Here is a 138,131-nt window from a genome sequence, read left to right on the forward strand (position 1 = left end):
GACGCGGAGCAGGGGGGGGGGAAGGGAGGGGAAGGAAGAAGAGGGAAACTGAGGCCAAAGAATCTGCCCAGAGGTTGTGGGCTGAGTCCCATCAAGAACTTGCCTCAGAATCAGCGGTCCAACCTCCTCCTGCCCTCCCTGCCCTTCTGGTTACTCAGAAGCCACTGGCCTAATATTCTGAAGGCCCCAAAGAGAACCTGAGAGGATGGGCTGGCTTAGCAAGGCTGTGAGGATTGCCAGCCCCTGCCTTAGATCTGACCAGACCCCACAGGCAGAGAGTCGTGTCCTATGCCCAGTCTAGGGGCGCAGATGATGGGAGTGCCCTTCCAGAAGTGTCCTCTCATGTTCAGGGGGTCCGTCCCTCACCCCCAGGCCACCCTCAGCGATGCCTGTGTCTGTCCTCTCTCCCTGGACCCCCTGAGGCGCCATTCCAAACCCTATAGCCGGTTCTGGCAACGCATCCCAGGAGCAGCCATACATGTTCCTACTCCTCCATCGTACTCCCTCAGGGAGAGAAAGAAGTCAGCAAAACCTACTTGGACTGAAGTGTGCTGGTATGGCCTTCCGCTGCCCCAGGAGTCTCTCACACCTGTGTCTGTCTCTCATTTCAGGGTGTTGATATGAAGAAAGGGAAGATTCAGGGCCAGGAGCTGTCAGGTGAGTATGACCCTCAAACACCCCTTGCCCCAGCCAGGGCAACGGTGATGACCACCAGAACCATAATGAAGCAACTCAATGTTGAGACTTCGCAGTGTGCAAGTGCCGGCCCAGGAGCTTATTTGTATGCTCTAATGTCATGGTCACAACGGTGCTTTGAGACCCCTGCCACCAGTATGTCTGTTTTAAAGAGAATGAAACCGAGGCACAGACCCACCTGTCCCATGTCTCATGACAGGTAAGGGGTGGGGCCAGCGTGAAAGGCAAGGGTCTTCAGGAGAGTGACTGGCAGAGATTGGTGGGTCCCTCTCTTCCCTCCGCCTGCCTTCCTGTGTTCCCCTGTACCCAGTCCCATGTGATCTCCTCGCATGGGGCTCTGTAGACCCCCCGGAAAGAGCTGAGCAAAAAGATAAATGAGCCTCATAGTTCTGTGAGGCAACGCAGGCCAGATAGGCCTGGCTTCAAATCCCAGCTCCACCGTTTACTGTCCACCTGACTTTACCTCTCAGAGCCTCAGTCTCCTCATCCAGAAAATGGCGACAACACCCATCTTACCAAGTTGTGGTGAGGGTCAAGGGGATATCACAAGGGAAAGCACTTAGTCAGGGCCTGGCACCAAGAAGTGGCTCGCCATGTGTATCCCTTCCCTTCCTCCTCATAATCTCTCGCCTCTACTCTTGGAGGGGGGATTCTTCAGGAAAGCCCTGGTGAGGGGGGTTCAGTCTGCCATCTCTCCTGAGGATAAATTCCCAGTTGCACCGAACCAGTGAGTTCCAACCACAGCCTTATGCACACAGACGCACGGACACCAGTCTTTGGCAGCGTGGCACACACCCACACTTCAGTGAGCTTGGCACCCAGCAGCCCCTGGCCTTGCTCAAAGCTGACCCGGCCGCATCTGCCCTCCACACACCATGCACGTGAAGGACGCACGCTGGCACCCACCTATGCTCAGCAGCCTTTCTCAGCGTTGGCAGTGTTTGTGAAAAAAAAAAATAATGACCCACATCTGCACACACACTGACGGAGACCCTCCAAAAACAGCCTCAGCGAACAAGCACACTCTCCCAGCACTCGCACCTGCCCCAGCACAGACCCCAAGTCATACAAACTCACAGGGCTCCTGGCACACCCTGTGCTGTGCTCACTCTGAACACACGCACGCGTGCACACACGCACACGACACACGCGTGTATCAGATCTGCAACCAAAAACTCAGGGAGAGATGAATAGTCAGGAATTCCCCTAGCTGCAAGCATGCTGGAGGCCCCAGTGGCCGGAAGTGCACCATGAGGAACAATTCCAACAGCTCCAAATGGCGAGTCCCTCTTGTCTAATGACCAGGAGAGGGAGGTGACCATAAAGAACCAAGCTCCCTCCCACCAGCATCCTCGCTGCAAACACTCCATCCCCACCCACCCCCAGGAAGATTCTTGGCTCTTTAGAAAGGGAGATGAGGCGAAGGGGAGGAGGCAGAGGCACACGGTTTGGCAGGAGGCCCCACTGGAACCAACCGCAAAAGTCTGGCCCATAAAACCCCTGCATAGACTTGGGGAAAGAATGAGAGATGTCCCCGCCCCACTACCCCCCTACCTTAGAAAAAGATCTGCCTCCTGCACCGAGGGCAAAGGGGAGGGAGATGGGCCTTCTCCTCCGGAAGAGCCTGAGTGGGCTCCCAGTGCCCCGAGCACCCAGATCCTACACTTCCATGATCAAACCTTTGAACCGAGTCCCACCCACCCCCGTAACCACTTCCAGATCCTCCGGATCCAGCCAAGAAATTGGCTTCTTTGGGAATTGAGTTCATAAGGAAATGCTGAAAAAATAAATAAAAATCCGCTGCCAAACACTCTCACAGAGGAAGATGGGTTTCTCTTGAGGCAGGAAATCCATCAGGATAGACTAAAACAGCAAAGGGATAACACCAACACCCACCAGCCAAGTAAGGCCCAGGAATCCCACCAGTGCCCAAGACCTTCAAGCAGCTCACACCTCCTCCTCCTCCTCCTCCTCCTCCTCCTCCCACCACCACCCAAAATAAGGTGTTTCCTAAAGGAAACTACTGAAGGTGAGATCCTGCGAAAGATAAATCCTAGTAGTTTGCAGTGGGGTAAGGCCCCGGCTGGGACCCCAGGAAGGTCAGTGGGGACCATGGAAGGCATAAAGAATTATCTTGAGAGAAAAGAGCCAGGGGGCTCTGGGCTCTGTGGGGTGTGGGGCCCATCCTCTGTCCTTCTTCTGCCCCTAGCCTACCAGCCTCCCTCCCCACCAGCACAAAGTGGCTTCCACCGCTACCAGTTCTTCGTCTATCTTCAGGAAGGACAGAACATCTCTCTCCATTCCAAAGAAAACAAAACTCGAGGTAAGGCCTCCCCATCTGTCAAAGCCAGTGTAAATTCTGGGGTGGAAGTGGATGCTTTGTGCATTAATGGGGAAGCTGGGACCTTGACTCCTTACCCATGAGATTTGGAGGCCGGAGTCAAAGGGTAGTGTTTCTTGAAAGTAGACTGGAATGAGTGTCCTAAAGATTTTCACATCAGATGTGTTCTCCCCTCATACGTAAGTCCCGCAGATCACGATGGTGGCTTTAGCTGGCCCGGAGCCAGGTAGAGAACCATTTCCCCCATTCAGCCTTGAATGGCATGTGCAGGCAGCTACCCCACAGCACTCCTGCAAGTAATTGTACGCTCTAATTGAGTCTGATCTGGGCAAGAGGGCCCTGGAATGCCACCCTGCCAGTCTGTCTTCGTTGGTCATTAATTGTTCTGTCTGCCCAGTATTGCCACAGTGGTGGGGCAAAAACTTCCCAGCCATAACCCTTCCACTAGCTTCTCTGAGCAGCCCTTCTGGCCTCCTGGAGAGGATCCACTCCCCGTAGCCTCCTGATGCCTAACTGAAGGTGGCCTTGGTCCCCCTCCAACCAAAGCTGGGGAGCAGGAAGGAAGACTCATGGACATCTGGACACTGCCATGCCTCAGGCGACTCACCTGACCCTGTGTGAGCCATGACCCCTCACTGAGCTTTAGATTTCTCTCCAGGAAAATGGGAAATAAAGTAATCTCTGTGCACTCTATCACCTCCCCCATTTGGGGGAAGGGAAGAAAATGTGGAATGCACAGATGCCATCTTGGGAGTGCAAACAGCACATCCCCCAGGCTGGCAGGAAGGTGAGTGGGCGGGTGGATGTCATCAGCCATTTGCTCTCACCCAGTGACCTTGACCAACTTCCACCCACTGGGAAGCCAGGAAAGGTATTGTTACATGCCTGTTGCCCAAAGGCCCCAGAGGAGAGGAAAGTGGAGCCCCGAAAGGTATTGGTTGAGTGAAGGAGGCCTTCAGGTGTGCTGAGCAGGAGCCACCAATCACAGAAGGCTCCGGGCTGCCCTGAAAGCAGAGTTGGTGCAACCTTTCCGCTGGTGAACCCTCCCCAGGTGCCCTCAGCGTCTTGCCAATCTGTAAATCTGTTTTAAACCGCTTTCCCAAAGACACGCTTTCAAATTTGGATACAGAGAGAAAAGGAAAACAATAATGTGTCTTGCCCAAGCCAAGATGAATTTCTCCAGTTCCCTGGATCACTCTCACCAAAGACATCATGAGCCCCCTTACACCAGTCCAGGCACTGTGCTTTCTGAGGGCTGAGAACTGGCACCTGAGCCCACGACGGTCCCCCAAGAGTACAAGTCTCACAAAGTAAAGCATGCCTGAGTCCCACTGTTAAGACATCAAGATCACAATGCCCCCACCCTGGGCTAGGATAGTGCTCAGACTGTCCCCTGAAGGAGGCTCCGGCAAGATCAAGTGCTTTCTGAGGGGCGGGGTGGGAGGGGAAGGAGAGAGCAGTAGGTGAAGCCAGGAGGAGCATGAAAGGGGGCAAAGGGAGAAAGGAGGTGCCTACCGCAAAGACACTTGCCGTCCACCGTGGCTGGGGTCCTCAGGTTCCATCCTAGCCCGTCCTCCAGAAAACACAGTGGCTGGTGTGCCCTTCCTGTGACACTGGCAGCAAGCAAGGAAGCTCTAAACCTATGCGGCCTGACACCCACCATCAGTCCCTTTGAATCTTTGCCAAAACCACAGTTTCTTGTGCACACCCCCCTCCCTTTACGTGAAAACTTAGGAACTGGACTCCTAAGTTCTGGGCAGGGTCCCTTGGCTTCTGTGCCATTCTGCTTGCCACCAGAAATGGAGGTGGGAAAATCGTCCTCCCAGATGGGCCATCATAGGACACCTTCCTGTGTCTAGCACTGTGCTAGGGGCTTAGGAGAGGATAGGATCCCATAGCACAGGGAACGTTCCCTGCCCTCAGGGGGCTTACAGTCTACTTTGAAAACACTTAAATAACAATGCAGAGCAGCTTCTAATTAAGCACTTAATTACGTGTTTCTGGCTGTAAGGACAACGGGAGATCAAGTGGATTTAGGGATAGTCCATACCTTCCTAAGATCCCCTTCTCTTCCAGAAGACACACCCTCTTCAGCCGGGAATAGTGCAAAGGTATTTTACTGCAGGGTGAGGAAATCTGTATTTGCAGTCTCCAGCTAGTGATTTGACTTTTGAGCAATTCAACTACCCTCTCTGAGCCTCAGTTCCCCCATCTAGAAAATGAGGGGTTGGATCTAGATGATCTACAAACCTATATGGCCCTGAGGCTACATGGAAGAGGTGCGGCATGGGCTGGGCCTGGGAGAAGGAGGCCATTTGAATCCTTGAGTGAAAGAGAAAAGGCGCTCTGGGCTGGAGAACCACAGATGCAACGATTATTTTGGAAAAGTGAGAAGGAGCACCCCTTGTGAGGAGCAAGCCCAGCAGAGGCCTGACCTTGGTGGGTGCCGTGAAGTGCCGGTAGGTCTTGCCCATGGGAGAAGTAACACACGGCAACCCATCTTTAGAGGTGACTACGCTGGAGTGGTGGGCAGGCCGGAGAGGAACAAGGGCACAGGAGACCACCAAAGGTGCGGAGATGCGTGCCCAGATGAACCCACGGGGCGTGGCAAATGTAGAAGCCGCCCTTGCACACTGTCAGAAGTCCAAGGCCAGGCGCTCTCTGAAGCACCCGCACAGCGCTTGGGGACTCGTGGAGCCCCAGGCTGGACCAGCCCCCAGGAGACCAGGATATGGAGCCAAGGAGCACAGGCCCTGGGGCTCACTTTGGTCTAGTTTTCTTTCCATGGGAAGGCGTCCTCGGAGGAACAGGGGAGTCCTAGGATATGTGTGCTGTAACCAACCACTTGTGTTTTCTGGATGCACAGGCAGGAACAGCTTCCAGAGACTGGAAGGGAAAGTGGGTTTGTAAGAGCCAGGTAGAGAGGCATCCATGAAGGGTAGTTGACTTGAGCCAGTCCTACTGGATCCTTTCCTCCCTAGGACTTAGGCGTGGATGACAGTTTAGGTTGAGAAGCATGTGCGACATTATTCTAGTTGAATTTGTAGGACTGTGAGGGCCAGGGAACATTGCTCAGTGCCAGGGGCTGAAACCCTCCGCAGGGTTTCTCTTTATTCCGTGACCTCAAGACAACATCTATAGGATCAACAAATGGGAGATCTTGACATCCATGTGTCACCTTGGACAAGCCACCTCACATCTCTGGGCCTCAATTTCTATATCCTCAAGATAAGGGGTTGGACTAGTTGGGTCTACCACTGAATGACCCATAACAGATTTGCTCCCAGCTTACCGAGTTCCCCCCACCTTGGAGTTCCGCGGGACAAGTGCAGGGAGCAAGTGACAAGTCTTGAAGAACCTATCCAACTCCACACACTTCTGGATGGAGGCCTCCAATCAGATATTGGCCTGCCAGGACCACAGCACAGGCCCTGGAAGGGCAAGCCAACTTTCTTCTAGTTTATGAAATCCTGCCTTCCTATTCCTCCTGCCTTTACACAGCTCCTTCTCCCCACCATTTTCCCCTCCATGCTGGGCACGATTCACACATGCCCTCTGCATTTGTTGGGATGACAGTAGGTGCCGAATGTGTGTGAGGCAGTGTTCTAAGTGCTGTGGGCACAGAATTGAGCCATGTGGACCAGGTCCATGTTCCCATGGATGCATGGTGTCACCCAGTGTAACCCTGTGGACAGTTGGGAGTTCACAGAGCTAGTGAAGGGAGATAGTCAGATAGCTCAAGCATGACCACATCCCAAACAGGGAACAAGAGTGAAGCTGAAAGAGCCTGACCTGATGCCCTCTGACCATGGCTGGCCCAATTTCACTGACATTTGTCCCAAAGGCCACACCGCCCCTTCCTAAATTTGGGCCTGTAACACATTGGACTTGTACCTCTGTCCAACCCCTCTCACCCAGCTCTAATCCCTCTCCCCTCCACCTTGTATGCCCAAAGCCCAGTCTGGCCTCTGGGCTCATCTGTGATTCATGATGGTTTGCCTGCGCATCGGCCTCACAGCAGCCTTGGATTCGGCAGGTGGCTTCCACGTTGTAGAGGAACCAACCGAATGAGTTGAGGGGCCATATCTGAAGAGAGCCCGCAGACAGCGCTGGTTCGCACCTCATCCATGCACCCTTCTATACCACACGCTGCCACATGCCCACTAACTCCTGCTTAGTTCCCATCAGTGCCCACCGTGCTCCCCCTTTGCCTGCTGCTGATCAGGGCACACCATTTCTCCCCTTCCCCAAGCCTGGTGGCCCCACCCCCCTGCAGAATACGAGTCTTGCTGATGGCCCCATGGTGCCTTCCCCCGGGGGGCAGTCTTCTCTCAGCTGACAGGACCCTGCCCTCCCCTGCTGCTGTCCGTCTCCATACGCTCTTTAACACTTGGTTTTGCCTGCTTAGTCACCTGCTTTTATCTCTTTTGTATTACTCAATCATTTTTCACTTGCACAGGCCTCACTGCCATCATGAGACTATAAATTCCTTGAGGGAAGAGCTCACCTCTGCCATATGTTTCCTTTTTACCACCTGTCCCTGTGCTCAGCCCCCTGTGAACTTTCAGTCAATGAGGATGTTTGTGTATGGGACACACCCATGTACACACACACACACACACACACACACACACACAGCTGCACGTTCTCACACCCCCATATTCAAGTCATCATCAGCTTCCTTTAACACCCGGAAAGACAGCCGCCCCTGTGAGCACCGTGTCCACAAATGAGTTTTGGCATTCACATCCTCCTTGTCCCAACCAGGTGGGCAGGCAGGACCACTTGTGCCCAGCCTCTCCACCAGCCTGCCCTGCTCCTCCCTGGCTGGATCCTGTAGGGCGACCAGGACAGTGGCCATTCCTTCCGCCAAGCGAATAAGGAAACTGACGCCCAGAACAGTGAGTGGCTTGGTCAACCAAGGGTCCACAGTTAAAAGCAAATTACCTTTCTTCTGACTCCTGGGGCGAGGCTCTTCGCTCCTATCACTCACTCACCCACATTCCTCACCCTCACCCCTCTGTCTCCTCACCCAGACCACCTGGGCCCTGGTGTGGGGACGAAGAAAGAGCAAGTCCATCTTGAAGTCCCGAGTGTCCTTGGCCAGCAGCAGCAGCCACCCAAGGCAGCGTCCCCTCACACCCCCTCCCTGGAGAAGGTGATAGCCAAGCAATGTGTAGACACTAAAAGTCCTGCCGAGCTATGGCCTGTGTGGTGCCACACCTCAGCCACCTGGCCCAGAGGTGTCACGAGCCGTCCTCACGGCCTCAAGCTCCTCTCTCGAGTGAGTGGGGGAAATCCCCTCGCTGCCCCACAAGATGACATGCCAAAGCTTGTTCCAGAAGCATGTCCAAGGCGGTGAGCCCAGGATGGTGCCACAGCGCCAGCGGAGCTAACGGGCCACACCAGTCTCGGACGCCACCTCACCGAGGCAGCCTTGGAGGCCTGCAGAGAGACTGCGTCTCTGGGAGGGGTCCTTGGGTTCTGGACCAGGCAGCCATAACCCACTCCCCAGCATCGCAGACACCTGAACTGAGCAGCTCCTGGGTGAGCCACCCACCCATAGAGGTCAGAGAGGAGGAATGGGCTGAGGCTTGCCACACGGTGGGATTTAAGGCTTGCTTGTGGCCTCTAAAGGCCTGAGGGGCACCATGGGTGATTGAAACAGTAGGCACTGTGGGGAAATGTTGGAAAACACAGGCCAAGGGCAGGAGTGCAGCAGAACTCCAAGAAGTGTCAACAGTAGGAGGCATTGATGTAGAGGAACTGAGGCTGGGAGAAAATCCACAGGCCTGGTGGCAGTGAGCTAGAAGTACATGGTATATAGGCAAACGTAGAAGGAAGAGTGCCCTCCCTGCAGACCATCCCCAAACACGCACACAGACACACACAAACACACACAGCCCACTGCAAAACAGCCCCTACCCCCTGCCATGACCTCCCATGGTGGTTCACCTGGCCAGGCCCCAGAACCCACCCCCCCCCCACCCCCTGCCCCGGGCCCAGCCCCTGAATCACTGTGTGGGCTTGTGTCAGGCAGTGGGGCCCCACCCACCTGGCAGAGCGGGTAGGACTGGGGGCCTGGCGGCGGCCCAGATGGGGCCATCTTGGGCAACTCTCAGACAGGCACCCTGGCTAGGAACTGCCTGCAACCTCCACAGGCCGCAGGCAGCCCTCTTCAGGAAACACGCCCCAGTCAAGCCAAACATCAGTCGTCCAAAGCGGTATTGAACAGATCAGCAGGAAACCACAGATAATCCCCAAATTTCACCCAGAGTTCCAGCCAGCCACCACCAGCAAATACTGGAATGGAGCAGCGGAAGCTTAAACTGACAGCTTTGAGCCTCCTCTCTTGCTCCCTTCCCCACCCCCAGCCCCAGCCCCAGCCCCAGGACCAAGGGGGGCATCCTGGGTGATCCATTTCCCCGGGTAATTAGGAATTGCACTTCGACTCTCCAATCCTCCCGAGTGCTCCAGAGGAGCTGGGTGACCGCTCCCCACCTCGGAACCCCCCCCCCCAGCATCCCCACCCTCTCACTCCTGCCAAAGTCAAAGTGGTCCCCTCTGCCCCATGCCTCTCAAGCCAGCAGGATCAGCCACTCAGCAAATATTCTCCAGGAGTAATTGGATGTGATGGAACGAGGGCTTTTCAGCTCCTGAGTGGAAGTCCCTGGATGTCATTTAGTGGCACAAAAAATAAGAGGCCCAGGCCTCCCGCCTACCACCACCAGGACATCATTAATCTCAGCAGAAAGGCATCAGTGCCTCTATCACTGCAGCCAGCCCTGCGAAGAGCCAGACAAATTACAGACCTGAGCCAGGCACACGATGGGACGGTTATTAGGCTGGCGTTCAATTTTTGTTTTTTCTTCGGGGCCACTGTCCCCTAGGGGGAGAGTCAGCGGTGGGGGACAGGGAAGAGGGTGGCCACTTTGGTTAGATACATCTCACCCGCCTTGGGAGACAGGGCCACTAAGTGCCAGTAGAGGCCCCAGCAGCTCAACTCACAGAACAGCTCAGAGGAGGCCAAGCCCAAGTCTCAGGACCCCGCCCCCTTGTTCTCCAGCCACAGGAGTGGAGGCCTCCCTCCCAGTGGGGGCTTCCCAGCCCCCACTTGCCAGGCTGAGCAGGAAACACTTGAGGGCCCCAGGAGGACCAAATGGCAAGTCAGGTGGGAAATGTCCCTGGGCTACAGGCAGGACACACAGGAAACACTGCCCTGTGCTATTGGGAAGGCCTAAGAGTAGGTCCGCTGAAGAGACGAGGGCGAGGCTAAGGATGGGACCCCATCCGCCAGGAGCTGCAAAGCTGTGCTGCTGGCCAAGAGAAGGCCTGAGAAGGCCTAGCTTGTTACTAGTCCAGGGTTCATTGTCTTCTGTTATAAAACCGTTGAGGACAGGAGCAGGGCCTCCATCCAGTATACCCCCCCCCCCATGCCTAGTGGACACCGGGCTGCGGCTCCCAGTTGGGCTGTCAGTCTCCCCTCAGCCCAGAGTTCGCACATTCCAGCAGAGGAGTTGCCCATCGCATGCCCACAAGTCCTCCGAGGGGGAGGGGCTGGCCTAGGAGAATAATTTCTCAGTCCCCCACAGACTGGGGAAGCTGGGGGCAGAGAGTGACTACAGGACCTGCCCCAGGACAATTCCCACACATTCCAGCCATTGCTGCCCCTGGGACTCAGGGGCAGAGGATGAGTAACTGAAAGCTTGGAGCCCCTCTCCCAGGTGTTGAAGACACTGTCTAGGGGAGATCAGGCACACAGTAGTGGCTCCGAAACCTCCCCCACCTCTGCCCCACAGCTTTAGGTAAGCTGACCCAGCACTCGCTCCCCTTGGCCCATTTGTGGAACATCTGTAACATCTAACATCCTTCATCGCCAACATCTTCCCTATCAGCCCCAACCAGTGGGTAAGAGATCAGCTTCTAGTTTTTCGGAATGAGAACGGTGTGCCCTACGGTTGCGCAGGGAACAATGGGCACGTCACATGCAGCAGCCCCGCCCTGAGGAGACCCGGCCTGTGTTCCAACCACTGGGTGGTTCAGGAAACAGGCGTCAGACATCCTCCTCCTCTCTCCCTCCTGCCACAGAGCCCTTTGCAGTACGCTCACTACCCCTGCCCTGGACCCAGGAAGAGCCCATCCTGGGTGGCCCCAGGGTCCAAGGGGGGTGGCCTGAGCACAGCCAGCATCACCACCCTCTTCCTGCATGGCAGCAGCTTCTCTGCAGCTCCAGGATCGGAGCAGTGCCATACAGGATGGGACTTTCCTCCAAATGGTGACCACGAAGCCACAGCCTCCAAGCTCCCCATCTCTCCACACACACACACACACACACACACACACACCCCTGAGGGCCTGACTCACCCCTCTTCCTTCTAGAACTTGCAAAGGGTCAGTTCCTCTTGCCCTTTGTGGCAGGAAACGGGGGCGTGAGGAGTCACAGCCAAACCAGGGGAGGAGGCAGCAGGAGGCTAGCAGCCAGCAGCCTGTACCCACTCTCCTGAGGGACACAGGGCCTGGTTGGAGGAGCTGCCTAAGAACCACAGTGTTGTCGGACATGTGACCGGGAAGGAGCTGTGAGGCTCCCAGGGCACTCCAAGCTCAATCAAGAGAAGTCCTCTGAATTAGGGAAGGGCAAGTCTGCAGCAGGGGAGCGAGGTCTCCCTCGGGGTGCAGGGGATTTCTTTCCACCAACTTGCCCTGATCTCGTGATGAGAGTTTCAATTCCCTCCTGGCCACCAAGGTTTCTTCCTGCCCTACTCAGTGGGGAAGGCCCCCTTGTCCCCATGCCTGCCACACACCAGTTCACCCATGAGCCCTTTTCCTGGCTTGCACATGCATAGACATGCATGCATGTACACGCATACACACCTGCACGCACTTTCCCAGGCTCCCTGGGTGTGAAGGCCACCAGGCCAGTGCCTCCCCACCTCGCCTCCTGGTGGAAGACCCCACAGCACTCAGTTGCCCACCTGTCACCCAGCAGCAGCCTACCCCCAGAAGAGACTCTCCCAGGGCCCAGCATCTCTCCCGAATCTGAGCATGGAGTCACCAGATCGGACCTAAGGGAGCATGAAGAGGCCCTTCCCTCCATCACTGCCCCTAAGAAGCATTCTCACCGGAACCCCATCTTGTGCCCCATCCTCCCGTCTGAGCACTGGGGATAAAAATAGTCTCCCCTTATGAGGATTAAGTAAGCGTATGAATATGCGTGGAGTTTCTGGCACATAGGAAGCGCTATACAGATGTGTTATTACTATTATTATTTGCATTATCCTTATTATTGTCTTGTTTCTTTGGATTAAAACATTTTGGTTTTCCTTGAAAACCTCTTTGAAATGCAAACATCCCCTGCGGGGTGGTGTGGGGAGGAAAGGATGATAAGTGGAGTAACAGCACATCAAGGGACTTGCTTCCTTCCTTGTTAAAAAAGGGTAGTGGGTGGGGGTACCTGGGTGGCTCAGTCCAGGGTGGCTTAAGTCCAACTCTTGACTTTAGCTCAGGTCATGATCTCGTGGTTCATGAGTTTGAGCCCCGCGTCGGGCTCTGTGCTGACAGTGCACAGCCTGCTCGGGATTCTCTCTCTCTCTGTCCCTCCCTTGCTCTCGCACTCTCTCTCAAAATCAATAAATAAACTTTAAAAAAAAAAAAAAAAAAAAAAGGTAGTGGGTCCAGACAGAGGACCACAGGCGGGTAAATGGGCAGCTCTGTCCAGGCTGCAACCCTCGCCCCTGCGCATTAAAGATTACTCTCCTCCACCTGTCCACTGCCTAGCTCTGCTCCAGGCAAGGTCTTCCTTGAGCACTCCCTCCACTCAGGGAAGGGTGGTCGATTTACCCCTCACACACCAAAAAGAAAAAAATACAGGATGCCCAGTTAAATATGAATTTCAGGTAAACAAGGAATGAATTTTTGAGTAAGTTCCATGAGTATGTGGGACATACTTACAAATTAGTTGTTGTTTCTCTCAAATTCAGGTTACAGTGGGCATCCTGTGTTGTAGCTCGCAATCATGCACAGAGGGTGCCTGAGGCCCAGGGTTTGGGAAACAGAGCGTGGGAATATGCTTGTGACCACTTTCCGCAGCTTCTCCCCAGTGCCCCGGGCTGCGCCCTCCTTGCCCTGCTGCTAGGCCTGTCCACACTTGCCCCAGAAGAGGCCCCTCCCCCCCCCCCCACAACCCTGTGCTCTCTCTCCTTGAGGAGCACCTGGGCACCCGCCCGGGGACTTCTTACCCATACTGCAGGATCCAGGTGCTCAGGAGGAGGGAGAGCCCTAGCCATGTGCCCTGCCCCCCAACCTCAGCCACAGCCAGGGATCTGGGGAGGAGGTTGAAAGACTGACGCAGACACTGGGGCCGGTCTCAGCCCCAGCAGCTGGGGTGACCACGTGTGAAGACAAGAAGCCTTTAAGGCCTCAGTCTTGGGGTGAGGAGAGCCCGCAGAAAAAGAGAGGTGGGTGGAGACAGTGGGTAGCCCACCCAATGGGGCATCTTTCCGCATGTGAGAAGGCAGAGTCATGCCAAATAAAGGGCCCTGGGGAAGGAAACCAGTCTAGATTCACTCCTCATTGTTCCCTGGGGAATAGTCTCTTCCCAGACACTCTGCTAATATCCAGCTAGGAGCCAGAAGCACCCGGGCACTCTGCCCCCCACAGCCCAACGACCAAGGTCCTTACTTGCTGAGGCCTCCACGTCCTCAGAGCGGCCTCCCTGTCAGGCCCTGCCGCTCCCAGGCCATGGTTCTCTCTCACGGCTGTCTGTCCTTCCTCTGGTCTGTCTGTCCTTCCAGGCAATTGGAAAATGGACAAATTCCTGAACCGCTTCCACCTGAGTGAACCCGAAGCGAGCACCCAATTCATGACTGAAAATTACCAGGACTCCCCAAATTACCAGCCTCCCGCAAGAGGAAGCAGTGAGCCCACGGACAAACCCAAACAGAGTTAACTGCCGGCCAGACATCAGGCTTTGTGTTGCAGGTGTGTGTGTCCACAGTGCCCATCAGTGATGGTCTGGGCATGGAACCCCTTCTCTCCCAAATTAAAAAAAAAAAAAAAAAATCATCCAGGGCTTACTGGCTAGATGTGTTGCTTCCTAACCTGTTCTCTTTCAAAAACTAAGAAGAAGAAATCAATCGATGTCCAGCACTAGGAACCTGGGGCTTTGCTGTAAATGCAAGTGTGTGGGGTGCGGGTGGTGCTGGGATATAGATGGATAGGAAGTGGGGGTCCCTAGGCCTCACCTGTCACTGAGGCACTGTGTGACCTGGAGCAAATCACCTATCTTCTCTAATCTGCTTCCTCTGTTGTGAAATCGAGGTAGGAAGGAGAGTTGGGGCAGTTGGTTTGTCACCATGGTCCATTCCAACTCTGACAATTCAGCATCATTCATTGAACAGGTATTGGCACCGGGTATGTGCCTGACCTCTTCCACTAGATGCTGGGGATACATATGGGAACAGGGTAGGCAAAACCTAAGGCTTGCTTCATGGAGCTTACAGTCCAGGATGGGAGGGAAAGGTTCATCAGGTGACCACAAGCAAATTACAACAAATGTGCCAAGTGCTATGAGGGCATGAGGGGACCTGCTTTGTGGTGGACGGGGCATAGTCCAGGCTCAGGTGAGGCCTGTCAGAGGAAGTGGTGTTTAACTTCAGAGCTGAAAAGTGTGGTAGGGGTTAACTGAGAATGGGGATGGGTGCCGGAGACCGTGCCAAAGAGAGGGAACACTGCCTCCGAGCTCCCGTGGCTGGCAGGGGCATGCGTGGCATCTTCCAGGACCGTAGTGTTGCCACCTGGACAGATGGGCAAAGACCATGCCATGCCTCGCAGCCATGCTAAAGTTTTAAAGTGTACTCTCAGAGCAATGGGAAACCACTGAACAATAAAATAAGTAGATTGGAGGGGAAGAACGAGTACAATCTGATTTGTGCTTTCAGAAAACTTTGAAGAAACTCCCTCGTGTCTGCAAGGAAAGGATTTTCGCCCCCTAACTCCCCTGGATGTCCTCTGAAGGTCCCGTGGCTTTCCCACCCAGGGTCCCCTTGGAGGTACCTCTTTCGCTACGGTCTCATTCCCAGGCTAAACTCAAGTTCCTCGACTCCCCCACCCCCGGCTCCAGTCCCCTCAGCACCCCCACCCCCTCACTGCGCCTCCACACTCAGTTTCCCTCCAAGAGTTAATAGCCCCCCTCTCCTTGGCCAGAATACAGCAATGTTGGTGATTCTTGTGTGCAAGGTGCCTTGAGATCCCCAGATGAAAGAGGCAGGCTGCAGCTGGACAGAGGGCTGTTGCCTTCTTAGAGCCATGCCCCACATTAGCTGGAAGGCAGAGGGGCCCCGGCCAGCCACTCAGCCCAGCTGAGCACATCTTAAGTAGTTGGAGGATTTTAGTGGTGAGGCTCTGAAGGACGAGATGAGGTGGGAGACTGAGGTTGTGAAGGGAACCGGACCATGCTTCCTCCCACCATTGATGGATTTAGCTCCCATCTGGGTGATGGACACTAAAGTCGTGTTCTGTCGAAGGGCCTTCTGATGCCAGCCCAGGCAGTAGGAACTCCCCGTTCTCTTCACCTTGGCAGGCAAGCTTGTCGGCAGCGCTAAAAGGAGAAGCAAAGGGAAGTGTCCATGTGCAGTGTCACAGCAGGCAGCCTCGGAAGGGACACTCTGGGTGTGTGCGTGAACCTCACACTCCTGAGCCCTTCTCCCTGCAGCCCCCACCCCACCAGGCCTGGAGTGTAATTGGCAGCTCCCGTTGGTGCCCAAGGCCAGGATAAATAGCAGGTCAGCTTGCTAGAGCAGCCCCAAATCGAGACACATCCTCCCCTCTTCTGCTTTTAATTCCTTGTGGCTAGCATGTTTATTTTGGGTGAGGAAAAAAAATCGGATGTTTATCCTTCGAGGAAATTATCGGCTTGCTTTCCTTCCTCCCCCCCCCCCCTTCTTTTCTCCTGGTTTTTTGGGCTTTGAGTTCAACTGCAGGAGAGACCCCCACCCTCCTGGCCCCAAAACGTGAAAAAAGAACAAAGCTGGCCCAGGCTCTAGGCTGAAGCCAGCCCTGCCAGATGGCCCCTGAAAGCCACGGAGAAGGAGGTCCAGTGCCAGGAAAGGGAAACCTAGAGGCCAGGGACACCTTGGAAAAGTCACCCTTGACTCAGTTCTCTGCCTGCACAAGACTTTGGGCCTCTTCCCCCTTTTCTTTTCACTGCCTCCTCCAGGAAGAAACAAAATGAGCACGTAGATTGCTTCGAGATCTCTAATGAAGCAGTTAAGAAAGATGTAAGGGAGCATTAGTGAGCCCTTTGCAGGGGTAGGAGAGCTGACATTATTATTATCATCATTATTATCAGATAGTGTTTGTTGAGCACTTTCTGCATGCCAGGCACTGTGCCCTAACAAGTGGCATCGCATTTAACGCATTCCTGCCCTGCTTCCCTGCCTTCACGCAGATTCTCTCCTTCCGTTGTCACAACCTAATAATGTAGCTGTTGCTCTTCTCATTTTATAGATGAGGAAACTGACATTCTGGTAAGTTGAGGAACGCACTCCCTGTTCCGTAACTAGTAGCACTGGTGTTAACTTAAGCCTTCTCACGCTAGGTACTCAGAGATAAGCAGTACTCTCATTTTACTCTCTGAGCTACATAAAATAAAGGCCAGACCTTCTATTTTTTCAGAAGTGAGGTGGGGCAGAAGGAAGGCTGGGAGTTTCAGAAGAATTTAAGGGGAGTCTCACCCAGCATCTTGCCTACCCCCAGCTTCAGCTATTCTAGACCAAGTGTGATTTGTGAGGAGGGCCAGCTCCTAGACGCTCATGGCAACGGCCTGGTCTGCCACCCACCCCCCACCACCACCTGCCCGAGGCAGCTACCCCAACGGTTTACCGCCCTCAATGCATTGAATCACCCGTCTCCCCAAGAACCTCACCCGTGTGAAACCTGCTCTCAGGGAAGGGAGAGACGTGGAAAAGGAGGGAAAGCCATATGGGAAGACTTCCCGGTGACAACGATGATGATAATGATGATGGCAGTGGTGGTGGTGGTGGTGGGTCCAGGTTACCGCTGAGAAACCACGGGAGAGAAGGAAAGCCTGGTAGATGCTTTAAGTGGTGTAGTTTAAAACCTTTTCTTACTTAGAAGACCTAAATTCACATAGAATCTCTACCATTGATAGCTCTGGGACCTCAGGGAATTTACTCAACTATTCTGGACCTGTTTCAACTGCAAAAAAAAAACAAAAAACAAAAAACAAAAACAAACAAACAAAAAAAAACAGTATAGTGAAAAAACCATGGAAATAAGTGCCTTTCCTAAAGATCTGTTGCAACAGTTAAATGAGATAGCAGGCAAGGCACCCAGGCGCAGTGCTTGGCATGCAGGCTGTTGAGTAAATGCGTGTTTTCCTCTCCTTCCCTGCCTCCACTCCCCTGCTCTGCTCCCCACCTGGGCCAGAGCAAGTAGTGTGGCTTCGGGTAGTGGGAAAGAGCCACCCTCCCCAGATGAGAGTCCTTCCCAAGAGCCCCATCCGAGTCTCAGTGGCCCCAGGGAAAGGGCTGACTGCCAAGGGATCCTCAGGCCCCAGCCCAGCATCCCCCTCCCAAGCTCAGCGAAACATTGGGAGGCTCGGATCAGGGAAGACAGCCCAGTTCCTTAGCAACTAACAAGCATTTCTCTGTAAAGACAAAGACCCTTCACTCAGAATGCTCCTTCCTACCGCGCCCCCCCCCCTCCGCCTCTCCAGGTGTCTGATGCACTTTGCAGGAATGGGGCTAGGGGCTGCCCACCCCCTGCCCAGGTTTAAGGCCTTTTGCCCCACCTTCCTGGCCATCCTGATATTACCTGTAATTATCCCACAGCACCTTTCATCCTGGTGCTAATTAACCTTCCCATTTACCCCCAGGAGCTGCTGGGAGACACGTGAGGCATCCATACACACACACACACACACACACACACACACACACACGCCCTCCTGCATATACATATATACACAAATGTCCATATTCCCCCTTCAGAGACCCTTGCTCCATTTTCGAGATTAGGAAACTAAGGTTCTAAAGAGGAGCCAATTCCTTGAGGGTTCCCATTTGCCTTCTGAGTACTCAGAAGGCAAAACAGGAGCTGAATAGTCTGGCTCAGGGAGAGGGGGAGACAGGGTCCCCCTTAGCATCCTGGTGGGAGAGGGACCAGGAAAGAGAAAAGCCTTTGGAAAAGACTTGAAGAAAACTGAGCCAGGACAGAGGTCTCGGCTCAGTGCCACCTTGGGGCCACCAGACACAAGTTGTCATGCTTAACACAAAGAGGACATTTCAAAGGGAAGAAAGGAAATATTTTGATTAAAAAAAGAAAGGAAGAGAAAGAGGCAGAAAAAGAAGGAAATAGAAAAGAAAGGCATGGCCATCTGGTCGGATGTAGGGACCTGATTTTAGTACCATTCACTGCTGTGTGAGCCTGGACAAGTCAGCTGGCCTCTCTGGGCCTCACTTTCCTCATCTATAAAATAGCTTGGGATGGGTGTTTCCTGAGGTCCCCTCTAGCTGAAAATTCCGCAACTCTATGTGCCTATTTTGGGGAATGGTAGAAAAAGCCACGACTACTGTCCCTTTGGCCGGATAGGAGTGGGGATAGGTGAGAGGAAGCCACCAGAACCAGGTAGAACCTTGGGATTGAGAATAAAAAGGAGCCAAATGCATTTGGCTGCAGAAGTCCCTACCAGGAGGGCCAAACTAAAAGGTTTTAGTCTGAGGAGCTAAAGACCTTGGGATTTCAGGAGGACCTGCTCCCAGAAGCAACAACCAGCAACAGAGCTCATCTTCCCCAGATCCAGGCAGGAGGAAGCCCATTCAGAGAGCCTGGTGGAGGGAAGGTGGAGAAGCACACGGCCCTGTGTCTGCACCCAGTGGCCACAGAGCCTCCTGACATGTTCCAAATGAGGGCAGGACACAGAAGCACTTCCTTGATTCCTCACAATCTGGAGTCTGCCCCACTGGCATAAGTTACCTGGGCAGGGAGCAGAGGGTTCAGAGGAAAGAGGCTGAACTTATCAGAAAGGCAGGCACAGCAAGGTGTTGAGTTCCCACTTTCGTTTCCATTCTCTGAAGAAAATGGACAGTGGGCTGGACCCTTCAGGGCCTGGACGGAAGGGCGAACATGAGCAGCACCTTAAAGGAGCCCAGACGCCGTCTACCCACACACCTACACATTCATACACCCTCACCCACACCACTCACTTCACTCCCTCACATGCCCTCATGTCCGCTCATGTGCTTGCACACTCATTCGCGCGCACACACACACACACACACGCACACACACAGAAACAGCTGGACGTGCACTTTCGAGTCACCATAAAGCAGCAGATCCTTTACAGAAGGCAATGGACGTCAGCCATTCTCCAGCATCGATGGGGGCTCTGTTGTGCGCAAAACAACGGAAGAAACTGAAAAAGAAACCTAGCAGGGCCCTGCTCACTGGAAGGTCTCCCTCAGGAGTCCTGTGATTGGGAGACCTAAGGACCTCAGCTCCGGGGGTAGGAAGGCGGGCTAACAAGTAAGAAAGGGAGAGGCACTGGAGCCAGGAAGAAATAGGGCAGCCTGTGGAAGGGAGAGGGGGCTTGAGGAGAGAGGCCTCACAGGGCTGTGAGGGTCCTGAAGTAAAGCGTAAAGGCACTGGGGGAGACAGAAAACTGGCTGGCCCCTAGCCCATGTCCCCCAGGTACACACTCACGTCTGCAGTTCACTACCCTGCCCTCAAACCCTGGCCCACTGATGGACCTTGTGTGCATTTGCCCACAAGGACGCGGGTCACCATTGTCCAGAGCTCTCCTGTCTTCCTCCCCCTGCACCCCAAGAACCAGGCCAGCCCACCCATACATATACAAATGTGCGTGCGCACGCTTACACACACCTCTACTATCCGCATCCTGCACACACATACTGTAAATATACCAGCCCACGCAAAATCACATGGTGTATGCACCCGCTAGACACTCCAGGGTTTCAACTCTGCCAAGCTCTTTCTAGACATCATGCAAGCTGTGTGTACATGTTGTTCAGCCCGGGCAGTTGTGAACATAGGATTCGCATGTACATGCAGTCTCCATATGTGCACACCCACATTGTTCACAACCTATGTACACACCAGCCCACCAGTGACACAGACACAGCACCCTTTGGAGTAGACTTAGGACCAGACAAATGGATTTGGGGCAGTGGCTGTGGACGTCGTGTGTGTGTGTGTGAGCGTGCGCGTGTGCACACACGTTTGTGAGGGGTGGGGGGATTGGAGAAGGGTAAGGGGGAGGTTCTGGCAGAGGAGGGAAACCAGGCCTTCCCCTGAAGTCCACAAGGAAGGCACCCAGACACACACCCATCCTCCCAGTGGCCCTACCTCGCCTGCTGCCAGGCCAAGGAAAGGAGAAGCTAAAAGTGGCCAGTCTGAATTACTAAATTGGTCCTCAGCAGAGAAGGGGAAACGCGTCAGTTCCCTGGGGAAGTGGCCGAGCCCAGGGTGGCCACAGGTCCCTGGGCTTCTACTCCAATGGAAAAAAAAAAAAAAAAGTTGCTCAAATAGATCTGACGCTTTGTTTTCGAACCCAAAATACCCTGTGGTGGCTGCCGGAAGTGTGACCGCGCGGGAGGGAAGTGGGGCAAGAAGGGAGGGTTAGTTCGAGTTTCCATTGCGGCGACTTTTTCTTTCGTTTGGGGTCTAGAAGAAGCTCTCCCACCAATCTGAGAGACGGTTTGTACAAGAGGGGAGTGCAGCTCTGAGATTCGGGGCTGGGGTACCCACAGCCACAGTCACCCTTGGCCCACTGCCATCTCTTCCCCAGAAGCTGCTGAAAACTACTGCGTCCTCTGGAACTGTCAGAATTTTATCTCTGGCCACCTGGTGGCAGGCAGGAAAGCTGACCCAGGGAAGAGGGACTGATGCTGGGGGCAAGGGACCAAGTGACTTTGCCTTCAGAGACCTGACCTTCTTTAGCGGACTTTGATGTAATTTTTTAAAGCAAAGATTGTACTTATTCAGAATTTTTCAGAGGGCACACAATAAAGTAGCCAGACTACAGCACAGACCCACATGTTCTAATTTCTGACTTTATTATCAGTGGCACTGAAGCTAGCTCCAAAATGCAAGGATGGGGAGAATTACTACATAAAACAGGATCTCAACATGCACTCCTCCTCACTCTCTCCCTTTCTCCTTATTTTTTCTCATATCACCTACCACCACCTCCTATATTTTTGCTATCGCCCATCCCCACCCTAAACACTCACTAGGCCCCTAGTCTCCCCACAGCAAGGACTTCCCAATGCCTGACACATAGTAGGTGCACAACAGATCCCTGTCAAATGTGGACAGCAATCGGACAGAGGGGCAGAGTCATCAGTTTGTTGCCTCACAGGGACTTGTTAATTCAGAAGCACAGAGGCCTGCTACACCTGTAGCAGGATATGGGGCGGTCGCGGGGGCGGGGGGCGGGGGGGCACATTAGGTAAACAACGCACAATCAGTAGTGGGTGCCTGCCTTTCTGGAACGTTTGGAAGGTGGGAGGGGACGCTCATCGCAGGATGACACAAATAAATGTAAGAAGATATACAGGATTGTGGCAACCTAGAAGTGGAGTTTGGTTATCACCTGGAGGGGGTGTCACAGGGGAGGCTTTCCTGAGTAAGCGGGCGCTGAACTGTCTGCCCCTCGAGGATATCACAGTCTAGGAGAAAACGCAACGCGGTGTGAGAGGTAGGGTAGCGTAGCGACGGGATTGCTTCTGGGAACTCCGAGGCCACGGGCTCCTGGCCCCTGGATACGGAGGATTCCAACTGGTGGCAAGGAGGCCCAGCGGCGCCGCTCTCCGCCAGGGGTGCCTGTGAACCCGGGCCGCAGTTCAGAGGCAGCCGCGCGCGCCCTCGGTCCCTGGGTGCTATTTACCAGCCTTTAATGACGGCAGGGTAATCACCTTAATGAAAAACTCCCTCCGGGCTCGGTGCAGCCAGACTGTGATGAGGAAACCGGGAGGCATTTCGGAGCCGCTGGTGACTCACGCTGAGTGTGCCGTAAGCCGGCCTGCCATTGGGCGCCAGGGACTCCCGGGTCCCCTTCCCGGCTCCGCCCACCACTCCAGGGCCGACTCTGGGCTCATCCTGGGCCTGGGCCGGCTCTCGTGGGCCAAGCCACCAGCACATCTGATTCGCCTGGCCAGGCCCGGGTCTCCAGCACCCCCTCCTCGTTCATGATCCGGGCTCCCCAGCTGCCTGGGTTTGGGAGGGGGCCACCCTGCGATGTGTTCAAGGCACCCCTGAAGATTCTGGGCTCTGCTGGGCTTTGTATCTATCCAGTTTCAACACCAATGCCTCAGTTTCCCTGGGCTGAGTAGCCTCAGCTCAAGATGCTCCACACCACCCCCCACCCTGCCCCCGGGTGGCTGGAGTATTAATTACAGTTTGTTCCTGACTTTGAAGATGAAAAATGCCAAGGATCATTACCACTCAATTAACGGGGCTATTACCACTTGAGTTTATGTATGATTAATCCTACCCCGCCCCCAACCTGGGATCCATGTTGCCTTGGACTCCCTAGGCTCCTTCTTTCTCCTGGATTTCACACCTGGAGTTATCCCCCTTTCCTATCTCTGCTCATAGAATCAGAAAAGGGGCCTGAAAGAGTGTCTGGCACATTCATTCTCCCACAAATATGTATGGAGCACTACTATAAGCCAGGTTCCAGCTAGGGATAGAGCAGTGACGGTCACAGACCCAAGCCCTTGCTTTTCTGGACCTTACATTCTAGAAGGTGCCAAACATCTGATGGGATCTAGCATATCCAGGCTCAGTACTGTCTCCCTTCTCTCCCTCTGCGGTTCCTCATCCATCTGCACAACACGCCATAATCAGGCCTGGGCTCGGCACTCTGAGAGACAGAAGTCCTGGAAGGACAATGCTAATGCCTTCTAGTGTCAGAGATGAAAAATATTAAGTTGATAGGAAAATGAGGGAGGGAGAAATCACAGCCCTTGGCACAGAATCCCCCTCCCCTACTCTCCCCTCCTGTCTGCTCCCCTCCTCACTATGGGTCTCAGCCCCTCCTCAGGGCCTTAATTAAGCCCCCCTCCCAGTTGGGCCTTCCCCTCTTCCTGGACAAGTCCCTTCTATACGCCCAAGGTGGTCCTTGCCCCTCGGAACCCCCTGCCTGTGCCTCCTTTGGGACGCTTAGCAAGATTGCTTGGGCACGCTCACTTCCACAGAGCCTCACTCCTCATTCACTATAAGCTGCCTGCTCACTGACAGCAGGAGCTCAGTCTCAAGTCTGATTCCCTCCACAAACAGTGCCCAGGAAGTGCTCCCTAGACGTTTGCCTCACTGAAGCAAGAGAGCTAAGTCCCAGGCCTAGGAGCACTCCTGACAAAATGGAATTGTGGTGGACAAGGGGTCGCCCACTGTGCAGGGGGCGCTGGGGCAGTAGAAATGAAAGGACCAGGTAGGAAGGGTCAAATGGATCAGACCACTCCTCCAATAGACCATGTTTCAGAATCACCAAGGTGGGCCCTTGAACTGGATCAACAAGTTCTTCCAGGAGCCCCCACTGGGGCAGGCCCAAAGACGACTGAGTTCAGTCTCTGCCCTCTGGGAACTTGGATGCCATCTCTTGTCTTCCAGTAACTTTCTGGGTAATCTTGGGGCAAATAATTCTAAACATCCCAAATAATTCTGCAGTATCTGAGAGAGAAAGATCGTGCCCTTTATCTTTTGTCCATCTGCCCTAAGCCCTGCCAGGGAAGCTCATGCCATCAGCCAAGCTGATGGGCAGACTTCCAATGGGCCCCAGCTGGCAGGTATTGTTCCCCCATCCCCCAGGGTGACAGGACAGGGCCCGGTGGGGCAGCATCAGTCCTTTACCCCAGTGGCTATAAAAAAGGGTTTCATTTTCTAGGACAGCTAAGGCATGACAAAGGTCAGGAAGCCCTGCCTAAGCCATCTTGGTGAAAGAGGATGCTAATACAACTGAGGAGCTCAAACTCAGGGCCCAAACGTCATTAACTGCTTTTCCCCGGATCCCAGATTTTTGGCTGCATGGAACAGCAAAGAAGAACCCAAGAGTCTATCCCCAACTCCTCACCTTGATGGATGAGGCGAAAGACCCACTCGTCTGAGGCTGAGGAGGGTCCTGAGACAGGGAGCTGGTAAGAGGCAAAGATCTAAAGACCACAGCTCTCTGGTTTCCCAAAGGTTTTCCTTACAGGGCTGGGAGGAGAGGAACCTGCCAGCCTCTTGGGTCCAGCACCTGGCCCATGGGTGAATCTGCAATCCAACAAGAAGCTGCTTGTGTGGGGGTCTGTGGGGGGAGAACCTATTCTCAGCTCTCTCCTTTTCTCTCTCACTCTTTCTTTGTCCCCCCCAACTGCCTCCCCCCCCACCTCCGTCCCCTCGCAGTCACACATTTTCTGGTTCATTTCAGATGACAAAGTTCCTCTTTCCAAAAAGTCCCATCCCCCAAGAGTCCTTTCTGCTAAGACACCATCCCTCCCACCTGAGAAGGGGGCTGTCCCACAGTGGCCCCCAGGGGCAGAGACAGGCTCTCCGAGCACATGACTCCACTTACCTTCCATGAGCCCCTAAGCTACCACAGCAAAGTTCCCATTACAAGGCCTCATCCCCTGACCTATACCTCCTTCTCCGCAAGGATCCCAGACCAAGCATTACAGAGCCCCAGACTTGGTTAGGAATGCTAACCCAGCCCCTCCCAACCCTTTCTACAATGGAATCTGAAACTCATGGGTTAACGGGGCTGGGAAGAACTTAGAGGTGGGTTGTCCGGTCCAGTTCCTACCAGAAGCCCAGGAACAAGAGGACCTGGTCTAAAGTCACATAGATCATCCATGGCAGAACTCAGAGTCCTGATCCCAGGCCAGGGCCTGTACTTTCCACTTACCCATATAGCAGGTTTTTTTCAAATCTTGCCTTCTACCCAAGACCTTCCTTCCCTCCCTGCCCCGGCCTGGCCCTAAAGTCTCATCCTCTTGACCCCTGTGGCAGTTACTCACAACCTTGGACCTGTGCCTAAGGATGGGTCTCCAGGACCACTTGGGGGCCCCTTCCCAGCAAATGTTACTTTGTGGCAAGACTTTCTCCCTTTTGGTCACCAGACTCGCCCCAAAATTGCTGGAAGCTTGATCAAAAACCACCCTGAGTCAACATGACTATAATAAGTTACTTTGAATTGAGACACAAGCAGGTGTTTAAAATGGAAGCGCATGGTTGACAGAGGCCCCTGTGGTCTCTGAGACAACCTAGGGTTACGGGACCTGAGCTCAGAGTGGCACAGTGGCCATTCCACCTACCGAGAGCCCCGCAGAAACGCTGCCCACCCACCCCAATCTCCCTGAGTGCTGTAGCCCCTGACTCTCCCTGAAGCCGGGGCTCCTCCCCTACCCCATGCTGTGTCGAAGCTGGTTCTGGGAGGCACCATTCCAGTTGATCTTTCTTCTCCCCTTCACCTTCTCCATAGACTGTATATACATCCATCCTGTTACCCACCTCTGCCATCTCATTTCTTCCTCTGACAGCCACGAGGGGGACAAAGGCTGGAATGAAGAGCAGTTGCTTAGAGTCACAAAGCCCTGAGTTCAAATGTCAGCTCAGCCACTTCCTGGCCCAGTATCCTCCAATTAACAATTCAGACTGTTTCCAATGCGTTCATCTTTCATTTTTTCTTTAAAAGCAAAATGTTAAGGGCGCAGCCCTAAAAGCCTTTTCACTGGGTTGTTGTATAGAATAAAGACAATGCTTAACCAACTGAGCCACCCAGGCACCCACTAGAATAAAGACAATAAGTATGTCCACAGGGCTCCCATGGTCCCATCTTCTGTGGCTTCGGGAGGACCACCACCCTCAAAAGTCTTCATGGCTGTCAATAATAGTTCCCCTCCAAAAGCTTCTAGGCAAAGCCCACCTAGCCTCAGCTGACTGCCATTATCAGACAAATGGCAATGACCTCTAGAATGCCAGGGAGGGCTGGCCAGGGAGATTCCACCCATGACCCCTCCCCTGTGAACATCCTGTGGGGCACCCCAAAATGGAAAGCAACTGAATACCTTTGAGACAACTGTCATTCCAGAGCAATCCCACCAGGATGGGCCCTAGACATAGGTGCCTGGAATGATGTGAGGAACCGCAGACACTCTCTGTAGCCCAAACCTCCCATTCCTTGTAGTGACAAGGGCCTGGTAGTCCACAGTCAGACCTCATTCCACCAGCATTAATGCACACCTACCATTTTCCAGGCATCAGGCTAAGCACTGGGCTTCATTCCTCTGGGTTATTTGTTACCCTGACCATTTTCTTTTAAAATGCAAATGGCTCCTGAGAAGAGCAGTACAATAATTGCTAGCACTCCAGATTGGATTAGCTGGGGTGGGGGCGGGGGTCTTGTAAGACAGCAGAAAAGGACTGGATATCTTTAGTGAAAGGGGACCTAAATGAAGTTCAGAGGTGACTGCGGAATTAAGGAGCAAGACAGAGCAACAACCTGGCCTTTTCCAGGGGTGAATTTCCAGGGCCACATCTACTCCTTCCTTTATCCTTCCGCCAAGACAAACACACCTGTCGCCCCTACAAGCAGTAGCAGCCCCCACAAATGTAGCCGGTGAGGCTACCTGGGTTCTGTGGGAGAAAGCAACCAAGGGGCGGCCTTGGCCCCACTGCAGAGGGGCCGGGCCTGCCTTTCACCATCTCCAGACTGAGGACGCCCTGAACCAGTGCCTACTCGCTCCCCGACAAGTCCAGGGCTTGGAGTTCAGGTAATTAGGCCCTTGGCAATCTCACCTGAGCCTGCCAGTAAAACTGAGACAATCACCCTCAGCCCCTGTTTAGGAGGGAGAGAGGAAAGAAGAGGGGGGAGGGAAGGAAGAAAACTTTCCTTCTGTACTAAACTCAAGCCTTGGCAACCAGAAGGGAGAAGGCCATTAGTCTATAAGCAGCCATTCGAAACACCCCACACCCACTTCATACCCAGGGTTGTCCCCTCCTGCCACAGAACCCTGGCCTCTGTCTGCCACCATCATCCAGGGTAACAGGGGGCACCTAGAGGGGCTACAACCTGAACAGGAGCGAGGCAGTGAGGACCTATGCTGGCAGAGAGAGTCTTTCCCCCGTGTGGCTCCTTCCATGGCAAAGGAGGGACGCAAGAGTCCGCCACCCCACCCCAGGAGCCAGAGCCAGCCTCCAAGAAAGTCTAGAAGGATGCTCCAGAGTGTTAAAGTGCAGATGAGTGACTTCGTTGTACCCTGCCTTATGTCACTCCTGCAGAGTGAGGACCTTTTTTTCAAGCATCTCTAAATTGGCAGAGCACCCAGCGGGTACCTGGCACACAAACAGGACTTTCTTTCCCCCCCCCCCCAAATAATAAACTTTAATACTTCTTGTATATGATCACACAGCTATGGGATACCCGGCCCTTTTTACTCCCTATATCATATCCATATCCTATATCCTTATGCTCACTCATAAGAGGGGAAAGCATTTTTCTGTCACACGGTAGAGTCGGGGGAGAATATAGTTCAACAATATTGCCGTTTATGGAATGCTTGCAAGGGGTCTAGCATAAAGACACTATGAGGATTACCTAGCTTAATGCTTCCTAAGGGATAGGTACTATTCCAATTTACAAACAACCAAACTGAGGCTAAGAAAGAAATTCAGAAATTTGCCCAAGGTCACACTGAAGTTTTAATGAATACTTATTTAATTGAACTGACGGCTCCCATTCTTTATCTAGAACTAGGAAGAAGGATGGGGCGCCTGGGTGGCGCAGTCCGTTAAGCGTCAGACTTCAGCTAAGATGGTTATCTCCTGGTTGGTGGGTTGGAGCCCGGCATCCGGCTGTGTGCTGACAGCCCAGAGCCGGGATCTTGCTTCAGATTCTGTGTCTCCCTCTCTTGCTGCCCCTCCCCTGTTAGCTGTACTACGTCCCTCTCTATCAAAAATGAATAAACATTTTAAAAAATGTTTAAATAAAAAAATAAAAAAGAACTAGTAAGAAGGAGGGGGGGGAGGCAATCTGTGCCCAAAGACCCTTATCCAACCTCACCAACAGGTAAGCAGGGGGTGCAGCCGGCCGACGAGCTCTGCTACTCGGGTGCAACAAGTCCAGCTACCCTAGAAGTGTTTGAGGGCCATCTCTGGAGTGGCTACACTCCTCCACAGCCTCTGGGGTCCTGGAAGCTTTCAAGGATCCCAAATTCTCCCACTGACTCTGCCTTTCCTAACGTGGGCCCCCATCGAACAGGACTAGGGTTTCCAGCTCCTTACTCCCCTCGCCTGGGGAGAGGTCTCAACAGATGGCGAGGAGGTGCATCAGGGCAGGGTCCTCCGGAGTCGAGCCTGACAGCCTGTAGGTCTCCGGCTTCCTTCCCGCCACCCCCGCAGGCTGAGCTGTGCCTTGCGCGGGGAAACAAGGGCACTGCAGTCAATACTGGGGCCTGTCGCACGCCCAAGGCCGCGGACCTGGTGGCGTCTCCTGGCCCTGGGCAGGAACCCGCAGAGACCCCTGCCACCTCCCGGCACACGCTTAGCACAAAGCGCCACAGAAAAGGCCAGGTGCGGGCGTTACTCGCTAGTCACCGCGGCTCCCGGCCTCTCGCTTACTGCCAGGCGCTAAGGCCAGAGGCCCGAGCCGCTGGCTAATTTTTCACGCCCCCCAGACCGCCTCCCTAGGTGACGCTAGAGTCTGTGCGGTTCCTTTAAAGGCTGCGGGTTCCGTTCCTCTTTCCTTTTCCACTGGATGCCAAAATATGCAAATCCGGGGACCGGAATCAGCAGCCAAATCGAGGAGAAGGGGCGCGGCCGGCGCGTCACCGGATCCGCTCCTTGTATGGCTCTTCCCGGCTTGGCCCGCCGCCCCGCGACCCTCCCTGCAGCCGCCCGGGCCCCTCCCGCGCCCAGCCGGGCTCACACTGCCGCCCACGCCCCCGGGCCGGCCGCTCGCCCCCCTAGGGAGGGAGCCGGGGGCGGGAGGCGCTGCATGCCCTGATTCCGGCCGGAGCCGGGGACCGCTGCAGAGCGCTCTCCCTCCCAGCGCCGCGCAGGCGGAGGAGAGCCCGGGGGCGCAGTGCCTCCCCTGTATAGGTGTGGGGAGCCAGGCGGGAGCGGCGGCAGGGGCGGGGTGAGGGGGCTCGCGGGCGGCGGGAATCCCTCCTTTCCTAAGCATCGGAGAAGATCCGGGGGGAGGCCGGGCCCTCCCACCCCCAGTTCTCCGCCGAGCGGAGGGGAGGGGAGCGAGGTTGTCATCCACCCCCACCGCAATGTGCAGCTCGGGAGTTCCTCCCACACGTCCCCGGCCCGCGTGGCCCTCCCACGGAGTGAGGCCCGGGGATCCTCTCTTCCTCCTTGTCAGCACTCCCACTCCCCCTGAGAAATGCACGTTCCCCCAACCCCGACTCCCCAGTGGGGGGGGGGGGGGGGAACGGGGGGGACACGGGATTCACCGCGCCCACACGGCCACCGAGGAGGGAATCCTCCCACGCCAAGCCGGTGCCGGTGTGATTCGGGGTCGCTCCCCCACGCTCCCTTTCTCTCCTCCCGCTCTCCCGCGGCCCGGCCGGAGCAGGCCTTTGGGGAACGTAGCAGCCGCCCCCGGAATCTGCTGCCGCTCCGGGAGGTGACAGCGTTCCGGTCGGCAAACTGGAGGCCCTTGACTGCGGGGCGCCGGCAGGCAGCAAAGGGGACAGCCCTGTGGAAGGCGAGGGGGAGGGTAGAGAGAGACTAGAGGAGGTGGTTCAGAGACTGTGGGTTCGGCAGGCTCCTGCTGCAACTCAGTGGCGGGCCCTTCGCAGGCAGCAATAGACAGGGACTGTGCCTGGGCCTGCTGGGCCCTCCTGCCATCCCGTGGCCAAAGGGGGTGTTTTGGAACCGTTAGAGAATTATCAGGGGTTTGGTGCACGTGTTTCCTGTTCCCTCAACTCCATTCCTACTTCTCCACCACTCAAACCGCACATCCTCGACCCCAAAAGTGCGGGTTTCTCGCCTCCCGCGCAGCCGCTCTGCAGCTACGAAGCTCGCGGCCACCGCGCTCAGCTAGGAGTCAGCGCAGGGTCAGGGGCCCGGGGAGCCGCGGGGTGTGGGCGGAGAATCAGAGTGAGGGCAGCTCGAAAGTGATCGGGATGCTGGATCAGCGATCCCTGACACGCTGGAATCCTCCTCAAAGGGACGCGCTCTCTTTCTCTCAGTCTCGGGCAGGGTCCTAGATACGAGACTCTAATGCGGCTGGAGCCGGGTCGAAGCGCACACCTTCCGGGTTCCCCAGAAGTTCCCAGGTTGCAAAGGGACCTCGCCCGGTGTTTCCAACTCCCCTTCTCCCTGCTTGGGGTGTTGGGGGCCACTTGCAAACAACTCCATCCCACCGCCCCGCGCGGTATCAGCGCGCTCTCCTAGAGCGCACCTAAAATAAACACACTGGCTGCTATTGCTTTTTCCACCCTGCGCTGCGCGCTTTACGCTTTGCGTTCAGTTGCTTCCCTCCTTCCTCTCTCCTCTCGAATTTTCCTTCTTTCTTCTCTTCTATTTCTCTCTTTCTCTCATTTTTTTTAAGATCCGCGAGCGTTGCGGGCGCCGCACGTTGGCTGCGGCCCGCTTCCTGCTTTCTAATGTTCCATTGTGAGGAGCTTCCATTGTGACGTCGCGCCCCTTCGGCTGGGCTTTGTCTGTCCATATATGGGCAGCTACGTCACGGAGCTTTCCCGGGGCTCAGATAAATAGGCTGGTGGAGTTCCCTGGCTGGGAGCTTTTGGGCAGCAGTGAGCTTGCTAGGAAGCGGCGGGGCTGGTGGTGGTGGTAGCAGCGGCAGCAGCAGCGGCAGAGGCGGCGGCGGCGGCAGTGGCGGCGGTGGCGGTGGCGGATCGGGGGGCGGGGGGGCCGCCGGCGCGCATCTGTTTGTGAGATCAATACTGAGGCCGCTTCCAACCCCTCGGGCCGAGATTTCCCCAGCCCAGGCCCACCCCCACCCCCCGCACACGCCCCCCCCCCCAGCTTCTTTAAGGCACCAGCTGAGGCACCCAAGAGGATTACCCCCCTTTGCCCTCTCTCCCACCCACCCCAAAAAGAGAAGATCCCCTCCCCTGGCCCACCCCTTCCCCTCTTCCCTCCCCCTCCCCCCGAACTTTCCCTCTCGCATGCTTTTCCCCTGCACCACGGATCGCCTCTCCGATGCCGCTTGCCTGGAAGCTGCGTTAGGAGCGAGCGGCGGCGGTGGCGGCGGTGGCGGCGGCGGCAGCTCGGGAGTGCTATGACCGGCAAACTCGCCGAGAAGCTGCCGGTGACCATGAGCAGTTTGCTAAACCAACTGCCTGACAATCTGTACCCCGAGGAGATCCCCAGCGCGCTCAACCTCTTCTCTGGCAGCAGCGACTCGGTAGCCCATTACAATCAGATGGCTACAGGTAAGGGCGGCGGGGAGGCGGCGGCGAAGCAGCGAGGAAGGAGAGGGAGAGAGAAGAGGAGGAGGGAACGAGCTATCGATGGATGGATGGATGGATGGATGGGTGGATGGATGGATGGTGGATGGATGGATGGATGGAGAGATGGGGGGCGCGCTCGGAATTTTCCAGGGGGCGAGTTGCTTTTCCCACCCACTCCTCCCGCCCTCCCCGATCGGGAAGGCTCGGTTGGCGACGCCACGATAGAGGCTTCGGTTCTCCCGGGTGGGGGCAGCCGCCGACCAGAGGGAGGTAGGTGCGAGCGGCTCTGGGGTTCTCCACTTAAGGGGCGCGATCGCCAGGCTGCGCGCAAGGCGTGGTGCTATCGCCCCCTTTCCCGGGAGGAGCCCAGCGTCCCTTTCACCCGCGCTCCCCCCCCCCCTTACTCCCTCAGCCTCCCACCCGGGATGGAGCCATGTGCGGCGTGGAGTCCCCGCGGTGGGAGAGGTACTGCGACGCTGCCTTTCCGGGGCGTTCAGCAACGCCGTGGGGGTGTGGGGACGGCGGGGAGAGGGAGGGGGTCCACCGGCGCGGGGGCCGTCACGGGGGGCGATCCCTTGGCCGTAGAGCTTGGGAAGAGTGGCCACTCCCGCCATAGAGGCACGGGCCGGTTTTCCGCCGCCCTCCACCCTCACTAGCCGAGGCTGGGCTTTCTTCCCCCCCCCCACCCCCCCAGCAAGAGCCGAAAGCTCCTTCGGGCCTGGAGAAGGCTGGGGCCCAGGAAGGCTGCGGGAGAGCTCCCTTTGCGGGCAGAACCCCTCTACGCGCCGAGGACAAAGCGTCGGAGCGCTCCGGGTCAGCGACCCGGGCGCGGTGCGCACTGGGGGCTTCGTCGGGGCAGGAAAGGCGCGGCGTCCCGGCGCGGACAGGGCTAGGGGAAGAGGCCGAGTTGTGTGCGCTAGAGAGCGAGAGCCCAGCGCGCTCCGGGTCTGAAACTACCTGTAGCTGCAGCTACCTGCCTGCCCCACCTCGGAAACAACAACAATGCTTCTCGCGCGCGCGCGTGTGTGCGTGTGGTACGTGAGTGTGTGCGCGGCGTGTGCGGTGTGTGTGCGGCAGCCACTCCACACCCCGATCCGTAGTATTTTGCTGTATCCAGGTTGCGCCCGGGAGCGCGGCACCGCCCGCTTTGCGCCGGGGCGCAGCTGTCCTCCTACCCCATGCGCTGTTCACTCCACCCGGCCGCACCCTCCACACCTGAGCAAGGACCCGGGCGCCCCGGTCCGGGAGCCGGCTCGGCTTCACTCACCCCTCCCCTCTCTTCCCCGCTCTCCGCAGAGAATGTGATGGACATCGGTCTGACCAACGAGAAGCCCAACCCGGAACTCTCTTATTCGGGCTCCTTCCAGCCAGCCCCCGGCAACAAGACCGTGACCTACTTGGGAAAGTTCGCCTTCGACTCCCCTTCCAACTGGTGTCAGGACAACATCATTAGCCTCATGAGCGCCGGCATCTTGGGAGTGCCCCCGGCCTCAGGGGCACTCAGCACGCAGACCTCCACGGCCAGCATGGTGCAGCCACCGCAGGGCGACGTGGAGGCCATGTATCCGGCGCTGCCCCCCTATTCTAACTGCAGTGATCTCTACTCGGAGCCTGTGTCTTTCCACGACCCCCAGGGCAACCCTGGGCTTGCCTATTCCCCCCAGGATTACCAATCGGCCAAGCCGGCCTTGGACAGCAACCTCTTCCCCATGATTCCTGACTACAACCTATACCACCATCCCAACGACATGGGCTCCATTCCGGAGCACAAGCCCTTCCAGGGCATGGACCCCATCCGGGTCAATCCGCCCCCTATTACCCCTCTGGAGACCATCAAGGCATTCAAAGACAAGCAGATACACCCGGGCTTTGGCAGCCTGCCCCAGCCGCCGCTCACGCTCAAGCCCATCCGGCCCCGCAAGTATCCCAACCGACCCAGCAAGACCCCGCTCCACGAGCGGCCCCACGCGTGCCCGGCGGAGGGCTGCGACCGCCGTTTCAGCCGCTCGGACGAGCTGACCCGGCACCTGCGCATCCACACGGGCCACAAGCCCTTCCAATGCCGGATTTGCATGAGGAGCTTCAGTCGCAGCGACCACCTTACCACTCACATCCGCACGCATACGGGCGAGAAGCCCTTTGCCTGCGAGTTCTGCGGGCGCAAGTTTGCGCGCAGCGACGAGCGCAAGCGCCACGCCAAGATCCACCTCAAGCAAAAGGAGAAGAAGGCGGAGAAGGGGGGTGCGCCCTCTGCGTCCTCGGCGCCCCCCGTGTCCCTGGCCCCTGTGGTCACCACCTGCGCCTGAGGCTTCGGCCCCCAGATCCCCACTTTTCCCCTCCAGTGTCTCCCAGCTGCTCTCCTGAAAGCAGCGGGAAAGCTAGCCACTGAGGCGCAGGGGCCGCGCCCTGGCCTCTCCATGGACGTAAGGTCCCTTGTTCCCCTTCGATGTCCCCCGTTTCCACCCTTTCACACCGGCCAACGGTCGGGGGCCAGGGCAGGAGGCGCCCTCCCTTCGCTGCCCCCCCCCCCCCAACCAAGGCGTGGGGGCGGAAAGGTGGCGTCTAGCCCGCTTTGTTCAGTTCGGATCGTCTTGATCCTGGGGCCGCTGGGCCGCGCCAAGGACCTGCGGGGGACTGAAGGCGGGGCCCGTCCAAGCCTCGCCCGACCCAAGCACCTCACGGTTCCCCCCACGTCTCCCTCGGTTCCCCCTCGAAGACCCGAGAGGGGGAGGGGGTAAGGAGCGCACCAAAGCGCAGAGCTTGCTGCCCGCCGCACGCACGCGCGCCTGCGTGCGGGGATGCGCGCGAGTGTGCGTGCTCGCGTGAGTGTTCTGTGTGTGCGTGTGTGTGTGCGCGCGCGCACACACACGTGTGTGTGTGTGTGTGTGTGTGTGTGTGTGTGTGTGTGTGTGACTCTTGAGCTGAGCTGGGCTGTGTCCACCCCAAACTCTTCCCCACATCGGGTCCCCAGGCCGCTGGGGGAATGTCCCAGGTTGGGGGCCTGCACGTGGCCGGATGAGACGGTCTTCCATCTGCTCGGAAATAATGTTTCTTACAGAAATGCCTCGGATGCCGCCACCGCGGTGCTGCTACCGCCGTTTAGGGTTTGGCCTCTCAGCACCCCTCCTTTTCCGAGCGCTTCCCTCTTAGGCCTCAGGGCAGTTTGATCTGCGGGGAGAAGGAGCGGCCATCACTAAGCCTGCCTTTTAACCAACAGATTTCCTCAACCCCACTTTTTAAACTCTACGTTCCTGAGTTTGCCCTCTGCCCTTTCTCCCGCTCCACTCCCTTCTCTCTAAGCCTTCTCCCATCTCTTTCAAAATCTTCTTCCGGAAAGGCAGGCCTCAACCAGCCACCTTTTACCATCTTTTTGTTTTCTCTCACTCATACCCATTTCTCCTCCGCCCCCCCCCCCCCCACTGATGGGAAAGCAGGCTCGTGTTTCATCCTTTGCCATCCCCAACACAACAGGTAGAATTCAGATCTATGTACTTGGGGTGTGTGTGTATGTATGTAGGTGTATATACACACATGTATACATATATGCAACATACATACACACAATAAAATCTCTAAGGTACTTGGCTATCCAGTGCAGTGCACCGGCATAAAGAGAATTTGTAGGTATATAAGCTTTAAATGATTTATTTTTTATGAAAAACGTAACTGATGAGATTGTATCTACATAGGTGTGTGTATGTATACATGCACATATATATGTATGTATGTATACCCGCATATACACACATGCACTCATCTCTGTCCAAATTTTCCTCAAAGATATGGGTATTTTTGCATTAATCCATATTGCTGAATGAGGCATATCTTTTCCATACCCCAGTCTCACCTACTCCCCGCCCTACCTCACCTCTTCTCAGGCACCCCCTCCTCCCCAGCACTTCCCCCCACACAGGGGTGACTCTTTTGGAGTAGTAGGGAAGGTTGCTCTCTGACACAGCTTCCAGCACAGTCTTGACTGAATGTACTGTTCCCTCTTAGCGTGTGGTCACTGAGCTGCCCAGAGAGAAGGAACAAAGGTCTGGAGTTTACAGAATGTCTGTTTTTAAAGTCACTTTATGCGTTTCCCACTTTTTTTTTTTTAAGAAAAAAAAAAAAAGCACCGGGTTTTTGTTTTGTTTTGTTTTGTTTGTTTTTTGGGTTTGTTTTTGTTTTTTTGGTTTTTGTTTTCTTTGGTGGTGGATAAATAATACTAAAAGGAGTCTAGTGAAAGGGACAAAAAAAAAAAAAAAATCAAAGAGCAGGGGGCTTGTGAATTTCCAGGTACTTGGACTTTTTGTAGAAGGAAAGAGAAGAGGACGAAGTTTGCCAGGAGGGCCCATATTTTTTCAGCTGAAGGGTAAAATCTTTCTTTGCAGAGACAGTATTTTGCTGAATACTTTTTATAATGTGATGATTATTAAAAACAAAATTTTTGGTCACTTCAAAGCTGGAAGGAGGAATCAAATATCCTTTAATATTTTTTCCTTGCTCCTTCTGGTTTATGCATGCCACTGCATGATCATCTGAGTTTTCCTTTGTTTTAATAAAACTGTTCTCAGACATTTAAGCTTAAACTAAGAGAAAAATAACTTTGTTGCCAAAAGGTTGTGCTATCCAGATTTTTTATATGTCTGCATGTTTTAAAAAACAACAAAAGAAAATGCACTCTAACTTATGTGAACTGAGAGAAAAAAAATCAGGTTTTAAACAGGAAAACCTATGGGGAATGATATTTTTTGAAAGACTTTTGTATAAAGTTGAGTACTTAGAAAAAGACAAACCAGATGTAATATATTTTGTGGATGTTTTTATTTCTTGGATTTATAGTACCTTATACTAAGGTTAACAAAATATGCTTGATATTGTGAAAAGGTGAAATTCTTCACCAATATTTCATTTGCTCCTTTGTCACATTGTTATGCCAATATAAGATAGTTAATGAAAACAGCATTTTTAAAAACCGAAATATTGAAATGGTGTAATGTTGTACCATTTGCACTGTGAGCAAATGCTAATACAGTAAATATATTGTGTTTGCTGACAATCAGCCGGCCTATAAATCTCCTTATTTTATTTCTTGTTTTCATAGTATAAAGTTTTGGTTTGGCCTGTTTTTTGTCTCGTTTTGTTTTTGGCTGATGGTTGGCTCGGTAGCTTCCTATGCCTGGTTTTGCTGTGATTGCTCTGTAAATTCAATGTAAAACAAGGAATTTGGCAATGTTAGAAGTTGGTCAGAATTTTGCGCGCTCCGGTGTTTCAAATCCAGTGTCGAGTGTTTACTGTGGTTCTAGGAGGATAGGATTCTCCTCCACCCTTCTGGGAGTCTCACACTGCCAGAGAGATTAGGCAGATCAGATAAACTCATGGGAATCAGGACTAGTGACTGGAAACTTCTAGAACCTTTCTTCCTGGTTTCTAATGGGTATTGAGGGTGGAAGGGAGGGGATCTCCTGGCTTATGAACTCTCTCTCTCGAGGTAACAGGGGCACCAGAACAGGACCCTATAGAGTCACTACAGCCACACTGAGTAGTGCTCTTGCTAAAGGTTTTGAAGCCTGAAAAACAGGTGGAGACTTGACAGGGGTTCTTCAAGGTTGGCAAGATAACCAGAGAGATTGGAGGCTCTGTTGTGGTCAGATAATTGGGGAAAATCAGATTTAAAAATTATACAACTTCAATCCCACTTGGACAGGACTCTCAAGGCCTCACTGTTTGTAGCTGCCTGAGAAAGATGGTCTTGGCTGAAAAAGCTGCTCTTATGAACTACCCAGGGATCCGATGCTTCTGAGAGAAGAAAGAACATTTGGGATTTGGAGAACATACAGGGAATATTTTATATAGCATTAACCCCTTGCATCATACAACTTCTATCTCCCATAAGAGTGATGCTTCCCTTACTCTATGAGCTTTCTTGCCCAGAACCTTCCCCTTTCATAACTGAGTTTATTTGCCAGCCCTAGAGCTTTCTCTTGTTCTCTGAAAGAGATACATACCCTCCACTTTCTTCATGTGCCCCCGTCTCCATCCTGCTCCCTCACCTTATTTCCCTTTAGGTTTTAGAATCCTCTATCCTCCTGAGACTTGTTCTAGAACAGTCTTTGGACGGATCAGTCCTATCTTCTCCCTTTCTTCCTACCTGCCCTCTAAAACACTCACTCACTTGGGCTTCTGTGTCATGTATTTTGCATATCATCTGCCTCATTGAAGCTTAGGGGCTTGGTGTCTGATCCTGGGCTATGTAAATGTAGCACCACGTTGCAACTGGGGGACAGTGTCTCCATGCCTGAAGAAACCATACAGTGACAGGAACTTCTCTTGCCGCCCCAGTCAGGCCCATCACACTGAAAAATGTGGGTGGTATTTCTGTTTGGCTGTAGTTACCAAGAAGTTGAGGGCAGACCAGGGTGGAGGTGGTGGGCTGTGGCCTTAGAAAAGAATGTTTTTGAAGTGAGAGATCAATAAAGAGAATGCAGTATGGAATCTTAAATTTTCTCACCCACACAATTCCAGGTCACTGGCTGCCATCTTGAATTCCCTTCTCTCACCTCATGAAACTTTCAGAATTCCAAACAACTACAGCCCCAAGGAGGTATCCTTTGTTAAAAAGGGCATCCAAGATGGCTGAAAAGTCCTAATGATTGAGCATATAATCCACCTCTATGCTAAATTAGACATTTCCTTTCCAGATTTCTATGTGTTTTTCAAGTGCATATTATCAGAGGAAGATAGCGTCACTGGGTGTCTTCATAGTTAGCATCCAGCCCCACCTGCACCTTCTCCAATCACATCAGGCCTTCAGAGTTACACTTTCGTCAACAGTGTACTATGCTGCATGATTAATAAACTCAGTTCCCATTGGTGCATATTACTCAACCCAACCTGGTTCAACCACTGGGTTACTTGACAATATGGCAGCCCGCCTGGCTGGCACCAGCCCTGTGTGGTGTAATCTCTGATTCATACTTTATAGCTAGATAAGACTGTCCCAGATAGCATCATACCAGCAACCCAACCTGCCTGGGTTTTGTAAATATGGAGAGAGGAAACTCAACCCTCAACCTTAGGGATGAAGTGGGGAGATGGCAGAGGGAAAGCCTTGGCTTGGATGGAGCTATCATGAGAAAGGATCAATGTAAGCTTTGCCTGAAGCAAAATCAAGCATAAAAGTGTAGAAGAGGTAGAGGCACAGCTCCGTCTGAAGCAACCTGTAAGGTGTTGAGGGGTGAAATGGAAAGATCTCTCTCTCTCTCTCTCTCTCTCTCTCTCACACACACACACACACACACACACACACACACCTCTGGAGCAGCTTACTGAAGGCAATGACTCTGCAAAATTTTACTCAGCGGAAGAGGGTTGGGTACAAATGAGATACTTTGTGACAAGTGAGGGCAAAGAATGGAGTATGTTTTTAAATGGTGGTGGCAGTAGTGATGAGTGTGTCTAAGTGTGTGTCTATGTATTGTTCTCAAGTATATCAAAAGGAGAGCAAGGTGGATTCTGACTATAGCAAAGTGGTAGCTTATGGCCAGTCGCTACTAACCCCCCTTTTACTAATCTAGAATTTGCCTGCCATAGGTGAGGGGGTTGTGAGCTGCCCTTTCCTGGCCTTGATTGGCTCTCTTGGTGTCGTGGGATAATAAGCAGAGGGAAAGTAGGAGGCCTCTGTGTGTCCCAAAGACCGGGAGTCATACTGGCAAAATCTTAATGACCGGGGGAAGATGACTTTCTAAAAGGTGCCATGAGGTTTTCAAAATAGGTCATAATCCTAAATCTATCCTAAGTGGTCCTTTTTTAGAAAACCCATTCTTTGTGCACAGAGAGGAATGAGGTCTCCAGAGGAAGAGGAAAGAGCCAAGTGAATCTCAGAGCCCCTTGGCCATACCAGCCCCTGGGATGATGCTACGAACAGTCACTGCTCCATCAGTCATCCACAGAGGCCAGAAACATGTCTGGTCTTGTCAGCTTCTCCCAACATCCCAGCTTTTGAAACTTCACCATTCATTTTGCTTGAAGGTTCCTTCCTACCCCATCTCTCATATTTTCAACAATTGATCATTTTCACAGCCTCTGAAAGAACAGAGGTGGGCCAGGTTTGGGGGCAGTGTGATGAGGCTTTCTCCAACTTGCACTAAAGTCTCTGACATGTCCATGCCAAGGCAGGAAGGGACCAGACCCTGACTCGCTTGCCTAGGATCCTCATTCCCCATCCTCAACCTGGCTGCTTCGTCTGGCTCCTGGAATTGGGACACCGCCACCTGCCACCACCTCTGCTGGCCACCGGGGGCACAGTGCTCTTCTGCCCACTGACCTGGGTGTGAAAACATTATTTCTACCCTTCCAGAAAACATGCAGATGGCTAGAAGAAAGGTTTCTGGGCAATCTTACTAAGGAACTAATGCAAACAGAACATGGCCCAAAGCCACAACCAAGAAGAATTAGAGAATACGAGGTTCTAGACGGTGCTGGCTACTGAACAAAACGTTCTCACTTCTAGATTGGGTGGGAGTTTGGCCACCATATGGTTTCTTTAATGTTGCCTATCCTGCTTCTTGGACATGTCTCCAGGAAAGCTTCTAGCACATTCTCGTAGGACCAAGACATGGGGCTTCCCTGGTATACCGATATCTTCCTCTACTCTCAAGGTCCTGGACAAAGGACAAAGGAAGTCACTCTCTGGGCCTCAGAATGCTTCTCATGGACCTCAGGCAGCCCACCCTCTGCCTACAGTCTCCTCCTTCAGGAGGGCCTCTAAGACTCTACAAGTGTCCCATCCTATCATTTCCCCCAATGATGTTCTCTGGGCCCCGCTCATTCTGCATGGAGTGTGATCACTAATCCTTCAGGCTGGCTCTCCCTGTGAGGCCTGCCCAGGGCCCGCAGCCATCTTTACCTTGGCCTTTCACAGCGGCATCATGACCTAACCAGAAACAGACTGCCTTTTCTGATGCAGTAAATAGCTGAATGGAGTTCCTATTTGAGTTACCCACTGAGTTCCTAGTTACAGTCTTAGGAACGCTCCCATTCTTCAACTCCCTGGAGGAAAAGACTTGTTTGACACTACTGAGGCTGGGGACACCCCAACCCTCCTCAGGGAAAGTTACCCTTGTCTGTGGACCTGTATTCTCTGGGGTGGCTGCCCACCCAGATACATCAGGTCCCTGTCTCCACCAAAGAGAGATTAGTGACCAGAACAGAACTGGGCCTCCAGGCACATTGGCTTCTTCTCAAGCACACACTGCAAGAGTTCTAGCACTTTCTGCTCCTCAGTGTTTTGCCCCTCCAGGTTGTCTAGGTACCTAAAGTTCTTCCATTTCTCCTTGTTCCCTTCTCCTCACTGCTTAGGAAGGTCAGGCCACCTAGGCAGGAAAGCAGAAAATTTCCAGTGCCTGTGTGACCCAAGAGCACTAAGGAAAGTCTCCTTTGAGGCACTTGTTCCTTACTCAGGTCTCCATCCTGAAAATTGAGAGGTGCTGTGATAACCCAGCAGCTACTTGGCTTTTCCCTTGGGGCCCTGAGCCCGCTTTGGAATCTCCACCTCCGTCTTAGATCTGAATTTCAACTCTGCCACTTGCTTACAGTGTGACCTTTGACAAGTTTCTTAGTCTCTCTAAACCTCAGTTTCCTCCTGTCTTAGCTTTGCTGTTGTAGAGTCAAATGAGGCAATGTGTATGATGCCTGGTTCATTGTGGGTGCTCCACAAATGTTACTTATCTTCCTTGTCCCTTACCCTGTCCCCTTTCCCCATCCTCCAAACACAGATGCAAGAAAGAAGGCTCTGTCTCCACCAAGGGTCTGTACCCAAACTCAAATACAGTCAAGGGAACCTACGTGTCTTCACCACCCGCCTCCAACTCCAGCCCTCCACTGGACATCTGTATTCTGAAAATGGATCCTCTCGACCCCACCCCAATCCGCCCAGAGGACACAAGTCCTGTCCACTCCCGGCCGCAGCTGCTGTTCATTGTTGCCATTTCCTGGCTGGCTCCTGACCCCATCCGAGGTCCTCTTGTCTCTCTCACTTAGATGGGTGGATGTAACACCTTCCTGATGCAGTATCATCTGCAAAGTTAATTAATGTGTCATTGGGCTGTTGCCTGCTTCCTGATCCTTATCAGGGATTTAAATAAAACACAGCAGCCCCAGTTCCTCCCGTCTGTCCCTCACTCTGGATCTGAGGCTTGTTCTTAGTCATCCATCCTTGACCTCAGCCTTCTGGCCAGTTCTCAGCTTCCAGCCTCAGGGCTGATGGAACTGCCCCTGCCCAACCCTAGTTTAGGAGCAGAAGCGCCATCCAGAGCTTTAATGGCAGTGATGTTCTATGAGAGAATCACGGACATCAGGGCCCTTACCTCATCCCATCCCCTTAGGTGGGTTCCCCTGCATTTGTAGAGTCATAAGGGACCTTAAGAGGCCACTGAGTCTAACACCCTCTTTTCCAAGTAAAAAAAAAAAAAAAGTGGAGGGGGGAGGCCTCCAGAGGTTCTGTGACTTTTCCAAGATCACATCCAATAAAGGAAGAGCCAGGATCTCAGATTCAGACTATCAGTGGGAGGTCCCATGGAAAGCTGCTAATTGCTTCATTTATTTAGTAACTATTTGTTGAGGGATATAGTAGTGAACAAAGAATCATTCCATTCACAAAGCTTCCCTTCTCCAGGGCAGAAGCAGGTAAAAAACAAACACGTATGTTGGATTGTGATATGTGCTATAGAGGAAAAATACTGCAGAGCAATCAGAATGAGAAGTGCTGGGGAGGGGGTTACAGTGATCTAGGGTGTTCTAGGTTGGCCTCACTGGGAGGGGGCCTTTGTACAGATGCAGGAAGTGCCAGAGGTGGCCATGTGGACATCTGGGCAAGAAGGGACAGCAAGTATAAGGTCCTGGTGGTGGTATTCTTGAACTATTCAAGGAGCTGCATGGGGCCAGAGTGGTAGAAAGAAGAGAGGAAAGGGGTCAGCCACAGGAAGAAGGGGAGAAAGCAGGGTCTATGTGAGGCTGCCAGGCCCCCTCCCTCTGCCCAGGCTGCCTCTCCTCTCTGGCCTCAACACTCCCCCTCCCTGCACCGATCCCTGCGGCGATCTTCTTAACCTTACTTTTATGTCCTCTCAGAGGCCAGTGATGATTCCTAAACCCTGGTTTGGCCAAGGAGAGAAAGAACTGCCTCCTTCAAGAACCCCAGCCTGAGAACCCTTTCTCTTCCTGTTGACATTTGCCCTACTGCTGAGTCCCTAATAAGATGGATGCTTCTTCCTGCTGCCCAGTCTCAGAATGGGACTCCCCCTGGGCCTCGGCTCTCAGAAATTGCTCCTGCGGAGCCAGCTTCCTCCATCTATGGCTGGACTGGCCATGTTTCCTGCCTTGGCAAAGAGCTGGCAGCTGGCCAGGTTCCTCCAATACGGTCATATTCTCACCCCTACCCCAAGCCTTGAATTTACGAGATGGGACAGCCCCCAAATCACTTGGTCCACTGTACACCTCACCATGAGCTCACTGCAAATCCTGGCGCTGTGGCATTGTATCTATAGACTTGTCCAAGAAATTTCATTTGGAAAAGAGAAATTTCTTCCCTCCTCCTTTTTTTTGGTCTTCCATGTCATGTCTTTCCAAAAGCCCCCCTCAGTGTCTGTCTTTCCCCAGCAACTTGCCACCATCCAGGGCTTCTTCACATGTCATTCGCTCATCCATTAATTCAGCAAAACTGTACGGAGTCAGGTGCGTGCCTGTCCATGGTGCTAGGAGGAGTCGCAGGCAATACAAAGGTGAACATGAACAGGACACCGCCCCTGCCCTCGAGGGTCTTCCCTTCTGTCCGGGGAGAGGCAGACACATAAACAGATGGTTTCGATATCCTGTGATGGTGGTCTTTGATAGAAAGACACCTAAATCAGAGCCTGGCAGATCAAGGGTCGGGAGGAAGGAAACTTCCCAGAGGGTCTCAGAAAGTCCTCTTATGTGTCTCTCAATCATAATGAAACCACCAAGGTACTGGGCACTCACTACATGCCAAGCGCTGAGCAAAGGTCTCTTCGTAAATTATCCCATTGGACTCTAGGTAGAGTGGATCAACCCCAGGATGCTCACCTGGTGCCCTGTGGGGCTGCTCACTCTCTTATCGCTTTCCCTGAGAAGGAAAAGAAAGTCCCAGTGGCCCATGGGCCCCAGGAAGCAACACAGCAGCTTGGCATCTCTGGAGAATGCCCAGCTGGCTTGGTGGAGGTTGTCCAACCCAGATGACACTTCCCTGTGTTATATTCTGGTAGCTGCTTCTTGCTCCAGGGCTGGGGGAGGGCATATGTTGGGAGATCCATCTTCTGATTCTCCTTGGTCTGCACAGAGCATCCCTCTGGCTGACCTCCCTGCCTGTTCCTCAGTCCAGGACCTGAGACGGTGAGCTGCAAGGAAAGGCTACCGCACATCCTCTTCTCTTTGGGCACTTAGAGTCCTACTTCCACAATTCCAAACACAAACCTCTGCTTTCCTTCCCTCAACCCATCCACTTCCTTCTCCTTTGCTATTCACTGGAGAGCTCAGACCTCTCAGCCAAAAGACCAAAGCTCTAGCTTTGGCCCCAGCATCACTTTTCTCTCTGTGTTAACCATATCAGACCAAGAGATGTGAGATATGACCAAGTCAGTCTCATAACCTGGCCAAGCCTCTGTTCTCCCATCTGTAGAATGGGGTTAATACCCCTATTCTACATGGCTGTTGAGAGGTCTGCTGCAATGTAAAATTATGAAAGAGAGCTATCCTGTCCCAGAAGCCTGAAGAAGAGTGTTGAGGAACACTTTTCTCCTTCTACAGGTGAATATTCCAGGCAGATATTCTAGGCAGAGCTGGGAGCCAGGTCTAAACTAAAGTCACTCTTCTTACTAAGTCAGATGAGGAAACTATATAGGTTCAGATGGGTCAGAGGTGACAAGCCCAGAAATGATCCCTGCCGCACTGTTAGAAACCGTACCTTCTGGGTCTGAAATCTTCCTCCAATGAGAATGCATATCATCAAACAGCTGTACATCTCTGGGACTCCTATATGGTAATCCTGCACTGCACCAGGAGTACCATGGTGCATGGTACCATGGTACCAGTCCATGGCTCCTGATCTTGACTTTGATATTTGAACAAAGCTATATGATGTTTGCAAAGCCATAGTCCCCCTCTGGGTCTTAAAGTTCCCATCAGAAAAGTGAGTGGTGCTAGGGGCGAATCCATATGGCTCTTCAAGCTTAGATGGGACCTTGGGACCTGGGACCTTGGAGGTCCCAGGACCCTGTGCACACAAGACCCACCCCTCCACCTCATAGCTGGGGGATGAGCCCGAGCCCAGCAGGGGCAGGACAAGAAAAGGTCTCTGTTCGTGTCCTCCTGGGCCCAAACTTGATCCTACCTGCCGCTGCTCAGAAGCTCTGACCTCTTTCCATCCCTACTGGCTTCCTGGCCTAAGCCAAATATGTATAAGATGCCATTTAGTGAGGTCCCCTGGTCTGGGACCTGTGGCCTGTGGTGCACGGATCAGCCCCGGGTCCATGGACTGGAAGGCGCCAGAGGGTGGCTGGCTCCTGAACAGAGCCACTGCCCTGGGGAGGGAACTGTGGGATTGTGGAGAACTCAGAGTTCTGCCTTTAGGCCTCCACCCTGGGAATTCTTACTTCTAGGCATCTTCTGTTTTGGGATATTAGCCCCCAAGAGCCTCTGCCTCTCCTACAGGGGCCTCATCTCAGGAGAGGCCTCCCAAGATGTCCTGAAACCTCATTCATTCCTCCCATCCCCAAAATCCGAGCGCGCTTCCCCCCATCCTCCTCCCAAGCAGGCTGCCCGGAACCACCGGCCCCTCCCTGCCAGCTGCCTTCTCTCCTTTATCTTGAGCATCACCCATTTATTCCATCCCTCCCCACATTGGAGCGTCTGCTGGGTTACCCAACCACCCCCTAGGTCAAGCCTGTGTCGGATGGGTTGAGTCATTACCTCCATCTCCTCCCCAACCCTTCCAGGTCCCAGGGCTTGGTCTGGTTTAGCAAGCTGGGAGGGAAGGCTTCATCCCTTCCACGTGGGGAGCCTCCGAGGCCCCCACAGGCCTCTTGGGACCAGGATTTTCCTGGTATTTGGCCTGACTTTGTCTTCCCTGGAACAGTGCCTGGTGGGCACTCCTATGTCCTCAGCACTATTGTCCCCCCAATCACCAACTACACCACCCAACAGATGCCCTGAGTTTGCTTCCCGCCCATCTCTCCACCCCAGCTCCTTCTCTGGCTAGTCATGGAAACTTGGACTCCACGACTAACCTCTCTGGGCCTCGGCTGACACTTCCATAAGATGGGAATAGTAACACTGCTCCCGCCTCAGACGGGACACCGGGCCAGCTGCCTTCCTGAGGACTCCTTCCAGTTTTCTTAGGTCTGCTCACCCTCAGCTCTTTCTCACCCTTGCTCTAGGACACCTCATCTGCCACCACATGGGATTCTTAGTTCACCATGCCCCTCTTCCCCGTGTACCAGCTGTCCTCGGCTCCTACCTCTCTCCTGTCCCCATCCTCCTACCTTCGGGCCTCTGCAGGCTGTCCTGTAAAGGTCTGCAAACAAGTCCAACAAAACCCCTGAGAAAAAGCTCCCAGAGAGTCAGGTCATCGCTTCCCTCTGCACCCTCCCCACATTAGCCAGGAAACCTAGAGGATACAGAACACAGCCCAGTTTCCCCCTGGGGACAGGAAAGCACAGCCTTCTGGTGCCGGTGGGGCCCTGGGCAGTCCCCTCTGGGTGCGGCCCAGCTTGCACAGCCCCCCATCTGTGTGTGTGACCCCTGCACAAACACACGCAGCCCCCGCTCAATTCTCCCACAGCCCAGGCTCCCCAGCTTCCCCTCCCCCTCTCCGTTCTCTTTCTGTGCTATGCTCCTGGAACACACCCTCCCGGCCCACCAATCCTACACAAGCCACTGTGCCTTACAAGCCTCAGCTCCAGAATTTCCCAGCTCTCCAGTTGCCCAGCCTGCCTTTGTGGGAAGGGTCTCTGTGGTCTGCTCCCTAAGCCTCTCACCCCTTTCCCTTCCCTAGGAGGAAAAGCAGCCCAGGCAGCCCCTTCCCAGCATCTGGTGAGGGGACAAGAAGGAGGAAGCACTGTCGGTTCTTTTCCCTGAGACTCCTAGATTTTGCACCAAAATGCAGGGTGTGCTCCTGTTTGCATTTTTTTTTTTTGTTTCCTTTCTGAAAATAACCATGAAACTATCATTTCCTCCCACTGCCTTTTCCCTATCTTATTTGGATGAGCAGAGTTGCTGGGAGAGGTGGTTTGGAACCACTGGCGGTCTCCTTCTCTGACCCGGGTCCGGAGAACTCACAGGTGGCTTTCAAGCAGGTGCTGCCAGAGGGGCGCCAGGTCCCACGGTGGGGAGGGCAGGCGCGCAGACACTGGGCACCGTGGATCCCTGTGAGTGTCTCAGGCAGAGACCTCCGGGACACCAGCTTTTTGCCCTGCCTGGTCCCAGAGTTGGCAAGTACCGGGAACAACTCTGCCCTGGTTTGCCCTCAGCTATAGCTTCTGGGTGTGGGGGAGGGACCAGCAGCTCAGCCCCCTCCCTTGGCTGACTGGAGGGGAAATCACAGTGGTTGCAGACTCTCAAAGTGGGGGAGGGGGGTCAACACAGGAGAATCTATCCTTAAACAAGAAGGAAAACGGTATGCACGGCTGGGGGTATATTTCTCTTTGTCCATTTTGTTTCCATCCAGCTCCTCCTCCCATTCAGCCGTTCGAAGCGTTCAGGCTGAATGCCTCCAAGAAGCAAGCCTCTAAAGATGCCAGATCCAGGTTGGGGTGGTGGATCAGAGAGGCCCGCAAAGGAACCTGCCGCTCATTGCACCTGAGTGCCTTGAGGCCCAGCCCGCTCCCCATGGCTACCTCCCCCAGCCTGTGCTGTGGAGGCACGGGCCCCACAGGTCTCAAGCCTCCCTAACACCTCAGATATGTGGCAGTGGGGAGAACAGTTAGAAATGAAGGGGCGAGAAGCCAGGGCTCCTTGCCCTGACTACTTTCTCCAGGCACCCCATCCCAAGGGCTCAGGGCCGCCCCGCCCCCCAGGGTTCCAGTCTCCAAAGTCCACTGCTGCTTGCCTTTGTTACTGCTTGAAGACTGCCCTGAGGGAAGGGCCCTGGGGTCCTGGGGGGTGGGGGTGGGGGGTGGTTACAATGTCCTCCAAGGCAGGGGAAGAGGTTGGAAGAGGGGCTAATGCCTGGGCAGCACCGAGACCTCGGCCTGGCCCTCTGAGGCAGGGGGAGTCTGTGCCCCCCGAGCCCCCACACGCTCCACACCCTCCCTTAGCCTCTCTTCCTGGGCACTGCGAGCCTTCTTTAAGAATTCTTTCCTGATCGGTCCAGAGATAGAGCAGGCTAGGACTGGAGGTACACTGGCCTGACCTCAGTGGCACCGCTGGTTCCTCTTGCAGGGCAATGAGACCCTTTCTACATGACCCTTCTTGCTGGGCACCACCTTCTCACTGCAGATGTACCCTCTGAAAGGCTAGAGTAGTGGTGTCCGCCCCATCCACTGACCCGCTTCTCTGGGTTGGCCTGCTACAGTGAAGACCCCATCTCTTTCTTTGAGTGTCCTCGACTGCCCAAAAGGCAGAACCCCTGATGTGATGCCCTCTCTACCCCCACGGTCCTTCCAAACACATCCTCCCCATGCACCCCTTTGGTCCTGCCCGATCTTCTCCAGCAGGACCTTTCTCCTCCCCCCTCTCCACTCCCTGTGCCAGGCTGAGCTGCTGGGCTATTTGGGGCTTTGGCTGGCCCCGCAGTGTAATCAGTGCCCAGGGATAATTGCCACCTGCCCTGCCGGTGTCTGGGGGCTGTCTCGGCCGCAGCAGCAGGGGGCGGACACTGGGCAGCCAGGCCTGGAACAAGGTCAGGCTAGGGCAGTCCTCCCCACTCCCTAGATCTGCTCTCGCCGCATGTGGGATCTGCAAGGATTCCCTAGGCAACCCATGCTCTCCTGGGGTCTGTGCTCACCTGGAGCACCCTGTGGCTTTGGCTGAGGGTGGAGGGCTATCCCAGCCAGGGGACAAAAGTCCTAAGGCTACTGTATCACCCACAATCAGCTCAAAGCCTGTCCTCCCTGTGCTGGTCTGATATCATTGGGCACCCCTCCTGGCTGCAAGCCGACCTCTGGGCGGTACCACAGCCGGAGTACGGGCTTTGCAGCAAGAAGGACTTCTGTTTGACCATCCCAGGCTCTCCTGTGACCAGGACCAACAAGTTCATTGTCCTTCTTTAGGGAGACAGCAAGGGTTTATGAGATGGTATGTGAGTGAGTCTCCTATAAATGCCAGCTCCCCCCACTGACCCCCCACTTTGCTACTTTCTTTTCTACTCCAAGGCAGTTTACATAACCTGGTTTTAAACACCTGTCATTGTCACTTGGCCAACTCTACGACCTTGGGCAATTCGTTCAGCCTTGGTTTCCTCATCTATAAAAAGGATCCTCAGAGGAGCTGCCTCATCAAGTTACTATGAAGAATACATTATCTTAGGGCGCCTGGCTAGCTCAGTCGGTAAAGCGTGGTGACTCTTGATCTTGGTGTTGTGAGTTTGAGACCCACGTTGGGTATGGAGATTGTCTAAAATAAAATCTTAAAAAAAAAGAAAGAATATATTATTGAATACATGTCACATGCTTCACCCAGCACCAGTAACACTCCACAATGATGGTTATTATTATGGAGAACTGCAAAGAGCAGAGAATGGGGGTAGGGAACATGAGGAAGCCAACTTTGCCACACTCAGAAAAGACATGCCAGGGCTGATGGGACAACCCACACAGCAACCCCAGTGCCTGGACATCCTCCACGGGAGTGAGAGGGACCTCCCTCGGGACTTCTCCTTCTTGCAACCCTGTCTGCTCTGAGGTGATGCCATATAAGCTCCTCGCGGTCATAGAACACCCAGCACCAGGGGACATTTTGGTTTTGTAAGAGAATCAGCAACAGCAAAATCAGGATGAAGTAGCTTTGATCTTGGGAAATGTAGAAATAAAATTGTTTCTTCTCCTTTGCTAATATAACCCAAAGGTTATCTGTCCTCATCTTTGGGACTCTTTACATGGATATCCATGAGTGGCTGGCCAGTTGAAGGGCCATTCAGACAAATTCCTTCTTCCCAGGTGGGGAGAATGGGCCAAAGGGCTGAGCCAAAAGAACAGATTCGCAAGGCCGTCCTGTCCCTCATACGGCCCAGCTTCAACCCTCCCTGCCTTAGTGCCTTCCCCAGAGAGGTGCAGAGCTCCCATCGCTGGCACCCAGGACAACAGGACAACCGGGAGAGCGCTTTGGCTCCTCTGCCCCATCGGCACCAAGGCAGGAGCAAAGAAGGCCATGCAAGGTGCCCGATACTGCCGCCTTGAGGATGGAGAGGAAGGGAGAATGCTGGAGTATGGGGCATGGAAAGTGGGACTGTCCCCACCTGCAGGAACTGCTCAACGCCAGGCTGAGCTCTGAGGCCCCAGCCCTAGGCAGCAACTGTCTAGCCCCACCACAGCCTGGGCCCCAGCCCTGTGTCACAGCCATCGTGGGCTCCCTCATCCTCCTCAGCCACCAATGCCCCACCTCAGGGGCTATGTCTCCAGTGGCTTCCCTCTGTCTTCCCCCTTCCAGATGTACCCTGGACCCACCTGGAGGAACAGCCACCTGGAGCCAACTCAGACCCCGGGGAGCATGGGCTCAATGCTCCCCCTGCCAGTTCTTTCTAGTGGGTGCCTCCTACTACAGGTGAAGCCATCAGGGGGCTGCCCTGGGAATGATGCCTGGGACACGTGTTGTCCAGGGGCACTGTTTCCCCTGCTGGGTGCACTCTTTCTCACTCATGTCTCCTCCTTGGCTTCTGTGAGCTAATCAGGGAGAAGGAGGGGGAGGAGGGGGATGCTGCTCGCCTTCCCCGTTATCTGCAGCAATCCACGGTGACTAATGCTCCCAGTTGGTAAAAAGGCAGTGTAATCAAAACACTTTTTTTTTTTAGTCCTTAAAGTTAGTCATTCTCCCAGAGTGGAGGAAAAAAAAAAGCCCACAGCAGGCACCATGAAATGCAAGCTGAGAGGCTCACGCTGCGGGTGGAACTAAAGCATTGGCCATGGGAGCTCCCTGTGGGTCTGAGGCTCGGGCTTTCTTCCTCCTGGCCCTTGGATAGCCTTCCTGCACACCCTCCTTTGTCCTTGCTTTCCTCGACATCTGGGCTGTCTGATCCCTGAAGGACTTCCGTGCCAAGTCAGGATCTGCCCTCTGCTCTCACTCACCCTGCCAGGTGCTGCCACCTGCTGGTCCTCAGCTTGCCAAGCTGGAGGAAGCATATAAAAGCGCCCAGGATGAGGCCGAGCGCCAGTCCCTTGTTAGGTGCCTGGTCTCCTGCGAGCCTGCCCTCCAGCCCCAACCCCACCATTCCATTTGTGTTTCTCTTATCTGCAGGCGTCTGCTGCTCCCTCCCACTTGGCCTTGACAGAACTATAGGTTGTCAGAAGTGGTAGGAACTTGAGGAATCACCAGTGACAGGTGATGTACCACCGTGGGGAAGAGCATAAGGCTCAGGGCCAGGTTGCTTGGATCAGAATTCCATTTCCCTACTTACCAGCTGTGCTCTGTGTTGATCACAGTAATAGTACCTACTTCACAGGGTTGTTGTAAACAACTAAAACAGAACCACTCACTCACATCGTGAGAGCTCAATTATTAGCTCATAATAAAAACAGTAACAACAACAAAATAATAAAGTGGAATGAACCTTCTTAGTCACCCAAAGCAGACATTGCTAATCAATCACAGAAATTCCCCGCCAATGGCAGACTCCCCAGAAGTCTCAGTATGGCACTCCAGGCAGCCGGTAACCAGCAATTGGAGCTGGCAAGTGGGATGGCACCCATTTGCCATCCCAGATCTAACCTGGACTCTTTATATTACAGTCAAGAAAGATGAGATGCCCCCCAAGGGGGGAAGAGACTCCCTCAAGCTACGTGGAGACAGAGCCAGGGTCCAGACAGTATTCCTGGTCCTGACTGCTTAGCTAGCGCAGCCTTTGACTTGCCACTCTACCATGACCTTTGAGCCACTGAGGTGTGCTTCCCACCACTGGAAACTCTTACCCTCATAGCTTCCATCTTCCTCCACCCTTGCTCCTCTGCCATGTCCTTGGCCCATGGCTGCCCAAGGAACTCTTGTTCTGAGGCATCTCGCTGAGCAGATACAGAGCCAAGTGGGTAGTGAAGACATATAGAAACCTGAGGGTCTCAGTCATTAATTTATGCTGCAGGAGCCTCCTGGGCACCAAAGACTTTGGGGCTGCAAGGGGGCTCAGCCCACCAATTTAGCCCCTTACCAGTCAGCCCCTTGAATCTCAGCCCTTATGTTGTGATGAAACCCCTAATGGCCCGGCTCCAGTTCTGGAATCCTTGCTCTTAGCTAATTAGAGGCTGGCGTGGTGAGACAATCAAAGAGTCAGGCCTAGACCTCTGTGTGCGGAGGGCATATACGACAAGCCCAGAGAGGAGGGTCAGTGGGGGCGGGGGGGGGGGGTGATGCTTACCAATTTCTGAATGAAATGCTCCAAGAAGGAAGGGGTGTGGTGGCACAGCTGGTTCTCTGGCTGCTTTCCCTCTGGTGCACAACTTTGTCTGCCCAGGCAGATCTTTGCCACCTGAATACTCTTTGAACTTCAGGCTCAGACTCTGGGGGAGGAAGCCGTGTTCACCAGGCTTGCAGCCAGAAGCATCCACTTCTACCCAAGATCCTCCACTCTGAGCTTCCACATAGACACTGAATTTGCTCCTCTTCCACCCCTCCCCTGAAGGGGCAGGATCAGCCTCTGTGGTGCTGCTCTTTGGTTCTGAAGAAGGACATAGCTCCCACCCCTGGGTCTGGAGACCCTGCAGCTGAGTTTTCTAGGGCAGTGGGAGGTGTTTGTGCTTCCTGCTGTTCAGCTGCCCAGGGATCAATGCCACATGGCAAGTCATGCTCATGGAGGGAAGCTTGTGGGTCCACAGGGCAGCAGGGGACCTGGCCATCCATCCTCAGCCTGGCACACCTCATTCAGGCTGAGCAAATGAGCCACAGATGAGAACTCAGAGCAGGGGCACTTTCCTGACAGACTCCTAGGAGGCCAGCATCCTTTCCAGTACCCTCCGAGGTCCTGCAGGCCACATTAAATAGCAGGGATTGGAGGTAAGCAGCCCTAGCTTGGCCGCAAGCTGAATCCTTCCCTTCCAGAAGATTCATGTTTGGCTTCCTCCCAAGATGTCACTGATTCCTCAGAGCTGCTCACTTCTCTCAGCTTGCTTCTCTGTGCAGGCCCCACCCCACAGGCTTTCCCCATTCTCCTATTTCCTGAGGGTTTCTTCAGTCAACAAGACAGTCAACTTAAAACCTCAGAGTGTTGGCAACTTAGGTGATATCCAACCACTCATCTTCTAGACAAGGGGGTCAAGGCCCAGAGAGAGGATGTGATTTCCTGAGGTCAATCCTAGTGTCAAAGACCGAACTAAAACCCAGGGCTCCTTCAGACTCTTAATCCAGAACTCATCATTCTTGTCCCATAGGATGTGTCTCCTACCCACTGCCTTGAAACAGACTTCCCCTGGGACATGGTGGTTGCCTAGGCTAATACTTTTAGAAATTATTTAACACTCTGGGACAATAACTAAGGGATACAGAGTGTGGGGAAAGGAAGAAGCAGGTCGGAGAGCCATCTGCAGGTGTTAGAATGTCAGATGGTTCCTAAACCACAGCACCCACCACACCTTGTACACAGCAGCAGGGACTGTCCCTCCCTTTGCCCACTCTGTGCTCTGGCTGCCTTTTGGTGACTTCTCCTCATCTTTATTCTTCAAGCCTTCTCTAGTGCTCATTTTGGCCTGTTTCCTGAGGAAGAACATGGTGATGAAGCCGATCTGTGTAACACACTTGGCTGGAAAACCTCTGTTGAGTCAAACTCTAGACCCTCAAAGATGGAAACAGGAAACACAAATGAGAGACTGTCTCTTGTGGACGATCCTCTGAGCCCCCTACTCCTCCTGACCAAGCCGTCCACTCTGCCCTGGGAAGTCGGGACAAGTAACACATGTCTTCTGTTCAATGACTTAGCTGCTCTCCAAATGACCCTAAAACATTTAAGATCCATTTGAAGGAAGAGAATTCTCAGAGAGAAGGCCCTTGTGGGCCCAGCAGTTAACCTGTACAGGCCTCACTGCCTGCTCCTCTCTTCTGATGCAGAGAGGTTCTTAGGGGTGAGGAGGCCAACATGGCCCTGGACCCCAGGCAGCTTCTGAGGCACTAAGGACCTGGATTCTGACCTTGGGAGACCCAAAGTGAGCCGTTTACCTGGAACGCAGTCCCCCTCTCAGCTAAGACAGGTTTCCTCTGCCTGGACCCTCTCCAGCCCTCATCTAGGATTACCCTACCTAGCCTGATGAGCCTTCAGGACTTGGATTACACATTGGTGTCTCCTAGAAGCCTTCACTAAAACCCATGGGCAGCTTGCAGGAGCCCCTTATAGGCAGCCACAGTGCCCTGTCCTTTTCCAACCTATGTTATTACTTAGTTGCCAGTTACTTCTCTCTCTAGGTAAGTAGCTCTGGGAGAGAATAAGGGCAAGATCCTTACTTCTTTTTCATGGTTGTATCCTTTAGGTTAACACAGTGCCTGGCACATTGCAGGAGCTCAGTGAATATTTGTTAAATGACCAAGTAAAAAGAATGGGACCATTCACATCATCTGGGCTCTGTAGAGGGGAGCAGAGGGAAGAACTGGGAGACGTGGAGCAATCCTTACTCTTTTTTCTCTTTTGTTGGTTAAAGCTACGGAACATTTCCAACCTGAAAAGCACCTATTTATATTCAGAGCCCTATGCCATCTCACAGAAGGGAATAGATCCATTTGTTTCTTTGTAACAGGTAAGGCATGTGCAGGGTACAAAATTTAAAAGATATTAAAGACCATACAGTGAATGTAAGTCTCCCCAGACTTCAGATGACCCCATGGCTCCTTCTCCCATCAACAAATACTGCTACTGTCTCTGGATTAGAAATCTCTTTACAGACAGAAAAACTGAGGCAATAACAAGGTTAAGAGGCACGTGTAGTAAGCGAATGAGAATTTTACAAGCCAGTGTCTCAGGCAGAAAACGCACCCGGGGGTTCCCACGCCGCCGGCACAGGCTGAACCCCAAGCCCCGTGAGGCAATACCCCAGGTCGCGGGCCGGGGCAAGTGAGCGGGACGCCCGCCGCCGCGGAAGGGTTAACTCCCTGCGCCCCGCCCACCCCCGCCTCTTCCGGGCACAGTGGGCGGGGTTACGTCACTTCCTGGAGACTGGCTGAATCCGGAAGTGATCCCTGAGGACCCTGTAGCGGCCGAGGACCCCGGCAGCAGGGCCAGGTTCAGGACCATGAGCTGGTGAGTGAGGCCGGGACAGCACAGCCGCTGGAGCCCCAGGCCCGCCGTGCGCCTTGCCCGCGCCCACCTGAGTCCCTTCGCCCCCGCTGCCTGCCTTGCCCACACGGACCCTCCACCCAGGGTCGTTCGAGGGCCCTTCCTCTGGTGCTTTCCCGGAGGCTCCGTCTGTCGGCAGGACTCACCGGGATATGGGGCGGGGGATCTCCTTGGCCTGGAATCCTGCGTCTGTTTCCTGACTCTTTCTCTTCCAAGCTCGTCCCGTCTTCTCCCAGCTGCTTGAAGTGAGGAACTTTCCCGCCTCCTCCTCTTGTAAATATCCGCTGAGGTGGAGTAAATGCCTTCTTTCTCCCTGTGGGCATCTTTTCACCGCTCCCGCGGCCCCAGAGCTGTAGCCCTCACTGGCAGTCTGGGCCCAGTTCACTGATCAAACAGCCACTCGCTTTCAGATGACTAGCTTTTGCACCACTTAACAGTCTTCAAAGGACAAAACTTGCTTCTCTTTTGGAAAGGTCCAGAATTGAACACCCACACCCACACTCCCAGTGTGGGATTGGACTAGTTTTAATCATTTCCAGGGCCATTACCCACTCACTGCTTTCTCTTGAAAATAGCGGTTGGTAAGCTTAAACATTATGGGGACTAGCAGGCCATGAGAAAAGATGCTAGGAGTCTCAGAGATGTAGAGTCACGACTCCAGAGTTGGAAGGTACGTTGCCATATGTGCTAGGTTCATGGTAGATACTTCATAATATTTAATGGTTGATTTAGTTTGTAAGACTCAGTTTGCCCAAAGGGCCTTACCTTCAGGCCCAAGGACCTGCATATCCATAATGCGAAACCTCAGAGGATCCAGCCGTAGTTTGCTTGTCTGAACACATTGACCCCACCCCCCCGGGGATGTACAAGATGAATCAAACCTTTTGGAATCCAAGGTCCATTAGCATCGGGAACATGTTTGCCACTCTGTCCTCATAGTCTAGCTGTTTCTTTACACAAAGTAAATGTGTGATAACTAGTCATGAATGAATGAAGATAGTAGAGTATCCTTCAGGAAGGCTCTTAACGGGCTCACATTTGACCATTAGTGGAGACTAAGCTCTGGCGACAAGCAGCTAATGTCAGTCAGTGTTCAGGACAATTCTGTAATACAAAATTTAAACCATTTCTGTCCCCTCCTCCCTCCTGTTTCTTAGACAAAGATTGACGGACAAATGTTAGACAGTTGGTGCCTGCACATGAGGGCAGCCTGGAGCAGTGCCCTAATAAGCCCCGGTAGGAACTGCTCCTTTTCCCTCCACCTTAGCTCCAGGAGGCCAATACGGGGCTAGAGCCTTGAAAGTTAGCTAACTTTCCCATCTTGTTATAACCTAGTTAACGATGGGCAAAGTGGCAATCCTTCAGTTCCCTTTCCTAGAGGAATTACTTCCTTAAAATGTCAGCCTGGGTCTCCCAGCCTCGTGATACAGATGTCCTCTTGCCTGCTGCACCTTGAATCGTTGGAGTTCTCTTGCTTAATTTTTCAAGGTAAGAAAGCAGGAAGTTCAGATGCTTTATATTGCTTACAGTGGCATTTACAAATTTAAAAATAAATTGACCTTTTCTTCACAAATCGGGAGGAGAACAGAGCCCAGACCAGAGTAGAATATTCTCTTGGTGATCTGAGGCGTGTTGTTCCCCCCCATCTTGAAGAAGCTTTTTTCTGAAAAAGTAGTAGCCTATTTCCTGAGGTCTGTCAGGCTGCAGAGAATTGAAATTGACAACTAACTGTTCAGCAAAAGCTGCGATTTTTATCCTGTAGAATTAACTTATTAGTACATGTGCAGCTTGGCACCTCTTTGGACTGAGGGTCAGAACCAAAAGGGCGGCTTTGTCCCTCAAAGCTGAGATTCCTTTTTCTTCTTCTTTAGAGGGCGACTACGTCATCTCTTACGTGGACCCTGACCCTATCTCCCTGAGAGGGGAACAGCACCGGCGCCTGGGCACACAATCACACTCAGTTCCTGGCTCAATGGCTGGCAAAGGGACCAGGGCTGGGTCCTTCTGATTCACTCCTGGAGTGGTTTTCCTGCTCCCAGAATGAATCCATCCATTCATCCAAGACTGGAATTCTCAGTGGGGGAAGAGACCAGAGTGACGTAGAGCCATCATGGGAGGCTGATGCCCAAGGTCGAGTTCACCAAGCACATGGGGTATGCCAAGCCATCATTGAATAAGGCCTAGGGGCACTCAGCCCCTGGTCCCCAGAGGGTAACCATTGTTCTGGGCTAGGCCAGGCTTTCAAAATGTCACAGTGAGAAATGTCCAATATTGATGCCCTTTGCACACTGTGGATTTTGCATGAAGAGTAAGAGGTCTTTGTTCCTCGCTTCCTCTGTGCATGCAGCCTGCCCACCCCGTTTGTTTTGTGGGTACCTGCTGCCTTCCTGTTCATCTACCCATGCATTCACCCACTGACCACCCACGTGTCTTTAAGCCAGGCTGTCCAGTGGTGTGCCCTGCGAGGAAGGAGGCATTTTATGTTCATATGTCAGATCACTGATTCACCATTTGGGCTTAAGTCAGGTGCTTCCCTCTCCTCTCCTTCTGCTGGTCTCCTCTCTCTTCTTATGTGTATGTGTCTTTATTATTGTATGGAGGGAGAATTCAACAGAATTAAGAAGAATCTGGCTTATTTACCTGGCTTCGCTGTCTTCAGGGGTTATAGCCTTCCCTGGAACCACATGCCTTGATGCTCTTTGGGTTCAATGTCAAGGGAAAAAGTAGTCCTGGAGGAAATCTTCCTATACTAGGGATCCAGAGGTTTGACTCAGAATGAAGGAAATTAGAGTCAGTGCAGATAAATGTGGCTGGGAGGTAGAGGGCTGAGTTCAGGTTCTGGTTCCCTCCTTCACAGTGTGGCCTGGTCAGGCATTTAACCTTCCTCGGTCTTGTTTTCTCCACCTCTGACATGGAATGGATAATCCAAGCTGACGCTGCCACCCAAGCCTGTTGTGAAAAAAATGGAGACTATGCAAATATGATTGTTTTCTGACTCTTCTGGGCTCTTCTACCTCTGTCTGTCCCTTAAATATTGGTATTCCTTGGGACCTGTTCCCCCCCCCCCCCAGTGTTCTCACTGTATATGCCCTCCTCCCCATCATCTTCAGGATAAAGGCCTGACTCTGGGCCGTAACTTATAAGGCCTTTCTGGATCTGGCTGTCCACGTTACTCCTGTGTCTCAGCTTTCCCTGGCCTCTCGTGCCTCTGCCCCTCTATATGCATTGTTCCTCTACTGCAATGCCCTTTGCTCCCACCCCTCGCCGCCTCATCCACCAGGCCAAGGTGCACTCATTCTTCCAGAATAAGGGCAGGCTTTGCCTCTTCTGAGGGTCTCCCCTGAACAGGCCCCCACACCCCACTAAACTGAGCCGGGTCTCCTTGCTCTGACCCTCATTAGCATCTGGACTTGAATCGTTGGTTTACTTGTCAGTGACCCCCTAGTCTGCAAGTTACTGAGAAAGGGACTGTGGCTTGGTCATCACTATATCCCTAGTAGTATTCCCAGCAATCAGTGCATGTTTACTGAATGTATGAATGAGCACTTTTTTTTTCCATTTCTTGGCTTGCCTCAGCTCAGGAAAAGTTTTCAGATAAAAATGTGCAGAACCTATAAGCCACTTCCTCAAATGAAGAGCCTCTAAGCGTGCTGTTGTTAAATCAAAGAGGGAAGAAGTGGCCTCAGTGCCTCCCTGAGGCTGTCTCTGATTGTTCTCTCCCCTCTCCTCTCCACCCCCTCCCCAAACTATCCTCTTCCGAACTTGCATAGAACTTCTGTAGCACTTCCACATCCTTCCAGGGACCAAAAACGTGTTCCTCTCCCACACAGACTCCGTGGCGGCAGAATCTACAAGTTCTTCACGTTTGTGTATGCTCACTGTTTGCACATAGTAAGTACCTAGTCAGTAATTGTTAAATGAAATTAATGGACTATAAAGGAAAGAAGGTAAACTGCTGGGTTAGTCTGAACCATCCATTCTGTTTCAAACATGTTCTCAGTGGAATCTCTTTTCCCTCTAGTATTACTCTTGCTATCATGCATTCGTATAGTGCTTTTACCTTTTCAAGTTACCTTCCCATCCATTATCTGATTTCGTCCTCACATCTACCCTTGGCAGTATGCAGTTCGGGTCTTATTATCTCCCTTTGACAAGTTATTAGAATTCACTCACGGAGTACCTGGGAGAGCTAGAACTAAAATCTGAGTATTCTCTGTGCTTGAAAAGTGGAAGACCATTCCCAAGCTGATTGGGTCCCAAACGACGCTATTTTACTTTGCTGGTCTGTATGAACACTATCAGGTTGGTAGTGAATTACAGGAAGTTGTCAGTTTTCACATGTAAAGTGAAGAGGAAGTCCTGTGTCCTGCAGACCTCCAGGTGTTCTGGACCATGTCAGCTTTGTGGTACTCTGAGGCCTCCCCGCCTTGGGTGGCCCTCCCACTCACTTCGGACAGGCCAGACTCCCCCCAGGCTTTTTCTTCTATACCGAGCATGGTCATGCCCAGAAGGCAGGGACCCCCTTGAAGAGTCTGTGAGACCCTGTATTTGACGTTGCTTTGGGCACAAATGTAAAACATGTCACTCTTGTTCCAGCTGTTTGTAATGAGAGGGGAAGGGGCTCTTTCCAGATTTGGGAGTAGTTGGAAAGAGGCAAGTATCTTGAATCCCACAGCTTCTTCATCAAAGATGTTTTCTTCTGTGTTACACTCTTGACGTATGTGTGTTGAAGTGGCTTTGGAGTTGGCAGTTAAGCTGTTGCTTCCCCGAACCCACTATTTTGGTAGCTAGCCCATTAAACAGGACCCAGGATAACATGTTGCACACAGATAATGCTCAATAAAATTTTTGTTGATTTAATGCTCATTGAACATTTATAATGTACTAGGGCCTGTGCTGATACTTAATACTGGTGGACAGTCAGAAGGCTGTAAGAATCGATACTTATCTTCAGCCAGTGTCTGGAAAGTGCCCGGGATTCATAGGAATGACAGCCAATAAATGTTGGTGTGGCATCGTCAAGAAAGATTTCAGAGGATGTGATTTGTTACAGTGGGGGGGCGAGGGGTCCACATTAGAAGAATAGTGTAGAAAAGGTGTGTGGAGACGGAATGCATCAAGAGTATTTGGGGTGGACGGTCAGGAGACCAGCTTGGGTTTAGCAAGTAGTGATTTGGGTAGAGGCTTCGTTGATGGCAGTTGGGGCCCCACTGTCAGTACTCTGAGTGCCATGCTGAGGGACTGACATTGAGCTTAAGCTTTTGAAATTTGAAGGTTTTGAGCAAGGAAGTGGCATGGGGAAACCAGTGAGTTAATCAGATTAATTTGGCAACAGTCTGTACTTCAGGCAAGAGGAAGAATGGAGCCAGGGGGCTAACTTGGACAGTGGCTTCCAAAACTTTTTGACCACAACTTGCAGTTAGAAATACCTTTGAGGGGCTCCTGGGTGGCTCAGTCAGTTAAGCATCGACTCTTGCTCAGGTCTTGATCTCAAGGTCGTGAATTCAAGCCCCGTGTTAGGCTCTGCGCTGGGCAAGAAGCCTAAAAAAAAAAAAGGAAAAGAAAAGAAAGAAAGAAAAAAACCTTCATTATTGCAGCACACAAAAACATTTATACTTCAAAAGAAGTTTCACATGGTATATGTGTGATGCATTCCTATATTTTCTATTATGTTCTATTTCATTTTTAAAAGAATGATGCATTTCAATTGATCCCATGTCTAATTTGGACCCGGTGTGTTGTGGGCAAACACACTGGAATAACGTATAGCGGTTTACATGATTGATGAGTGATCCCATTTAGAAACACACTGATCTAGGTGTTTATTACAAATATTCAGGCTATAAGCTAATAGCTATGACTCCGTGTTGTTGGTTTACTTAGTTGTTTTTCGTGGGTTATAATAAGAAATACGGAAGGGGCAACTATGAAGAGCACCAGCCATGTACTTTATAAGAACTTAATCCATAGATGTGAAAAACGTCATCACTTTATAGAAAAGAAAACCCAAATGGACAAAAGCCTATACCAAGATGTTGGTTTCTTAGTAATCAGGGAAAAGCAGATTAAAGTAACAATGAGATGCCATTTCACAGCCATCTGGCTGGCAAAAATTTTAAAGTCTGGCAATGCCAAGTATCTAAGGATGAGAATCAGGAGGAGCTCCCATCCACTGGCATCGGGTGCAGGGTGGCGTAGAGCGTGGAGGTAAAAATTGACACAATACAATCACTTTGGAGATTTCTACAGTCACCCAGAGAAACCTGAGCTCTCCTGCAGCAGGTGAGTGCAGGGGAGTATTAGTTGCTTCATTGTTTATGATGTCCAGCCTATATGTGCTGTCTTTACATAATGAAACACGTAGTCAAAATGAATGAAGTGCAGCTATATCTGTCAACACGGACAAATCTCAGAAACAGAATGCTGGTCATAAAAAGTTAGTTTCAAAGTAATACATTCAGTATTGTGCTATTTTTATAAATTTCAGACCTATAAAACCATACTGTATTGTGCTCACGGATTTAAACAAATGTAGTGAAAGGGTGAGAATAATACATACTAAATTCAGGGTCGTGGTGACCGCTAAGGTCATGAGGAGAGACAAGGAAATGGAATCAGACTGCATCAACAGTATCTGAGCTGTTGCGTTGCTTAAAGAGTAAGATTTGAAGCAAGTGTGGCTCAGTATTAGAAATGCGATAACAGTAGGTGAATACAGGAGTATTTATTATGTATTCTAACTTTCTGAGTGTTGGCAATATTTTATAATACTCTCTGTTAACTTTTGTCATGCCTAGCCTGACTGCCATCACGACTAGAGCTGACCTCACCGCTCATAGCAAGGGAATTATTGCCTCCTACGGCCGGTAGGTGAGGATGTCCCAAGACAGTGGGCCTAGGAGCGAGTTTCCGAGTTTCCATCTCAGCCCTCCTCCTCCTCCTCCTCCTCCTCCTCCTCCTCCTCCTCCTCCGGCCTGCTTCCAAACCTTCAGCAGATAAGAGAAAAGGTAGACTGAAAGCTCTTTGTACAATCCTTCATTGGTAAGAGACAGAAGTGAACATGAGATTAGAGCTCGTGCCTCAGAAGCTAAACAACTGGCCCGGCACTTCGCAGTCTGTGGGCATCTGAGCCACCGTGGGCCCATCAGCATAGAAAGCAGGCCCCTGAGGCTTGTCTCCGGCTTGTGGATTAAGCAGAAGACTTTCACCTCGCAATGCCTTCTGTTTCCCTTTTATAACATGGGAGAACCCATTTTCTAAAGAGCTACAAAATAAACAAACAACCTCCCTCCCTGAATTGCCTTCTTTCCTCCCTTTTCTTGACCTTTAGATGCTCCATCAGCCTCCAGACTTCTGTGACAGATCCTTTTACTACTTGGAAGGAAGTCCCCATTCATTGTTGGCAAATGGATTCACTTGGGGGGGGGGCTGGCAGTGGCTGATTGCCCCCCAAATAGAAAAGAATTGTTTCAGGTTTCCTAACCATACTTACCTCTGTGTAACTGAGTGTGAGCCACCCCCTCGGGCCTCAGTTTGATCTTCATCATCAAAATATCACCACCACTGCCTTTACTGCCAGTACTTACAGGCTGCTGACCTACGACAGGATCTGTTTTGAGCACTAAACTCATTTGGCCTTCACGGCGACCCCACGTGATAGCTATATTATTGTCCCAGTCTATAGACAGGGAAACTGAGAGACAGAAAGGTTAGGTAACTTGTCCGAAGCCTCACAGCTGGCGGCTGGCAGAGCAAGGATTTAAAGCCAAGCAGTGTGGCTCCAGAGCGCGCCCCCCTATCCAGCGCAGTGTCTCTTGTGAGGAATACAGGAGTGGACCGCTTTAAATGAGCGGATGTTTCTGAAGTACCCAGCCCAAACCAGCAATAGTAGATGCTCCATAAATGGTCGCTTTAATTGGATGATTTCTGTGATCTCACGTTCTGTGAGATCACACTGACCATTCTGTGATTCATTCTGTCTAAACTTCTCAGAGGTCAGCCTGGGGAACAGTGGGGAAGAAGGGATCACAGCTGAGCTGGGGGACTGTTCTAGTCCAAGTGACAAGTCAGCCAAGTCACAGAGTTATGCCTTTTATTTTTAAACACACACATACCTCCTCGGACTGGTGGCGAGTAGGGTAGTGTGTGTTGCTCTGGTTTTAGATGTGGCTAATTTCGAGGAAGGACTGCGGTGGGGGGTGAGAGGGGGCGCTGTGGTCAGAGGTGCTGGAAATGGGTATTTTGCAGCTCAGTTCATTTCCCCTTGTGATGGGGTCTCTCACGTCCTAGCTCAGGCTGAACTTTGTGTGGCCGGTTGGCATCATGGCCAGCTGGCCCTGCAGAGGGGATGACACCCAGCAAGCAGCTGTTCTGCCGGAGCCAGCTGCCTCTCCAGAAGCCCTGTCCGGGCCCCCGGCTCTCTGTTCTCTCTGCCAGTGTCAAGGTGGCGATAGCCTTGGTGGGGCCTCAGACCAGGGAAGGCAGTGACCCAGGGACAGGGTAACAGAAGGGCCGGGACGGGGGAGGGGCTTGTCCTTCCAGCCTTCAGAAGCTGCTGCCTCTCGCCCACCTTCCTGCTCTTGCCGAGACAGTGACTCAGGCCCAGACCACTCCCCGGGGAGCCAGGATTTCAGCCACTATCAGCTGCCGCCTACTCTTTGCTCAGCCCTCCCTCCGTTCTCACCTCCCTCACCTCCTCCCTGCCCCCAAAACTGTGATCCATCAGAAAGTGTGGGGTGGCATAGACTGAATCATTTCAGGGTTCTTGCCACCCCCAAGCCAGGCCGAGGCTTATTCACATTCAGCAGAAATGAATTCCAGAGGCCAAGGTGAAGACCAGGGAAGAATGTGTAGGTTTCAGCTTCTTTCCACTCATCTTTGTAATGGAAGCAGAGGACTCTCCAAAGAAGGCGGGGCTCGAGGGATCTGCTGGGGTGACCAGGGGATCCCCACCCAACTGCCATCTGGGCCTGCCTCTTGTCTCTGCCTCTGCAGCAGAGGGGGTGGGGAAGCAAAAGATTGAGAAACCAGCAAATTGAAAATGCAAAAGAGCTGTTTTTGTAAATAGACATTACACAAGAGCAGGAGCTTTTTTGGAAAGGTTTTACTGAGACAGACAGAATTAGCCAACTGGCATCGTGCTGCTAATAGAGATATTTACTGTTTGAAAAAGTGTATTTGTAGCTTTGGAGAACATCCTGTTGACTTTTCTTTATTGTGAAAGTAAATCTTTCCCCCTTTCCCTCTGTATACATAAGAACTTTTTTTCTGTTTTGAGGTGGGGCATGTTGGGGGTTGGAGGAGAGTACGCTTGAGAGAACTGCTCTCTGCATTTTGTTGCTCAGACCAAAATATCCCTGCTCCTGCCCTCCGGTGCTCATATTTACAGAATGGCAAGTAGAACCAAGTGAGGAATCCTACTCCAGAGGCCGGGAGCTCAGAGCCCTCTTGATTTCTTCCAGAGCAGAGACATCCTGTGGGGAGCAGGCCCTGTCTTCTCTCCGGACCTCTGCTTACCCACCACATGCCAAGGGGAGAGCCTAAGGAAAGCTGTGAGGAGGAGGGGAACTGAGGTCCCAAGGCCCAGTGAGCCTTCCCGGGTCCTGGAGGACTGTCAGCCTCGACCCACAACCCCAGTTGGGCCGAGGAGCCGCTGCGATGCTGTTGCTCTTGCCACACGCCTTCCAGAGGAGCTGTCTGTCCCGAAGAAGTCCCTAGAGCCACAGGGGGAGATCAGGGAGGCAGTGGCAAGAAGAGGCAGAAGAGCGGCTTGAAGGGTGGCTGTTTTGCTCTTTCTACTCGCTTTCCCATCGCCACCTTTGACTGCTTCAGTGGTGGTGGGACACCTGCCCCAGTTTTCTGGCCCTTTCTCCGACAGAGGGGAGCATATCGACCATTTGGCAGCCTTGGAATAAGCCCAGGAGACTCTTCTCCCTTCATATTTCCTCTTAAGCTCTTTGAAATGTCGGTTTTCCCTAAACCCACACTCTGATAACGTCACCTGGCTTTACTGTGGACGCCAAAGGCCACCTCCGTTTCCTCGGTCTCCACGAGTGCACTTTCCCCTTTTTAGCTTTTGTTTGAGTCAGATAAGGACTGGGAGACACAAAGACAGTGATATTACCTTTATTTGTTCTTTCTAAAGCCTTATCTGAGAGTAATTTTTTTCAGGAAACTTAGAGTATGGTATTATATAGGGCCCTTGGGGCCATGTACTTGTTTATTTGTTGAATCATTTATCCAGTGTTTACTGTGTGCGCAAAACTAGACCATGAGCTCCATGAGATCATAGAATGAGTTCGTCTTGTTCATCCTGATATTGCTAGAACCTAGCAGAGTTCTAGGCATAAAGGAGGCCCTCGATAAATATTTACCGAACATCCATTCAACGAAAGGTTGAAAATAACACTGTACCTTGTACGGTACTTACGGGAGTTGCAAAGAACCGTAACATTCAGTCCCTGCACTTGAGGGGCTTATGTGGCATAATCAGAAAGCAAGATGCATACACAGCAAAGCTAGTTAACCTGACCCTTTACCAAGCAGAATTTTCTTCAGTAAGGAAGCAGTGGCTCAGTCTTAGGAAATACATTCGCACAGTTCATCACCGTACTGGGTCAAAGAGAGCAAACTGGTCATCTAAATGTATGCTGAAAAAGGCACTGTGATATAATTTAAAAATCCAATCTTTGTGTCTTTTAGGAAACTAGAAACAAAAAGATATTTCCTTGCTATTAGCAGTCTTTCTGAATGGAACCAGTAGCCTTCTTCCTATTTAATAGTGAAAGATCAGATTCGAACCATTCTTACTAAAGTCAGAAACATTTTTCTCCAATTTCTGGCCAATGCTATAACACACAAGACAAGAAGTGGGTATGAAACATTGAGAAAGAAAAGGGAAATTTTATCATTATTTTCAAGTGATTTGACTTGTCTATTTAGAAAATCTAATTCTGGGGGTTTTTTTCCTACCTGAGTTTCTCAGGCTATATAGCTTAAGTAAGTATATAGGTGTGATGAATGGTTTCAGGGTAAATATTTAATACCCAATGGCTTTCCTGTGTACCAGGACAATAAAATGAGAAAGAGAATTCCTTTTGCAGTACAACCAAAAATTAAAAATCTCGTGGAATGTACCTAAGACCTGTGTAGGGCTAAAAATTTCACATGTAAGTGTTACTTTGGGATCTTGATATTAAACAAAATAAAAGTAGGGGACCTATATGGAAAAACTCTTTAAGACTAAAAGACCGAATAAAAAGACTTGAATAAATGGAAAGAAATGTTATGGCCCTGAATGAGCAAATGTAGTATTTGTAAAAATGTAAGATCTTCAGAAGTTAATCTATAAATATAATGCATTTTCAGTAATAAGTATCTTGATTTTGGAGGGAGGCGCACCACCTATGATTTTGAGGTTCATCTTAAAAAGTAACACAGGGGAGGGGCGCCTGGATGGCTCTGTCGGTTGAGCTTCCGACTTCAGCTCAGGTCACGATCTCATGGTTTGTAAGTTTGAGCCCCGCGTCGGGCTCTGTGCTGACAGCTCAGAGCCTGAAGCCTGCTTCGGATTCTGTGTCCCACTCTCTCTGCCCCTCCCCCACTTGTGTTCTGTTTCTCTCTGTCTCTCAAAAATAAATAAATAAATGTAAAAAAAAGTTTAAAAAAAAAAAAAAGTAACACAGGGGCACCTGGGTGGCTCAGGAGGTTGAGCATCCAACTCTTGATTTTGGCTTAGGTCATGATCTTGCAGTTTATGAAATTGAGGCTCTGCACAGAGCCCTCTTGGGATTCTGTGTCTCCCTCTCTCTCTGCCCCTCCCCCCCCAAATAAATAAACTTATAAATAAATATTAAGACAAATTAAAATAGCCAGTAAATTACCTGAAAATGAAATGTAATGAGAAGAGATCTGTTTGTCTAGAAATTAAGAGCTGTTATAACCCTAAATAATTAAATCTGTGTTACTGGCCAAAGAGTAGACAGGTCTGTGGTATGGAATAGAAGTATTTAACCCTAATAAAATGATTTGTCAAAGATAGTTTATTTTTTAGATTATGTTAAAATAACTAAACAACTGGCTGGCCAACATTCAAACTCTAAATGGAGTGATGATTTAAATATAAAAAATAAACCACTAAAATTCATATGAAAATGCAAGGGACACAGAGTAGCCAAAACAGTCTTGACCAAGTTGGAAGGCTCAATACTTCTCAATCTTGAAACTTACAACAAAAGTCCAATAATTAGGACATTGTGGTACTAGCATAGACACGTAGATCAATGGCATAGAATTAAGAGTCCAGAAATAAACCTTTACATTTATGGTCAGTTGATTTTTTTTTTTACAAAGATGCCAGGACAGTTCAATGGGGAAGGAATAGTCCTTTCGACAGCGTCAGGACAACTGGATATCCACATGCGAAAGAATAAAGTAGGACCCTTACTTCACACCATATACAAAAATTAACTCAAAATTGATCAAAAACCCAAATGTTAAAGCTAAAACTATGAAATCATAAAAGGAAAACATAGGGGTAAGTCTTCATGACCTTGAATTTGGCAGAGAATTCTTAGATGTGATACCAAAAGCACAAACAACAAAAAAATGGATTAGACTTCTTCAAAACCTAAAATGTTTGTGCTTCAAAGCATACCATTAAAAGAGTGAGAAAAAAAAAACCTCAAAAATAAGAGAAAATATTTGCAAATCATATATCAGATTAGGCACTTGTACCCTAAATAACTCTTACAGCTCAACAATAAAAGAAGATGGGGCGCCTGGGTGGATTAGTCAGTAAAGTGTCCAACTTTGGCCCAGGTCAGGATCTAATGGTTCATGGGTTCAAGCCCCACATCAGGCTCTCTGCTGACAGCTCAGAGCCTGGAGCCTGCTTCAGATTCTTCCTCTCTCTCTCTGCCCCTCTCCCGCTCATGGTCTGTCTCTCAAAAATAAGCAAACATTAAAAAAATAATGATAATAAGTTTTAAAAAAGACAACCCATTTTTAAAATAGGCAAAGGGTTTGAATAGATGTTTCTCCAAAGAAGACCTACAAATGACTGCTAAGCACATGAAAAGATGTTCAACATCATTAGTCATTACAGAAATGCCAATCACACCACAGTGAAATAGCCCCCAGAGTGGCTAAGATAAAAAAGACAATGACACGTGTTGGTGAGGATGTGGAGGAATTGGAAACTCCATACACTACTGTGGAAATGTAAAATGGCACAGCCACTTTGGAGAAGTCTGGCAGCTCCTCAGAAGGGTAAACGGGTAAACGTGGACTTACCATATGGCCCAGCAGTTTCACTCCGAGGTATATACCCAAGAACAATGAAAACATATGTCCACACAAAAATATGTACACAAATGTTCATAGCAGCAGCATTCATAATGGCCAAAAAGTAGAAACAACCCAAGTGACCACCGCTCAATGAACGGATAAATGGATAAGTGGATGTGTGGCTAAATGTCGTGTATCCCTGCAATGGACTATTATTCTGTGATAAAAGAGGGATGAAGGACTGATACATGCCCAAACATGGATCATCCTGGAAAACATTTTGCTGATTGAAAGAAGCCAACACAAAAAGCTACTTATTGTATAATTCCATTGATACGAAATGTCCAGAGTAGGCAAATCCGTAGAGATAGTACATTACTGGTTTGCCTGTGGGCTGGAAGGAGAGGAGAAAATGGGGCATGATGCTAATAGATACAGGGTTTCTTTAGGGGTGATGAAAATGTCTTTGAAATTAGATCATGGTGATTGTTGCACAACTCTCTGAATATACCAAAAACAACCAAATTGTACACTTGATGAACGTTATGGTGTGTGGATTATACCTCAATAAAGCTCTTATTTAAAAATTAATAAACCAGCTTCGAAGCAAAGATGACAGATTGAATACGTACATGTAATTTATCTCCCTCACAAATCCCACAAAAAAAGCACAATAAAGTGATTTTTTTTTTTTTTTAAGGCATAGATCTACAAATTCAGGGAGGATAGAGACATCAACAACATTTGGGAATTGGAATGCAGTTGCATGCAGTAACTGACTTAGTTCCAGGAAAGCCAGATCCTAAACTGGCATTTAGGAAAACCACAAGCCATCATGACTTACATCACAGAATCCTCAAAGGGTCAGTAATCGGTGGCACTGGGTACTTCCAGAAGTGGGGTGAAGCCGAGCTCTCGGATCAGAAGAACTGGTTGAAAGCTGTTTCTGAGTAAGTTTAGAGCCCTGCCATCTCCTCTCCAACTTCGGTGTCCCTGGGAGACTGTCCCTGCCTCACCCTAGCAAAAGAATGAAAGGGCCCCACCCCTTGGAGAGTATGAGACAGGGAGTTCCTATACTAGGCACACAAAGGTGGATTTACTATGTAAAAACTATTTAATAAAATTTAAGCTTCAGGGCCCCTTGCTGGCATGGACCTTGTCCAAGACCCAGAAGGAACCTTAGCTGTGTGTTCACATGATCCTGTGTTTTTGCAAACATCAACAATGTGTTTATACTGCATTCAGTTAAGAAAACTTCTGCCTTCACTTCCTCCTTTTGCTACTTGATACTACCCCTCATGTCAGGCAGCTTTGGAGTAGCCTAGGCCTTTTGGGATGCGACTGGAGGGTTGAATTGGAAATATGCTGTTTTAGCTGCAGTTTGTAGACATTTTTTGAAAACTTTGATAAAACCGTGAGAAATTTCAGGTTCCTGAATTGGAAATATACAGAGGGCACCTCTTTTGGTGATCTTTAAATGTATTTAAAAACTAAGGGAAAGGGGTGCCTGGCTGGTTCAGTCAGTAGAACATGCGACTTGATCTCAGGGTTATGAATTCAAATCCCACATTGGATGTAGAGCTTAATTAAAAAAAAAAAGTTGTATGTCTTTCACAGTGTTATATAGATCCATTGTATCTCAATAAAGCTGGGGAAAAATTTTTAAAGAAGAAAGAAACTAAGGGAAAAGTTGGGTAAAAAATAACAACACAAAAGTGACACAGGTGAGCAGTTAAATCAGGAGATATTATTCTGAAATCAAAGTGCAACAAAACATTTTCAAATTGTACTCAAACCTAGTCATTCATTAAGAGAATGAGATCAGGGGTTTGCCTGGGTGGCTCAGTCGGTTAAGCATCTGACTTCAGCTCAGGTCATGATCTCGCAGCCCGTGAATTCAAGCGCCGCATCAGGTTCTGTGCTAACAGCTCAGAGCCTGGAACCTCCTTCGGATTCTGTGTCTCCCTCCCTCTCCGCCCCTCCCTCATTTGCACTCTGTCTCTCTTTGTCTCTCAAAAATAAACAAACATTTAAAAAAAATTTTTTAAGAATATTTCTTAAAAAAGAATGAGATCAGTTTTAAACAGGAGCGATGGTTTGATAATCTGGTTAATAAAGAGGCGCAAATCATTAGAACACATTGATAAAACAATTTAAAGTTCTTAACACGAAAGATAACGAAGATGACAAAACTCATGATGGGTCCTCCTCCAGTGACATCAGGAACAGAGAAGCTGGTTACCCCCATTAATTCAGAGAGTGGTTAAGAGTAGTCATTATACAAGAAACCTTGAAATGTGTCCTGAAATCTTACAGTTTATTTATGAAGGAAACGAGATTTTCCTAAGTTTTACAGCGAAATTTTTATTATATTTATATATTACTGGTAAGCTGGAAAAAAAAGCTTTTCTGAACTGTCAATAATAGAAAACAAGTTTCAGTCAACCATACTAGAGGAAAGGCTGAATTACCTTTCTTTTCTCTACGAAAATGATGTTACCCACTCGGTGTCACATGAAGAGGCAATCATAGACTACGCAGCCAAAAAATGCAGGGAAATGAATACAGAGGTGTGTCAGGCAGATGATTAATAAAATTTTAGGTTATTCTTGAGTTTTTGATTTCATGTTATTTGTCAGCTTTTATAACTTGTAATTTATTATGTTCTTTTCTCTGTCTAAATAAACACTTTCATGCCGATTTTAATATTTTTTAATGTTTTTAAAAGATTTTATTTTTAAGTAATCTCTACACACAGCATGGGGCCCAAACTCACAACCCTGAGATCAGGAGTCCCACACTCCACAAATTGAGCCATCTGGGGGCCCCATCCAATTTTGATATTTGTAAATTCATTTTCTTTAAAAGGCATACAAAATCACATAAGCTTCGGGCCCACAAAACACAGATCCACTGTAAGCCCAGCTGAGGGCAGGACTGCCATCCTGAAGGCAGGAGGGTGAAGTGAAGAAATGCGTGGGGAGTGCCGAAACAACCCTTCCCCTCCCCCATGGCACCTGCACGCATGGCATGTGCTTGAGTGACCTCTTCTACTCACTGAGCTCTTGTAACAACTCTGCTGGGCCTTTACTCCCATGGCGAGAGACTGAAAAATTCTCTAGGAAATCTTACCTGCCCGGGAGTACAGATACTGACATCAGGGGCTCCCCACAACACTGCTCAGCCAGGTCACTGCACACAGTACACAGACAATATCTGAGCGCTCACAGCTTCTGATCAGCTGTCTTGTCTCCAGTCCCGTATGTGAGCAGACACCCAAGATTACCACACTCCCAAGGGGAGTGTTTAGTGTGAAAAATGGAGGCAAAAGCAGAAAACAACTTGAGGGGAAACTGAGACTGAAGGAAGGCAGAAGAAACTTTTTGTAAATCTGTCATTAAGATCATCAGAGAGAGGGGTGCCTGGGTGGCGCAGTCGGTTAAGCGTCCGACTTCAGCCAGGTCACGATCTCGCGGTCCGGGAATTCGAGCCCCGCGTCAGGCTCTGGGCTGATGGCTCAGAGCCTGGAGCCTGTTTCCGATTCTGTGTCTCCCTCTCTCTCTGCCCCTCCCCCGTTCATGCTCTGTCTCTCTCTGTCCCAAAAATAAATAAACGTTGAAAAAAAAAATTTTTTTTTTAAAAAAGATCATCAGAGAGAGATGGGGCGCCTGGGTGGCTCAGTCGGTTGAGCGTCCGACTTTGGCTCAGGTCATGATCTCGCGGTCTGTGAGTTCGAACCCTGCGTCAGGCTCTGTGCTGACAGCTCAGAGCCTGGAGCCTGCTTTGGATTCTGTGTCTCCCTCGCTCTCTGCCCCTCCCCTGCTCATGCCCTGTCTCTCTCTGTCTCTCAAAAATAAAGAAACATTAAAAAAGAATTTTTTTAAAGATTATCAGAGAGAGAAGCCATCCATGAAATAAAACAAGATACCATAAAAAAAAGGACATCCTGAAAAGTAAAAAGACCTCTCCGAACTTAAAAATACGATAGCAGAAATGAAAAACTTTATAAGTATTAGAAGATACGAAATGTTGAAAAATAAAGAAACTGGAGAAGCAACCAAGTTGGGTCAGCACTGGAATTACAAGAATTTCAGAAATAAATCGGGCACCTGGGTGGCTCAGTTGGTTAAGCATCCAAGTTCGGCTCAGATCATGATCTCACTGTTCGTGGGCTCCAGCCCCGCACTGGGCTCTGTACTGACAGCTCGGAGCCTGGAGCCTGCTTCAGATTCTGTTCCTCTCTCTCTCTCTCTGTTCCTCCCATGCTTGCTCTCTCTCTCTCCTTCAAAATAAATAAACTTTAAAAATTAAAAAAAAAATGAATTTCAGAAATGAGAAACAGAGAAAATGGGGGAAGACATGAGCCACAACAAAGTTTTTTTAAGCCCAGAATGAAAGATTACAGATTGCCAAATTGAAAGAATTTGGTGCGTATCCCAGCACAGTGAGTGCAATTAGACCCACGAGGTACATCACTGTGAAAGTTTATACCACCAGGGACAAACATGATTCAAGAAGCTTGCATGAAGAATGGGTAGGTTGCCTACAAAGGATAGAAATCGGAGTGCTTTAGACTTCACCACAATAGCACTGGGAAATGAGAAGCCAGGGAAGCAAAGTCTGTGAGATTCTGAAAGAAATGAAGTCCAACCTACATTCTATACCCAGTCAGACTAACTGGTGTGAGTCAGAGCAAAGAGGTTTTGGTTATGCAAAGTCTCAAAAGGTGATTTCACACACACTTTTACTCTGCCCAAACGAGGAGTAAACCAGCAAAGAGGAAGACCCGGATTCCAGCTGTCAGAATTCCTATAGGAGGCAGGAGAAGGGCGAGCCTGGGCCTCCAGCTCTACACCAGGGGCCGAGGCGACGGGTCCTGACCCGAGCAGCTTGGAGGCTGCCTCAGACACTGCTTCAAGAAGTGAATACCTGACACGAGTGAATGTATTAAGAGTAAATTTAGGGGCACCTGGGTGGCGCAGTCGGTTAAGCGTCCGACTTCAGCCAGGTCGCGATCTCGCGGTCCGTGAGTTCGAGCCCCGCGTCAGGCTCGCATCAGGCTCTGGGCTGATGGCTCAGAGCCTGGAGCCTGTTTCTGATTCTGTGTCCCCCTCTCTCTCTGCCCCTCCCCCGTTCATGCTCTGTCTCTCTCTGTCCCAAAAATAAATAAACGTTGGAAAAAAAAAAAATTAAAAAAAAAAATAAAAAAAAAAGAGTAAATTTAGACAATAAATACATAGAAAATTCAGCACGTGAAAGAAAAATGACAATTTTAGGAGCAAAAGCATGCAGTGTTATTAGTTACGTATTGCTGTGTAACAAATTCCCCCACAACTTAGCGTCTCCAAACAACAGTACCAGTTTCTGCAGGTCAGGAATTTGGGAGTGGCCTAGCTGGGAGGCTTGGCTCGGAACTCTGCAGCTTCTGAAGGTTTGGCTGAGGCTGAAAAATCTGCTGGCTGCCACATGCAGGAAGGACAAGAAATCACATTATTCTCCCAACAGTTTACTTATTGATCTGACCAAATCACGTAACTGTATCGAGAAGAAGAGGAGATTTGGATGTGCATTTGTGTAACGGGTAGAAAGAAGCCTGCAAGAGCTTGGTCAGTTGGTTGGTTTCATTAAATCTTCCCCTTGCGAAAGAAAAAGTCAGCAGCTAGTGCCTAAAACCTAACCAGAGATAGAAATAGACGCATTTTTATTTAGAGATGCAAAGGTATGTGCCAAAAAACCCAGCAGAATCGAAAAGTGCTTGTCTTGGGCAAGTGAGATTAGGGCAGGGGGAGGGAGGATAGGACCTCATGTTTCACTTAACAAACCTTGTTGTCTTATTAAACCATGCACACGTGTAACTTTGATAAAAGCAAACTCAGATTAATTGCACAAAAGGGAAAGGCAAATGCTAAGCCAGAAAAAAAATCCTGATAAACAGGCCAAAGGGCTAGTGGTAAAATGTAAACCATTTCAATCTTTTAAAAAATGTAAACTGTCTCAATCTGCCTCCAGGGCAATTTGGCAAATGTATCAAAGCCTTAGACATGTATATATCCTTTGACCCAGCAATTCCAATTCTAAGAATTTATCCTATGTGACTAATCCCTGATGTACACAAAGATTTAGCTATTAGTGTTTTTAATAATAGAAGAAAAATTGGAAACAGTTGAAATGATCATTAGTAAGTGATGTGGATCACAAAAATAAAATAGGGATATATAATGAAATACTAGGTAGCTCTTAACAGGGCAGGCTGATGACAACCACATCTTGGCATATAGAAGCCTTTATGATATGTTTAGGTTTTTTAAGTTATATAAATATGCATATGTACACATGTCCATGTATTTACACACAGATTCAGGGTGTTACTGTTTGTGTGTGTGTGTGTGTGTGTGTGTGTGTGTGTGTGTGTTTCCATGTTTTCCAAGTGTTTGACAGTGATCAGGTGTTATTTTTGTAGTCAAGGAAAAAAACAAGGGATTTTTTTTTAGTTTATTTGAAAAATATGGAAAGTGCAAAGAAGAAAACCGTAGTCACACTCTTACCACCCAGAATTAACCACTATTAACATTTGGCATATTTGCTTCAGATTTTTTTCTTTCTGCAAACTTTTAAAATATAATTAACACCAAAACATTAGCCTTGGTTATCTTTAGATATGAGACCGTGCACTGTTTTGGTTTTTTCCTTCTTTTCCTTCCCTTTCTCCCTCTCTTTCTCTCTCTCTCTGTCTCTGACTTTGCTGTATTTCCCAAGTTTTCTCTGATGAGTATGTTTTACTTTTTAAATGGGTAAACTTCAATTAATATAAAAGGTAGGCTATTTTTTTTTTTAATTTTTTTTTTCAATGTTTATTTTTGGGACAGAGAGAGACAGAGCATGAACGGGGGAGGGGCAGAGAGAGAGGGAGACACAGAATCGGAAGCAGGCTCCAGGCTCTGAGCCATCAGCCCAGAGCCCGACGCGGGGCTCGAACTCACGGAACCCGAGATCGTGACCTGGCTGAAGTCGGACGCTTAACCGACTGCGCCACCCAGGCGCCCCAAGGTAGGCTATTTTTTAATGCCAAATGAAGTCTTAGACATTTAGAAGAAGGTAAGCAAGGTTTTGGACTTGAGAACAGCTTTGATCAAGCTGGGAGAAGGGAAGGCATTCCATGTGGGTGTAATGGCCATGTGTCCCAGTTGCCCTGGACACTCCAGGTTCTTTACCTGTTGTCTCAAAGACATTATCAGTGACGTTTTGCACTCAGCCAACATGATACCTGGAACCTATCATTTGTTCAGACGGAGCCGGGTCAGCACAAGCCTCCTTCCTCCCGATAATGCTGCCCTCCTCATTCCTTGCATTTCCAGTCTTTTCAAGAATAGTGAGCCCCTTTGAAATTCCACAGTATTTTAAGGTTAGGTATTTTGATCAGATGATTTTCCTTAGTTCCTTCAAATAAACATAACAAATTCATGGCAAAGAATAGCTGAGAGAAAAGTGGATTGTTTACTCCTGGTTCAGTCGTGAACCAGCAGAATGACCCTGGGCTAGTCACTGGACCTTTCCAGATTGGTTTTCTCATCTACAAAATGAGAGGGTTGAACTGGAACAATTTCTATGGTAACTTGCAATTCTAAAAATACTGTGATTCCAAATTAAGATTTAGAGAGGCTGTGGCACCACAAATAATGGCATCTAAGTTCTTCATTTCTTTATAGCTAGTCTGTAGTACTAGACTCCAAGTTAGAATCATTGTGAAGACCACTCAGAATTCTGTAGAATTTCACCCTGCCCCCATGTTCCTGGAACAGAGATTCAGTTTAGAATTCAAGTTTCCATCTCCTCTGTTTTAGAGTTTAAGAAATAGCTCCAGGGGCGCCTGGGCGGCTCACTCAGTTAAGTGCTGACTTTGGCTCAGGTCACGATCTCACAGTTCATGAGTTCAAGCCCCACATTGGGCTCTGTGCTGACAGCTCAGAGCCTGGAGCCTGCTCGGGATTCTGTGTCTCCCTCTCTCTCTCTGCCCCTCCCTGCTCACGTTCGTCTCTGTCTCTCCCTCCCTCTCTCTCTCTCTCTCTCTCTCTCAAAAATAAGCATTAAAAGAATTTAAAAAAGAAAGAAAGAAAAAAAGAAAGAAAGAAAGAGAAAGAAAAAGCTCCAGAGAGACCGTGATTTGTTCGCATCACAAAACTAGTCAAAGGCAGAGATCAGTTTTCTGATTCCTGGTCCAAAGCTTATTATCCCACAACATGCTTCGTGCAGGCTCAATCTTCTCTCAATGCCACCAGGACCTCATTTGCACTGTCACCAAAATAGTCCTTGAGGGCAGTTGTTCACTGTCCAAAACCATTGTGTCAGTCAACTCCAATCCCTGATTTGGGGAAAAGTAACTGGGGACACGAGGAGGGGACTATGGAGCTCAGCTCCCTTAACCTCTGTTCTTTAGATTTGAGGAGGGGAAAGAGCAATTTCTCCCTTCCTCTTCTTTTCAGTTCCAGAGCTTACCTTTCCCCTGGTAATTATATAGCCACTGATTATTTGTTTACAGAAGCCACGTGAATCAGCCAGCCCCCAAAGGGTTAACGCTCCCAAATTACCGGGCTGGGTTAACAATAAACAGGATGTCCTCCAGAAATTAAATTTAAACCACTGTGACTCAGGCTGGCCCATCCTCTCGACCGGATCGTTGTCTGGGGTTATTATCGGTAGTTAATTATACCATTGGGTTTAGCAACAGTGTTGGTCAGTTTGGGCCAAGAGAAAGCAGGCTTGGGCAGAAGGGGGTGCGGAGGGAAGGGGCGGGTGCAGCGGTGGAAGCTGGAAGCGGGAGGTTTGAAAGGGAGGGACTGCAGCGTCCTGAGCACTGAGAGAAGAGTGGGAGTGGAGTCGTGCCCTGGGGACTCTCCTGCTGACTCCCTGTGCCCTGAGCTGATCCCAGGGGTGCTTCACTCACTGCTACCTTGGGGGCTCTGGGGAGCCTCTTTTTCTCCAGCAGTTGGCATGCACTGTGTTTGCTCCTAGTGGGACCACGCTTCTCAGAATTGTAGAATCAGAATTTTTCATGCCTCAAGGAAGCTTCTGAATTATCCAGTCTAACCCTGTCCTTTCACAGAGTGGGCAATGAATCCCAGGGCAGTCATTACCTGCCAGGGGGCAGCCCGCTCCTCAGAGCGGGAGGCGGTGGGGGCCAGTGGAGGGGGGGCCTAGATTTAGAGGCTAGATTCTTGACCCTCCTTCTGTTATGCCAATCTGCCTTCCATTTCCAAGTGGAGAACCTGAGGTGCAGAAGGCAGACCTGGGCTAGATTCAGGTCCCTCTTTGAGTTAGCCACGTTTCAGGTTGTCAGTTCTCACCAGAAATAACCCAGCCTGGCTGGGCCTTAATGCCCTGTAGTGTGTCCTCTGTCTCCAGCCACGTAAGAAGTCCTCTATAGAGAAGTAGTGAAGCACCTAATACAGACGATAAGTGGTTCTCATGGTGTTTTTAAACGCTTGTTTTCAAGGATGATAGCTGCCCCAGCGAACCTGTAATTCTGACTTTGCAGCTCCTCAGGACACAGATTTACAATGACTGTCTGTCGTGTGGTATCTCCCCTTCCCTGCCCTCACCTTTGCAACGTGTTTCAACACCCAGCTACTAGTAGGAAAGATGCTCTGGGGCAGAAGGTGGTGCCCAGGACTTCCATCCGACACTGTCCATGGGAAGATCACCCTCCAGAGCCCAGCCTGGCTGCCGACGGCCCTAGATCCACAGGGCGTGTGGTTCGAGTGCCAGGAGCAGGCCACTGGCTCTCGTTACCCTCCAGGGAAAAGTGGCCTTGACTTCATCAGTTCTTTTCAGCTACATCCTTCCCCGTTTCTCCTAAAATCCCTCTTTGTCTCTTTCTCTCCTAGGATTCCTTTCAAGATTGGGCAGCCCAAGAAACAGATTGTCCCTAAAACAGTGAGTAACCCGATTCTTTCATTCTGAGACTCTGTCTGTCTCACATGGTCTTTGCAGAGAACCAGAGGTTTGATTCAGCACATTGTGGGGCTGGGGAGGGCAGAACCCGGGCTGCCTCATTCCCAGCCGTGTCGCTCTGGAACCTCACTTAGACTGGGGCTTGCGGAGGCCTCCTGGCCTGGGACATCTTCCTTCTGCAAATCAGGCTGGCTCGTTCCCATCCTGGGGCAGGTGGAGGAGGTGGGTGACAGGTGGGTGACAGCCCATCTCTGCAGTCTGGCGTGGCACTCTGCACTTTCCTGAGTGGGCTCCTGAAACCTAGGCCCCTGCCAAGGACATGTCCCAGGCCTTTATCTCCAGCCACCTCAGGCTGTGTGAAGACCAGGAAGCTTCTCCAGGAGGCTCCAGGTCCCTTTCTCTCCACTGCCAAAGGAATTCTTAGCCAGGACCCAGAGTCAGGAGGGCATGATTGAATCCTACCTCCTTGAGAACCCACAATTTTTATCTCTATTAATCCCCAGAATGGGAGAGGAATCACAGATTTTTAGAAAGTTTAGAGCTGGAAGCCCTTACAGATCATCTAGTCCAACCTGATTTTCCTTACGAGAAAACCAAGGCCCACGAAGCCACCATGACTTTCTAAGGTTGTAAAAAACCGAACACTAGGGCAGCTGGGTGGCTCAATCAGTTAAGCATCCAACTCTCAAGCAGAGCTGCTTGAGCTGCTCTCTCCCTCTTCCCCTCCCCCACTCATGAGTGCTCCTAAGACAAAACAAAAAAAAATAAATTTTTTTTTTTTTAAAACCCTAATACCGACAGAGCCGAAATTGGAACCCAAGTCGGAGTCTCTGTTCAATGCACATTCCACTGCTCTATGCTGCCTCACTCAGGCTGTGAAGGTCTGCCGAGGTTTGGGAATTCTAGTAAAGAATGGCCTCTTGAACTCCCTCACCCCCAAATCTAATCAGGCTGTTGGTTTCACCGTGGGAACCCATAACTGTACAGTATCTCTCATTGTGACAGTTCCAGCAACTGTCAGCCTGCTGGAGCCCCTGACGGTTCTCCTTGTCTTAATAACCTCGGCCCTCCTTGGCTCAGAACTCAGGACTACAGGAAAGCTCCTGCTTCATTTTGGCAGGAAGGGAAGTTCAGCACACATCTGACCAATGGCTCAGTCTTTGGAAAATCCAAAGGCAGGCCACTTAAAAGGAAATGGGCTGCGTTTCTCTTTCAAGTGAAGGCAGGCCGAGGACAGACTGAGAGTTTACCTCCCATGCAGAGGCTGACCATCTGTGGAGGCTCTCAGCTGAAGCGCAAAGAATCTGGGCGTGCAAATGTTGGGCTCTAGCCGGCTACAGGAAGTGGGAAGGTGTGGCTTTGTGTCTCCAGAGTTTAATCCAGGGCAGATCTGAAAGGGAAGTGGTTTTGAGAAGGGTCTTTTATTCCCAGCGCTCACTACCAAAAAACAAACAGGCAAACAGAAAACCCTCCCAACACCCTTACCTCTATAGAGATAGCCGTTGTTCTCTACAGAAAAGTATAGGTTAGAATTCAGTTTCTAGCTTCTTTGCCAGTTTGTTGACGGAAAGATCTCTGGGTCTTTTAATCTGAGGAGTGGCAAGGACTCCCCAGAGGAGGGACAAATGGACAATCCCAGCACCTATGGACGGCCCTACAGACAAGCCCACAGATGGGCCCGTGGCTTCCCTCTTCCCCTCCTCACGTCAGTCTTGTTTGGGATGGAACTGCGGTCCTCTGACTTCTGGAATCTGCTCCCCCAGTCAGACTGGGCACCAAGTAGTGGTTAAGAAGCCAGATGGGGTAGGTTTCCTGCCTGGATTCCCACCGGCTCCGCCACATGCTGTATGTGACCTTGAGCAAGGCCCTTTACTGTCTCTGAGCGTTGGTTTCCTCCTTCGTAAGTGAGGATCTTAGTACCTATGCCACTGATATAGTATGAGTCTTGTGTACATGAGGTCATGTGTATGAACCACTTAACACAGTGTCTAGCACATGATGAGCCCTCAATATATATTAACTACCTTGTGGGAAGATAGTTGATTTGACTCTTTAGAAACCACCGAGGACTCAGCCTGTTCCAAGCAGCCGGATCCCCTACTACAAGGAAATGGTAGGCCGGGCCTTTGATCTCTCACAAGGAATCAAAGCCGACTTAGGCTTTGGAAGAGAGTTACTCGCTCCCTCAACTCCCCAGAGGCACCGAAGTATAGGGAGCGAGAGCCTGCCTCTTCAATCTCGTTCTCTGCCGCACAAGCCCCTCCGGGCCCCCATCATAGGCCGAGCCCAGGCAGCCGTCTCAGCGCCTCCGGCAGCTGCCCCCAGACAGTGGTGACGCGCTACCGTTCTTGCCCAGGCACCGTCAGAGGCGCAGATGTGGCTGCCTGCTGCCTGGAAGTCATGGCGCCCCCGTCATGGGAAGAAATGCTCACGTTATCTTCAGGGAGTTTCAGGAGGTTTTTGGCTCAAGGTACCCAACTGTCAGACACAAAGAAAGCATTGTGTGTTTGCTCTCACTGTTCTTCTGCACCCAGGTTATTAACACGAATTCCATTGTTGTCAAGGCTCTGGCGAGGGAATGGCATGTTCTCTGCAGGGGCTGGCCACTGGATGGAGGCGGAGGGACAAAAGCTCGCCCACCTCCCAGTCCGAACCCTCCGCACCCTCTGCTTACACCCCTCCTGCCCCACCAGTCCCATAAGGTAGCCGGAGCATCTTGGCATGGCAAAAAGCAGCCGCTTCCCCGTCCGTAACCTTTGAGGAGGGAAGAGCTCTTGGAAGCAGGGGTCACCCTGGGTCTCGCACACATGCCACAGCGTCGGGGCAGGGGAGCATCCTGCCACACGGAGCCCCCACTTGAGGACAGTCTCCAATTGCAAAGTGGAGAGCCTCTCAGCCTCATTTGATCATGTGGTAACACATGATCCACCAAAGGGAGGCTGCTTTCCGCCCCTAGCACCCCTCCAAGAGGGGGCTTCCGAGATCACCCAGTGTGCCCTCTGCCTCAGCTCTGATCCGACACGGCTTAGCTCCGGGGCTAGAGCCGGAGCCCTGCCTGCCGGTCTCCTTCTTCACTTCACCCCGAGCGTCCGTTTGGGTGAGACCTCAGCCCACTCATTCATTTAACGAATACTGACTCCTGCTCCATGCCAGCCTGACCCTAGGCGCGGGGGGTAGAGCGCTGAGCAGCACAGTCTCACCCCTCCACCTTGAGCCTTTGCAAATGCCCAGAGCAGCGGGCCGTCTGGTGCTCATTCCCCCTTCGCTAACCTCGCCGCCCGGCCCGGCCCGCCCTGACCCGCTGACAGCCGTGCACATGTGTTTGCACTTGCATTGTTGACTGGGGGCTAATCGCCTTTTTGGCAAAAGCATCAAGCATTCAGAGATGTTCAGATCTTCCGTGTTTGGCTGTTTCCCTCGGAATGGAGATACCTTGCACTAGGACTCCAGTGTGTCTCCTTATTCCCTTATCCATTATCCGAGGGGCCAGAATCCTGGTGGTGTTGCCTCGGATCTTTCCCCAAGGGAGGAGAGCGATCTTGAGAGCAACCCACACCTGGCTGCCAGAGGCAGAAGGGGGACACATTCATGAACATCTCAGGCTCTCACGTGGCCGTGAGCAGCAGCAGAAGGATCGAACTCCACCCTGACATACTTCTCAGCTGCCGGGGTAAGACCTCAAGCGGCTCCCCAACCAGAATGTTCCAGCCCAGTTGGAAACCCGCAGTCGCTCGCTCTCCGTGCAAGTCCAAGCATTCCCAGCCGGGGGGACCAGGTGCTCTCTGACATCCCACACACGCACCGGCACACTTGGGGATTGCAAAAGAGAGCGCCAGGAGCCAAGGCCGGAGCTCTCTGCGCCCGCCTCCCACTGGGAGCACCCGCTGCATGTTCTTCATCTTTAGAAAAGCTGGAGTCTGACCAGGACATCCTTGACTTCGTCTTTTTGGAAAAGAATACTTTTAATACGTAAAGACTCTGCTTAGCCGTCACATCCTACAAAATAAGAGGGGTGATATGTCCAGTTAAGGGAGGCCCAGGTGTAACCCCCGGGCACAGGATCCTGGCTTAGCCCAAATCAGCGTTCATCCCAGCTATCAACTGACCCCGTGCTTTGCCAAAGGGCCACAGACCAGTCTGCACCCCCAGACTTCTCTGGGCACCCCCAGCACCCCAGTGCATGGGAGAAGAACAAGGAAACCCTATCCACAGGCCAGGCACCGAGCTCTGTGCTCTACACAGACTGTTCGGTGATCCTCTAAACAAGCCAACAAGACGGACACTGCTACCCCGTTTCCTTGGCAGCCACTGAAAATCTTCCCAGGGGAAGGCCGAATGGAGTTATCCCATTCGTCTAGAAAAGTACGTGAGACTCAAAATGTTAGGCAGTGTTTTTAATACTGCACAGCTGGTATCAGAGTCCACCTGTCATCCGTCTCTGCTCGTTCCTGTCCCCCACCTTCCTCGACGGTGTTGGTGGAGAAAGGGCTGGACCGTCCCAGCGCGGGCTTGCTGGGCCCGGGCGAGGTCTCGCTACCCCAGAGCAAATCTCCTGCCTGCATCGCGCCAGACGCTCTTCCGGCCTTTGGCTGAGACTTTGATTCCTGCCCAGTTACACATCCCCTGGGACAGGTAGCACTTTAAGCTTTTTTCCGGAACATACGCTTTAGTGGGAGCGAAGTTTGAGCTTCCTCTTAAGAGCAGCTTTTGATGGATCATAGGAAGGTGATGATGAAAACATTGGGTTCCTGGATGGAAAAACAGGGGGTCTGTTGAAAAGAGGGCAAAGACTGTAGGGTGGGGGAAACCGATGGTGAATTTTACTTCACGACTTTGTGTCAGACCCCAGGTGCTGGGGTCAGAAAGTAAAAGGAAAGACCCTGTGTTCCTGCTTCTAAATTTTACATTTCAGTTGAGGAACGTGAGGTGTGTCCATGCAAGGGCAACATGTGGTTGTGCCCCGGGACCTTAGCTAAGTAGGCTCTCCATGCCATTCTCTAGCCCCCATCCTCCACGGGGCTGTCCATGGTTTAGGTTAGAGGTGTATTTGTTTTATCTCCCCTGCCAGGACCCACATCTGTTTATTCACCAGAGCATCTCTCTCACCTGGCAGATTGCGTTGCACTTAATAGGTGCTCAATAAATGTTTGTGAGGTTATTGAATGTCATTTTAAAAAGGGGGCCGGTGCTGAACTAGGAGTCTGAATTCTAGCCTTGGTTTGCCTCTGACTAGCCCTGAGTCCTTATATAAATCACTCCCCGTCTCTGGGCTTCATCCTCTGTGTTTGTAACATGAAATAATCGGCCTGAATAATGTTTTGCTGTTCTGTGACTGTGTTGAGTTTACCTAAATGCACATGAGTGTGGGGTCTGTGGGCTTTCAGAATGCTCCTTCATGGGGCACTGTGACGGAAGGGTGCGCTAGCAAAGAACAATGGGGCCTTGACACTTTACACAGCTTTGGACTCCGTGACCTTCAGCCTGCTGTGAGAGTGAGGACCAGGATTTAGGGCTCTCACTGGAAGGCATCTCGGGGAGCAGCCAAGAAGGCACCTTTCTTGGGTCGTGGCTTTAATTCATCACGCTTTTAATTCAAAGCAAAAAGGGGCTTTCCCCTTTTTGGTAGAATGCTTGTTAAGAGCACACGCCTTGGAGCCAGGCTGCCTATGTCCAGATCCTAGCCCTGCCACTCACTAGTCGTGTGAGCTGGTGCAGCATACGTCCCCTCTGTCCTAGGGAGCTCCTTGGTGCAGTGAGGGCCACAAGTACACCTGCCTCTGCAGTTGTGGGGGAGAAGCCGTTCACAGAAGCATGCGGCGAGCACCCCGTGAATGTTAGCTGCTCTTAATTGAGCGCCTCAGCCCAGAGGCTCAGCACGCCGGCCAGGGAGCTCTTGCCGCCTCTGCAGAAGGGAACCAGGACAGGCCTCGGTCCCCTCCTCTCAGCTCTCAGGTGTCATATCCCTCACAGGCCACTCTCCTGAGAGGCCATTGCCAGGGCCCCGTTTGACGGATGGAGAAATTCAGGCACTGGACGTGCAAGTGACTTTCTTGGCTTCACCTGACATGCAGGTGGCAGAATTGGGATCAGGACTTACACCCATCTGATGTCAGTCTTGCTGGCATCGGGGAAATCTGGTTACTTATCAAGAATTTTAAGAGAGCCTTGCCGGTCAGTAGCAATAGTATTTGCGCTCGGTACATTCCAGCACACAGAGCGTGCAGACAGGACGTTTCTTGGTCCACCCTGAACCTCACAGTTGGTAAGCCCTGTGAGGAAACCAGGGCCAGGAGTAGGAGGGGACCCGCCTGCTTCCCCCACTGCGAGTCTCAGTCACATTCACATTCCGAGCACCTCACCTGCCTCACGATGGGAGGGGTGAGGAGAGAGGGAACGCAGCCCAGCGCCTGGCTCCCTGTGGTAGAGGAACAGAGCCACAATCCGCTGCTACTTGCCTGGCTGGCCCATCTGGGAGGGGAGTCTTGTGCCCTAAATCAAACACTTAATTAATTTGGGAACACAGGGATACTGTGTCGTTAACGATCTGCTGGAGCTTGTATGAACTGGACCGTGTTGTTTTCTGCAGCTGGGGGGAGGGTGGAGAGGGAGTTTCAGTAGGCTGGCAGATTTTTTCCAGCGTGTTGTCATTTCTCCGATGATTGAGTTATCTCTTTGGTTACAGGTGGAGAGAGATTTTGAAAGGGAGTATGGAAAACTTCAGCAGTGAGTGTCAAAGCCCAGAAGGATGGAGGCTGGGGGGAGTGGGGGGGGGGCGAGGGGGGGAAGGGCAGGAGCCTTCCACCAGGTCTCAGTTCCCGCACTGCCCCTTCCGGCACCTCCATTAGTGGGCCGCTCATCTGTCCCGTAAGTGCCGCGGGAGCAGAGGGCAGCTCAGTTCACAGCCTGCCAGAAATTCTCCCCCAGCTGATGGCTATGTGACAGTCGTTAACTCATAGCCTTTGGGTGCTTGGCCTCATGCAGAGCCGGTAGCAGCCCTTCAGTCGGTGGGAAAACTCCCCATGGAGCAGGGGCCCCCTCTCCTGGCAGGCCTTCCAGGGCATCAGGCTGGGCTTCACTCAGGTAGATGGGAAGGAAGGGGGCTGAAGCAAGCTGATGATGCCAGGTGCCTAAGCCTGTGCCCCTGCCTTGCAGGCTGGAGGAGCAGACCAGGAGGCTGCAGAAGGACATGAAGAAGGGCACCGATGCTGATCTGGGTAGGTGGCATAGTCCAGAGCTGGGCCGGGCCTGGCTGGGCCACGGGTGGACCTCTGCCCCTCCGTCACGTCAGGGCTGGCTCCTGTGGTCTGTGCACAGATGCTCATGTCACCGCTCATCCAGAGGACATGGGTGGGTCTGAACACGACTGTCCCTGGCATCTCCAGACTACGTGTGCAGCGAGCCAAGGGTCCGATTACGGAGCCCATCTGTTATTTGTTTTGTGCATAGTTCCAGGTTCCCTGGGTGGCATATTTATCGTTCGCCACTGCCTTTCCAGTACAGGAGAAGCTGTGACCTATTGCTTCCTTTCTTTGGTACTTCTCCAGATAGACTGCACTGTCAGAGCACAGATGAAGGGAAGGTTGCGTTTTCAGAGTGGGCAGCTTTGGAAGCTGTGGAAAGTCAGGGATCCATGAAGTGGAGAGCATGGTTTTCCCCACAAGAAATCAAAATAAATGGGGGACCCCTGGGGCCCAGGGTTCCTGGCCTCGTCCGCCCCCAGTGAGAACTAGAATCTGGGCAGAGAAAGCCCTCCTGAAGCAGTCACAGTCAGTGCATCAGGGTCACCGGAAGGCCCGCCAAGAGGCAGATTGTCCAGTCCACCCCCAGGCAGTGCTGAGGCAGCTGGCCCGGGGACCCCATTTTGAGAACCACTGCCCCAGACAATTGAGGGAAATCAACTGCCTGGACAATATCTAAAATCCCATTCTGTGTTCCCAAACAAGATCATCTGTGCACCGCCAGTCCCTGTTAGGTCTTTGTCAACCCTTATATTTTGAGGTGGCATCAGGGTTCCAGAGACCCATGTGGCATTGGAGACCCGCATTCTCTTTAAGGTTCAAAGACCACCAGCCTCCCAATTGGTGCTGGGCTGGCCACACCCTCCCAGTCCCTGAGAGTGGAGGCTCTATGGCCCTGCCCTGCGGCACTCACTCACTCACATAGGCCAGTGAGGACTCCCAGTGGGATTCCACACTGTTAATTGACTTCAGATGGTTCGAACAAAGACAGAGGCAGAGGCCTGAAGTGTGAGGCTTTAGGAAAGAAAAGGAAAATTGGGAAGGAAGTCTCCCCTGCCCTACCTTTTCAGGATTTTTTTCCTCAAGCATTAAAAAGTAGTGGAAGAAATTTTTCAAAAACGTTTCCAGTTTTGTCCCAAGTTTCTATCCTTTAATTATACTGTGTGTGACCATTTCATGATCCAGTCCAGTTACACATGATGTTTGCTCCTAAGCCTACAAAGTCACTGCACAGATTTGAAAGAGGGTTCTTAGCTCCACTGCCTCAACATTTCTGGGAAGTATATATTTCCAGGCTTCTCCCATACTGTGCCTGTTTGCTGGGTGACTGCAGCAGGCTACCAGATTAGAGGGAGGCCCAGGACAGGGCGCTGCGTGAGCCAGTCATCCACTGTGGGCTTCTCTGCTGGCATATGGAGGAGCCTGAGTGGAGAGGGACCCGCTAGGCTTCCGTTTCTCCCACCGGAAACAGAGAAGTAGGCCCTTGGGGCCAAGGAGTAGGCGCGTGGGGCCAACGCGCTCCTCATATGGCAAGGCAGGGGCACATCTCTGGTTAACTGGAGTGGACCTCATTTCATTGATTCAAAGACATTGTTTCACTTTTAACATCTCAGAAATCAACACACCGTAACATAATTCGCAGCATAGTTTTTCTTTCTCAATGGCTATACATTAATGGTGTGTTACCATCTTAAATTCAGTGGCATAAAGTAGTGAGGAATACATTCAAAAACTTTTCTCCTGAAACCCTCAAACTGGTACAGACACTATGGAGCAAGCATGCCCCTTCACCAGTCTCTCTGCCTGCCCCTCTAGAATTTTTTTGTTTGTTTGCAAATAATGGAGACCCGAAAACTTGGACTGAGAACCCCAAAGCTGCCAATAGATCTCCATCCTGCCTTGGAGCTGCCCTCTGATTTCCAGGCTCCCCGTGTCCCCATATCCTCTGTCAAACATGGTGTAGAAACATGTGAACAAGGCTACAGCAGGGCAGTGGCCTCCATCTGTGGGGAAATGGTACCAGAGAAGACCTTTAACAACATAAGCAGATACCGCAGCAGAGCCTTGTGGGGCCTGCCCACAGCTGTCTCCAGGCGGGTCACCAGGAGAGGAGTGGGCGGCGAGGCGGGTGCCCAGGGTCTAGTCCTGGCTCGGCACTTGGAGCTGTTTGACCTTGAGGGAGTTATAACCTCTTTGGAGCCTCACCCTCGTCATCTGTAAAACAGGGCCAAAATACACTACCTGAAATGTCTCCTGCGTTGTATGAGCCCTGGATAAAACAGTGGGGGCACGGGAACCCTGCAGAGGCAGGATGGAAACCTGTCAGCAGCTTTGGAGTTTTTGGTCTAAAGTACAAGTCTTTCAGTCTCCATTACGTGCAAACAAAAGTCTACAGGGGCAGGAAGAGACTGGGAAGGGGCCGTGCTTGCTCGGTAGGGTCTGTACCAGCTCCAGAGGCTCAGGGGAAAACAAGTTTCTGAGTGTATGCCATTGAAACCAGGGGTTGCCTAGCCACACCAAATCTGGCCTCATTTTGTCAATAAAGGGGCATTGGAACAAAGCCACACCCATTCTTTAGGTACTGTCTGTGGCAGAGTTGAGTAGTTGCAGCAGAAACCATGCAGCCCACACAGCCTGCCATCTTGATTTCTAGCCTTTATGGTATGTTTGCCAGCCCTCGTGGGGCACACTCTTACTCTCGTCCGTGAGAGGGTCCCAAACCAAGCTTCATGCCCAAACCACCTGGAGAGTTTCTTTAAGATACATGTTTCTGGATTACAGACTTACTGAGATAGACTCTTTAGAGCTAGAAAATAGGTATTTTTTACAGCTTCCCGCCCAAAGGATTCTGTTAAAACCCAGAGTTTTAACAGAAAATGAAGTCATTGCCAAAGGTAAAGGTGCTCCGAAGAACTACCCAGAGCAGCCTCAGATGGTCAGGAGCGAACACCATCCAATAAGGACCGGTGACTTTCAGCTTGTGGTACTCTGTAGCTTTTCTGGCCTGTGGCCGGGGTGGCGGTCAGGGTATGGCCGCTGGACTGAGGAAGGACAGCGTCCTAAGGACAAGACCTTGAAGCCTGTCCCTTCATAGGTTCACCGAGCTTTGACTTCTTACAGCCTTATCCAAATCTGCTGTGAAGATATCCTTGGACTTGCTCTCCAATCCCCTCTGCGAGCAAGACCAGGACTTCCTGAACATGGTGACAGCCCTGGACACAGCCATGAAGCGGATGGACGCCTTCAACCAGGAGAAGGTAGCTGGGGTCTTGCTCTCCCCCTTCCCGTGGCTTCTGCCTGGGTGGAGCGCCCGTGCAGAGTCCTCCCAGGGCTCGGTCTTCCGACGCCCTCAGTGCTCTGACACCCGTGTGTCACGAGTCCCGTGAGCTCGTTCCTGGACCTGCTTCGGCACCCTGTGCTGCCCGTGACTCCCACGAGCTCGTATCGCTCACTGTGAGACCCCGAGGGAGGCAGGGCAGCTCTGCTCACCCGGAGCCCCTCACACATTCTGCAGCTGCCCACCCAGCCTGCCCCCTGAGCACGGCTGTCAGCAGCCTGCAGACGGTGCTGGCGGGAGGAGAACAGACCTGGAACAAGAACAGTACTCCCTGCTGCCCTCGACGTCCTGGCCATCGTCGTCCTCTCCGCCTGGCTCCAGCTGCGGAGTCAGGGGTGCCCCGGCCCCATCTCGTCCCCACCCAGGGCTCTCAGGACAGCCCTGACTGTCCCCTTTCTCAGGAACGTAGATCCTCCCCTTTTAGGAAGAGTCTGACTTCCCCTTGGTCTTGATTCATTGGGTCTTTCTTTCAACAGGTGAACCAGATCCAAAAGACCGTGATTGAACCCTTAAAAAAGTGAGTAGTGGTCATCTGGGGACCGCAGGCCTGAGGGAACTAGGCTGGGGGCGCTTATTGGAAAGGCAGGTCAACTGGCCGACTGGGGACCGAATATCATTTCCAGCAGCCTAGAACCCCAGACTCCCAGGGAGCTGACCGGAAACTCAACAGGGACGCTGGCGATGTGATCTGTGGCCCCAGAGCACCCGCCCTGCCCAGTGCACTCAGTGACTTGCGGTCTGCCCCAGCAGACAGCCTCTAGTCAGTGGTCACTTTGCCATCTTTCCCTCTGTTCCCGCTGAGAGCCAGAGGTCCCAGAGCTTGCTGAATGAAGCGAGCAGAGCGCTTGGCCAGCCCTCAGCGGGGATGAGCAAGGCCTTTCATCTCCCCGCCGCACCGGGAGAGCAGCTGCCTGCGGCGCCCGGCTTCGGAGATGTGGGGGTGGCTGCACATGGGGAAGGGCGCAGCAGCAGGGTCCTGCCTGGGAAGGTCCCCAAACTCGTGACCCGACAGGGTCAGAAATTCTTCTGCGAGGCTCATCTTCTCTCAGGCAGGCTCTGGGCAGCCATCAGACAGGCCTATCCCCCAGTCCCCTGAGGTGGTGGGCTGGCGGGGGGCGGGGACAGGCAGGAGCATTGCCTTGAAGCTCCACATCACTTCATCTGCCCCCCTAGCCTCTCCCAAACTGACTCTGACCTAGAAAGGCTCCCGCTCCAGCCCGGCAGCTGCACTTTATTACCTCTTCTGTGGTGGTCCCTGGCAGCTGCCTCACCAGGCCTGGGTAATGAGGCTCTGCTAATTACCATTAGGCCTGGATCGGGGCCCGGAGGGAGATGAAGAGAGCAGGTTTTGGTCCTCTAGCCCCTGGCTTTGAGGTTACTGAGCTCTTCACTCCCTGTTCGGGTCCAAGGGGTGGGGTTAGGGAAAGCTCTTTCTGAGCCAGGCTGTCTGGAGGCTCGGCCCACCCTCCTTCCCTGGGCCCCTTCCCCTACCCCCTGCTCGGGCCCAGGTTGCAGGGCCACACAAGGAACTGGGTGCCGAGGAGGCTGGTGGCTCAGGAGGGAGGTGGCAGCAGGGGCTCCGTGGCTGGTGGCTTTCTGACCGGGTCCACAGGACCGAGCGTTCGCAGTTGGGTGGGAAGGACCACGGGCAGAGCAGACCCTGCCCCTGGCGTTCCAGGAGCTGCCACAGAGACACCCATGGCTGGCAGAGCTAGGCAGGGGACACCAGCTCAGAGAGCTAGGGGACTGACTCCAACCTCGATTTCACAACCAAGGAGGCGGCCTTGAAATCTGATGCCTGGCTTCTAGAGCCAAATGGAGAGAAATCCCGGCTGCTTCCCACCGCCCCAGCAGCCCACCACCTGCCAGGAAGGTGGGTGAGTGGCACAGGAGGCGGGCACCATCTCCGCAGCAGATCCGCTGACCTCTGCCTGAGCCCCCCCAGGCCTGCTTGCCTACCCGGCCGGCTTCTCCATCCCGTAGCCGACATGCGATCTCCCCCAACCACATAAAACCGGCACTGCCTGTTGCCGCCTCTTGCCAGGAGAGAAGCTCCCAGGGACCCCAGTACCGGAAACAGGAAACTGCAGCTTTCCTGTCCTCTGATGAAGAACATCACCACATGGCCACCCTGCCGCCCCCAGCCTCCCCCCAGGGGGCTCGGCCTCTAATCCCCCCAGTCTCTGGGCTGTGTTCACATGGTCGGATGGGGATGCTTTCAATTTCCCTTTCCTGGTGGGTGGAAGATCCCGGCTGTGTGGGCACAGATTGAGGAATGGCAGGCATTCCCCACCAGGGCCGGCTGCTCCCAGCCTACCTCCCAGCCGGCCTCTTTCTCCCTCCCCCTTTCCCTCCTCCCTCTCACTGCCTCCTCACCCCACTGCTTACCCAGGGGAGGCAGTTTGGTTGAACCTTAGGACAGTCACCTGGGCAGAGCTTCAGCGAGGGTGTGGTGTAGGCCCAGCCCTGTTCTGCTTTCTCTGGAGGGCGGACACAACACAGATCTTAGGAGCTTGTGACCCAGTGTTGAAGCCATGATGGCGCTCTCAGGAAGAAAGACCAGGATGGTCCATAAATGCCGAGGGGGCGCTTTGCAGCGGAGTGGGGAAAGTGCTGGGCGGGCAGTCCCAGCTGGCCCCCAGCCAGCCCATGACCCTGGCCAGCGCCCTGCTCCTCCAAATCTGTTTCCCCATCTGTGGAAGGGGAGGCCTGAACCCAACCCCTGCAATGGCATTTAGTTGTCGTTTCTGTGCCTTTGATCCCAGCCCTGGGAATCAACCCCAGGTGACAACTGAGGGCGAGCAAAGAGACGAGTGCTCTGGGGTCAGAGGGCATCCGGAACTGCTCAGCCACCAGCATGGTGGTCGTCCCACCTGGCACCCGCAGAATGCATCCCTGGTGCTGCCCTCTTTCCTAATAGGAGGAAACCCTCCACCTGTTGCTTCCTGCCCCATTCTTGTCCTGTCCGTGCCCACTCCTCCCAGGCCGCCAGCAGCATGGACAGCAGAGGCCCAGGCACTGGGGCCACCTAAGCAGGCCACTTCTAATGAGAGAATGAGGGTGGCCACTGGTGGCCTCTAGTCTGGTTGGGGTCAAGAGGGTGGTGGTGGTGGTGGTGGTTTCTCAGGCTCCGTTGCACCTGCTTCCTTGAGTCACAGGCCTCTCAGCTGCTGGTCACACTCCTCCCAGGCGGGGAGAGGGGCTTGCCTAGCAACTGAGACCCCCTCAGAGCTGCCGCCTGAGGCACAAACAGTGAGGCTGGTCCCTGCCCATGGTCTTATCTGTTCAGACCTACCCAGGATAGGGGACCTTTGTCCTGAAGGTACTGCTCCCCACACCCAGTTCACACAGCAGCAAGGAGGCTCCTCTGCTGGCAGATCAGTCATTCAAGTATCGATTTGATGACTGATTTGTCTAAGGGCATGTCTTACCCACTTCTAGCCTTTCCAGTTAGGTAGTGAGCCCATTAGGTCACCCAGTCAGTTAGAAGGACTCATTTTAGTGTCCTTTCTTGGGGATAAGGCTTTTGTTTGACCAGAACCTACTGCCTGTATCTATAGCCTTGGCTGGGGAATTCAGTGCTTTGGTCAAATTTATGTTCTCTGTTCTCTGGCAAAAATCTTCATTACTCTTATGTCACGGGCACTCGTGATTTGTTGGGGCTTTTAAAAACCAAATTCATGATCATGCTTCTTTGAGAGGCAGACTTGGAAAATTGTTCTTCCTGCGGCATGTGAACTGCCTAAAGATGGCCCTGGAGCTGACAGGCACCTCTGGCCCCAGCATTGTGGAAGGGGAGGTCCCCACAGCATGTTGTCCCGGCCGCTCCTAGAGAAACCCAGTCTTCTGGCCCCGAGTGCCCCCTCTGTGCCTCTCAACCCCGAATAACCACTGTGCCACCATTTTCCTCAGTTGCGGGGCCCGACCTGCAGGGTAGATGCCTCCTGCCGCCTCCTGCCCTGCAGGCTTTGCTCGCCAGGCAGCTCCCCCATCTCTTCCCGCCCAGTTCCAGAAAACCTGCTTGCAGGCTTGCCTTGCCTTCTCCGACACTCCAATCAAGGGAAACACAGCGTCTCTGCCTGGGATGCAGTCCTGCCCGGTGTCTGTCTCAAGACCTCATTGCTCTTCCCAGTCAAAGATGATAGTCATCACAAAGATGATGCCCACAGGGGCCAAAAGTGTCCGCTGCCACTCTTTGTGAGTGGCCCACTCCTCAGCATTTCCCTGTGGTCCTTTTTAGTCCCGGTGGGGCAACAAGATGTCCTTGAGTCATTTTCCTCAAACATCTGGTTCAACGGTTCAGCCATTTCAGTGGCAGAACCCGAGGGTTCCTGCTTTTCTCACGGTCAGCTGATAGAAATAGGCCAAGACTAGGTTTTGACTGCAGTTGTCACTGCTAGTGACACCATGAGGTGGCAGGGAGGTGCCAGAGAAGTGGGATGCTTGAGCTCTTGGCTGGACAGTCACTATCCTGGTTGTGACCCTGGACAAGTCATGTCATCTCTCTGGCCTCAATTTCATTGATTGTGTTAAAGGAAGATGTTGGACAGATTATTCCCAAGAGTCTTCAGCTCTCCCATGCTCTGTGACAGGTCTCTGTCATGTGCGGGGTCATATGAGATGGGTGGGGAAGGGGCAGTGGCCATGCCAGTGGCTTCCTTGCATTCCTGCCCCTGTGGCTCACTCTGATCAGTAGAGTGACCCTTAGTCCTACTTCTCTCCTGTGGCCTTACCCCAGACGGCATTCTCAGCAGTGGGTGCTCCCCAGGGGCCACGGCCTCATCTGTCTTACCCACGTGAAATCCCCAAGACCTAGAACAGGGTCTGGCACTTAGTAGGCACTCAGTATGTATTTTTGAATGGACGCCGAGCTGCTGGGCTGCGGCTCCAAGAACAGCCTGTATCCGACTGTGCGGCAGGTTTAGCAGTGTCTTCCCGAGCCTCAACATGGCGGTGAAGCGGCGGGAGCAGGCCTTGCAGGACTACAGAAGATTGCAGGCCAAGGTGGAGAAGTACGAGGAGAAGGAGAAGACGGGGCCAGTGCTGGCCAAACTCCACCAGGTACCAAGAAGGGAGAGGTGGGTGTGGACAACGGGCCCCGTGGGTGATGTGTGGCAAGTTCCTCCTTCACCTGGGGACCAGCTTTGGGGGCTAGGAGACCAAGACACCAGATGTGATCCCCACCCCACCCCCGCCCCCAACGTACACATCGTGCCCCCAGCATACACTCTGGATAAGCTACCAAGAGCTATGACACCCAGTGTCTTGTCCCTCAGGCCCGAGAAGAGCTTCGGCCTGTGAGGGACGACTTTGAGGCCAAGAACAAGCAGCTCCTGGATGAGATGCCGCGGTTCTACAACAGCCGCCTGGACTACTTCCAGCCCAGCTTTGAGTCCCTGATCCGAGCGCAGGTGAGGCGGCTCCCCACCCTGCCCCAACGGACGGCGAATGCTTGCTCCCCTGGGAGATGGTCCTGGGCTTTGTAGACACCCTCGCGCCCGTCCCCGCTTCCCAACTGGGAGGGTGGCTTAGCCGTTCTCCGCCAAGTCAGCAGTGCCGCCACCCTGCCCCCGGCACCGCATCTGCGTCTGACTCTGAGCATTTGCTGGACTTACCGCCTGGGCTCCTCCGTTGCTGTTTGGTGAATCCCAGTCCCAGGATGAGACCCCTTCTTGTTGAATGGCTTTTCCCTCAAGTTCTCTCTCTCCTCTCATTGTACCACCAGTGGCAAGAAGAGAGCCACTCTGTCAACACCTCACTTTGACGGGCAGGTTCTTCTTGCCTGGTGTGCTCAGGTCCGGCACAGAGGCCTGCAGGGCAAAGGCCCACACCCCTGCTTCCCCACTCTAGTTGCTCCTCCTCGCTAGGCAGGAGACCACAGGCTCTTTTGACTCCTAGCAACCCTTGGAGGGTTCCCTACATCCTGGGGAGGGCCATGCTCAAGGCCTCTGCCTGGGTGCCAGGCCACAGGGCACCTTCCAGTGGAAAGGCAGGCCGGCCTCTGGCCAGGTGTGCATGGAGGTGCCCGGGGTAGCACCGGGGCCGGGCAGCTGGAGGGTGGGAAGCAGGCTAAGGCCTCCCACCACTCGAGGGTTTGAGGACACAATGTCCAGCTGCATGTAGCTCCTGCGTAGCAACCCCCCCCCCTCCGCCCCCCAGCCCCGGCCATTCTTCAAACCGTTCGCAGGGATTGTTCTCCCCATTGTAAAAGAGAGGAGGTTAAGGTGCCAAACCAAGAGGTCTCTGCCATGTGGGGCCCCCGCATCAGCCTCCTGCAGGCACTCAGCATCCTGCCACCTTTCCCACCGTTCCCCAGCCGGTGACAAAGCTAAAGACTCGGCCCCCTCCTGCCCACTTCGGTGCTTGGCCTGGGTGTCTGGCGCCCTCTAGTGGACACACTCACTCCTTGCAGTCAACAAGGTGACGAAGCTCAAAGGCCTCAGGGCACCCAAGGAAAAGCCCGATCCTTACCTGCCCAGCCTATCAGCCTTTGGAGAACACCAAAACCCATGGAGCTGCACGCCTGTGCTCAGAACCCCGAGCAGGGTTGATGTTGGAGCTGGAACTTAGTGACCATGTTTTTGGCCGCTAGGGAGAAATGAGGCAGAGCACCAACATGCACAAGTGAAGGGGGGCGGGGGGGGGGGGGGTGAGTTTCCACGCCTGCCTCCAGAGCATTCTCCAGGAGACGAGGACTTCCTTCCAGAGGCTCAGCCTAGGCTGTGGAGGAATGTGTTTAAGGAGACCTGTGCTTTCCCTCCCTGTGCCACCACCACCCCTGCTCCCGGCCCCCTGCATGCTACCCTGCCCCCTCCATTCTGTTGCTCACTGGAGGAAGCTCCAGGGTGCCCAGACCTGAGGTTAGGGGCTAGGGATGACCCGTAACCGGGCAGCGGGGTGGATAGGGACTGTTCACTGCCTCCTCAGCACCAGCCTCCCCCTCCCGAGGCTGTCGCTGCCATTAGTCACTGGAGAAGTGAGCATTCCTAGTGACTCAGCCTGCGCAGTGCGGCTCTGGGGCGGGGAGTGGGGGTAGGGCAGGCCATCCCCTGCCCTCTCCCGGCCCTGGTCTACACCCCGTCCCCTCAGGGGACAGCAGCATTTGGAGACCCTCATTTAGCTCCCCTCAGCCCAGTGGAAATCTAGCTGTGGGGGTATGAGAGACCCCTCCTCAGAAGCAGCTGAGCCACGGCCCTGCCACCAAACCTGCCACTCGGCCTGGCCTTCCCAGTGACAGCACTCCACTGTCTAGAGTGGAAGCAGTGTCTGAATAGAGTTTTGAATAGTGTGGATCACTTTCACGGAAGTGTTTGCCTTTGGTCATGGAGGTGGAGACGAGGCAGTGGCCCCTGGTCTGAGCAGCCCTCAGCCATCGGAGAGTTGCTGAGGGGTCTCCCCTGTCCTCAGCACACCCCCACCCCACTGCCACAGGCCTCTCCCATCAGCCCCGGTGCCTACACACATAGGGACACGGAAACAAGCTGGTCTGCGAACCCTGCTTTCCAGCCAAACAGCCGAAGCGTGATTAATGGGACAGGTTGGGAAGGAACACGCGGCGGGGGGGGGGGGGTCACCTTTCTCACCCTTACCTCTAAGACTCTCAGGGTTCTGGGGTCCAGCCACGCCCCTTCCCCATGGACAAAGGTCTAGCTTCTTGAAGCACCTCGGGTCAGTGCCTGACTCCCTGGCTTCCCCAGGACTCGAGGAGGGTCCTGCCAGTGCCCTCAGCCAGCCTCAGGCTGCACTGTCCTATATCTCTCGGCACAGGCCCCAACGCCCCTCAGCTGCCTGGAGGGCTCCAAAGTCAGAACCCCCGCCTCCATCCATCTCACCAAGGCCCCCTTGCCCCCCCTCCTCTGCCATCCTGGCAGCAGCAGTGGACGTTCCTGAAGGGCTGGGGTCTGTGGCTTCAGTTTCCCTACTTGCCCTGCAGTTTCAGGAGATGGGCTGAGAGGAAGGGCAGTGATGGAGGGAAGAGTGGAAGCCAGCCCCCTCCACCCAGCCTGAGCGCTCTGCTTAAGAGAACAAGCAGCATGTGGGCCTCTGGGACGCACCCAGGGGGTGCAATGCTGAGGGGGCTTTGTACCCCAGGAGCCCAGCACCTGCCAACCTCCTTCTCCATCCCTGCCTCCAGGTTGGGTACTACTCTGAAATGCAGAAGATCTTCGGAGACCTGACCCAGCAGCTCGACCAGCCTGGCCACACTGATGAGCAGCGGGAGAGGGAGAATGAGGCCAGACTGAGTGAGCTCAGAGCCCTCTCCATTGTGGCTGATGACTGAGTCCCCGCCACCGTTTCAGACTCCTGGGATACAAGTCAACCTTTCTGGTCTTAGCCCTTGTTAAGCTTAGGCTCAGGCGACAGCCAGCAAAAGGCTCTCCCCCGAGAGAAGTATGGGGACAGCAGCGGCCCCTGTTCTACCTCACGAGACCTCTGCAGTGAGCCTGGCACCAGGAGCCCCAGGCAGGGTGCTGCCTCCCCACCCATAGCAAGAACCCAGACAGGTAAGCAGCACAGAAACACTCCAAGGGCTTTGTTTCCAAAAGAACCGTCCAAAGGGCAGCCTGGCCTAGGACCTGAGCAAGCTTCTAGCCTTCAAAGGCACAGGCTCTGTCCGCTCACCTGAGGTCTTAGCCTTGCCTGCACGGTCGTGATCTCACCTACCTCCAAAGAAAGACCCATCCTTGGGAGTCCACCCACCCTCGTTGCCGTTCCCCTTCAGACTCTTCTTTTCTGGGAGAGGCCCAAGACACTGCCTCTCCTCTAGCCCAGACTCCCAGCATGATAAAACCTGGTTTCACCCACTTCTATCCCTTAGGTCAAGTGCAGAGAAGAACCCCAAGCCTTGTAGGTTCCCTAGGAAACCAGACTCAGCTCATGTAAATAGGCTGTCAGCCACACAAAATGTCACAGCCTGATTCACAGGCCTCAAAGCAGTAACAGTGGGTTTGTCTCACCTGAATATTTGGAAATTTTATTTTTTCAAGTAAAGTTTTCAATAAAATTGCCAGCCGTTACTGTGCTGTAACTGAAGAAAGAGAGCCACCCCAGGTTTGTGTCAGGGTGGTGCTGCCCTCTGCTGAGCTGACAGCACCCCTGTGGCATAGTGTCTCTTGACCAGCAGGGGGCAGGACGCAGAGCACCCTGGGGCTAGTCTTCCTGCCACCCGGCCCCACCTTCTGGAGATGCTGCACCCTCCATCCAGCAGAGGCTAGGCTGAGGACTGGAAGGAAGGGGGCAGCACAGGGAGACCTAGAAGAGGAAGAAGGTAAGAGCTATGGAGGACACTTAGCTTGTTTTTGACTTTGGTTTATTTAAAAAACAAAAAGCCAAAAAAAAAAAAAAAAAACCAACTTTATATACAAAGTCAAACTGAAACCACGGATTATGGAAAGAGGCGAGACTTCTGGGGAACAGGGAAAAAGGCTGGGCCAGAGCCAATACCACATTCTGAACACGGGGAGGTGCTGGTTTCTTCTGGCAAGTCCAGGGTGGCTGGAGCACAGTGCTCTCTGGCAGACACAGCCCGACACCAAGAGTTCGCCAGCACAGACTCCATTTCTGCGATGGCCAAGGAAGACCCTTCCCCTAGGAACCTGCTCCTGTACCTGGCAGGACTTGTGCCATCCAGAGGAAGGGCTCTTACCCCCTGCCAGAGTCCACGTCTGTTTCCTCAGTTTATTGGCATCAGACCTTATGACATACTCAAAAGCCTTTTCCTCCCCTGTCTTAGTCTAAACTGGAAGAGGACAGGAGAAAAGTCAGCACAAGACTAAAGGGCCCCAGGAAAAATCCCAAGGTGGAGGGCAAAATGACATTCGAGGGGTGCAGAAGGTGTTGGATTTAGTTGTTAAGTGGAACCGGGGTTCCTCACGCATCCGTCCCACATAGCACAGACCCCACCCTGATGGCCTGAGCTCCTCTACGGAGGCTGAGCATAGGGGTCAGCCACCCCTGCCTGTGGCTCCCAGGTCCTGCTCCAGCTTCTTTCTGGAACCAAAAGGGCTCGAACGTCAGCAGGCTCCATCGCTGACCTCACGGGAGGACAGCTCCTGCACCAGGCCCCTCAGTTGTTAGGTGCCGGCTCCTCCTTCTCTACCCAGCTGTCCGCCTAGAATGAGAATCAGGACTCAGGACTCAAGAGAGAGGGCCAAGATGGGAGGACAGCAGCACTTCCTCCCGGGAGACCAGGCTGCAGCTGCTACCAACCGATACCCCAAGAAACCAGTAGGTGGAGAAGGCGAGGCGAGGCAAAGCCCCGCAAGGGCAGGAGGACCGACGTGCTGGCTGGCTGTCACCTGTCACCCCAACCAAGCCTCCCAAATGACGAATGACCGTCGGCCAGCTCTGCCCTTAGAGGCTCACCTTTTCCACCATCCGCTGCATCTCCAGCTGCAGGGGGGTCAGGCGCCTCCGGAACTCCTGGAGCAGTCGCTGCAGCTGGTTCTTCTGCCGCTCGGCCGTCCGCGCCGTCTCCTCGGCCTCGGCCAGCCGGCTCCGCAGCTCCTGCATTTCCGCCGCCAGTGTCTTGTTGGTTACTTCAGTGGCTGAGAAGCGGTTATGGCTCTCCTCTGGGGGGGAACAGCAGAAAGACCGCTGCTAAGCTAAGCACTGCCGCACAGGGCAACAGGCCCGAAGCGTAAGGAGGGACCCCTCTTAATCTCCACACCCACGGCTGCACGTCCTATGCGTGCCGGGTCCCTGCGGCTTCGGGCCACTCACCCAGCTTCAGTTCCAGTGTGTGAATCTTGTTCTCCAGGTAGAGCCGTCCACTGTCCTGCTGCTCCGCGCGCTGCAACAGGTTCCCCACATTGATCAGGCTGCCGTTGTGGGACACCAGGCCTTTGTGTTCCGTGGGGGCGGCGCCCGGCTTTGCACTTTTCCCAGAAGGAGGTAGCAGATCCAGGTTTCCTAGAAGGGGCCGAGAAAGAGATAGAAGGAAGTGTTCTCAGGAGAAAGCAGCGTGCCCTGCCCATCCTCCACAGAAGGCTACAGGCACCAGGACGCACCAAAGAGCACCTCCTCAGGAAGCCCACCGTCTGTGCCCTCCTGGCGGCTGTACTGAAGGCTCCGGTACTGGCAAATGTTCTGGGTCACCACCCTGCTGACCAGCTGTTTGGCCTGCAGAAGACATATGCCCCAGACACCCGCTGATGAGAAGACGCGAGCCCTTGCCCCCATGGTATGCAAGCGCCTAGAACTAGAGCTCTCTGAGCCACCCACAGGAGTCCAGTGTCTGCATGTAACGTTAGGGGAGGCCGTCTTGGAAAGGGCGGAGAGGATGTGAGAGAAGGCACCTGCTCTGCACTGAGCCGGAGCCCAAGGGTAAGCAGGATCCTCTCCAAGTCCCGCCGGTGCAAGTAGCCACACCAGTTGGCGTCAAAGAAGACAAAAGCAAGGAGACAGTCCAAAGGGAGCACGGCAGAGGGGTCCAGCTCCTTGGGCTGCAAGAGAAACGAGGATGGACAAGATTTACAAAGAGTTCTTTCAGTGGCTAAAGCGCCTAGGACGTAGCTGACCTAATGACACCGGGGCACCCTTCCGCCTGGAGACAGGCCCCCAGGCCACTTTTACACACAGAGGAAGTGAGTGCGCTCCTAGATCAGATACTACCTCACTCAGGTTCACCCAGATGGAGATACTGAAGTGCCCTCGATCCTATGAACACCCCACTCCATGAGCCAAGAACCACATTCTGGTTTTTGTCAACCGGAATCAAATGGTAAAAGTTTCCCTCTCCCAGGAATGAGTCAGAGACCTCGCTAATAAGCCTCACGGACTCTTGGGGGATGGAGGAGAGGTCTCACCATGTCCTGAAGAGAAGAGAACTCCATCTCCGATTGGTTTGAGGCAACCGACCGGACCTCAGAATCCTCCAGCTTGGCTCCTGCTGCAGAAAGCCTGAGATAAGCTTGGAGCAGGGACCACACGGGCCCAAATCCCACAGCCGTAACAGGAGAGCAGTCCAGCCACAGAGCCAGGAGGCCACTGTGTGGTGCCTGCACGTACCGAACTCCTCCTCTCCGTCGTCCCTCAGGAGCAGTAGTTCCGGATCAAGCGCCATCTCACAGAGGTCCTCAGATGCCTCACCCCGGGGTTTCTCTTCTTCCTCTCCCCCAGAAGATGGAGGTTTGGGCAAAAGCCCATCCTCCTTCTAGAAACAGACCCGGACGAGAACGGTCATCTCTAACTGCTAACAATTAGAACAGCCAACAGTTGAGCATCAACCGTGTTCAGGCACCGTGGTAAGGGGTTTGTACACACGCTCCCATTTACTGCACTTCATTACGTGGGGTTCAGAGCACACCAGGGCGGCTCCAGGGTACCCGGAGTTTTCTTTGGGAGTCAGTCACGGTCCCGTAAGAAATTATATGTGTACTTGATGGCATCAGGCAAGAAACAGACCTATGTGCTTTAGAAAGGGCTAAGAAGATGCAGCGCTCTAGTTAACCATCAAGCAGCCCAAACACCCGTCCTCCCCACAGCATTAGTAACCGAGGCTTCTGTGCCACCCTGGCAGGTCAACCACGCCGCCAGGCCCGCCTCCCCTCTCCTCAGCACACCACCTCCTAGCTGCACAGCCAGGTGGGAGAGCGAGGTGCCCTGCTGCCGAGAACGTGCCAGGTGGCAAGGCACACACGGGCAGCGAGAGGAGCGGTGAGAGGAGCCCCGTGAGGCCCCCCAGCAGCGCCTGGTATGGCGCAGCACTACTGTGTGCAGCCCCAGTGCCCGTGCAGGGCAGCAGAGGTACTCACCGGTGGGGCGTCTGATTCGGCAGCTGTGCCCTCACTCTGTACCTCATCCTTGGACTCCTTGGCAGCCTCTTCCTTGACTGCTTCTTCTTCCTTAGCTGCCTCCTCTTTCTCAGGTTCAGGTGGGGCCACAACCTTTTCAGGAAGGCTCAGCAGCATCTTATAAATCCTATAGCCAAAATCCCTCTGCAGCATCTCCAGAAACAGTTCAGCCAACACCATCACCTGGTAGGAGAGTCAGCAGAGGTCCACAAGCATCAGGAAAAGGGGAATGTTCAAGCCCTGCCGTCCCAGATACCCTACTGCACAGCCCCCCCCCCAGACTCCTACACTTACTTCAAAAGAGATCCTTTCTTTTGGCCTCCGGTCCTCCACAATACTGTGGAGGGACAGGTTTACACAGCCAGGGCGTGCCATGACAGCAGGTTCTAGAGGGGGTGGAGGGGCCTCTGGGAGATCGGTGTCCACTTCCTGCTGTGCGGTGGCCTCTGGGTTCTCTGCATTCTGTTTAGAGGCGTCTGCTGCTTGCTCTGATACATCAGCTGCCTGTTCCGTTGGCTCTGCTTCCTGTGACAAAAGCCAAGAGCGGTGACCACCTGGGCCCAGGGGTCAGGGCATCTACTCTGCCCCCTTATTTGTAAGGCTCAGTCTTACCACGGACACCTCTTGGGGTGGGGGAGCTGCCTCTGCAGCTTTCTGCTGGCACAGGGCCTCCCACTCTTCCAAAGTAGGCATGATGGTCCAGACGTCTGGCAGGTACACCACCACAGTCTGGAGCCGCCTCGGTGGGCCCGGCTGCAGGTACTGAAACTCAGCAAAGCGCCACCTGCTCACAGCAAAAGGAAGAAGGAAGAACCAACCCATGACCTTCACAAGCAAGTGCTTCAGTCAACACTTAATGAGCACATACTGCATACGAAGCTTTAAAAATACAAAAACAAAAGAGACCAAGTCTTCAAGAAATGGTTCATCAATGGAGAGACTTGCAAATAAGGAGACAATTACTATCCAAGGTGCTACAAGCAACAAGGACCGCTAATATGGCGGAGGGATCACATCTGACGAGCCTTGGAGGGTCAGCTGGCCCTCAACACACATACACATTCCTAGTCATGCTCATGACCAAGGTGACCGTCACTGAGGGCCAGAGGGAGGAATGAGGTAGGACTAGGACACAGAAGAGAGCTAACAGGTCAGAAAGGCACAGGAACTTGACCTCCTGAACAGTCTCCCCAATACAGAGGGCCAGCCACAGACAAGCCCAGGGCAGCCACTCACCACTTTGTGCAGGTGCTCAAGTCAATGCCGGTCTGGGCTTGCGCACAGCGGATAGCGGTGCGGACTAGCACCTGCGGGTCGCCCTTGGGGTCGAGGCCATCCAGAGAGGGAGACCATTCACCCCCAACCAGCACCGCCTCTTCTTCTTTCCGGCCCAGCAAAAACTGCAAAAATGGATCCGAGATTAAAAACACAAAACAAAAACAAAAACCCAATTACCTGGATCTCCCGTGAGGCAGCCTACACCCCTGAGAGTGAAAGCAGCAGGATGTGGTGAAGAATCCCCCACACAGGGTGGGAAGCAGGGAGGGGTGGATCTCTCTACCCATGAACGTGAACCAGCCACGTAACTTTTTCTGACAAGAAGATCCTGAGCCATACGGTCCTGGTGAAGTGAGTGGTAGTGGTATTTCAGTTCTGAGACTGCTGGTTTCTACAAGTTCACGAATAGGAGCCAAGCTGCCGAAAACCTGACAGGGCCTGGACATTATCAATGACTGCATCCTGCCTCACGGACACCAGCTCTTACCTTAATCTGCTTCAAAGGATGTTCTGGTGTCTCCCTTGGCTCAGCCATGTCATCCACAAAGAGCATGCAACAACGATACAATTCCTCCAGTCCCGGGGAAGAGAGCAGCAATACCTGTGCAGGGGCGGCGTGAAGGACACACTCGAGAGCTTTCTCAGCCTCCGACAGCGGGACAAAGCGGCAGGACCTCAGCCCACTTACCTTGGAACTATAAGCGGGATCGCTGTCTGCAGGGATGGGCTCAGCACCAGTGTCTGGAGCTGGCTCCTTCTCAGAAGATACCTGGATACGGCTTGGATGATGGAGGGAAAAGGGCTGGCTCAGAGGAAAGGCTGACAGCCAGCTCAGACACACAGCCAGAAAATCTGAGGGAACCAGGAGGCTGCGGTAGCGGCGCTGGAGTTCTAAGAAGTCACAGGTGGGGCTGCAGGAAGAAAGCAAAGATCCAGACTGGGCAAGGCTAAATTATTTTTAAAACTGGAACCATATCATGAGTTTAGGCCCCACGTCAGGCTCCATGCTGACAGCGTGGAGCCTGCTTAGGATTCTCTCTCTCCCTCTGCACCTCTCCTGCTCTTTCAGAATAAATAAACAAACCAAAAAAATAAACAATAAAAAATGGAACTATAAAAGACTTGGAGGGGAAAGGGCAAAATATTTTCTAACCTGGGAAAGAAGACGTCTCTGAAAAGAAAAAGATGGAGATTTGACCACTAAAATGCTTCAACCTCTAATTGCAAAATAAAGTCGAACTGGAGAAGAAAAAACAAAAAAACATTTACAATCCACGACAGCTAAAGCTCAACCGTCTTGATATGAGGAGCCCACAAATGACTAACAGAAAGTTGACAAGTCTGAGAAAACTGACATCAACAGATACTTAACAGAAAAAGAAAAGAGACTTAACAGCCTGTGAAAACATGCTCTATCTCACTTAAAATTAAAGAAATGCAAATCAGAGGATCACTTTTCACCTATGAGACTGACAAAGATCCAAATGTTTGACAAGGTACACCGGCTGCAGCAGGAGGAAACAAGTACCTCATGCCCCACTGGTGAGAACGTAGATTGACACAGCCTCTTGGACAGAACTGGCAATATATGTCCAAGTTTAAAATCAGACCTTTGAGCCAGCTACTCCAGTTCTAGGAACTGATCTCAACAGAATACTTGTGCCTGTTCACACAGATGTTTGTACAAGAATGTTCACTACAACAATGTTTAGGATAAAAAGTGAAAATGGAGAACTGGCTAAATAAAGTGTCTGTCCATTCAGTGGAGTATTGTGTAGTTGCTGAAAAGAATGCAACCCCAACCGAATAAATGTTAACATGGAAGAAATTCCAAGATGCATTAAGTGAAAAAGCAAAATACCAAACAGTACATACAAGAAGCTTCTATATACATTCAAAAAGACACATTGTGTGTGGCAAATTGTTCGCAGTCACATTTGGACTGATGTGAGGAGGCTCTACATGCAGCCCTGATGCAGGGCTGACGCAGGGACCACACTGTCTTGTGAGGCAGGTGGCTCAGCATGGAGCACAGGAGAGGTCCTGCCTGGCCCCGTGGACAGGAAGCGGTGATGCCAGGTAGAGCGGGAACAGCCCTCTTTCCCTTCCACCCTGAGCAGTAGCCAGGAGGCCACCACCCCACCTCAGCTCGGGCTTAAGTGAACTTTGCTACTGGGGCAGTGGCTGGAGCCCTGACTCTCCACTGCTGGATGGAATCTGGAATCGCTCATCTACCTCTCTCAGTGAGTTGCTAAGTGAGATAGGTAGGCTTGCAGGCCAGAGTCCTCATACACCGTACAGCACTTGAAAAAGGATTGAGAGGTTCCCTGGAAAACGAGTCCCAGGGCTCTTACGATCTGTAGTTTCCACTTGAATTAGAACTAGTACTGGGTACCCGAATTTGAATTGGTAAGCCTTAACGATAACCTGGCAGAAGTATTTCTGGTGATCAAATCACAGAAGTTCTATCAGGGAACCCATGTAAGTGGTGCTACGCTGGTCCAAATTTGAGACTTAGAAATTAAAAAACTGTCACATTAAAAAAACAAACAAAAAGGTCCCAAGCACATGACCCCATATACACACAGTCTCTTGCATAGACTGTATTTCATTTACACAAGAAGCTGTTACCAGCTGTGAGCCTCAGCCCCCACCCCAGCCTGCCACTCACCTGTCCACAGTATAGGGAGTGAGATGGACCCGGTAAGGAGGCAGGTCATGCCGTGGTTTCTTAGCACCCCAAGGCTCTCCACCAGCCCGCTGTTTGCGTTTCTTGGAGTCATAGTCATCGCTGGAAGTTGGCCCGTCACCGGAAGGAAGAAACCACACTGTTACATTAAGATTCAATACACTGGCCTGACAAGGAAACAGTCTGAATCCCCAACATCAAGGAAATGGATAAAGAAGCCATGCCAACAGCCCTATGACACATAGCTATAAAGTTATTAAAATGAGTATTTAAATATTTCTAATAGCAGAAAACCACCCATGATAAGCAAAGACTAGTACACAGTAATATGTATACAGTAGTGCCTCAACTGTGCAAAATAACCTTTTAAAAACTGAAAAGAAATAAAGTATTGGGGCACCTGGCTGGCTCAGTCCATGGAGCATATGACTCTTGATCTCAGTGTTGTAAGTTTGAGCCCCACATTGGATATAGAGATTACTTAAAAAAAAAAAAAAAAAACTTAAAAAAAAAAAGTATTAATGATGAATGCCTCTGGTAAAACTTGTAATTTTATTTTTTATATTTTCTGAACTTTAAAAATTACAGTGAACATATAATTTTTTGAAACGAGCAAAGATTTTAACTGATTTCTAACATGAGACACATATATGCTACCATGCAAAGGGTTCTATAAAGCAAGTTTTATTAAGAGACCATTCTCGTAACAAACCCTTAACAATACACGTTAAAGTCAGAAAAACACTCAAACCCTTTGGTCCAGTAATTCCACTCTTGAAAATTTATCCCAAGGAAGTTAATTCAAAAGAAAAACAGAGGTTATAAACAGTGGAAAAAATTCAAACCAAGAGTAAGAAAACCATATTCACATCCAGCAACACCTGAACTTTTATAGTAAATAAATACAATAATCATACAGCCGTTAAAACAATCGTGAGGATTAAACTGCAATATGGAAAAAAATGTTTAATCACCTTAATCATAATGTATAAAAATAATTTGGACTCTAGGGCACCTGGGTGGCTCAGTTGGTTAAGCATCCAACTCTTGATTTCGGCTCAGGTCATATCATGGTTGCAAGACCAAGACCTGAATGGGGCTCTGCACTGACAGCATGGAGCCTGCTTGGGATTCTCTCTCTCTCTCTGTCTGCCCCGCCCCCACACTCACGCATGTGCGCTTACTCGCGCTCTCAAAAAAAATACTTAAAAGATAGTAATGTGGACTCTAAAATTAAAACTTTTTAATTTTTTAATTAGAGTCGTAAAAAGTATGTTTCTCTATAAAGACCAGAAAAGGACATAGGGAAAAAAGCAGCCGTAAATAATTTCTCTTTTCAAAATTATTTTCTAAAGGTGTTTAAGAATGGTTATTACCTTTAAAGGGAAAGAGGAAAGGACTCATTTTTATACTATTTTGGCTTTATATAATAGCATGTACTACTTTATACACTTCTATGATATAATACTTATTATAGTATCACTACGTTATGGATTCAATAAATAAAAATAGAAGAGGGGTGCCTGGGTGGTTCAGTTGGTTAAGCATCTGACTCTTGATTTTGGCTCAGGTAGTGATCTCATGGTTGTGAGATCTGGCTCCTGCTTAAGATTCTCTTTCCTCTGCCCCTCCCACCTCTAAAAAAAAATAGAAGAGAAAAATCTTTAGACCATTAAAAAAAATGCCAGTTTGATGAGGGGAAAACAAACTCCTGTGTCTCTAGAGAAGTAAAGTCAACTGTCAGGTCTTCCTGCCCAGGTAACTGGGCTGCCTGCAGTCTATTTGCCAGAAGGCCTCTGCTCTTCCCCTCAGACCTGTCTGCATTGTTTCCCTTGTCATTACGGCCCTGAGCATCTAAGTTCATTACATTTAACACAGAGGGTTTTTTTCTTTTCTCTATCTGCCTGGCTCATTTCCCTGCTCATTAGCATCTCCATCCAAAAGCTGCCTTCTAATCTCGCCTTTACAGAATGTCAGCTTCCACATTTCTAACACAGTAATTCTGACAGCTCTCTCCAGCTCACCCATGACTGGAGTGAACTCTGGGAAATGCTGTCCACCCCTAGTGAAACCGGACGTCCCACTGAATCCTGGAATCAATGGCCAGTTTTCTCTCCTTACTGTGAATCGTCAGGAACACACTGGAAAGCAGTACCAGTGAGAGACATCTCTGTAACCTCAGCAGGATACTGAGATGGCATATCCCGCTGGACACACCTGTCCAAAAAACCTCAGTAGTTCAGTACTGGCAGTCCAACGGAGACACTGTTACCTCCATCCCAGAACCTGAAATTTAAAATAAAACTTGGCTTCCAGCCAAAATGCTAACACAGCCTGACTCCTTTGTAAACTGCTGTTGTCCCAGAGTGACCGAACTCCTACTGCCCCCTTTCCTACTTTGCAAATTCTCTGCACTGACTAATGGTGTATCTCCCTGCCAGTGGTAATGTCTCCTTTCTCTAGAAACCATAACACAGAAGCATTATGGCAAAAGTAATACCAACAGGCCTTACACAGGGCTTAGCATGTCCAGGACAATCAAATGCATATGACTGTACAGAAAGACTGAATTTGAACCTAAAGCAAAAAGTCAATAGCAGCCATTGATTTCCACCCAAGCTACATTATCCCTGAGGGCACTTGCTGGGATTTGGTAATAAAGCCTTTAATAAACTCACAGAATGTGACAGGTAGAAACTCCTTGGAAACTGAAGACCAGGAAAATGCACAGGGACAAGGAAGGGGTGCAGGTGTATGCAAAATATATACCAGTCACTTGAGAACAGGACAAAGTGTTTCATGTAGTGGGGACATGGTGGAGAACAATCCTAGATCTACGAGAGAACCATCCTCCTCCTCCTCCTAGTTAGAAATCATAATGACCTAGCCCAAGGGAACCACCACTAGCTTCAGCAGACTATGCCCTCTGCCTTAAGTTTTTCCCTGAGTTATTCCACGCTCCTTTTAAGAGTTCACATTGGAGTTCACTCTCAGCCCTCGTCATGTAATAATCTACTGGCATCTGGAGATCTTCCTCATCAGTAGAGTTCTCATTTCAAAAAAGAACCTGAATATGAGAGACCTTTCTGGAGTGACGGAAATGTTTTATATCTTAACTGGGGTGAGGGTTACATGGGATTTCCCATTTGTCAAAACTGGTTGAGATTTGTGCATTTCAACCTATATAAAATTTGCCATAAAACGTTTTTTTAATTAAAACAAGGTAGAAGGCAGGGAATAGATGGACGTACAGATGAAAAAGAATGGAAAATATTGATACTTGTTGAGGCTGGATGGTGGGTATATGAGGGTTCACCATCTTTTTGTTTGTTTTACCTATATTTACAATTTTCCATAATAAAAAATTAAAATGAGGACCAACAGAAGAACTAAAACCAGTCTTAAGCAAACCAGTCCAGAGCTTAACTCTTAAGGATAAAAGTGAAACCTTTTAGAGAGAGAGTAAGGCGGGATAAGGACACAGGAGCTAGAGGGAATAGGCAGCATGCTCTCGCAGTCCCTGTAGCTCACGGATGACAGAAGATGGCCTAGGACACCTCCAAAGTCCCAGAGTCACTATGCCGGCTGCAGAGGGGCCATGAATCTATCTGCATGTTCAAGGCACAGGCCTGGGCTTGAGGGCAGAGTGCGACATACACATTCTAACACTACACTGATGTGTAGCATATATAAACAAACACGTTTTATATCAGCAAATAAAACCTACACTAGGATGTTATGTTTTTTGGACAATTATCATTTTCTTGATAGTTTTGATTTTTTGACACCTCAATTTTAAGAACTAAAAATAAAAGAGAAAATTATGTATTTTAAAAATTCAATATGGTATTTTGAAAGCTGAACTACATCAAATCCCTGCTTGCTGAACCAGTTTATATAGTTCTAATATTTGCATATACATCTCAATGCATCAGCCTGTTTCAGGGTAAAGGGCCTAGCTAGAAAGAGAAATCTAGCTGCAGAAAGAGAATGTTAGCGTCAACAGGTGGCAAAGAAAGAGACACTGTTCCTAGGGGCAAATAAAATATCTTCCCTGCTTAATCATTCTCTTACCTTCGGCCCTGATCCAATCGTCCATGAGGGCCCCGAGCAGGAAATCTGTTCAGGTGGCTCAGATGAAGTGTGTGGGATGTTTGGAAGAGACTCAGAGCTGCAGAGAAGAAATGGTTGGTGACTCAAAAACCCTAAATATCTGCCCAAGTTCCCTGTCCCTTTCTTCCAGTGACAGAAGTACCCACTTCCATTCTGAGAGCAAACCTGAGAGTTACAGGCCCATTCAACCAGAGTACCCTATAAAGCCAAATCCCAACATCCACGCCACTGGTACGCACGCTTCTGAGGAAAGAGCGGGGGAATCCGGTGAGGCTGGAAGATCAGCTGGGGCTGAGCTCCCAGAATCCCTTGCTTCTGGCCCAGGGCTGCCACATGTAGAAGGGGAGGTGCTGGGGATTTCAGCAGGGGCTGCAGAACAATAACCAGGAAAGTCAGGGCATCCCATGGTTGATCTGCTCACCACCTTGGAAAGATGCAGCCCCACCTCTTGCCAAAAGTAAGGTTCTCGCCCAGCTTTCAGGGCACAGGGGCTTCCCTCCCTCCCCTTTCCAACGCACATGCCGAGGAAAGATGGATACCTGGTTGGAGAGCGTTTGCACCTTGACAGCATTCCAGGGCACTGCCTGGCCTGGGTTGTATGCAGCCTTCACCAGCACCTTCTCACCCAGCTGGGGCAGCCGGCCCTTCACCACACTGCCAGCACACAAGCCAGGAGACCCAGTCAGGAGAGAGACCCTGGCCAAGCCACCTTGACTGTCCCTATGAGGCCCTTCCCATCAAGACTTCTCACACCTTGCATAAAAACAGCAAAGCAATGGCTTCAGACGGGTCCCACCAGCATGGTGACAGAACTGAACTGAATAAGCATTTCCAGAAGGGGACTAACCTCAAGCCTACCTTAGCTGAAAAAAGACCTCTTCATCCACCACCCCAAAGTAGTCATGCAAGCTGGTAACAATGCCAGTGAAGACCCGCTGCTTCTCCCCACCCTGTAAGAGAATAGTGCAGTTTGAAAGTCATAGAGAGCATCTGTCCACACTCTGCCATTAGCATCTCCTCTCCAGCCAAACCGCACCTGGCTCAGCAGAGTATTGCATCAAGGTTCACATGAAGGAGGCACACGTGTGCAATAGTTATAATCTACTGTGGAGGAATGGGGGGAGATCACGCTGATTCTAAGGTCACCAGCTGCTTCTAGGATTTCCAGTTTTCTAATTCCCAGAAGCAGCCTAAAGATCTCCCTAGAGCCAGGACTTCGAACTCCCCAGTCAGAGGTGTCTAGTCACCTCCATCCTGGATCAGGCCGGGAGTGTCAGGAAGGACGAACATAGCAATGCAAGAATGAAAGCACCAGGCACCCATGCATGCTGTAGTAGTCTTGAGTGTTGAAACTCACTAGAAAAAATGCCCAACCTACCTGAAGGTGCCTGGCATTTTGGGACAGGTCTGTGGCCACAGGAGGAGTGAGCAAACCAGGAGGAGGACCCAGAAGAGATGTTGAAGCTGCGCCTATGTGGACAGAGAAGCAACCTCCAGGAAGTGCGCCTACCATTTTGAGCACTGGAGTCAGCTCAAAGATACAGGAGGCCCAAAGAGCAAAGTGGCTCTAACCAACTCCTCCACAGGGTTTCACTGGCCACCACTGAGCTCATCTCCTAGTTTCCTATGAAACGCTGGCAACCAATCACACTCCACCAAGGAAACCCCAAAAAGCCACATTTTAAAAGACTATCTCCAAAGCACGAACTACTACCCAGTTTGAAGCCGAGCAGGAATAAAGGTGATCACCTGAGAAGTTGCGTCCCCCTGGAAGCGGGTTGATCCGCTGGCGCTTAAACTGGGACATTGGGAATGCTGTCCTCTTTCAGAGTCTTAGAAAAAACCTTTAATTGAAAAAGCAGTGTTAACAGCTTAGAGGGAAATTTTCCACCGAGCCCTCCCCCCGCCCCCCACAAAAGTAACTGAGATCTTAATAAAGGTGAGGTGAGTACTGAAAATGAATGGAGATGGAGAGAACATAAAGATGGGCAGGAAATGAAAAAATTACATTGTTCCAGTTTGCCTTCACAATAACTTAGTGGTGGGTGATACTGTCAAGCTATCTGAAAGAAAAGGAAACTGAAGCTCAAAGAGATTAAGAGACTTGCCCAGGGCCACACAGAACCAGTTGGTGACAAAACTGAGACTCGCACCCAGGTCGCCAACAACTTAACGCTCCTCTCACTATGCCACACCACCCGCAGATGCTTGGGGAGAGTGGGGGGATTGGAAAGAGCCCCAGTGACATTCATTCATTCAAATACATCCGCCAAAATGCTCCACGCAAGGCCCGGAAAAATGGAGGAGGCTGGTGCTGGAGAGGTGTGGGCCCTCTCCCCGGAAGCCCGGCCCGTTGTTCCCCGGACGGGCTGGTAGGAAGGTAGCCCTGTGGCTCGGCCGAACGCGAATCCGGCAGCGCGCCCGCCCGCGCTCCTGCTCCCGTGCTCCCTGGGCCTCCGCTCCCGCCTCAGCAGCCGCCGGCACCGGGCCTCCCGGGCCGGGCCGCGGCGGGGCCACCGTGGGAGGACGAAGGCGCGCGGTTTCTCCTCCTCCCGCCCGCCCCCAGGGCCGAGGCCGTTGCCAGGGAGACGGGACTTGCAGTCCGAAGGGGGGCTCGGCCCCTTCCGCGCCCCGTGCATCTTTGCTGCCCGGCCCTCGCAGCCCCTCGGCCGGGGGAGGGGCGAAGGGGCAGAGGGGCGAAGGGGGCCCCCCCAACCCACCTGCGGGCCAGGGCCGCGACACCGGGGGGACAAAGACACCCGGAACCACCACAGCCGCTGCTGCCGCCACCACCGGAAGCGCCTCTCCGGAAGCGCGACCACTGGTCGGAAGCTACCACTCTCCCGGATATGGTCCCTCCCTCCTCTCCACCGACTTCTCCCTTCCCCCACGCCGGCCTGCCATCCCGCTCCAACTGTGGAACGGAACTGCACTTTCCCCGATCGGATGCGCGTGAGGAAGCTGGGCCTCCGCGGTGTCCTCGCTTAAGTGTCCCATTAGAAAAGCAGGCTTTAGAGCATTGGTTCCTTGTCCAAAGACAGCAGGAGCTGGACCCCCAAGTGGAAGAGAGCACCTACCACCCCACATCTGGCCTCATTCTGGCAGACCCCAGGGCTGCAGCCGCCAGAGAACCAGCCCCTCCTGAGTAAAGGAGGAGAGTGCCTGATCAGTGTCATTTCTAGGAGACGCCAGGTTTAAGCCGGTGACCTTATCCCTGTCCTTCCCTAGCCCTGTCCTTCCATTGATAACACACACACACACACACACACACACACACACACACACACACACCCTCCTCTCCTGCCCTCTGAATATCTACAGGAGACTAAACTTTTGCCCTTTCTCAATTAGCAAACATACAGGAACCTGCCAGACTGTAGTAAATAAACTACCACAACATTTTGGTAGACATTTATAATGTTCTCAGTAAGATTTCCTTTAGGAGTGCCTGGGTGTCTCAGTCAGTTAAGCATCCGACTCTTGATCAGGTCATGGTTTCATGGTTTGTGCGCTGGAGCCCCACATCAGGCTCTGCTTGGGATTCTCTCTCTCCTCTCTCTCTTTCTCTGCCCCTCACCCTGCGTGTACGTGCACTCTTGCACTCTCTCAGAGAGTTTCTTTAAAAAAAAAAAAAAAAAGGAAATATTTCCTTTAGTCCTCCCAAGGCTGGAAGATTAGGTCAGGAATTAGTGCCCTAATTCCCAGGAAACCTGAGACTTCAGTAAAGTGACCTGCTCTAAGTCTTGCTGCTAATCACTGGCCGTTTTAGTCTCCATTAGCAACCCCAGTCCTCCCTTATCCTCTGGCCTTCCCATCATCCCTCCAGCTTGGCCTTCTTCCAACACCCATACCCTCCCCCTTCCTGTTCACAAAGCACTCTGAGACAGTTTCATCTCGTTTTATCTTCATTAATAAGACTGTGAGGTAGGTAGGGCAGGTATCATTAGACCATTTGGAAGATTAAGTAGGAAGCTATGAGTCTAGAGTCAAAAGCTAGAATGAGTCTCTGGTTTCAACTCTGATGTGTTAAGGTTGTTAGGGACCAAAGCAGCTAAAGGCAGACCTTGAAGATTACTCTGCTATTCTCCATGTTGTCCCTGACCTTTCTATTCCAGGTTCAGTCTTCAGGGACTCTGCTCCACAGGCAAGACTCAATGCAGAGGAACCCAAGATAGCACCCTTCTCTGTCTTAGGGCTGCCCACGAGGGTGTGAGGAGGAAAGCAAGATTCCAAATCAGTAACTGCCCACTGAGGAATGAAGGTGGCCATCCTTTACCTCACCCAGACCAACCCTTTGAATGCATGATTCAGAAGACATGGTTGGATCCAGCCAGTTCACAACAGTGACAGACTTGCAGAGATACACGTATCACTTTGCATAAATACACATCTACGACATGCTAGGCCCCAGTAGATCACCAGGCCAAACATGCTCCATGGACTCCTGATAAATAAGTTAGTTCACATTGTCTAGGCCCAGGGATTTCTGGCAACCAGCAAGGCGCCCAGGGGCTGCCACACCCTGGGGCCACTCAGGGAACCAGGGCTCCTCTGCCAGGCTGCCCAGAGGAGAAAGGTCCAGCCTTCTCCTCAGAGAGAAGGGTGAGCATCAGCAGCTTTTCCTGGCAGTGCCCAGAAACAGTAACAGGGCAAAGGGCGAGGAAGATGACTGCACTGCACACCCCTCCACCCAAGGTCATGTCCCTGCGCCAGGAATTCTCAGCATACAGAAAGGTTTTTGGCTCGTTGCTTCTTAACCACAAATGATGGCATAAAGGTCTTCCGGAGGGGCTGGAATGGAGGTCTTTCAGGGACACCTCTTGACTCAATCCTGTGAAAAAGGAAAGGAAGCATTAGGCTAGGAGGAGGAAACAAGGTAACAATGGCCCCAGAGTTGATGGAGCATTGCTTATCTGCCGTGGGGAGCCTGGGGATGTTGACATAGTGCTTCTTATCGCCACAGAATTATTCAGCATTATCCCCCATCATCTCCTGTGGGATCCTCTGTGTCCCAACCTTGCTCTCCCAGCAAATCCGGGAGCTGGCCTAAGGTTCAGCTGTGAGGGGTGAAGGCTTTTGCTGGGCTTGCATGAGGGAGACTCCCCATATGCTGGTCCTGGCTCTGTCACTGACTTGCATGCATGTACATTCAGAAAGCGACTTCCTTCCCCAGCCCAGTCCCCATCCTCTTCATCTGTAAATGGGACACTTTAACTACTTTGTTTCTTCCACCACCCTCGCCAAGACTGTCTACACCTCTCAGATTTCAAAGGGACAAAAAAAAAAACAAAAAAAAAAAAACAAAAAAAAAAAACCCACAACTGGCACTACAGTCTCAGCTTCTGGCTTCATCGGCTCCTTCCTTTGCCCTAACCTGGGCTGGGCCGCAGGACTCACCTTGGGGCAGGGCCATCAGGAGGGGCAGAGGACTCAGAGTGTTTCGAGCTTCTCCAACGGATCCGGTTGAGCAGGACCTTGACCTTGTTCCAGTGGGAGAGATCCCACTGAGCAGAGCGTGAGGGGATCACCACAGAGTTCCTCCCCACAACATACCCCTGCCTGAGCTCCCAGAGATAGCAGTCGCCACAGCCAGGACTGCTCCAATCAGGAATTGTCATTTTCCCAGAGTTTCTGGCCTTCAGGGTATCTACAAACCCAACCACCCCCTACCCCCGACTCCATCCTGTATCACCTGCCTCCACATACCCATCACCTACCTTGTGTCCCTGGGAGGATGGAAAGATATGAGCTGGCTCTGCTGAAGCCTCTAAAAGCCTGGGAGGGTTGGCAGCGGGAACCCCTACCTTTAGGGGTGAAGCTGTGTTGGCCCCTTCAGAAAGAAAATCCCATTACCCAGGGCCAGAAACAGGAAGCCACCCATCGAAACCAGGACTGAGGAGGTCCGGGGTGGGGGGCCCTGGGTTGGCAAGACACACAGGGAAACACAATTGCAGCTCACCTGTCTCCTGGGTCTGGCTGAGCAGTTCCTGTACCTCACCGCCTGGGGCACAAGAAGGTGGAGGCGAAGGGTCCAGGGCTGGTGGCGGTGGCCGCTGCTGCTGCTCCCCCCACTCCCCCTCCACCGCTTCAGGATCCTGTACACAGGAGAGACGGGTACTCAAGACCTGACTAGATGGCTGAGCCTGTTCTGAAGGCAGCCCTGCTCGCAGGGCTCCCAGCCCTCCTCTGCCTCCCCCACTCACCTGCCCGACCTGCAGCTCGCTCGCCCCTGGGGGCCTCTGGGTCTGCAGCTGCAAGTAGAGCTGCTGGAGCCTTGCCATTTGCTCCAGCACTAGGCACAGGTGTTCCAGATAGCGGAGACCCTGCCCTGGGAGACAGGCCCAGGCCTTAGGCCCCAGGCCCCCCACCTGTGGGACAGAGTGAGGTAAGGAAGACTTCTGAACTCAACCAGACTCCCATCCTAGGCAGTCAGCAGATGGGAACAGAGGGGCCAGGGAGAGGAGGCACACACCCCTAGCTGGCTTCCCAGTGCCCGGCCAGGCATGCTGCCAGGCCGTCCCCCATACTGCTCACCTCCACACAGCTGGGAGTGGGCTGAGGCAACAAGCCGAGACACAACCCATCAATTAGAGGCAAGGAATGCCCCACCCCAAGAGAGCTCCAAGGAGAAGAAGTCAGGGAGGACCCACCAGCCAGCAACCCACCCCTCCATGTAAAAAGACCGTTTCCACTGCACTCTTCACCCAGCCTGAGAGTTGACACTCACCACCTCTGCTCCTTCCAGACCTGCCTCTAGGTCAGTTTCTGCCTCAGTGGCCTCCTGTTCCCCTGCTCCAAAAGGGGGCATTTCACATTCAGGCTTGATAGGTGGCTTCAGGGAGTAGTGGTGTTGTGACATGCCGACAGGGGAAGTCGGGAGCTGGCGGGACCGCTCCAGCACCTGCTCCAGCTTACGGTTGGCCAGGAGCCGGCTCAGGTGGGCAGGAGGCTCCATGGCAGCAAGGGCCCGGGGATCAGGGCTCCCTGTGGGCTCAAAGTCCAGAGAGTCCTGAGGAAGACCTGGTGAGGTGGCCAGGGGGCTGTCCCCAACCACCATCTCCACTCCAGAGTCCCGAGAAGCCAGTTTGAGAAGTGGCTCCTGCCTCCTGACACCTCTCAGCTGGCCATCCCCTTTCCAGGAGTCCAGGGAGCAACCTTGAACAGCGTCCGGGATCCTTCGGTAGGTGCTGCTGACTCCAGGTACTACACAGCTGCGTGCCAGGTCCTCGCCAACCCCATCTGCAAGGACAGTGAGTATCAGGCTGGGCAGGCTGCCCTGAACGCCCCCAGCATTCCTGGAAGCTGGCAAAATTCCCAGGGGAGGAGTGTCCTGGGCCAGAGGTGAAGGGAGGGGCTGGGACTGGACAGCCACGGCCCCGCCCAGATATCTCCCCATCCCTGGCTGGAGAAGGTAGGACAAGATCCCTTCACAAATAGTCTTTGTTAAGGATCACAGACCCAGGATATGGGCAAAGCCTTGCAGGTCCTATTTATCAACTCCTTATATGGCCACCCTCCTTTGAGGGAGTAGCTGCTTTCTTCTGGGGAGCCCTTGTGCTCTGGAGCCTAGGGTCAGCCTAAGATCTCCAGGTCATGAATGGGGAGCCCCAGTCTCTTCAACTGCTCCCCACCGGGCAGCATGGCTACGACCTCCACCCCCACCCTCCAGCTTTCAGAGAGACGGGAAAAGGCACAAAGCAGGAAGCCTGGGGTCCAAACTAGCATCAGGATGCAAGATGAAGTCTCTCCTGGAGCTCCTGGGGGAGAGTAATAAAATAACAACAGCTATAACCATTGCGGGCTTCTGTTCTTTTAAATGGGAAATAGTGAAGATTTTGCGGAGAGTTGGGGGGAAAAAAACACACCCAACTGGAATTAGGAGGGGGTAGGAGGAGAAGCAGCGGCAGGGGTTACCCACGCGCTGGGTCCCCAACTGTAATAGTGATGCACAAACTACAGCAGGAGAGGATGGAGGGCCGCCCACGTCTCACCGCCGGCCACGCAGGAGAGCTGGGTGCCAGGCCAGGACCCTCTGGCCAAGGAGGTCAGCCAGGAAGTCTACCTCGGGAACGGGTCCGCCGCCGCCGCTGGGGGGGGGGGGGGGGGGGGCCTTCGGACCTGCCGGCCGGGGCAAGGGCTGGGCGGAGAAGGATCCAGATGGGGAATTAGAGGGAAGTGGAGCCCGAAGGGAGTGGGATGGAAGGTGGTGGCTGATTTAACACCCAAACCAGAGAGTCTCCAGAGTGCGAGGCGCCATCACTCAGCCCGTCCGAAGGGAGGCGGCGAGGACGGGCGCCTCCAGCGGGGTGTGCGGGCTGGGACAGGGGACACAGACCGGGGCCCGGGCGCGGGAGTCGGCTCCAGGGCAGGAGGCCCGGGCCAGCCTGGGGGTGGGCGACTCACCCCGGCCGCCGAGCGGCTCCACGGCGAAGACGCGCCGCCGGCCCAGCATGGCCCAGTTCCCGGCCCCGACGCGGCGCCCCGGCCGCGGCCGCTGCAGCCGCCCCGCGATCCCGGCCCACGTCCCCCAGCCGGTTTCGGGCGTGCGGCTTCGCACGCGCGTCCGGCCCCGGCTGGGCGCGGCCCCCGGACACTCCCCGCGGGGGCGAGGGGAAGGGGCGGGCAGGGGGGAGGGGCGCGCAGGTGTGCGGGCGGCTGGGGGTGGGCGCGCCGAGTGGGGCCGTGGGGGGCAGGGGCGGGGGCTGGGAGCCGGGTAGCGCCGAGCGCGCGGGGGAGCCGGGAAAAGACCTGGGTCCCCGGTCCTTCGGGCCCGGGGCAGTCCCACGCTCCCGCCCCTGGCCGGGGAACGGAAGCCCCCGCCTGGAGACGCTATCTGGCTCGAGGTGCGGGGTTACCGGGCACCCCCCACCCGCGGTTCACATGCTGGTCTGTCTTCCTGCCGCCGAAACGAAGCTGGGAATGGGGGTGGAGGGTCGGTAGGGACTGGACAGCCGCGCGGAAGGAAATGGAGTCCCACGGGCTGGCTGCACGCTTGTCCCTGCACTCCCTGCTGTGTGCCTGGGGCACGTCACTCAGCCACTCGGAAACCTGACGCGATAGAAGGGGGAAGTGATTCCTGTCCACGTGGAAATCCTTTCCAACAACTGCAGAGCGCCTTGTTACTAGATCTGATCCCCTCCTCGTCCCGTACCTCTCCCGCACCCGAGCACCCTAAAGCTGGGGCCTGGGGTGGGGGGTGGGGGGGGACTTCACGATATAGGGAAGTGAGCCAGGCGAACAGGGAAGCAGCCTGAAGGCGGTGGAAGTGTGAATACTTCCCTGTCCCCCAACCCCAACCCTCTTTTGGCCCTTGGGATTCCACCAGCCCCCCACCCTTAAAGGGTCCCAGCCTGCTTTCAAGCTGGTAGCCTAGGGAGCTGCCGAAGGTGAAACGGCCTGGTGACCAGAGGGCTGCTGGCCTCTAAGAAAACCTCATCCTCCTGAAGAAGGGGACAGGGCTGGAAAAATCCCAGCGGGACCCAAATCCCCTGGAGGCAGATAAAGGGACTGGTGGACGTGCAAACTTGCACCTGAGCCTCTGGGGGAGGGGCTGGAACCAGAGCCCTTGGGAGGAAGCAGCTGTTAACTGGGAGGGAGGAAACAGTCTGCCCACCCCTTCTGCTCCATGCTCCTTCATACCCTTCCTCAAATACCTTACACAGGAACCTTCGCCAGAGAGCCACAAACTGTAAGGTTCTGACTGTAGAAGATGGGGAAACTGAGGCCTATAACCAGGTCTGAGAAAGAATGAGAGCCAAGTGCCTGAATTACCTGACATCTCTTAACACCTTGATTTTCAGGCCAAGCCCTTCTCTGCTAGCCACAGGTCATCTGGGTGGCCTCCTCCTAACCCTGTCCTCCTAGACAGCACCCCCGCCCCATTCCTCTTTCCCAGATACAGACAGGGAAATGAACGCAGGGCCTGGCAGGAACTGCTTCATGCAGGTCCCACAGGATGTGTGGCACCAAACCCCGCAGGCAGTGTCATACCCTACCCCAGCCCTCCCTGGGTCGGGGAGTTGGAGGACTGGCCTATCAGGTGGCTTCCTTCCTCCAAAGTGAGAGGGTAGGGAGGGAAAGGGAGGGAACCTTTGTCGGATCTCGCCCTGAATTTGGAGAATGTGGGGCCAGATTCCAAGCGGTCTCCCTGGTGACTCTGGGGCAAGAATGCATCTGGAACAGGAAGCCCAGCCAGCAGGAATGTGGTGTCTCAGCACAAGGCTTTGTGTGGGCTCAAAAGAACCCCCACCCCCACAACACACACCCAAGCACACTCCCTTCCGGGTGGTGGGCTCCTGCACTGCCTGACCCCCATGTAGATGTGCCTGAGCCCTCATCGTGCTGGGGATCCCTCGCTGGGGGCCACACCCTTCCCTCCCATCTGCCTTCTGCGGCCCTGACTGGAGCGGCCCTGACTGGAGCAGCCCTGTGCCCAGAGCACAGCCACACCCTCGCTGCCCACCTGATAGGTGAGCAGCTGCCCTGAGTTCCTGAGATGCATGGTGGCTGAGCAGAGTCATTCCCTAGGCTGAGGCCAGGGATGCCCAGCTGCCCCTCCACCTCCATGGGGAAGTCCCAGCTTCAGGAAGCACATTTCCTGCAAGCTCAGCACTGAGCTATGCCCTGTGGGAAGAAGGGCAAAGCCAATAAGGCAGAGGGCAGCTCCTGCCAGAGCAGAGATGGCTGGGAGCCATGGTGACCTCCCTGTGGCCTGGAAGGCAGCCTCTGGTGATGGAGGGGCAAGAGCCCCCACCCCACACCAGAAATTCAGAATTCAGACTCCAGGTTCCTTCCCCAGCATGCACACCCCCTTACCAAGTAGGAGTCCTCGGACCAGTCACTTTCCTCCCTGTCCACAGTTTCTTCATTTACAGAACAAGGAATACCTACCTCTGTAGGTAGGTGATTAAAGCACTCAAAATTCCGTGCTGTTAGAATTATCTACCTTTGTGGGGCGCCTGGGTGTCTCAGTCAGTTAAGCATCCAACTTCAGCTCAGGTCATGATCTCACAGCTCGTGAGTTCGAGCCCTGAGTCGGGCTCTGTGCTGACAGCTGGGAGCCTGGAGCCTGCTTCGGATTCTGTGTCTCCTTCTCTCTCTGCCCCTCTCCCACTCACGCTCTCTCTTTCTCTCTTTCAAAAATAAATAAACATGAAAAAATTATTTTAAAAAAAGAATTATCTACCTTTGTAACTTAGGAATGTCACCTTCCCATCTCTAACTGAAGGTGGCTATCTTAGATGCTCTCCTTGGGAACCTCTAACTTGAATCTGTCATCATTTCTGAGGTTATTCCCCAAAATGCCAAAAAGAAAAAAAAAAGTAGAGGGTACAGTACTGGATAAATTGCAGTCATATAATTAGGTGGTCTCTCAGGGAGCCCAGGGGGTTCAGTCAGTTGAGCATCCGACTTTAGTTCAGGTCATGATCTCACAGTTTGTGAGTTCCAGCCCCGCATCAGGCTCGCTGCTGTCAAGACAGAACCCACTCTGTCCCCCTCTCTCTGCCCCTCCCCCACCTGCACTCTCTCTCTTTCTCTCTCAAAAATAAAGGTTAAAAAAATTAGGTGATGTCTCCCCCCCACCACTGGGACACAGGGGGTGGGTGCTCACAGCTGGCTTGGGGTGGGGTTGAGGGCAGGGGTAAAAGATCAAAGACTGCAACCTTCTTTGACAAATGGGTTTGACTAATAACTCCCATCTCCCAAAGAAGTTTGCCCCCAAGCTCGAGCTGGCTGTGTAGCCGCAAAGCACTCTGAAACCCTCCAACCCCTGGGAGGAGAGCTGCCTGCCACAACTAAAGAGGTGGATTTCAGCCTGAACCCGTCCAGCCTTCGAAAGGCATTCAACAACTCCCAGGCATACCCATTTCACAAGGGTCTTCATTCCCTACTTCTTCTCCTCTACTCCTCAGAACACCGCTGGCCCACCATGTTCATATTCCAACCCACCCTTTCCAACCTGTCGCTTGCCTGCTTAAAATTTTCAAAATGTTCCCTGAGCCTCAAGGTGAAGTCAAACCATTTCTTCTGGCATTCAAGGCTCCCATCTCCCTTTCCAGTCTTCTCTTGGTACCTCCTTCAGCCGCTGCCCTAAACTGAGCATTCCACCTGCACTCACCCCTGGCAGTGGACGTTTGTCTCCTCCACCTGCCCAAGTCCTGTTCGTCCTTACACACAGATGGTCTCTGCTCTGTTCTCACAGGGCATAGGGCATGCCTGAATGTGCCGCATCCCCTCTTAGCACTTATTGCCATGTAGTATTATTTCATTCATGCCAGCTCAGTGGCTGCCACTTGACTATTACCTTCAGGAGTAGATTTCTGTATTCTCACTGTGCCAGGACCCAAGTGTTTCCAGAGGGGTGAATCCCCCTTTTGCAGGCATTCTCCCCGGCCATGGGCTACATCTGACACTAGGTGGCGTCAAGGAGACTATCCCATTGCGGACCAAAGTTCTGGCCCCACCCACTCCTGAACCACAGAAAGCCTTGATCTTTTCTATGAAAATAAAGGCAGCCATCCAGGCAAAAGGTGAGACAGTTAAATCAAGGTGTAAATTATATCAACAGGTGCCTGAGGAGCCGACACCAACAGTCCACCGAGATTCCTTCCCAAAAGAACCAGACAGCACAAACACCCTCTGGAGCCCAGCTTTGATCTTTTCTGTGAAAATAAAGCTGAGGCTGTGGCCCATTCCTCAGGCTAACTGGGGAACAGGGTGGGTCTGGAGTACTCATGCACCTTTCTGAAATGTCTCTGAGATTAGGACTGGGGGTGGTGGGTGAATCAAGCCTAAAATCTGGTAGGGGACCACTGCCCCCTGTGTCAACTCAAACATACCTGAGGGCAGGCACACCTAACACTAGTCACCCATTATTTTTGTTTCTGGGTTTTTTGTTTGTTTGTTTGTTTGTTTGTTTGTTTTTCAAATCAACTACCACTGAAGCCAGCAGGGTCTCCCAAGGAAGGGACACACAGAGCAAGCCTGGCTTGGATGTGAGGACCTTTGGGGGGTAGGTCCTTCAGGGTGGGGCTCCTCTGGTGTATGCTTCCCAGGCAAGACTAACCTGCAGCCCAGTTCAAGGTTATTGCTGGTGATTATCTTTCTCAAGTGCATGCAGACAGCCTTGGGGGAGTTGCCCCCTCTCCTGCCTACCCAGCTCATCTGGGTAGGTCAGCTGGGCTGGCAGCATTCACCCCAAGTAGAGCGAGGGGCACCGAATGCCAGCCCAGCCAGTGCTGGTGGAGCATGAGACTGTCACTGAGCCAGGCCTGGATAGCATGGACATCTGGACCTGCCTCCTGTTTGCTGCCCGCCCTCCGGCATTCCTCCTCTTCTCCAGGCTCCGGATAAGAAACTCATTCCTCTAAAGTACCAGAGATTATCCCAGTAAAACTGGCATCTTTATAAAAGAGTCCAGGAGGGGCACCTGGCGGGCTCAGTTGATGGAGCATGCAACTCTTAATCATGGGGTTGTAAGTTAAGCCCCACACAGGGTGCAGAGATTACTTAAAAATAAAATCTTCAGGGGCGCCTGGGTGGCTCAGTCGGTTAAGCATCCAACTTCGGCTCAGGTCATGATCTCGCGGTCCGTGGGTTCGAGCCCCGCGTCGGGCTCTGTGCTGACAGCTCAGAGCCTGGAGCCTGTTTCAGATTCTGTGTCTCCCTCTTTCTCTGACCCTCCCCTGTTCATGCTCTGTCTCTCTCTGTCTCAAAAATAAATAAATGTTAAAAAAAATTAAAAAAAAATAAAAATAAATAAAATAAATAAAATCTTTAGAGGCACCTGGGTGGCTCAGTTGGTTAAGCATCTGACTCTTGGTTTCGGCTCAGGTCATGATCTCACAGTTGGTGGGATTGAGTTCTGCGTCGGGCTCTGCCAGTGCAGACCCTACTTGGGGATTCTCTGTCTCCCCCTCTCTCTCTCTCTGTGCCCTTTCCATTCATGCTGTCTCTGTCTCTGTCTCTGTCTCTCTTAAAATAAATAAACTTAAATAAATAAATAAATAAATAAATAAAATAAAAAATGCAAGCCTCTTCATTAGAGGGTGTCATGTGGTGAAGCACCTGGTAAGGTTTGGTAAGGTTTGGGGATGTGGGGAATAAAGGGGGAAAATTATGTCAATAAAAACTCTTTGCCCAGTGGTAGACAGAGTTCATCCCCAGGGGCAGAGGCAGAGAAGAAGAGGAAAGAGCTACTTTGTTTCATCCATATATGTATATTTATAGGGTTCATATGCTGAAAACTTTACAGAGTGAATACCTTTAACCTCTGACCTATCCCTCTCTTTCTACATATTTATCTCTGTATCCCAACCTGCTTAATCCCTGTTGCACAAAGATATCCAATGCAGTGCCCACCTCACACTTTGGTGTACAGCCTGTTCTACAGGAGGAAGTGAGTATCTAGCAGAGGCCTGGGATGGTGAGGCTGTCCTCATCCACAGCCCATCACAGGTCCTAGGCTCTAGCCTCACCCAGCCTGGAGGCAGGGGCCCCACCACCAACCACCACCCTTCCATGCCAACTTGCTATTGGTGCACAGGTGCCTATGCGGTCTAGAGCAGGTTGAGAACCTAGCCGGGTACTCAGGCGTGGGAGCTGAGGGCGGGGGGCGAGGAGTAGCGCTGACGGGCATGCTTCTCGCAGTACAGCTCGTCTCCGACCCAAAAGTGCCCACGCATCTTCAGGTTCAGCCCACAGTCCGCACAGGTGTAGCAGCCTGGGTGGCGGTACCGCCCCTCCTGGATGCGTACAGCCTGGTTCCTGCAGGAGCAATGCAGAGGGGAGAACCATTAGCCTGGGGGAGAGTGGGGGGTGGGGGAAGGCAGGGTGATAGCATGATGCTGCCATTCTCATTCCCGGGGAGCCTAGTTCCTGGCCAGTTCCAGGCCCACAGTCAGGACCTGGAAAGATCCCCAAATCTCAGACACTGGACTCCCCAAGCCTTCCTTCAGGAATCTCACTTCAATAACCCCCAACCACCACCTCCGGGACTTCTAATTTTTTAAAAAAAGGGGGGCACCTGGGTGGCTCAGTTGGTTGGGCATCCCACTTTGGCTCAGGTCATGATCTTGTGGTTCATGAGTTTGAGCCCCATGTTGGGCTCTCTGCTGACAGCTCAGAGTCTGGAGCCTGCTTCAGATTCTGTGTCTCCCTCTCTCTCTGCCCCTCCCCCTCTAACGCTCTCTCTTTCTCTTCCTCTCTCTCTCAAAAATAAATAAACATTAAAAAAAATTTTTTTTTAAAGCTATTTCTCCTTTACACAAAGGCAAATAAACCCGTCCTGAATTATCTGGGTTGTTAATGGAGCAGTGGTCCTCTGGGTGTGGTCCCAGGTACCGGGACCATAGCACTACATCACCTGAGGACAAGTTGGAAATGCAAATGCTGGGGCCAGAGACCTCCTGAAGAGGAAACTCTGGGGTACAGGCCAGCAGTCCCTCTAACAAGTCCTCAGGGACTGTGCAGCTGCTCTTTGAGAACCACCACATACAACACTTCCCTTGTGTCTGCACGGCAGGCATGCATAGTATCCCATTCTGGAGCTGAGACAGTAAAGCCTGCAGAGGCTAAGGAATTTGCCTAAGGTGAGTCATCTGACCGTCATCATGGCATGTAAGAAATTTATGGCGGAGCGGGTGGACTTTCAACACTTTTCCAGAGAATGTGGCTGCATTACAATGCCACCCTGTGAGGAAAAATGAACCTACCTCTGGAAAAGTCATCCCTTTCCAAAGGGGGTGAGGAAGGGGCAAGAGCAAAATTTTCCAGGAGGAGGCACCGCATCTGGAGGCAGATCTCCAGAGGCCTTGAGATTATTGCAGAGAAATCAGAAGCGTCGTTTCTTACTCCTCCCAGGAGGGAGGAAGAAATCAGGGAGAAGGGGATACGGCAGGAAGAAGCCAGCAAGACATTTTAAGAAGGCTTAAAATAACCAACATAGCCCATCACAGGTCTGCTGTGGAAACACCCCTCCAGGGTCCCTGACTGGTGTTGACGCCTCCCGGGGGCATCCCGTGCCCTGCCCCGCCCCACACCGCCCTGTCAGGGTGTGCCTGCCTCCCAGGCCGTAGACACTCACACAATGTTGGTGCTGCACTTCTCACACGTGTGGAGCTTGGGCGGGGTGGCCAGGGCCCTGGAGGTGGGCAGGGAGGACTGGGGGCTCAGCGAGCTGGGCAGGAAGGCAGGTGTGCCACCTGGGAGGGGTGGGGGCAGACGGACACATCAGAGCTCGTCCACTGGCCGCGGCACCCGGGCTGTGTTTACTCACTCACACTCCGCTAGCACGGTTCCCAGGAGACTTCTAAAAAGTGCGCTTCCATGAAGACCCCTGAAGTAACACTGGGGGTGAAGGCGGGTGGGTAATGGAGGAAGGGACTGATCATGGCAGCTCCCTGGCTGAGGCTGAGTTGGCCCAAGCTGGGGCAACCTGAGGAGTGTCTGCGCGGTGCCTCCCACGTCCCGCCAAGCAGGCATGGTGATATTGATTAAAAGATGCTGCTGATAGATAGTAACAGCGCCACAACACCTTTGTAAAGTTTTCAAAGGGTTCTTATGGGCACAGTTGCATGCGAGCCTTGGAACAACACGAAGATGAAGCACAGATGTTACTGGGCGGTACGGTCCCTGTTTGCAGCCAAGGGCTCCGGGACTCCAGCGGTGAAGCCACTGACCGTCTGCACTCCCCTCACCCCGGGGCCTCTCCCGGGGCCTGCCAAGGCCTCCGGGTCATGATGCGCAAGGTCTGCTCCAAACCATTTCACCCTGACCCCAGTGAACACCCCTGGAGCTAAGTGTCAGAGTTGGAGCCAGCCACCAGATACTGTGCTGGCGAGGCTGCTGATCCCGTAGTCCTGAATGTCCCATCCTCTGCCTCCCGGAAGCCACTGCCCAGGCCAGGCTTTCTCATCTCTCCCCTGGACTAGGCCGGTGCCCCTCCAACACACACAGTACAACTGCAGCACTGACCACACCTCAGGCGCTGGGTGGGCCTGTCTGTCTGCCCTCAGCCTCCACACTCTGCACATCACTGGCCCATCAGACAGGCACAGTTAATGTCTGTCGAGCGAACAACTGAATGGCTGGCAAGAGCCCATATCTCTTATGTACTTCAGCATCTGATGCACTGCCTGGCATCATTTAACCAGCCCTTCTAGGTGAGGGCACTCCTCAGCCTGGCACGTGAGGCCAGGACTTAACCTCTGAGACCACCCTCCATGCTGCCAGGCCCCTCTGTTCTCTCTGGCTCCCACACCAAAGCCCTCCAGCTGCCAACCACTGCATGCCACAGCGCTCTCTGCCACCATCTTAAGGCCCTTTGTTAAAATCTTGATCTTTCTTCAAGGGTCAAGTCAAATCCATCTTCCTCTATGAAGCCCACCCTGGAGACCCAGCCCCCACAGGGCCCACCACCCACCTTTCTCATTCCCCCTTGGCACTTTCCTGACCCCAGCCACCACCTCTGGGTCCACCCCTACAACACCCACCAGACTGAAAGCTCCTTTAGTGCAGGGACTCCCTTGGAGCCTATTCCTATGATGAGCATTTAGGAAATATTTGTTCTGTATCATGTCCAGTCAGGGTCCAGGGGTATCCTGCAGGAATCTCCTTCCTGTACCAAGCCCCCAAGGGGCTCACCTCTCTCTTCAGCCTCCAGAGCCTCCTGCAAGAGCCGAAAGGAGCTGGACTGTCGGGGGGCCACCCGCCCCTCACGATTTTCCTGCAGCATCTTGTAGACTTCTGAATCCTCCTCCAGAAGGCGGCTTCCCCCCTCTGAGTCCACACTGCAGGGACAGGAGCGGCCAGGAGTGAGGGTTCCTTCCCGGGTATGAGGACCAGCAAGAAGGCAGGGAAAGAGTGTCCAGGGGAAGGCATTCTGAGGGAATTCAGAGGATTCAGAGGAAAGCCAAATGGGCTTAAAGTGGCCGGGGACCTCCCCCTGCCCAAATCCCTCTCTGGAAAGCCAATCTGTCTCCTGCCCCTCCCAGGCCCTCCAGGATTCCACCCCACCCTCCGGAGTCCACCGGGTACCTGAGTCTGGGACTGGAGGAGTGGGGACCCGGGGAAGGCGGCAGCACCAGCACAGCCGAGTCACCAGCCGCGGCGCGGGTGAGGCTGGCCTGTGGGACAGAGAGGCACCAGGGGAGGAGTCAGTGGCTGGAGCCTTTGGCCCGCACACCCGTCTGGGCTGCCGAGCCAAGCACGGCTGTTCCCCAGGCCCGACACCAGAGGGCCCCCGGCTCTTGCTGACCAACAGGCCCTCAGGCGCAAGGGCCCAATACACCAAATCCTACCCTCGGGGCACTAGGGAGTGTTCTGCTCATTCCCAGAAGGGGAGAGAGGCCAGCACCCAACTATGGAGGTGTGAAGTTTCTGCAAGGAGATTGGGCAAGGGGCAGAACAAGCAGAGAGGAAGAAAGCAGATGCTTTTGCAGTGAGAAGAAAACACAAAGGGATGGAGTGAAGGGGGGATGGGGCAGCACAAGGGACCTCTCTCCTACACACACTTCCTCTCCTAAGAGGGCCCCAGGGTCTGGGCTGACCAGCCTCTTCTGGCTGCCCTGGAGGTCTAATTCTGCCCCATGGAGCCTTGGGGGCCAGGCCCATTCTGGACCCACACCCCAGCAGCGGCTCCCCCTCCCCAGGTGCGTGCTATCCATCTTGGGCTCTTTTCACTTGCCGTCTACCTGGAAATCTTGCCTTCAACCTCATTGTTGCTCTGCTTTCTGGCATGCACCTCTGCACCCTCCCCTACTACCCTGCCCCCTCTCCACAGCCATCCCCCACGGAAAGGGGAACCCCAGAGACAAAAAGACAGGCCACCGTGCACTAGCTGAGGGCACATTTCCCTGGAAAGCCAGCTTTCTTCCATTTTAAAATTCAAAATCAAGGACAAGTTATGGGGTCAAATGGTAAAACTGCATGGATTTTAAAGCTAAAAACAGAAACTGCAGAGTTTTGAGAAGAAAGCCCCAGACCCTCACTCCCCCAGCCGTCTTCCCCCAGTCTACATTCCTCCTACACTTGGTGGCCTGCGGTCAACTGACAGACGGTAAGATAATTTCCTCAGGAAGGACAGTCAGCACCAGTTACTTAAGAACGACATCCCATCTCGCTGTCCTGAGCCAGCATGTGCCCTGCACAGGGGCAGCGGCTCGCAGGGAGAAATCCGCCCAGGCTCCCTTTGTAAGCCAAGTTCTCATGCCAGCCAGAGGGGTGCTGTCTTCACATCTGCTCAGCAAGGCATGTACCTACCCAGAGGTGGCAACTTCCAGTTTCCAGAAGGGTACTATGGAGGCTGGTGGTGTCCTGTGCCTTGGACTGAGCGCAGCCTCAGCCAGCTCGAAAGCCAGCAGCAAAATCATGGCCACGGCAGACACCTCATCTACACTCACCTCTAACCCCCTTCCTCCTTCCAGACCACTGTGCCCTGAGAGAGAGGAGCCCAACTCCCTTACTGGAGAAAGTTCTTCCCTCCCTCCATCCTAGTCAGCCAGGGATACCTGCCTTCACAAAAGGAACCTTTCATCTCCAAGTCCAGCAAAGCTGTCCACCTGCCCAACAAGAGCTCATCTGTGGCCAACACCCTTCAACATGTGTTCTGGGGAACACAGGGATGTTAATAAGTGAGTGGCAGGTTGGGGTGGGGGATTCCAGGAGAAATTCTATAGTTAAACAAGTTTAAACAACTAATAAAATTAAATCTATTTCTCATGGGACTTCTTAGAGTCTTTAAGGTGCTAAAAGTACACAGTGACTCCCAAGAGGGAAGTGTGGGACCCCGACACTCCCACACCATCTGACCACAGCCTCACTGGCAGACCAGAATGCAAACTTCATTGGATTAGGAATATCTGTTTATCCACCAACGCATCCCCAGAGCCTGGGAAGGGTGCCTGACACAAAGCAACTGCTCAATAAAAATTTGTTGAAGGAATGATCACGGTCCTTGGGGACAAAGAAGGGAACCTGGTGCATGGGGACTGCTTATCCAAGGTTAGATGGTAGAGGTGGGACTAACCCAAGTCTCCCTGCCACCCGGCCCAGGGCTCCTGTTTACACCACATGGGTGGTCCTCAAATCTTTGGATGCATCAGATCCCTGAAGGCTCCTTAAAACACAGACTGGTCCCCCTGTCCACACCCTCACCCCTGCATCTGATTCAGTAAGCCCAGGCTGAGGCCTGGAAATTTGCGTTTCTAACAGGTTCCAAGGTGTTGCTGCTGCTTTGGGAGACACTCCCTGTACCACCAGCATCTCCCCTTTGCCCAAGTTTGGGACACCACAAGGAAGAAGGCCAAGATGGATGGGCCCTCTCCAGCCACGCCCTGGGCTAAGCACATTCCCAACTGGTCTCAGCCCAAAGATCTCCCAGAGAAGCCCCCCCCTCACCGGGCCCAAACACGCCAGGTCTTGCTTACACACTGCTTTCCCGTCTCCCTGGCTTATCATTCTCTAATCTAAACCTACCCGGTCCTACCTCTGACGTCCAGCAAAATTCCTGACAAAGCCTTCTCAGGCCACCCAGCCCACATTCATCTCTCCCCTCCCAGAATGCCTCCTGCTTTTATAATTAAGACCACACTGTTTAGTACTTAATTGTTCCAAAACTGCTTTACATGTTTGTCTTATCTCCCCAACTGCATTTTAAATTCTTTAAAGACGGGGATCTTATTGAATGGATTTCTATGCCCACATTGCCTGGCAGGCCACCTGGTGGGCCCATAGCAGGCCACTGGGGAGCCCCTACTGTGCAGCCCCCAGTGAAGCCCACTCCTTCCTTCTCCAGAGCCCCCAGTTTCTAATTCCCTCCCCCAGCCATCTCCAAAGACTCTGCTTTCTGGAATGTAGAATCAACCGGAGGTAGGATTCCAGCAGCTGGGCCTCATCCCTTTCACCCCAAAGGCTGGACATGCCCCCCACCAACTCTGCCCCCAGCAGCTGTGGCCCAGGACTGTTGGCCGACTCAGTCCCTCACTTCCTCACCACCCCTGCCCTTAGAGAGGAGAAATGCTAAGGGAGGTGGAGGGGGGGGAAGGCTGTCACTAGTTCACAGTGGGACCTGGGAGGGGGGCATCCAGGGTAGAAGAGCAGGGAGAGGGGCAGACAGAGAGTAAGCCAAGTGCTACTTGAGGCAGAACCACAGTCCCATTGGTGGTTCTCTGGGCTGAGTCAGACAAGGAGGAAGGGGGATGGGTGATGGGAGTTGGGGGCAGGCATGGGGCTTGGAATGGGGAGGAATGTGTTCAAGAGATGCAGCCAGAGCCAGAGGGAACCATCCCAACAACAGCAGCAAAACTATTTCAGCCCTGGCCCAAGAGAAACACTCAGGAAGGGAGGAAGCTAGCAGAAGGGGGGAGGCGGCAAATGGGAGTATAAGAGATAGAAGGCCACCTGGGACTGGCAGGGCAGGGCCCCAGGCACAGGAAGTGTGGCCTACCACCACAGTGGCCTTCTGGCTCAGGAGAGGGGCATGCTTGTTGCTAAGAGATGAGGCGCTGGTTGCCCAGGTGGGACCCGCCATCTGCAGCCCAATGGGTGCCACTGGCAACCAGCCAGGACGGGAGGATCTATCCTCCCCACCAGGTATTCTCACCGGTCGACTTCTGGGGTGGCCCCCGTAGGAAAAGCGGTCAGCAGCAGCCAATCCCGGGGAATGTGCCAGGCTCTGGAAACTGAAATGGGGGAAATGGATGATGTGTGTGCCGGGCGTCCCACCCAGCCTGCCTCAGGGAAGAGGAGGGTGCCCTCAAACTCCCCTAAACCCAGTTACTCAGCCTGAGAGGCCTGGTCCAGACCCTGTGGCCGTGGCGCTCACCCCCCGGGCTCACCTGCGGCTGACAACAGTCTCTCCAGGGAGGGCCTGCGGGCTGGTGGGGGGCAGGGCAGAGAACGGGCTGCCGGGCTGGGGGCTGGAAAAGACTGGGCTGGAGCAGGAAGACCTCAGGGAGGACTGGCTGTCAGTGTGCGTCCTCACGGAGCCCTGTGGAGAGAAGGACTGAGAAGGGGGTACCCGTCCCCTACCAGCCCTGCCCCTCAGGTCTCCCCCTCATTTTGGGGTGCTGGAGTTCCCCGCAGAAGGCACCATCCTACCTGGAAGCGAGTCGCCAGCCCTTCCACAGAGCTTTCCCCATTGGTCTCCTGGGGGGAAGCAGCCCGAGACCTGAGGAGAGGGTGGGGGGGGAGGCAAGTCACAGGGGTCCTGGCCCCCCACTAACAGGATAAGGGCCACAGATTGCAGCTGTTCCCGCAAGATTCTCAAGATTAGTACAAGGTTCAAAACATTTGGACATCAGGCTGTCAAATTTCAACTTTGCCAAATTGAAAACAAACAACTATTGTTAACAACTACCATCATTTCTCAAAGGAATGGAAGGTTTAGCATCAGTATGTAGAATTTCAGCGAAAAGTTCAATAAATTCAATTTTAGTAAAAACTCCTCCTATTATCTCTTGTCTTTTTTTTTCTTTTCTGTTTTTTAAAGTTTACTTATTTATTTATTTTGAGAGGGAGGGTGCAGGCGGGGGAGGGGCAGAGAGAGGCGGGAGAGTCCCAAGCAGGATCCATAGGCACTATCAGCTTGGAGCCTGAAGTGAGGCCCCATTCTGGGCCTTCACACAGGGCTCAGACTCATGAACTGTGAGATCCTGACCTGAGCCAAAATCGAGAATCAGATGCTTAACCGACTGAGCCACACCGGTGCCCCCCCCTTTTTTTTTTTTTTTTTTGAAGTAATCTCTGTGCCCAATGTGGGGTGGGGCTCAAACTCATGACCCTGAGATGAAAAGTCACATGCTCCACTGACTGAGCCAGCCTAGAGGCCTTTTTCTTTTCCTTCCTTCCTTCCTTCCTTCCTTCCTTCCTTTCTTTCTTTCTTTCCTTTTTTTTTTTTTTAATTTCATACAGACTTTGTCACTGGTCAGCATCAGCTTGTAGATCAACTTTGGGGAAGATTGCTGATTTCACATAAATAATTCTTTATCTTTCACCCATAGAAAAACTGAAGCCTAGAGAAGGAAAGTGAGTTTCCTAAAGCCCAACAATGGCTGGGCCAGCTGCTCACTCTCCTCTGCCCAGCCAGAGGCTATTCCCCACCAGCTTTGCTGCTAATGGCTGGAATATCTTGGGGAGGATCATTCCTGGTGCCTTCTTCTTCTTCTTCTTCTTCTTCTTCTTTTTTTAATTAATTTATTCTTGAGTGAGAGAGAGAGAGAGAGAGAGAGAGAGAGAGGGAGGGAGCACGTGTGCTGCATGAGGGAGGTCAAAGAGAGAGGAAGAGAGAGAGAATCCCAAGCAGGCTCCACACTGTCAGTGGAGAGCCTGATGTAGGGCTTGAACTCACCAACTGTGACATCATGATCTGAACCAAAATCAAGAGTCAGATGCTTAACCAACTGAGGCACCCAGGTGCTCCATGGTCCCTTCTAAACATTTCTCCGTAAAACAAAGGGTGGAGCCAGCCCCCCTTCCTGCAGGACCTGGAGAGCCAGGGCAACAAGCAGGCCCAGCTTTCCACCAATCACCAAGGCAGCCAGCAAGAGAAGAACCCCAGGAGACCCCCTTCAAAGCCCTTCCCACTGGAGCCTTGAACAGGAGGACATTGGAGGGCTGGTACTAGCTGAGGGTGGAGAAAGAGCCTGCCATGTCCCAATCCCACTATACCGATCCTGGTTGTCTGGCCACTTCTAGAGAGGTCAACAAGAACCTCAGTCACCACACACACCAGCCTCAGCCTCCCCAGGGAGGGGTGTGGGATCAGAGTGAAGGGAGCTTGGGCCTTGGCTCCAGTCTAGAGCACTGCTTCCTGCCACAGAGCTCTGGGTGCTCAAGAGGCTTCCTGAGGTGGGGAAGACTAGGAGGGTTTAGGAGCAGGCCGGGCAAGGGAAAGAAGAGGCAGAGAGTCTTGACCTGCCCAACATGGAGCTGGAGGCTTGGAGGGACTCGGCCAGGCCCACTCCCTGACGGGACTGGATCCCTCTAAGAGGGACCTGAGAGGAAATGGTGGTGTCAGCAGCTCCCTGTCCCTCCCCCACCCGACTCTGCAGTCTCTTGTAGATTTTGGTCCCCTTCCCAGCTGCCATGAGGTACTACTCTCCACCCTCCTCGTCTGGGTCCCACTCCTGCAAACACTCATGAGTCTGAGTGGCATGAGGGAGTCACTAAAGGGGCCGGGACATCATGGGAGCCAGCTTCTACAGCACTGTGGGATGGTAGAGGTGAAGAGAGGGCATGGAGCCAGGGCCCAGAGAGAGCCCAGTGGGGAAGGGGGGGGGGTGGGCAGAGAGGCAGGAGGTATCTGACTCAAGTTCAAGGCCCGCCCAGAGGGTTCTCCTGGCTGGGGGATCTTCCAGCATTCCTTCACTGTGACTCACTATGATGCCCCACCCCAGGGAGCCACCTGTTCCCCTCCCCAACCCAGGCTTCTGGACTGAAAACCCAAGCCCAGGAATCTGCCTTCACCAACACAGCCTGGAGAGGCAAAGGGGAAGGACAGAGGGGTTCTTTGGGGGAATGAGCCTCCAAACTCCTCAACCTACTCCCCAGGACATGAACAAAGGCCATCCCCTCTTGGAGGCAGGGGCCCAGGAGACCCAGCCTAAGGCACACCTTTCCCCTCTTCAACCCACTTCATGCCCACACCCTGTGCCCTGCACACTTGGGAACCAGTCAAACCCGGGCATCCAGGTGGCTGATGCCAGCCTGCCCTGCCCATGGCTACATGCCCAGCTAGGTACAGGGACACCCCTCAGCCCACTCTAGACCATCTAAAGATGAGCCAAAAGGGCCCAGGAAGGCCGGGCTGGGACTAAGAACAGGGGGTGAGGGCAGCCACTGTGCAGCGGGCTGGTGAGGGGAAGAGAATGCTGGCAGGCCCAGCAGTGGTGGAGGGCCTACCGGTCTAGCTGCAGCCTCAGGGGTGAGGGGCTCTGGCGGATCTTGCTCTGGGCCTCAGCATGAAGCATACCCTCAGCACTCTCCCCGTTGATGGCCACAATAATGTCTCCAGGCCGGAGGTCAGCAGCCTCAGCCTTGCTCCTCTCAGTTACCTGGAGGGGATGAGAAGCAAGTGGTCTGAAGCACCCCTGCTCAGACAGTGATGACATTCATGTAGGGATGGAGGAGAGGGGATTTCTCTCTGTCCTGCCCAAGAAACACAGAACCTGGTTTGAACCAGACTGGCCTGTGTCCCCCTTTGTCTCTCTGCACAGCAGTGTCTGCCCAGCTTATCAGCTAATCCCCTCCAAAAGCTGGAGTGGAACCCCACCCCCCACCCCAGCACTGACACTCTAACAGGGGCCTCCAGAAGAAATGGCAGAGTTTCAGGGACTGTGCTTGGAAATACTTTTGGATAGAGAGCCCTGCCCGTGCAAATCACACCATGCAGGTGGCTGCCTGCACACAGGCCTTCTGCATGAATGCTCCCTGGCCTGGGCCTGGGTCAAGAGGAAACTGCCAAGAACTTGGGGCTCCTGTTCTCGTAACCTCCCAAAATGGCTGCCAGCAGGTATGGGGTTGGTGAGCAAGGAGAAAAGAGCAGGCCCTGTACTTGGACCAGCTCCCTTTCACTCCCTAGTAGTCTGCTCCTGAAGTGGTCACCACATCCCCACGGCAACAGGGCCCAGGAGCCTGGTCCTCCCCAGGCTAACACTCCCAGAAGCAGGCCTTCTGGATCCAGAATTAAAAAAGAAAGGTGCCTGTGGGGACCAGGTAGACAGGGTAGACCCTAACTCTGGCGGTACCGCCTTAGCTCCTGGAATTAGCCCTTACCTTGGTCACCATGATAGGTGTGTGGAAATCCCTGCCCCCGGTGATCCGGAAGCCCCAGGGCCCTGGCCCCACCACATCCACTGTTAGGGCCATATCTGAGGAAGAAGGGATGGAGACACTGTAAGGTGATGGAAGAGGTAAAAGAGAGGGGATGACAGGTCCAGGGAGCAGCCAGTCAGGGGCTGGGCGGGTGAAGGGGAGGGTAGAGGAAGTGACTAACTCCCTCCCTCCCCCCCCCCCTCCAGTTTCACTTCCCCCGCCCTGGGAAGCCGTGACTCTGAGTTCTCCCTTCACCACCACCATCTTCAGCAAAGCAACTCCCCAAAGGCAGGCTGTTAGGGTGCCTCACAGGGCCTTTTGCCGCAGAACAGGCGGCAGGGGCTAGCAGGTGGTAGGAGATGTCATGGTTTCCTGCCTCTCCCCCTCCCCCACCACAAGGTTAAGTCCCACCAGTGCTGGCTTCCGGTCCCCAAAACTGACTGCACAAGGTACTTCCTCCCCACTCTGGGGGAGGGCAGCACTCTGGGAACAGGAGTGATAGCAAACAAGGGGGTGATGCCACCACATACTCTTCAAGTAGTTGGCTGGATGGGGACTGGGCCAAGGTCTTCAGAGGGGCCTCCTGGCTGCCTGCCTGGCCCCTGGCGATGTGGTCCAGATAGGCAAGACTGGGCTTCCCACCTCCTCCAGGGGCCTGCTGCCCTCTGAACAGCCCCGGCCAGGAGGACGGGCTCATCTGCCAAGTTGGGCACACCCACCCCCTGGCAGTGGCCAGCAGGTTGAGCTGATTGATGCTGCCTGCTAGCTGGGGCCACAGGCCTCCCATCCACTGCCCCCTCCGCTGGGCAAGGGAGTGTCCTTGCACACCAAGCCCTTGTAGGATTTCCTGAGCCTCTAGTTATGGAGCTGGGAGCCAACCCAGGCAGGAAGCTGCAATGCCAGCCTGGGCCACCACCCTGCCCAGCACCCACCCTGGGGCTGCCCCTGGGGAGGCCCAGTGACTGCAAGTGCTGCCAATCAACATCAAAGACACTAGGGCCACTTCCCGTGTTTAGGAACCTGGGCAGAGGACGCCCAAGCAAGAGGAGCTGTCTGCCCTCTCCCCAGTCCTTGGCTTCCCCTTTTGCTCCGGACTAGCCCCTGTCCCTGCCTAGGTCCCTAGGTTGGCGCTGGCGGTTCATAGACGCTTTGGAGTCTCAGACCTTTGAGCCTGCCTGTGGACTCCGCGCCCGGGGCCCCGGGGAGGTGCCCAGCCCGTCGGCCCGGCTCTCCCAGTTCTGGCACCTTCTGTGCTCCGAGGCCAAAGTACCCACGGGCCGGGGGCTGGAGGAGGAGCGCCCGGGACCAGGAAAGCTCAGCACGCGGGGCGCACCAGCCTCTAGGGAGGCTGCAGGCCGTGGGCGGAGGAAAGAGCCGAGGCTCTGAGAGCTGCGCAGAGGGGACGCGGCGCGCAGAGCTGCGAGGTCCCCGGAGCCGGGAAGCTCGTCGGCCGTGCGGACGGTGCGCAGGTGGGCGCGCTCACCTGGCTCCCGCTCACCTGGCTCGCTCTCACTCGTCGGGCTGGGAGGCCAGGCCCGGTAGGGAAGGGAGGGGAAGGAGGGAAGGTGTGGAGACACCGCCGCTCCCGCTGCCGCCGCTGCCGCCGTCTGCCCGACTCTGGGGAGAGCCCGCCCGGGGCTCCAGGACCTGCCTCCGCCCATGTGATCCCGGAGCCGCCCCTGCCGCCGCCCCTGGCCGGGGAGGACGCCTCCTCCGCGCAGCCCAGCCCCGGCGCTGCCACCTGGCCCGCGCCCCGCGGGGGGTGTGCGGGTGGGGGGAGGGTCTCTCCCTAGAGCCCCCTGAAGGCTGCGGTCGTCGTCCCCGAGGTGCCCTTCTCCTCCCGACTGCCCCCTGAGGGTGCCGCGGAGGCGTTCCGGTGACGGGTCGCGAGCCCCACTTCACAAACAGCTGAGACTGGCGCCCCCCCCCCCGAAGCTCCCCCAGGCCGGTGGCGCCCACCCGCCTTCGAAGGGCCCCTCGAGCACCCCCACACCCGGGGCTGGGGCGGGGCAGGGCCGGCTGGGTATGTCTGCGGTCCGCCTGGCATCTCCGCCCACTCCGGGCTCCGACACAGGCGCGGATGCAGCCCCGACACCCACAGATCTCCAGCCCCGGCCGCCCCTCGGACCTCTTCAACTCCGTTCCCCAACGGCCGGCGCCCCGGCTAGTCGGTGGTGCAGACTGCTGGGGTTTTCGGGCTGCTCAGAGCTTCCCTGTTTGAGATGCTTCTTAAGCCTGCTCCGCTCAGGGAGACCTTCCAGGCCCAAAAGATGGAGAGACTGCTGGCTGGAGGGCGCTGGGCACTCTCCCGGGCTGATGCTCTTTCCGTTCCTAGCTGCCCTCCCCTCACGCTCTCTGCTGCCCCCCCTGGGGTGGGCCAGCCCCAACAGTCACCACTGGCCCTCGCTGCCCATGTGGCCAGCCCTCTGCCAACCACCTGGAACCCAGGCTCTAGGGCTCTGGAGAGGACAGCCGAAGAAAGGCCCCAGGCACCAGCTCAGTACCATCTGGCAAATGGTTCCCCAGAGCCATACCTGGCAACCCTCACCCTGGAGACCTCGGGGCCCACCAGAGCTGGCTCTGGCATCTTCCACCAGCCTCCAGTCTGCACTGTCTCTGTCAGGCTGGTTTGTTTTCAGGGAAGCACACCTGTGGGCACAGCTGTAACTTGCCTGCTTCAGGTATGAGTCAGTCCCTCCAGGTT

The 138,131-nt window shown here is 52.8% G+C and overlaps 6 protein-coding genes and 1 long non-coding RNA gene across 25 annotated transcripts in view; 3 read left to right on the forward strand and 4 right to left on the reverse strand.

The window, feature by feature from the left end:
* Window positions 1-6,004, reverse strand: part of LOC121039867 (uncharacterized) — a 19,232-nt gene extending 13,228 nt beyond the window's left edge. The window contains exon 1 of the long non-coding RNA XR_005795036.1: window positions 4,553-6,004. This is a non-coding gene — a long non-coding RNA (uncharacterized LOC121039867). The remainder of the gene's footprint in view (window positions 1-4,552) is intronic.
* The window catches only part of PEBP4 (phosphatidylethanolamine binding protein 4), a 216,273-nt gene extending 202,167 nt beyond the window's left edge, over window positions 1-14,106 (forward strand). For all 4 annotated transcript variants that reach the window (XM_040490285.1, XM_040490284.1, XM_040490282.1 and 1 more), the window contains 3 exons: window positions 612-657; window positions 2,906-3,019; window positions 13,828-14,106. In XM_040490285.1, the coding sequence (XP_040346219.1) occupies window positions 612-657; window positions 2,906-3,019; window positions 13,828-13,982 (315 nt within the window). In that variant the 3' untranslated portion in view covers window positions 13,983-14,106. The remainder of the gene's footprint in view (window positions 1-611; window positions 658-2,905; window positions 3,020-13,827) is intronic.
* A 16,813-nt stretch (window positions 14,107-30,919) lies between these two features.
* Window positions 30,920-36,702, forward strand: EGR3 (early growth response 3). 2 transcript variants are annotated; one of them, XM_040490281.1, is made up of 2 exons: window positions 30,920-31,461; window positions 32,776-36,702. In XM_040490281.1, exons 1-2 carry the CDS (start codon window positions 31,308-31,310, stop codon window positions 33,783-33,785), a joined length of 1,164 nt encoding a protein of 387 aa, XP_040346215.1. In that variant the 5' UTR covers window positions 30,920-31,307; the 3' UTR covers window positions 33,786-36,702. The 2 variants fall into 2 exon arrangements, with proteins under 2 accessions (XP_040346215.1, XP_040346214.1); XM_040490280.1 differs by lacking the exon at window positions 30,920-31,461 and adding an exon at window positions 31,614-31,944.
* Window positions 36,703-54,763: 18,061 nt separating this feature from the next.
* On the forward strand, window positions 54,764-97,758 carry BIN3 (bridging integrator 3). Its single transcript, XM_040490302.1, has 9 exons — window positions 54,764-54,895; window positions 78,100-78,148; window positions 84,849-84,889; window positions 85,319-85,380; window positions 88,525-88,661; window positions 89,218-89,258; window positions 93,661-93,802; window positions 94,018-94,152; window positions 96,876-97,758. Exons 1-9 carry the CDS (start codon window positions 54,888-54,890, stop codon window positions 97,020-97,022), a joined length of 762 nt encoding a protein of 253 aa, XP_040346236.1. The 5' UTR covers window positions 54,764-54,887; the 3' UTR covers window positions 97,023-97,758.
* A 296-nt stretch (window positions 97,759-98,054) lies between these two features.
* On the reverse strand, window positions 98,055-112,464 carry CCAR2 (cell cycle and apoptosis regulator 2). Of its 7 annotated transcripts, XM_040490288.1 has the most exons (22): window positions 111,769-111,857; window positions 111,624-111,678; window positions 111,365-111,459; window positions 110,994-111,085; window positions 110,474-110,565; window positions 110,155-110,269; window positions 109,855-109,984; window positions 109,577-109,673; window positions 105,485-105,604; window positions 103,502-103,724; window positions 103,301-103,414; window positions 102,772-102,935; window positions 102,148-102,319; window positions 101,830-102,060; window positions 101,497-101,718; window positions 100,751-100,895; window positions 100,549-100,631; window positions 100,039-100,185; window positions 99,751-99,862; window positions 99,464-99,652; window positions 99,107-99,312; window positions 98,055-98,852 (listed from the first exon to the last, which is right to left on the reverse strand). In XM_040490288.1, exons 3-22 carry the CDS (start codon window positions 111,420-111,422, stop codon window positions 98,808-98,810), a joined length of 2,757 nt encoding a protein of 918 aa, XP_040346222.1. In that variant the 5' UTR covers window positions 111,423-111,459; window positions 111,624-111,678; window positions 111,769-111,857; the 3' UTR covers window positions 98,055-98,807. The 7 variants fall into 7 exon arrangements, with proteins under 7 accessions (XP_040346222.1, XP_040346225.1, XP_040346220.1 ...); XM_040490291.1 differs by lacking the exons at window positions 111,624-111,678; window positions 111,769-111,857 and adding an exon at window positions 112,336-112,464 and having other exon boundaries at window positions 100,549-100,628; XM_040490286.1 differs by lacking the exons at window positions 111,624-111,678; window positions 111,769-111,857 and adding an exon at window positions 112,336-112,464.
* A 1,038-nt stretch (window positions 112,465-113,502) lies between these two features.
* On the reverse strand, window positions 113,503-118,122 carry CUNH8orf58 (chromosome unknown C8orf58 homolog). 6 transcript variants are annotated; one of them, XM_040490298.1, is made up of 7 exons: window positions 118,019-118,122; window positions 116,343-116,854; window positions 115,819-115,983; window positions 115,575-115,710; window positions 115,333-115,445; window positions 115,013-115,095; window positions 113,503-114,446 (listed from the first exon to the last, which is right to left on the reverse strand). In XM_040490298.1, the coding sequence occupies exons 1-7, from the start codon at window positions 118,065-118,067 to the stop codon at window positions 114,335-114,337; spliced, it is 1,170 nt and encodes a 389-aa protein (XP_040346232.1). In that variant the 5' UTR covers window positions 118,068-118,122; the 3' UTR covers window positions 113,503-114,334. The 6 variants fall into 6 exon arrangements, with proteins under 6 accessions (XP_040346232.1, XP_040346229.1, XP_040346231.1 ...); XM_040490295.1 differs by having other exon boundaries at window positions 115,013-115,119; XM_040490297.1 differs by lacking the exon at window positions 118,019-118,122 and adding an exon at window positions 117,600-117,965 and having other exon boundaries at window positions 115,013-115,119.
* A 5,689-nt stretch (window positions 118,123-123,811) lies between these two features.
* On the reverse strand, window positions 123,812-137,981 carry PDLIM2 (PDZ and LIM domain 2). 4 transcript variants are annotated; one of them, XM_040490301.1, is made up of 10 exons: window positions 137,962-137,981; window positions 135,389-135,483; window positions 134,516-134,667; window positions 131,714-131,783; window positions 131,452-131,603; window positions 131,217-131,295; window positions 127,652-127,740; window positions 127,259-127,404; window positions 125,700-125,817; window positions 123,812-124,381 (listed from the first exon to the last, which is right to left on the reverse strand). In XM_040490301.1, the coding sequence occupies exons 2-10, from the start codon at window positions 135,479-135,481 to the stop codon at window positions 124,204-124,206; spliced, it is 1,077 nt and encodes a 358-aa protein (XP_040346235.1). In that variant the 5' UTR covers window positions 135,482-135,483; window positions 137,962-137,981; the 3' UTR covers window positions 123,812-124,203. The 4 variants fall into 4 exon arrangements, 3 of the variants coding, with proteins under 3 accessions (XP_040346235.1, XP_040346234.1, XP_040346233.1); XM_040490300.1 differs by lacking the exon at window positions 137,962-137,981 and adding an exon at window positions 136,926-137,056; XM_040490299.1 differs by lacking the exon at window positions 137,962-137,981 and adding an exon at window positions 136,911-137,052.
* Between the last annotated feature and the right edge of the window lie 150 nt (window positions 137,982-138,131).

Source organism: Herpailurus yagouaroundi, unplaced genomic scaffold, assembly GCF_014898765.1.
Source record: "Herpailurus yagouaroundi ecotype Mexico unplaced genomic scaffold, PumYag 181, whole genome shotgun sequence".
Classification (NCBI taxonomy): Eukaryota; Metazoa; Chordata; class Mammalia; order Carnivora; family Felidae; genus Herpailurus; species Herpailurus yagouaroundi.

Bases quoted from the DNA above. Each gene is read 5' to 3' on its own strand.
- CUNH8orf58 (XM_040490293.1), bottom strand. From the start codon at position 117,011: ATGGGGAGATATCTGGGCGGGGCCGTGGCTGTCCAGTCCCAGCCCCTC. The intron at 115,446-115,574 runs GTGAGCTGCAAT...TTCTTTCTGAAG, and splicing joins CAGCCAGACCCAGGAGACAG to GGGCCAACACAGCTTCACCC. The intron at 115,120-115,332 runs GTAGGTGATGGG...CGCTCTGCTCAG, and splicing joins CATCCTCCCAGGGACACAAG to TGGGATCTCTCCCACTGGAA.
- BIN3 (XM_040490302.1), top strand. The intron at 85,381-88,524 runs GTAGGTGGCATA...GACTTCTTACAG, and splicing joins GGGCACCGATGCTGATCTGG to CCTTATCCAAATCTGCTGTG. The intron at 94,153-96,875 runs GTGAGGCGGCTC...CCCTGCCTCCAG, and splicing joins AGTCCCTGATCCGAGCGCAG to GTTGGGTACTACTCTGAAAT.
- CCAR2 (XM_040490286.1), bottom strand. From the start codon at position 111,422: ATGTCCCAGTTTAAGCGCCAGCGGATCAACCCGCTTCCAGGGGGACGC. The intron at 100,896-101,496 runs GTGAGTACCTCT...GTCTGTTTCTAG, and splicing joins CCGAATCAGACGCCCCACCG to AAGGAGGATGGGCTTTTGCC. The intron at 100,186-100,548 runs GTGAGACCTCTC...TTTCTCTTGCAG, and splicing joins TCTCTTCTCTTCAGGACATG to CCCAAGGAGCTGGACCCCTC.
- EGR3 (XM_040490281.1), top strand. From the start codon at position 31,308: ATGACCGGCAAACTCGCCGAGAAGCTGCCGGTGACCATGAGCAGTTTG. The intron at 31,462-32,775 runs GTAAGGGCGGCG...CGCTCTCCGCAG, and splicing joins TTACAATCAGATGGCTACAG to AGAATGTGATGGACATCGGT.
- PDLIM2 (XM_040490301.1), bottom strand. From the start codon at position 135,481: ATGGCCCTAACAGTGGATGTGGTGGGGCCAGGGCCCTGGGGCTTCCGG. The intron at 127,741-131,216 runs GTGAGAATACCT...TCTGTCCCACAG, and splicing joins GCCACCCCAGAAGTCGACCG to GCCAGCCTCACCCGCGCCGC. The intron at 124,382-125,699 runs GTGAGTGTCTAC...TTGCTCCTGCAG, and splicing joins AAGTGCAGCACCAACATTGT to GAACCAGGCTGTACGCATCC.